The 144,179-nt window shown below is 47.1% G+C and overlaps 1 protein-coding gene across 3 annotated transcripts; it reads left to right on the top strand.

The window, feature by feature from the left end:
• The first annotated feature begins 68,962 nt into the window (after positions 1-68,962).
• On the top strand, positions 68,963-143,157 carry LOC143981560 (cell adhesion molecule CEACAM2-like). Of its 3 annotated transcripts, XM_077479506.1 has the most exons (6): positions 68,963-69,093; positions 123,259-123,594; positions 124,547-124,798; positions 129,775-130,002; positions 139,767-140,030; positions 142,539-143,157. In XM_077479506.1, exons 1-6 carry the CDS (start codon positions 68,994-68,996, stop codon positions 142,730-142,732), a joined length of 1,374 nt encoding a protein of 457 aa, XP_077335632.1. In that variant the 5' UTR covers positions 68,963-68,993; the 3' UTR covers positions 142,733-143,157. The 3 variants fall into 3 exon arrangements, with proteins under 3 accessions (XP_077335632.1, XP_077335633.1, XP_077335634.1); XM_077479507.1 differs by lacking the exon at positions 129,775-130,002; XM_077479508.1 differs by lacking the exon at positions 139,767-140,030.
• The last annotated feature ends 1,022 nt before the right edge of the window (positions 143,158-144,179 follow it).

Below are 144,179 nucleotides of genomic sequence, written 5' to 3'. Positions count from 1 at the left end.
CAGTGAGAAAGATCTTAATTTCCAGAAATCCATAGCAGATAGCAATGTAAAAGTATATACCGTTCAATTCAGTTCAGTGTATGCTATAGACCTTAATATCCTCCGCTTCGAAAAAAAAAAAAATAATGGGTCAAGGAGAAGCTGACCTGTATCCGGCTGCCTTGATCTAACCGTCTCTCATACGCCCACTGTCCGCGTTATTCAGATCCACTCCAGACAGCAGGTAGACGGCTTAATAACTGCGGACCGGGCACCTCAAATACAGCGACCGTCTGCATTTCCCCAGCTTCTCCTCACCTGTGGAGGACTTCTCCCAGCCTATTTTCCCCCACAGGGAGTACTCACGGCTGCCGCTCTTCACGAGTACCGACGTCTCCGCTCCTGCGCTGGCCGGGATAGCCTCGGCTGGCGTCGGTGAGCTTCGGACGCTCCCGGCAATCTTCGGAGCACTCCGGCCCTTCCGCGCCTCCTCAGCACTCTCCCGGGGCGCTCCCGACAGACTCCTCCCCCGGCTGCTCTACGACCATCAGCAGCCTGCAGCTTGCGTATTCGACAGGGGAGAGACAACGTGGTGGCAGCTCACTCACATCGGCCTCACTTCACTCACATACCGCACACCACCCACATCCGGTCACTTCCCTCCCACCAAAAATATACCAGTCCTTAAGGAATAGCAGACTGTACCTCACTCAACCCTATGTACTGTAGTACGCTATACCTTACCAGTCCTTATAAGGACCTTTGTGGAACTAGTAGGTTGTGAATGATTAGCAGACTGTACCTCAGTCCCTATACTGATAAAGGACTACTGCAGCAGAAGGGCAGCAGTCAAGTATAATATTCTTTTAATATTTGGAAGAAAGAATATTATACTTGTACAAGCCTATTACCATACCAGTCCTGAAAAGAACCTTTGTGGATAATAGACTCACTGCCACACACAGCTTCCTGCCTGTCCCTATTTAAACTGACAAAACACAGGCTGCTGGAACAATAACTTGAATAGCACCCGAAACTATATCCTGTACTACTTTACCATACCAGTCCTGAAAAGGACTTTTGTGGACCTAATAGTAACAGCTAATGATTAAACTGACTGTCCCTGCTGCACACAGTGTCCTGTCCCTCTCTCTACACTGACAAAAGACAGGCTGTTGCAGCAATCACTAGCACAGCAGTGCCTCAAACCTATATCCTGAACTACACCTAACACCTATACCATACCAGTCCTGAAAAGAACTTTTGTGGACCTAATAGCTAGCGATTTGGGTCACTGAAGTCTCTCCCTGCTCCACACAGCAACCTCTCCCTATAGTGACATACGAAAGAATGTAAAATGGCTGCCGGATCGGGTCTATTTATAAGTTAGGGGGAATGTCCAAGTGTCCATGTGCTGTAATGTCTCAATTGGCTGTCCTGTACCCCATGATGGATGTGTCATCATAGGTCAAAGTTCTTTTACACAGTAAACGCGGAAGTCCACCGGGCGAACAGTGGCAATAGCCCGACGATCAGGCGGATGGCGAACAGCCGAAATTTGATGCAAAACGACCGCCGGGCGAACCGTTCGGCCATCCCTAGTCAGCATAGCACAGGGATGGTGGGAGCCCCTCATAATAAGCAGCCCCAGGAGGAAGTCAGCATAGCACAGGGATGGTGGAAACCCCTCATAATGAGCACAGCAGAGGTACAGCCCCAGGAGGAAGTAAGCACAGCACAGGGATGGTGGGAGTCCCTCATAATATGCACAGCCCCAGGAGGAAGTCAGCACAGCACAGGGATGGTGGGAGCCCCTGATAATAAGCAGCCCCAGGAGGAAGTCAGCACAGCACAGGGATGGTGGGAGCCCCTCATAATAAGCAGCCCCAGGAGGAAGTCAGCATAGCACAGGGATGGTGGGAGCCCCTCATAATAAGCAGCCCCAGGAGGAGCAGGCATAAACTGGACCAGCGCTGCATGCCAGACAATCCGCTTCTCTCTTTCTCATCTAATGAAAATTCGTATTTTGGATAGTAAATTCTTCAACGGAATTTCGTATTTTGGATAAAAACCAAACTTCCATCAGCATCGACTGTCATATTGAGGTATATTTTTGCCTTTAAATTCATCGTAAAGAACATTCGTACAAGTTAACGGACCTAATGACAATTCATATTTCGGAATTTCGGACACGAAATACGAAGTATGAATTCATTTTAATACAAACCGTAACGGAACAGAATGAAACAAATTTATTGACGGCGCCCATGTCTACCCCCCCCATACGTACAGACACCCAGGACAGCCCACCCACTATATGTACAGACCCTCCCAGTACAACCCACCCCCCTATATGTACAGACCCCCCAGGACAACCCGCCCCCTATATGTACAGATGTCCCCAGGACAACCCACCCCCTGTATGTACAGACCTCCCAGGACAACCAACTCCCCTATATGTACAGACAACCTACCCCCCCATAAGTACAAACCCCCCAGGAAAAAACACTCTCCCAGGACAGCCCACCCCCCTATATGTAAAGACCCTCCCAGGACAACCAACCCCACTATAATGTACAGACCCTCCCAGGACAACCCACCCTCCCATATGTACAGACCCCCACAGGACAACCCACCCCCCCATATGTACAGACCCCCAGGACAACCAACCCCCCTATATATACAGACGCCCCAGGATAACCCACCCTCCCATATGTACAGAACCCCCAGGACAACCCATCCCCCCATATGTACAGACCCTCCCAGGACAACCCACCCCCCATATGTACAGACGCTCCCAGGACAACCCAGCCCCCATACTTACAGACTCCCAGGACAATCCACCCCCCCATGACAACCCACCCCCTATATGTACATACCCCCTCTAGCACAACCCACCCCCCATATGTACAGACCCCTCAGAAAAAAACCACCCCCATCAGTACAGACCCCCTCCAGGACGACCTCATGGAGCTGGTGGATGTTGGAGACCTTGCGCTCCTCCACCTTCGTTTGAGGATGCCCCACAAATGCTCAATAGGTTTTAGGTCTGGAGACATGCTTGGCCAGTCCATCACCTTACCTTTATCCTCAGTTTCTTTAGCAAGGCAGTGGTGGTCTTGGAGGTTCCCTCAATTAACTGTAGCCCCCCAGTGCTGGCAGCACTCATGCTGCAGCCCCAGACCATGACACTCCCACCACCATGCTTGACTGTAGACAAGACAAACTTGTCTTTGTCCTCCTCCCCTGGTTGCCCCCACACACGCTTGTCACCATCTGAACCAAATACGTTTATCTTGGTCTTATCAGACCACAGGGCATGGTTCCAGTAATCCATGTCCTTAGTCTTGTCTTCAGCAAACTGTTTGTGGTCTTTCTTGTGCATCATCTTTACAATAGGCTTCTTTCGGGGATGACAGCCATGCAGACCAATTTGATGCAGTGTGCGGCGTATGATCTGAGCACTGACAGGCTGACCAGTATGGCACCAGGACAGGTTCAGGGGAGCTTGGCTTTTTTTCGCCATGCTGGTAGCTACTGATCAAGGATGCATGCACTGTCCTGTCAGCATTTGAGAAGGCCACGAGGATGGTGAGCAGTGACAGTGCACGCATCAGTGATACTGTCCCTCTTGTCTTCCTGTTGGAGCACATGCTTCATGGAATAATGGACAGGTCACTTGAGGCAGAACAGCGGGAGGAAGAGGAATACTTACCACTCAAGGCCCCTTTTATCCAGATACTAGTATTCCTGCAGGCCCACTGATCACATAGGAAGAAGAAGAACAGGAGGAGGTTTGTGTCAGCATGTAGGTGTAGGGTAACACTCAGCATCAGCAGCAGTCTTCAAGGAATTGTTTGCAGTCCCCAGAAACCCATGGAGTTGTGCATGGCTGGGAGGAGGTGGTTGAAGATCATGTGATCCTTAGTGATCCAGATGACTCAGGATAGAATGCCTCTGCAAACTTATGCTGCATTGTCTCCCTGATCCTGCAAAGCCTGCTAAAGGACCCTAGGATTCATGGTATCAAGGAGAGGGATCATTACTGGCAGGCAACCCTTCTTGATCCATGTTATAAGGGTAAGGTCGCAGAACCTATCCAGCCTTTGCAGAGGGAGCAGAGGATGAAACATCTTCGGTAGGCCTTGCAGAAAGGTTTGTGCAATGTGTTTCCAGAGCCTGGGAGGTTACAATTTCCTGGGGCTGGACAATGTGTTGCTTCGTTCAGTCACAGAAAGAGCGGTGGAGTAGGTGGCCGGCTGACCGATGCCTTCAGGCAATTCTTCAGTCCTCAGTGCCCAGGTCTGATCAGTTCCAGCAACCATCTCCAGTGTCTGTTTACATGGCGCAGGAATATCTAGGAGCAAGATCAGCCCTGGAGACCTTTTCACCAGAACATCCACTGGGTTACTGGGTCTTGAGGATGGACCACTGGCCAGAGCTTGCTCAATATGCAATTGAGCCACTGGCCTGTCCTGCATCCAGCGTTCTTCCTGAATGCATATTCAGTGCAGCTGGAGGCTGTGTAAACGATCACAGAGTGCGCCTGTCCACAGACTCTGTTGATCGGCTCACATTCATAAAAATGAATAAGTCTTGGATCACCAGCTACCAAGCACCTGATGTTGATGTAACCAATTGATTTATCTATGGATATGGGATCCCTTGAAAACTGCATCTTATACATATTATATATATTTCATGATGATAGCTTCTAAGAATATTTTTGGTTCAGGGCACCACCACCACTACCTAAGGCCCAATTTTTCTGCCCCTGTTTAACAGGGGCACATAATTAAAATTTTTGATCAAATATTTAATAGCAGGGCTCATTCCTGCGCTCAACAAGAGTATCTGTGAGGGGTTACAGTGTTGTGACACCACCAACACTGCCTAAGGCCCAATTTTTCTGCCCCTGTTTAACAGGGGCATGTAATTAAAATTCTTGATATAATAGTTCACAGCAAGGCCCATTGCTGCACCCACCAAGAGTAATTGTGGTACCTTAGGTGTCGGTACCACCGACACCTGAGGCCCAATTTTCCACAGAGTGCATAGGGCAGGCTGTATAGTTTATACAGACAGTCCCCTATTTTCAAACATCCGACTTACAAATGATTTCTACTTAGAAACGGACGGAGACAACAGGAAGTGAGAGGAAATCTACCCCTAGGAAGGGAAATTTTCCCCTGTAAGAGTTAATATGGGAAAAAGGTGTCTCCACTGATGCTTTATTACCAATCCTTGTTTCCCTAAGCCCTTGTACACACGGTTGGACATTCCGACGGAAAATGTCCGATCGGACCATGTTGTCGGATAATCCGACTGTGTCTGGGCTCCATCGGACTGTTTCCGTCGGAATATCCGACGGACAAAGTTTTATAGCTGGGCTATAAAACTTTCCGACAACATGGTCCGATCGGACTTTGTCCGATTGTGTGTAGAGAATTCCGATCGGACAAAGTGCCACGCATGCTCAGATCAAATTCCTAGACCAAAGCTATTGGCTACTAGCCTGAACGTAGTCCCATCGCAATGAAATAACGTCATCATGTTCTGAACGTTCGGATTTTCTGACAACTTTGTCCGACCGTGTGTATGCAACAGTTTCGGACAAAATTCAACGAATTTGGTTGTCAGAATGTGCGACCCGTGTGTACAAGGGCTTATAACCCCAAATTTTCAAAATCCAATTGTCATTGGGACAGAAAGTGAGGTGAAATCTTCTGAACAGGGACACAGACAGCAAAACAAATATTACAGGGGTGATAACCCTTCCATATGTTATCAAAAAAGTTTAAAAGTAGATTTTTTGTCAGTAGCTACACTTACAAAATGTACCAGTTCCAAATTACAAACCGATTTAACTTAACAACAAACCTACACAGTTCCAATCTTGTTTGTAACCCGGGGACCGCTTGTATAGTGCTGTGCAGAGTATATAGGGCCCGGGGACGCCCATGCCTTTTTTTTTTATTTGGGTGCGGGGTTCACCTTAATATCCATACTAGACCCAAAGGGCCTGGTAATGAGCTGGGGGGGGCAACATTACATTACAACTGCAAGCAGTTTTAAATACATTTTATTCCTTTAGAAAAGTAATTTTGCTCGGGAAAAATGCACAACTTCACAAGCATACTATAGACACCCCCCAGGCACGATATTTAAAGGAATATTTCACTTTTATTGTTTCACTTTAAGCATTATTAAAATCACTGCTCCCAAAAAAAACGGCCATTTTTAAAACTTTTTTGATACATGTCCCTTGGGGCAAGACCCGGGTCCCCAAACACTTTTTATGACAATAACTTGTATATTAGCCTTTAAAATGAGCACTTTAGATTTTTCACATTCGGGTCCCATAGACTTTAACGGGGTTCACACAAATTTTTTTGCCTGTTGGCATGTTCTGCTGCAAACCCAACTGGGGGGTGTTTGGCTCATCCCTAGTGCTAAGTGCCGAATAACAGCTCCAAAGCGATCTATAAGAGGAATGAATGTAGATGAGTGTGACCAATCAGATGCTGCCACCTCAGAGTGATAGATAGAGCTCATACCCGTCAGGAATGGAGAAAAACCAGAAGATGTGAGTTGGAGAATAGTGATGGCTGAACGGTTCGCCCGGCAGTCGTTTCGCGGCGAATTTCGGCTGTTTGCGGTCCGCCCGTTCGGCAGACTATTGCCGCCGTTCGCCCGGCGGACTTCCGTGTTTTTACTGTGTAAAAGAACTTTGACCTATGATGACACATCCATCATGGGGTACAGGACAGCCAATTGAGACATTATAGCACATGGACACTTGGACATTCCCCCTAACTTATAAATATACCCGATCCGGCGGCCATTTTACATTCTTTCTTCTGTCACTATAGGGAGAGGTTGCTGTGTGGAGCAGGGAGAGATTGCAGTGACCCAAATCGCTAGCTATTTGGTACACAAAAGTTCTTTTCAGGACTGGTATAGGTGTTAGGTGTATATAGGTTTGCTGTGCTACTGATTGTTGCAGCAGCCTGAGTGTCTTTTGTCAGTTTAGAGAAAGGGACAGGACGGAGTCTGCTGTAGGGACAGTCAGTTTAGTCATCATTAGCTGTTACTATCAGGTCCACAAAAATGCTATTCCAGTTATTGTTCCAGCAGCCTCTGTTTTGTCAGTTTATCAATAGCTGTTACTATATTAGGTCCACAAAGGTTCTTTTCAGGACTGGTATCAGTGGTATGGTAATAGGCTTGTACACGTATAATATTCTTTCTTCCAAATATAGAAAGAATATTATACTTGACTGCTGCCCTTGTGCTGCAGTCTGCTAATCATTCACACCTACTTGTTCCACAAAGGTCCTTATAAGGACTGGTAACTTGGTCTGTCTAGGTGCTACAGTACATAGGGTTGAGTGAGGTACAGTTTGCTATTCTATAAGGACTGGTATAGGTCCACAGTACATAGGGTTGAGGTGCTCTACTGCTGACCGCTGCCCGATACTGCAGCAGTCCTTCATCGGTATAGGGACTGACGTACAGTCTGCTAATCACTCACACACAACCTACTTGTTCCACAAAGGTCCTTATAAGGACTGGTAACTTGGTCTAGGGTGCTATAATACATAGGGTTGAGTGAGGTACAGTCTGCTATTCTGTAAGGACTGGTATAGGTCCACAATACATAGGGTTGAGGTGCACTACTGCTGACTGCTGCCCTATACTGCAGCAGTCCTTCATCGGTATAGGGACTGACGTACAGTCTGCTAATCACTCACACACAACCTACTTGGTCCACAAAGGTCCTTATAAGGACTGGTAACTTGGTCTGTCTAGGGTGCTACAGTACATAGGGTTGAGTGAGGTACAGTCTGCCATTCTATAAGGACTGGTATAGGTCCACAGTACATAGGGTTGAGGTGCTCTACTGCTGACCGCTGCCCGATACTGCAGCAGTCCTTCATCGGTATAGGGACTGAGTTTTGTCACAGGGTCATTTAAAAAATGACAGGCAGAGGAAGAGGCAGGCCCTTCCGCAGGGGAGGTAGGGGTAGGGCAGGAGCAACAGGCTTGAGCCAAGTTGCAGAAGGTGCATTCAATTACTTTAAAGGATGCACCAGGCTTGGTTGAGTGGCTCGCTCAGCCTTACTCTTCTGCACCCTCCTCATCCTCTCGATCTACACCCTCTTCTTCACTCTCTGCTATGTGCACCCCCAAAGACACTACCACCAACAACACCACCACCACCACCACCACATACCTTCCGCTTGAGTCACAGGAATTATTTTCTGATCCATATCAAGACATTTCTGATGCGCAGCCACTCTTGGTATTGGATCAGGAAGAGGAGGTAGCAACAACCGCTACTCAGCAGTCTGACGACAGTACCCAGATCATCCCAAGGAGGAGGTTGGTCCCCGGTGTTGCTGCCTACTCCGAGATCTCTACTTATAGCGGTGGGGAAAGTGACGTCGATGATGACGTGTCTAGTGATGTCACGTGGGTGCCCACAAGAGAGGAAGAGGAGGGGAGTTCAGAGGGAGATATGGACCAGCAGATAGGGAGGAGAAGCAGGAATAACTTACATTCCACAGGAGGGACAAAGCAGACTGCAAATGTATCAGGAGCGAGTCATCGACCATGTACGGTCACATCTGGTGCTCCCAGGACACCGGCACATGGCTCCGCAGTGTGGGCTTTTTTTAACATGTCCGCTGCTGACAATAGTGTTGCCATCTGCAATCGCAACGCATTAGTCGCGGTAAGCCCAACACTCACCTAGGGACGACTGCCTTAAGAAGGCACAATGTCAGGTCACCTTGAGGCGAGGTGACAGGTGCACACCGTAGGGATCCGGAGTGCACCGCAAGGTTGTGGACCCTACGGCTGACTGCTGCAGACGGGAGACAGATCCCACTGGGGATAGAGCGTGAGATTCCCTGGGGCGCGGAGTCTAAGAGCCAGCAGGTGTTCACCAGAGCCTCCAGTGGGGAGGATGGACTTGGCTGCAACTGGCTCCAGGTCGCGACCCCCAGGGTCCCCAGCTCACACCCACAGTAGGCAACAGGAGGATAGGGATGGTGAGGGACAAAGCCAAGGTCGGGGCCACAAGCAGACAAGGATAGTCGGGTACACGCCAAACGGTCAGGGTCACAGGCAAGCAGGGATAGTCAAGACACGCCAAAGTCGGTAACGGAAATCAGTAGCAGAGCACACGGCAGGAAACAGGAAGCTGATACACAATGGATACACAATGGTTGATCAGCACTGAGGCCTGCAGTGCACAGGTTAATATAGGGCTCCCTGATAGGGCCTGGGGTGGAGCCATGCTTAGAGAAGAGGTTATAAAAAACCCCAGGTGGAAGTGGCTGGCTTCTTAGTCTGAAGACATGGGGGAAGGTAAGCAAACACAGGAAGATCACTGCATAACCATGACAGTACCCTCCCTCTTACGAGGCCTCCCCCTCCCCCGCCTGGGTCCAGGCTTAAAGGGAAACTCCAGATGGAACCTCCTAAACAGACAGGGAGCAAAGACCTCAGATGCAGTGATCCAAGACCTCTCCTCAGGACCCAACCCTTTCCAAAGTACGAGGTATTGAAGAATGCCTTTACGGAGCCGGGAATCCAAAACTTGACTAACCTCGTATTTTAGGTTATCCTCAGAAACCAAAGCAGAGGTAGGGAGAGGACGAGAGGACTTGAGGACTAAAGGCTTTTTAGGAATGGGTAAGGGCATGAGAAGATCAGGAGTCTGAGCAGGGACCCCCACACCCTTAAAGTTGAGTTGGGCATCCATAACAGGACCACCAGACTGGGCAGAAGTCAGTGGATCCCTGAGGTCAGGTTGGTTAGAGGGTGACATGTCGCAAGAGTCAAGCTGGGTAGCTGAAACACAAACAGAACCCCGAGAAAAAGATCGAAAACCCCTCCTGGCCGAATGAGGTATTCTATCCAAAGAATGGATTGAGCCTCTTAAATGGGTTTGAATGGACATAGTAGTAGTAGGGTGAGGCTGGGTCACAGAAGGTCCTGAACAAGAAGCAGGAAGCTCATTGGGCATGGGCTGGACTGGCATAAGTGGTGTGGAGGCCGACTGAATAGTATTGTCAGATGTAGCGACCATCTCAATCGCATCAAAGGGCATAAGCGACTCTGGAACTTGCAGACAAGTTAGCCTGGCTGTGCGTCCAAGGGAGATTAGGGACAGGCAGAGGTAATTGGTTATGCGAACTGGAGCGAATGATCAACTCAGGTTCATAGGTGGGCTCCTCATCCAGAGTACCACATGACCCAGAGAGTGCACCAGTCCGACTATTGCAGGACGCGTCCCAGAGATCGCCATATACAGCAGGAAAAGCAGAAGATACTGGGATGGTGGTAACGGGAAGTCTCTCCTTTGGGGTACCCTTGAGTAGGCAGGAAGAGGAACAGGAGGAACCCCAAGCCAGGATCTGTCCAGCAGACCAGTCAACGTGTGGAGAATGGAGCCGAAACCAAGGAAGACCTAATATGATAGGAGATGAAGCCTTAGGTAAGACAAGGAAGGATATCCACTCCTGGTGGAGTGTCCCTACTGACATCTTAACAGGAATAGTCTGGAAGCGGATAGGACCCCCTGGGAGAACTGTGCCATCAATCGCCAAGACCACCAATGGTGTTGTAAGGGGCAAAAGGGTAAGTCTCATGGAGGATGCAGTTTCCCAATCCATGAAATTGGCAGCGGCTCCGGAATCCAGGTGTGCTGAGACCGAACGAGAGGAAGCACCGACATGAAACAACACGGAAAGGAGAAGATGAAAAGGTGAAGGTGATATTTCAGGGTCTAATACTCCACCTTCCAGATTTATTAGCCCTGAGCGTTTTTCCGGACGAAGAGAACAAGTATCACGGAAATTACCTTTGGCCCCACAATAGAGGCATAGGCCCAGAGTTCTGCGCCTAGCACGTTCTTCGGGAGATAACTTAGTCCAGCCCAACTGCATAGGTTCCTCGGTAGGCAGGGGGTGCTCCTCAGATCGAGGAGAAGGGACTGGGGACTCAGGCTGCCTAAAGAACGAACGGAGAGTGCTGGCGTCTTTTTTCCAGGGCCCTCTCCTGAAAGCGAATATCGATCTGGTTACACAAGGAGATGACACTGTCCAGATCAGCAGGAAGGGATCTTCCTACTAATTCATCCTTCACTCTATCAGAGAGGCCATGTAAAAAGGTTGCAACTAGGGCCTCATTATTCCAGCTCAATTCAGCTGAGAGGATATGGAACTGAAGAGCATACTGTCCCACAGACGCGGACTCTTGGCGAAGACGTAAAAGAGCGCTAGCCGCTGAGGAGACACGACTCGGTTCCTCGAAGATATTCTGAAAAAGTTTCAAGAAATCAGACAGGCTAGAAACCACTGGATCATTCAGTTCCCACAGAGGGGCGGCCCAAGCTAACGCCTCGCCGGACAGGAGGGATATGATATATGCGACTTTTGCCTGATCGGACAGGAAGTTTTGGGGCTGAAGTTCAAAATGAATTGTGCACTGGCTAAGGAACCCCCTGCAAGCCTTGGAGTCCCCAGAGAAACAGACCGGAGCTGGTAGTTGTAATGAATGTGTGGCTGCGACTGATGTGATAGGTGCAGCGGCAGATAGTGGTTGAGGTTGTTGAACCGGGGGGCCTAATGAGGCCTGAACCTGTTCAAAACGGGACGCCAAATCCTGAAGGAATCGCATCACCTGGGTCTGATGCGATTCTTGGGTCTCAAGTCGCCGAACTAAGCTCTGCAATGGATCATCTGCAGGAAGCGGCACGTCAGCCGGGTCCATGGCTGATCAAACTGTCAGGTCACCTTGAGGTGAGGTGACAGATGCACACCGTAGGGATCCGGAGTGCACCGCAAGGTTGTGGACCCTAAGGCTGACTGCTGCAGACGGGGGACAAATCCCACTGGGGATAGAGCGTGAGATTCCCTGGGGCGCGGAGTCTAAGAGCCAGCAGGTGTTCACCAGAGCCTCCAGTGGTGAGGATGGACTTGGCTGCAACTGGCTCCAGGTCGCGACCCCCAGGGTCCCCCAGCTCACACCCACAGTAGGCAACAGGAGGATAGCTATGGTGAGGGACAAAGCCAAGGTCCGGGCCACAAGCAGACAAGGATAGTCGGGTACACGCCAAAAGGTCAGGGTCACAGGCAAGCAGGGATAGTCAAGACACGCCAAAGTCGGTAACGGAAAATCAGTAGCAGAGCACACGGCAGGAAACAGGAAGCTGATACACAATGGTTGATCAGCACTGAGGCCTGCAGTGCACAGGTTAATATAGGGCTCCCTGATAGGGCTTGGGGTGGAGCCATGCTTAGAGGAGAGGTTATAAAAACCCCCAGGTGGAAGTGGCTGGCTTCTTAGTCTGAAGACATGAGGGAAGGTAAGCAAACACAGGAAGATCACTGCATAACCATGACACACAAGAGCAGCCATCACCGAGCCCAGTGGGAGCAACACAAAGCCACACCCCAGACTCTCACCGTCCAGCCTCGTCTTCTCCTTCTCCTCTCTCCTCACAATTGTCCTACACTCCACCTTCCATCACGCCAAGCTCACGTTTTTCTGCAAAAAGGCAGGCTTCCGTGGGCTTAATGTTCGAGCGTAAAAAAATGATGACGCCGGATAACCTTCTTGCCCAACGGTTGACGGCTGGCTTGTCAGAACTCATAGCCCGCCAACTACTGCCATATAAACTGGTGGACTCGGAGGCCTTTCGCAAATTTGTGGCCATTGGAACACCACAATGGAAGGTCCCAGGAAGGAAGTATTTCTCAGAGAAGGGCAGAGCTATATGGCCATGTTCAGTGGCAAGTGAATGTATCTCTGGCACACAGTGTCGGTGCCAAGTAGTGATGGCCGAATGGTTCGCCCGGCGGTCGTTTCGTGGCGAATTTCGACTGTTCGCGGTCCGCCCGTTCGGCGGACTATTGGCGCCATTCGCCCGGCGGACTTCCACGTTTACTGTGTAAAAGAACTTTGACCTATGATGACACATCCATCATGGGGTACAGGACAGCCAATTGAGACATTATAGCACATGGACACTTGGACATTCCCCCTAACTTATAAATACACCCGATCCGGCGGCCATTTTACATTCTTTCTTCTGTCACTATAGGGAGAGGTTGCTGTGTGGAGCAGGGAGTGATTGCAGTGACCCAAATCGCTAGCTATTTGGTACACAAAAGTTATTTTCAGGACTGGTATAGGTGTTAGGTGTATATAGGTTTGCTGTGCTACTGATTGTTGCAGCAGCCTGAGTGTCTTTTGTCAGTTTAGAGAAAGGGACAGGATGCTGTGTCTGCTGTAGGGACAGTCAGTTTAGTCATCATCATTAGCTGTTACTATCAGTTACTATCTGTTTTCTATCCTATTTTGTTCTGTTTTACTTGAATATATTCTATTATTTTATTTTCTATTCTATTTTTTTATTTTCTTTGGAAATTGGAAAACAATTTAAATTCGAAAACAGTTTGAAATTGAATTGAAAAACATTTTGAATTGATCCGAATTAGAATTAGAAAATTTGAATTGATTTGAATATGAACAAAGCGAATTCTGAAAAATGAATTAAACTCACTAAACTAATTTATGTAAAACAAAAAAAAAACATTCTTGTTCTTCACACGTCTCCCCCCCAGCGTCACGCTGGAATGATAAATAGTGGGAGGAGTCCGCCGCCAAGAAATTGGAGCCAAAAACCGCCCCCCACACATGACTCAGCCAAGATGGCGGAAAGCACGCCAGCACAGTGACACAGAAGAATGACATCACACGTGCGCCTCATGTGCGGACGCCAGCCTGCCCAATCCCCCACGCCCAGAGGATGGACAAGAAAGGATAGGGGGCGGGGCCTGGTGCCCATCGCAGCTCCCGGGTTCTACACAACAAGCCCCTCCCACTGATCCAGATGTTGGATTTTTTAATCATTCGTCTCACGAGATTCCAGATGGTTCTACATCAATGTGTGTTATATGAGGGGGGAGGGGAGTACACTGTGACCTGACTGGGATCTGTATTCTGTCTGTGCAGGAAAAGTCCAGGAGGAAATATTCACCCGGCCGGGATCTGACCTTCTCATCCCCATCAGACGTCATCTCACCCTCAACCATCCAGATACAGGGAGATGTGACCTGATTTATTGGTATTATAAAGACCTAACCGGACATTATTACATCACAATACAGCAACATGAGGGATGTAGACTGATGATATTTGAGCACAAATTCTTCTCCAATACAAGATTATCAGAGAATGGAAGTCTCATCATATCCAATGTGACTCCGGAGAATGACGGGAGATACAGTATGATTATATACAACTCAGCAGGAGACCATATACAGACAAATTACATCGTCCATGTAGAAGGTAAGTCCACCCAACCCCCACCCCCAGTCCTAGCAGTGTCCTCCCCGCTCCGTGTCTTTATATACACCGTCCATGTAGAAGGTAAGTCCATCCAACCCCCACCCCCAGTCCTAGCAGTGTCCTCCCCGCTCCGTGTCTTTATATACACCGTCCATGTAAAAGGTAAGTCCATCCAACCCCCACCCCCAGTCCTAGCAGTGTCCTCCCCGCTCCGTGTCTTTATATACACCATCCATGTAGAAGGTAAGTCCATCCAACCCCACCCCCAGTCCTAGCAGTGTCCTCCCCGCTCTGTGTCTTTATATACACCGTCCATGTAGAAGGTAAGTCCATCCAACCCCCACCCCCAGTCCTAGCAGTGTCCTCCCCGCTCTGTGTCTTTATATACACCATCCATGTAGAAGGTAAGTCCATCCAACCCCCACCCTCAGTCCTAGCAGTGTCCTCCCCGCTCCGTGTCTTTATATACACCATCCATGTAGAAGGTAAGTCCATCCAACCCCCACCTCCAGTCCTAGCAGTGTCCTCCCCGCTCCGTGTCTTTATATACACCGTCCATGTAGAAGGTAAGTCCATCCATCCCCCACCCCCAGTTCTAGCAGTGTCCTCCCCGCTCCGTGTCTTTATATACACCGTCCATGTAGAAGGTAAGTCCATCCAACCCCCACCCCCAGTCCTAGCAGTGTCCTCCCCGCTCCGTGTCTTTATATACACCGTCCATGTAGAAGGTAAGTCCATCCATCCCCCACCCCCAGTTCTAGCAGTGTCCTCCCCGCTCCATGTCTTTATATACACCGTCCATGTAAAAGGCAAGTCCATCCAACCCCCACCCCCAGTCCTAGCAGTGTCCTCCCCACTCCGTGTCTTTATATACACCCTCCATGTAGAAGGTAAGTCCATCCAACCCCCACCCCCAGTCCTAGCAGTGTCCTCCCCGCTCCGTGTCTTTATATACACCGTCCATGTAGAAGGTAAGTCCATCCAACCCCCACCCCCCGTCCTAGCAGTGTCCTCCCCACTCTGTGTCTTTATATACACCGTCCATGTAGAAGGTAAGTCCATCCAACCCCCTCCCCCAGTCCTAGCAGTGTCCTCCCCTCTCCGTGTCTTTATATACACCGTCCATGTAGAAGGTAAGTCCATCCAACACCCACCCCCAGTCCTAGCAGTGTCCTCCCCGCTCCGTGTCTTTATATACACCGTCCATGTAGAAGGTAAGTCCATCCAACCCCCACCCCCAGTCCTAGCAGTGTCCTCCCCGCTCCGTGTCTTTATATACACTGTCCATGTAGAAGGTAAGTCCATCCAACCCCCACCCCCAGTCCTAGCAGTGTCCTCCCCACTCCGTGTCTTTATATACACCGTCCATGTAGAAGGTAAGTCCATCCATCCCCCACCCCCAGTTCTAGCAGTGTCCTCCCCGCTCCGTGTCTTTATATACACCGTCCATGTAGAAGGTAAGTCCATCCATCCCCCACCCCCAGTTCTAGCAGTGTCCTCCCCGCTCCATGTCTTTATATACACCGTCCATGTAAAAGGCAAGTCCATCCAACCCCCACCCCCAGTCCTAGCAGTGTCCTCCCCGCTCCGTGTCTTTATATACACCGTCCATGTAGAAGGTAAGTCCATCCAACCCCCACCCCCAGTCCTAGCAGTGTCCTCCCCGCTCCGTGTCTTTATATACACCGTCCATGTAGAAGGTAAGTCCACCCAACCCCCACCCCCAGTCCTAGCAGTGTCCTCCCCCCTCCGTGTCTTTATATACACCGTCCATGTAGAAGGTAAGTCCATCCAACCCCCACCCCCAGTCCTAGCAGTGTTCTCCCCGCTCCGTGTCTTTATATACACCGTCTATGTAGAAGGTAAGTCCACCCAATCCCCACCCCCAGTCCTAGCAGTGTCCTCCCCACTCCGTGTCTTTATATACACAGTCCATGTAGAAGGTAAGTCCACCCAACCCCCACCCCCAGTCCTAGCAGTGTCCTCCCCGCTCCGTGTCTTTATATACACCGTCCATGTAGAAGGTAAGTCCATCCAACCCTCACCCCCAGTCCTAGCAGTGTCCTCCCGGCTCCGTGTCTTTATATACACCGTCCATGTAGAAGGTAAGTCCATCCAACCCCCACCCCCAGTCCTAGCAGTGTCCTCCCGGCTCCGTGTCTTTATATACACCGTCCATGTAGAAGGTAAGTCCATCAAACCCCCACCCCCAGTCCTAGCAGTGTCCTCCCCGCTCCGTGTCTTTATATACACCCTCCGTGTAGAAGGTAAGTCCACCCAACCCCCACCCCCAGTCCTAGCAGTGTCCTCCCCGCTCCGTGTCTTTATATACACCGTCCATGTAGAAGGTAAGTCCATCCAACCCCCACCCCCAGTCCTAGCAGTGTCCTCCCCGCTCCGTGTCTTTATATACACCGTCCATGTAGAAGGTAAGTCCATCCAACCCCCACCCCCAGTCCTAGCAGTGTCCTCCCCGCTCCGTGTCTTTATCTCCATACATTATATAGTAGAAGATCTGGGAGAGACGTATGTACAATGTCCTCTGATTACTGCCCCATCCTCACCATTCCCTGTGGAGTCACATCTGCAGTGCTCGGCCCTCCTGAAGTTGCTGTGATCTGAACTGTGCTGTGCCTTCTGCTCGGGGTCCCCATGTGGTAGGTGTGGCCATTGATGGGGGGGGTGACAGATCCCCAATGGAGGGCGGAGCTTCTGCCAACAGCAGCCAATCAGCTTTCACCTCTTATAAAAGAGTTGTCTCTAATAGGAGTTTCTGTCATATTTCAGGTTGTCAGTAATATAATGAGCTTCTTCTGTAGATTCTAAATAAGTAAATAAAAGTTGTGGGGGTGACAACCCTGATGGGGGTCACATGACTGAAGAAAATGGGTGTGATGTTATTGGGGGGATTTAGTGTTGGGGGAGGGGTGCACACAGACACAATCTATCTCCTCCAGTCTCCAGGAAGATGTCTGCACACCTGATTATAGGTAAGGGTGGGGGAGGGGCATGCAGTGTATATATTGGACCTGATCAATGGAAATGATTGTCTCTCTCAGTTCCAGTATCGGTTCCGCTCCTCCATGTCTCATGTCTCCGTAATGGCAGCGCTGAGATCTCCTGCAGGGTGGAGGAGGGGACTAAGTCAATTATAGGCCCAGATTTACTCCCCTTGCCGCCCCAAGGCCGGGTCCTCCAATGCCCCCCCCCCCCACACACCACCAGTCTTGACCTTTATGTAATCATAGTACAGGAGATGATCAGAGACTGCAGTTCCTATGCTTGTTAGAAGATAATGGCCGATCGGCCCTCTCACCTGACCCAGCGATACAGTATCGGTTCCTCTGATCCGGAGTCGGCTCACTCTGAATTGCTGGTGATGACTCCACTGAGTTGCGCTCAGATCTGTATTCCTACAATGACTCCATTCCTTTCTCCACCAGGGATGGCGCTAGGCTGTGTGGCTTTCCCTCTGGTGTCAGTGAACAGCGGGGCTCTCTCTCTCCCTCCATTAGTACAGACCCCCCAGGACAGACCCCCCTCCATTAGTATAGACCCCTCTCCATTAGTATAGACCCCCCTCCATTAGTATAGACCCCCCTCCATTAGTATAGACCCCCCTCCATTAGTATAGACCCCCGTCCATTAGTATAGACCCCCGTCCATTAGTATAGACCCCCCTCCATTAGTATAGACCCCCTCCATTAGTATAGACCCCCTCCATTAGTATAGACCCCCTCCATTAGTATAGACCCCCCTCCATTAGTATAGACCCCCCTCCATTAGTACAGACCCCTCTCCATTAGTATAGACCCCCCTCCATTAGTATAGACCCCCCTCCATTAGTATAGACCCCCCTCCATTAGTATAGACTCCTCTCCATTAGTATAGACCCCCCTCCATTAGTATAGACCCCCTCCATTAGTATAGACCCCCTCCATTAGTATAGACCCCTCTCCATTAGTATAGACCCCCCTCCATTAGTATAGACCCCTCTCCATTAGTATAGACTCCTCTCCATTAGTATAGACTCCCCCTCCATTAGTATAGACCCCTCTCCATTAGTATAGACCCCCCTCCATTAGTATAGACCCCCCTCCATTAGTATAGACCCCCCTCCATTAGTATAGACTCCTCTCCATTAGTATAGACCCCCCTCCATTAGTATAGACCCCCTCCATTAGTATAGACCCCTCTCCATTAGTATAGACCCCCCTCCATTAGTATAGACCCCTCTCCATTAGTACAGACCCCCCTCCATTAGTATAGACCCCCCTCCATTAGTATAGACCCCTCTCCATTAGTATAGACCCCCCTCCATTAGTATAGACCCCCCTCCATTAGTATAGACCCCTCTCCATTAGTACAGACCCCTCTCCATTAGTACAGACCCCCCTCCATTAGTATAGACCCCCCCTCCATTAGTATAGACCCCCCTCCATTAGTATAGACCCCCCTCCATTAGTATAGACCCCCCCTCCATTAGTATAGACCCCCCTCCATTAGTAAAGACCCCCCCTCCATTAGTATAGACCCCTCTCCATTAGTATAGACCCCTCTCCATTAGTATAGACCCCCCTCCATTAGTATAGACCCCTCTCCATTAGTACAGACCCCTCTCCATTAGTACAGACCCCCCTCCATTAGTATAGACCCCCCCTCCATTAGTATAGACCCCCCTCCATTAGTATAGACCCCCCTCCATTAGTATAGACCCCCCCTCCATTAGTATAGACCCCCCTCCATTAGTAAAGACCCCCCCTCCATTAGTATAGACCCCTCTCCATTAGTATAGACCCCTCTCCATTAGTATAGACCCCCCTCCATTAGTATAGACCCCTCTCCATTAGTATAGACCCCCCTCCATTAGTATAGACCCCCCTCCATTAGTATAGACCCCCCTCCATTAGTATAGACCCCTCTCCATTAGTATAGACCCCCCTCTATTAGTATAGACCCCCCTCCATTAGTATAGACCCCCCTCCATTAGTATAGACCCCTCTCCATTAGTATAGACCCCCCTCCATTAGTATAGACTCCCCTCCATTAGTATAGACCCCCCTCCATTAGTATAGACTCCCCTCCATTAGTATAGACCCCCCTCCATTAGTATAGACCCCTCTCCATTAGTATAGACCCCCCTCCATTAGTATAGACTCCCCTCCATTAGTATAGACCCCCCTCCATTAGTATAGACCCCCCTCCATTAGTATAGACCCCCCCTCCATTAGTATAGACCCCCCTCCATTAGTATAGACCCCTCTCCATTAGTATAGACCCCTCTCCATTAGTATAGACCCCCCTCCATTAGTATAGACCCCTCTCCATTAGTATAGACCCCCCTCCATTAGTATAGACCCCCCTCCATTAGTATAGACCCCTCTCCATTAGTATAGACCCCCCTCCATTAGTATAGACTCCCCTCCATTAGTATAGACCCCCCTCCATTAGTATAGACCCCCTCCATTAGTATAGACCCCCCTCCATTAGTATAGACCCCCCTCCATTAGTATAGACTCCCCTCCATTAGTATAGACCCCCTGTGTGGCAGCTGGAGAGGAGAGGACAATGTGCACCGCCCGGTGGGAGAGCGGTTATCCACAGCTGTGAGGAGAGAGACACAGAGAGGAGGAGGAGAACGTGTCAGGCACGGATCGCCCCGCCCCCCTGCGACACCACTGCACGGCTGCCGCTGGTGTCGCTCCACACAGAGAATCTCCACCTCCAATCTCATCCCCAGCTGCTCTCCTTCTCTGACAGGAGGAGGGAGTGGGGAGGGACTTGAGCAGGAAACACAGCGGCAGAGAGAGCCGCCTCTGGAAACAAACAAGAGGAGGAGGGAAGGGAGCACTCTGGCGCTTCAGCGCCCCCACCTCTCTGGTGCCCGGGAGCACTGCACCACGAGCAGCCGCCTAGGATGCATGTGGCGCCACCCCTGCACCACTGCCGAATATCCGTTATTGGAGAATTTCATGAGAGATATTCCGCATCCACCAATAACATTACAGCCATTGTGGGGTCACCGGGGCCCTGGAACATCACCTGTACTGTGGAGAATGGGGTCAGCCGGTCGGAGGAGAGCAGAGCCGGGGTCACCTGTCCAGGGGAGGAGACATCAGAAGTGGATGGAGAAATGTCTGTAGATGACAATATTCAGGGTTCCTTTTTCTGAGAGACCAGGTGTAGATACCCCCCTCCTTCCGAATTACCCCTTGTCTCCGCCCCCTACCCACCTCCAGACACCGTCCCTTGGTTCCACCCCCTACCTACCTCTCCGTACTCCCCCTTTTATAGAATACAGATCCATTCATTTTGGTGTGTCATGCAATTTGTATCCCATCAACAATAGATCCCCAAGCAGCAATGTACCCCTCCCAGCAACAGTAGATTTTCCCCCAGCAATAATAGACCCCTCCTCCCAAGAATAGATTTCTCAGCAACAATAGACTCCCCAGTAACAATAGATCCACCCCTGCAACAACAGACCTTCTGCAGCAACAACTGATCTCCCAGCAGCCAGCAACAGTAGACCTCTCCCTCACCAGTAGATCCCTCCCAGTAACAACAGATCCCCCACAACAAAATAGCCCCCAGTAACAATAGATCTCCACCAGCAACAATTGAGCTCCCAGTGGCCAGCAACAATACACCTCTCCCTCCCAGCAACATAAGACCCCACAGCAAGAACAGACCCCCCATTAGCAACAATAAACCTCCCAGCTACAACAGACCCGTCCAAAACAATAGATCCCCCGTGACAATAGATCTCCCAGCAGACAGCAACAATAGACTCTCCAGCACACCCAGGCATGTACTGGCCATTGGGTCTACCGGGAGTTTCCCGGTGGGCCGATGGCTCAGTGGGCCACTCTGATGTAAGGGGGCTGGTGATGGGACACTGATGTAAGGGGGCTGCTGATGGGACACTCTGTTGTAAGGGGGCTGCTGATGGGACACTCTGTTGTAAGGGGGCTGCTGATGGGACACTCTGTTGTAAGGGAGTGCTGATGGGACACTCAAAATGTAAGTGGGCCGGTCTGGATGAAGTTCAGGGCCAAATTTCTGCCCCAGTCCAGCCCTGAGCACACCCCAACCCCCCTTCCATTCCACATATTCAGTGCTGTAGGTGCCGAAACCGCCTTCCCCCTGATAAAATCCCTGACAATATATATTTGTCTGCAATCCAGTAAATGAGATTTATATCAATAAAAAGGTCCTTTGTATCCAACCTGGGAAATACAACCAACCCCTCCCCCGTCTCCACTCTTCATTGGAATGATGTTTTCTTTAAGTTTCAGGTCATCAAGTTATCTGTAGAGAAAGTCAATTTATAAATAATCATCTAATTCACCATCTCCATCCATAAAGGAAATTGTATTTAATTGTCTGAGATAAAGCAGTAGAGATCTATATCGATATATCAATCCTTTGGGTTCATCATATTCAATAAAGTGTCTCATTAGGTGGATTTACTAAAGAAGTTGAACATCTTCACTTTGTACAATGAATTCCACTTCTCTTAGTGATTGGGTGTAAGGAAATATCCGGTCTTTTTATTTTTTCCTTGCACATCTTTACTTCATTCGCTAAGCTCATTTAAAATGTACCTTGTAGAGTGAATATTCTCTACTCCTTTACTAAATCATCTCCTCCATGCCTCCCCCACCATGTCCCTTTTTTCATGTCCCCCCCACCCCCGTTTCCCTCACCACATCTCCTCCACAATGTCCTCTCCACTGTGTTTCCTCCATCAGGTCTCCTCCACCATGTCCCCTCCACATTATCACCTCAACCATGTCCCCTCCACATTATCACCTCAACCATGTCCCCTCCAACATATCTCCTCTACCACATCTTCTCCACTGTGTCTTCTCCTTCATGTCTCCTTCAGGTTGTCTCTTCAACCATGTTCCTCCATCGTGTCTTCTCCATTATGTATCCTCCACCGTGTTTACTCCATCATGTCTTCTCTACAATGTTCCCTCAATCATGTCTCCTCTACAGTGTCTTCTCCACCTTGTCTCCTTCACCGTGCCCCCTACACTGCTTCTCCTCCACCATGTTCCCTCCACTGTGTCTCCCCATCATGCCTCCTGCATCATGTCCTCTCCACTGTGTCGCCTCCACCACATATCCTTTACCACTATGTCTCCTCCAATGAGAAGAATCCTCCATCATGTCTCCTCCATCATGTCCTCTCCATCACATCCTTTCCCGCCATGTCTCCTCCATTGTGTCTCCTCCATCATGTCTCCTTCCACCATGTTCCAGAAATGTGTCTCTCTGCCTTTGTCTCCTCCACCATGCTCCTTTATCAGTTTCATCCACCGTGTCTCCCGCACAGTGTCCTTTTATATCAGGAACAGCTGAGCCAATCACTCCCACTTACCAGACAGGGTTGTCTAAGGTGAGATTTGCTCAGTTTTAAAGGGACAGCCCTGGTACTGACATTACCCCCCTTCTTTGAGGGGGAGCTCCTGCATCCCCAGACTTACCGGGCGTTAAAAATGTAGCTGCCTTTTAAGTTGGTCAGTAGGGATGAGCTTCGTGTTCGAGTCGAACATACATTCGACTCAAACATCGGCTGTTCACCCGTTCGGCAAATACCGAACGTTATGGACCGTTCGCGCCAAATTGGTGTGGCGTTCATGGCCCACAATGCACTGCGCCATCGCAGTGCATTGCTGGCTCATGATTGGCCAAGCATGCACTGTGACCCCGCATGCTTGGCCAATCACAGCGCCAGCAGTGAGGAGAGCCATGATTGGCCACAGGCAGGAAGCTCAGGCTGTGTAGTACACGCCCCACACTATATAAGGCCGCCAGCATGGTGGCCTTGTGTAATGTGTTGGCCTCTGTAGGAGTTAGTGGGTTTTCTCTGTGTACCTTCAACACAGTCTACACTGTTCGTTATCGGCCGATTTTGTGTTCTTGCTCCTCTGTAGTGGGTGTTGTCTGCGTGCCCTGACCGCAGTATACACCGTTATATCCACCTATATAGCTCTTCTCTAATTGAGCCATCTGCCATCTGCAGGAGTTAGTGGGTGTTGTGTGCCTCCAGCACAATATACACTACCCAATTGCTGGTTTTCCCATCTCCCTTCAGGCCATTACCATGTCTGGAAGGCGTACAAAGAGAGCCAGACAGGCGCGAGCCAATAAAAGAGGGCAAGCAGGCTCTGTGTCTAGAGACAACAGTGCTGGCCGTGGTGCATCGTCATCATCAGCACGTGGCCATGGGACACACTTGTCCTTCTTTTCGGCAGCTGGACATTTGAGCCGCAACATGCCGAAGACTTGGTAGAGTGGATGACCAAGCCCTCTTCATCTTCCTCATCCTCTCTCACCCAGGTTCAGGGTACTAGCAAAGCAGCTGCCAACGCATCGTCTTCCCTCCTCTCAATGTCATCATCAGTGACTCCTTCCCTAGACCCACCACGTCCTCCTGAGGAGTCTCCTGAACTCTTTGAGCACAGTGTTGGGTACATGCTCCAGGAGGATGCCCAGTGTTTTGTAGGCTCTGATGATGATACTCAGCTAGAGGAAGGCAGTAGCGTGAATGCAGAGAGAGGGGATGCTCAAGAAGGACAGCAATCTGGCAGTCATGTTCCACAAGCTGCAGCATACTGTCAGGTTTGCTCCAGCGATGAAGAGGGAGGGTTTGCTCCACCGACTGAATCACACCACAGAGCTCCGCCTGTGCAGGGCGCTGCCTCTGCGCGTTATTCTAAAAGTTCTTTGGTGTGGGCCTTTTTTGAGACGAGTGCATCAGATCGCACCGCTGCTATTTGCAACATATGTCTCAAGCGTATCTCGCATGGCCAAAACATGAGCCACTTGGGCACCACATGCTTGACCAGACATATGTTGACCTGCCATGCAGCTCGTTGGCAAGCGTACCTCAAAGACCCACACCAAAGAACAAAGCGGACCTCTCCTTGCTCCTCATCAGCTGGGATCTCCAACCCCACTAGACCTTCAGTCCTCTCTGAAACCTGCTCTGAGAGGAATGAAGTGTAGAATTAGGTGTGTCACAACCAAGTGCTTCCGGCGCTCTGCTAGCTGTACACCCACGTCCGATTATAGCAGGCAAATGTCCCTGCCCCAGCTGCTGGACCGGCGGAAGAAGTTCACTCCCAGCCATCCACATGCCCAGCGGTTGAATGCTAGCTTGGCTAAATTGCTAGCACTTCAACTGCTGCCTTTTCAGTTGGTAGACTCGGCCCCCTTCCGTGAGTTTGTACAATGTGCGGTTCCTCAGTGGTAGGTCCCCAAACGCCACTTTTTCTCACGGAAGGCGATTCCGGCTCTCTACCGGCATGTGGAAGGCAATGTCCTTGCCTCGCTGGACAGGCCGGTCAGCGGTAAGGTGCATATTACCGCTGACTGATGGTCCAGCAGGCATGGACAGGGACGTTACCTGTCTTTCACGGCCCATTGGGTCACTCTTCTGGCAGCTGGGAAGGATGCAGGACAAGGTGCAGTAGTGTTGGAAGTTGTTCCGCCACCACGCCTCCAAAATGCTACTATTGGTTGTGACACACATCTCTCCTCCACCCCCTCCTCTTCTTCTTCCTCCATGGCCTCTTCCAGTGCTCTGTCCTCAGAACCAGCGGTGCTCCATAGGCGTTCCAGGGGCTATGCAAGTACGCAGGCAAAACAATGCCATGCCGTGCTTGCGCTGGTTTGTTTGGGGGACAGGAGCCACACTGGGGCAGATATTTTGTCAGCTCTGCAGGGGCAGGCCGAGAGGTGGTTGATGCCACGCCAGCTTAAGCCAGGAATGGTGGTTTGCGACAATGGCACCAACCTCCTCTCCACCCTCCGACAGGGACAACTGACCTATGTGCCCTGTGTGGCTCACGTCCTTAACCTGGTGGTGCAGTGGTTCTTGGGCAGGTACCCCGGCTTACAGGATGTCCTGAAGCAGGCCAGGAAAGTCTGTGTGCATTTCCGCCAATCATTTAATGCCTGTGCTCGTCTGGCTGAGCTCCAAAAGGGGTTGAACCTGCCCAAGAACCGCCTTATATGTGACATGCCCACGAGGTGGATCTCAACATTGGCCATGCTGCAGCGGCTGCACATGCAGCAGAGGGCCATCAATGAGTAACTGTGCGACTACGGCACCAGGGCAGGGTCAGGGGAGCTCGGTTTTTTCTCACCACGCCAGTGGGGCATGATCAGGGATGCATGCACTGTCCTGTCACCGTTTGAGGAGGCCACAAGGATGGTGAGCAGTGACAGTGCATGCATCAGTGACACTGTCCCTCTTGTCCACCTGTTGGAGCATACACTGTGTGGAATAATGGACAGGGCACTTGAGGCAGAACAGAGGCAGGAAGAGGAGGACTTCCTTGCCTCTCAAGGCCCCCTTTATCCAGACAGTGTTCCTGCTGTGCCACCCATCACACAGGAAGAGGATGAGGAGGAGGAGGATGATTGTGTCAACATGGAGATGGAGGCTGGCACTCAGCAGCAGCAGTCTTGTAGGGATGATTTACAGTCCCAAGAAACCCATGGACTTGTACGTGGCTGGGAGGAGGCAGCTGCGGATCATGTTGTCCTTAGTGACCCAGAGGACTCCGGACCGAATGCCTCAGCTAACCTACGCTGCATGGCCTCCCTGATCCTGCAAAGCCTGCGGAAGGATCCTCGTATTCTTTGGATCAAGGAGAGGGACCATTACTGGCTGGCCACTCTCCTTGATCCACGGTACAAGGGTAAGGTTGCCGACCTTAACTTACCATCACAGAGGGAGCAGAGGATGAGACATCTCCGGGAGGCCTTGCAGAAAGGTCTGTGCAACGCGTTCCCAGAGACTGGGAGGTTACAAACTCCTGGTCCTGGACAACGTGTTGCTAAAGCTTCAGTCAGAAGGATTGGCGGAGAAGGTGGCCATCTGACCGATGCGTTCAGACAATTTTTTTAGTCCGCAGCCCCAAGGTATGATCGGTTCCAGCAACCATCGACAGCGTCTGATTTACATGGTGCAGGAATACCTAGGGGCAAGGTCAGACTTGGAAACCTTTCCCACCGAAAATCCTCTGGCTTACTGGGTCTTGAGGTGGATCACTGGCCAGAGCTTGCACAGTATGCAATTGAGCTACTGGCTTGTCCTGCATCCAGCGTTCTTTCGGAACACACCATCAGTGCTGCTGGTGGCTTTGTAACCGATCACAGGGTGCGCCTGTCCACCGATTTGGTTGATCGACTGACCTTCATAAATATGAATCATTCCCAAATAAGCTGCGCTATACTGATCCGATAAATGCTATGTGAAGCAAATGAGTGAATAAATAAAGCATGAAATCAAAAAATATTAACAAAGTGCAGACAGGGAAATGCATATACTAATGTTCAAATATTAGTCCATCATCCCATCAACAAAAAATGTTTTGCTTGTAATCTCCAACGTGTTTTAAACACACCACACCGATATAGGAAAAGTGTCATCAGAGTTTGCAGGAAAAGAGAGGACTTCCACCACCAACACTACTGCCGCTTACCAGCTACACTGATCCCATCTCAGAGACCAGATATCGCCAAATCAAAAACGCTTCCTCTGAGTCAGGACTGCATGGAGGGTGTATCCTCTTTAAGCGCTTGGTTCAAATGGTTAGAAGAATCCTACGGCCACACCGCTTATTCCAATGGTTAGAAAAATCCTACGGCCACACCGCTCATTGCCCAGCACATATAATAACGAAAGGAATCGCCATAGTGTGATATAGTCACGAAATTTAATATAATAAAAAAGATTGCACTTACATCAAGTAGAAAAAACTTTGCTTTGTAAAACAAAACTTTGTTTGTTTTACAAAGCAAAGTTTTTTCTACTTGATGTAAGTGCAATCTTTTTTATTATATTAAATTTCGTGACTATATCACACTATGGCGATTCCTTTCGTTATTATATGTGCTGGGCAATGAGCGGTGTGGCCGTAGGATTTTTCTAACCATTGGAATAAGCGGTGTGGCCGTAGGATTCTTCTAACCATTTGAACCAAGCGCTTAAAGAGGATACACCCTCCATGCAGTCCTGACTCAGAGGAAGCGTTTTTGATTTGGCGATATCTGGTCTCTGAGATGGGATCAGTGTAGCTGGTAAGCGGCAGTAGTGTTGGTGGTGGAAGTCCTCTCTTTTCCTGCAAACTCTGATGACACTTTTCCTATATCGGTGTGGTGTGTTTAAAACACGTTGGAGATTACAAGCAAAACATTTTTTGTTGATGGGATGATGGACTAATATTTGAACATTAGTATATGCATTTCCCTGTCTGCACTTTGTTAATATTTTTTGATTTCATGCTTTATTTATTCACTCATTTGCTTTACATAGCATTTATCGGATCAGTATAGCGCAGCTTATTTGGGAATAATTATTTGAATTGTGGGTATCTCACGGTTAAAGCTGCTGCTGCGTTTATAATTCACAATTTTTTTTTTTTTTTTGTTTCATTACTTCACATTAAGTTTACATAGGAACAGCGCTGTATTTTTTAGGTTTTTATAAATATGAATCAGTCTTGGATCACCACCAGCTACCAAGCACCTGAAGCTGATGCAACCGAATAATTTTTTTTGAAATATCACATCCCTTGATGCTGAATGACTGTCCTGTTATGTTGATTGTCTATCCTCTTCCTCCTCCGCTGATATGTTGGAAGAACATTTTTGGTTGGGGTGAGGCCATCAGCCCAAATTTTCAGCCCCTGTTTAACAGGGGCGTTTAATTACAATTTTTGATGCAATGCTTTGCAGCAGGGCTCATTCCTTCACCACAACTAGAGTATATGGGAGAGGTTGCAGTGTCGTGGCACCAGCACCAGTGCCTAAGGCCCAATTTTTCAGCTCCTGTTTAACAAGGGCGTGTAATTACAATTCTTGATATAATATTTCATAGGAGGGCCCGTTCCTGTGCCCACCCAGAGTAACGGTGAGGACTTATAGTGTTGTGGCACCAGCACCACAACCACCAAAGGCCCAATTTTTCTACCACTGTTCAACAATGGCATGTAATTACAATTCTTGATATAATCGTTCACAGCAGGGCGCTCCAGCGCCCACCAAGAGTCACTTTGAGGGCTTACAATGTTGTGGCAACACCAACACCTTGTTCCGCCATTTCTGCAGAGCATATAGGGCAGGCCCCTACTTTTAAGCATCCAACTTACAAACGTCTCCTACTTGCAAACGGAAGGAGAAAACAGCAAGTGAGATGAAAAAAGACGGACGGCAAAACAAATTATACAGGGGTGATAACCCTTCCCTATGTTTTCCAAAAAGCTTAAAAATAGATTTTTTGAGCTACACTTTAAAAATGTACCAGTTCAAAATTACAAACAGATTCTACTTAACAAAGTAGACACAACAAATCTACACAAATCTACACAAATCTACACAGTCCCTGTCTTGTTTGAACCGCCTGTATACTACTGTTCTGAGTATATAGGGCCTGGGATCCCCACATCTTTCCTTTTTTTAATATGGGTACGGGGTTTCCCGTTTATATCCGTACAAGACCCAAAGGGGGGTAATGGGCAGGGAGGGCTACCCATGCCATTTTTCTCAATGATTTTCATCCATATTGCCGGAACCAGATATTACATTTAAAAACGCAAGCAGTTTTAAATTACTTTTTTCCGTTAAATGTCATTTTGTGCAGGGACTGTTCTAAGCACGGGAAACACGTGGCACTTCACAGGCATACTACAGACACCCCCCAGGCACGTTATTTAAAGGAACATTTCACTTTTTTTTTTCACTTTAATCGTCATTAAAATCAGTGCTCCCGCCAAAACGGCCATTTTTAAAAACATTTTAGGCATTGACCCATGTCCCCTGGGGCAGGAGCCAGGTCCCCAAACCCTTTTTAGGACAGTATCTTGCATATTAGCCATTAAAATTAGCACTTTTTATTTCGAACGTTCGAGTCCCATAGACTTCAATGGGTTCTAAAGTTTGTACAAATTTTCGGTCCATTCGAAAGTTCTGGTGCGAACCGAACCGGGGGGTGTTCGGCTCATCCCTATTGGTCAGTGTGACAATCCAAATACAAATGGTACGGAATCAGCAGCAAGGAAGATCAGGGTCAGAACAAGCCGGGTCATACATAAGTAGATCAGAGAAGATATCAGCTGGGTCAAACACACAAAGTGGTGTTTTCACACAGGTGTTTTAAAGGTGAACAGTGATTAGCTGGCCAATCACCATCACTTCCCAGGCCAGGGCTGTCTCAGGTGAGATTTGTCTTAAACTGACAGCCCAAATCCCGGTACTGAGACTGACTTGTTCTTGTTCAGTATTGTTACCAACTTCTGCCTCTTCCTGACTCGGATTCTTCTCACATCCTGCTGTCTTTCTACACGGCTATTACCAAACCAGGCTTTTCACCCGGCTCCACCTTCAACTGAACTTGTCATCTCCACAGTGCATTGTCATCTATACATCCGATTCCTCAGATATCAGAGCTCCCAAGTTCCTGCTCAGTGTCTACACCTTGACACTTGTGCCTTTCCTTCACCCCTGTAGACTCTGTCTCACCATCCAGGGCTTCTCAGATGGGAACTGTACAAGAGACCTTCCTCATCATCTCAGGGTCTGCATACAGGTAGGTGGCCGTACCATTCAGCCAAATGGAGCCTGAAAGGAGGACCTTGTCTATGGATGGTCTCTGTCAGAAAATAACAGCAGGTCTTATCCTGATGGCTGGTAACACGTTCCTGACATCTGACATGGAAGGATGTAGTGGAGGAGACACATTTGAGGGACAATGTTGGAGGAGACATGGTGGAGGAGACAAAAACTTTTTAAGATGGGAATGAGGGACACCTATTAGCAAAAGTATGTGACCATAGGACACACCCCCTGCCACACCCCCTTAGAGGAGAATTCTACAAAAAAAAAAATTGTTAAACCCACAAGTGCTTTTTTTAGAACCACTATTCCTTTATATTGGCTTTTTGGCATTTTAAAAAGCAGTAATTTAGAATTTGGATGAAAGGTTTATCTCTGGGAAACACTTTTTTTAAATAATACGTTTTATATATCATTACAGTGGTGTGAAAAAGTGTTTGCCCCCTTCCTCATTTCCTGTTCCTTTGCATGTTTGTCACACTTAAGTGTTTCGGAACATCAAACCAATTTAAACAATAGTCAAGGACAACACAAGTAAACACAAAATGCAATTTGTAAATGAAGGTGTTTATTATTTAAGGTGAAAAAAAATCCAAACCATCATGGCCCTGTGTGAAAAAGTGATTGCCCCCTAAACCTAATAACTGGTTGGGCCACCCTTAGCAGCAACAACTGCAACCAAGCGTTTGCGATAACGTGCAATGAGGCTTTTACAGCGTCCTGGAGGAATTTTGGCCCACTCATCTTTGCAGAATTGTCCTAATTCAGTTACATTAGAGGGTTTTCGAGCATGAACGGCCTTTTTAAGGTCATACCACAACATCTCAATAGGATTCAGGTCAAGACTTTGGCTAGGCCACTCCAAAGTCTTCATTTTGTTTTTCTTCAGCCATTCGGTGGTGGACTTGCTGGTGTGTTTAGGATCATTGTCCTGCTGCAGAACCCAAGTTGGTTTCAGCTTGAGTACACGAACAGATGGTCGGACATTCTCCTTCAGGATCTCTTGGTAGACAGCAGAATTCATAGTTCCTTTTATCACGGCAAGTCTTCCAGGTCCTGAAGCAGCAAAACAGCCCCAGACCATCACACTACCACCACCATATTTTACTGTTGGTATAATGTTCTTTTTATGAAATGCAGTGTTCCTTCTACGCCAGATATACTTGGACACACACCTTCCAAAGAGTTCCACTTTTGTCTCATCGGTCCACAGAATGTTGTCCCAAAAGTCTTGGGGATCATCAAGATGTGTTGTGGAGAAATTGAGACGAGCTTTGATGTTCTTTTTGCTCAGCAGTGGTTTTCTCCTTGGAACTCTGCCATGCAGGCCATTTTTGCCCAGTCTTTTCCTGATGGTGGAGGCATGAACGCTGACCTTAACTGAGGCAAGTGAGGCCTGCAGTTCCTTGGACATTGTTGTGGGGTCTTTTGTGACCTCTTGGATGAGTCGTCGCTGCGCTCTTGGGGTAATTTTGGGTGGCCGGCCACTCCTGGGAAGGTTCACCACTGTTCCATGTCTTCACCATTTGTGGATAATGGCTCTCACTGTGGTTCGCTGGATTCCCAAAGCTTTGGAAATGGCTTTATAACCCTTTCCAGACTGATAGATCTCAATTACTTTCTTTCTCAATTGTTCCTGAATTTCTTTGGGTCTCGGCATGATGTGTAGCTTTTAAGGATCTTCTGGTGGACCTTACTGTGTCAAGCAGCTCCTATTTAAGTGATGCCTTGATTGTGAACAGGTGTGGCAATAATCAGGCCTGGGTGTGGCTAGAGAAATTGAACTCAGGTGTGGACAACCACAGTTATAGTATGTTTTAACAAGGGGGGCAATCACTTTTTCACACAGGGCCATGATGGTTTGGATTTTTTTTCACCTTTAATAATAAACACCTTCATTTACAAATTGCATTTTGTGTTTACTTGTGTTGTCCTTGACTATTGTTTAAATTGGTTTGATGTTCCGAAACACTTAAGTGTGACAAACATGCAAAGGAACAGGAAATGAGGAAGGGGGCAAACACTTTTTCACACCACTGTATATAGAAAATGAGGGACACATGAGAGGGACATTATTCCAAATCAGGGACAGTTGCGATCTATGTATACTTCATTCATTTCTGTTTTTCTTTATTTCTGCTTTTCTAATCTTCCCATAATGTGATTTCTCCTTCCCCAGTCCCCCTCTCTGACATCACTGTGACCTCATCCTGTCTCCCGGATGGCAGCGCAGAGGCTGAATGTTCGGTGAAAGGATCAGATCCGCGTTATTCCTGGAGTTTGGATGGAAGATCCGTCTCCTCACACCGCCGGGTAACTCTTCCTCCTCCGGTCTCCGGAACCCTCCACTGTGATGTCACCAATCACATCAATAATCTAAGTAGATCCATCAACATCTCCTGTGCAGGTGAGTGAGAGAAATGTCTCCAGGCTGAATTTACTACTAAAGTTTTTACTGAGAGATAAAATATTCCAGACATAAAGATTACAATCCAGGAAATACATAACAGAATGATCAGCTTCCATCAGAGCCTTTTACCTTCCCATATAGATCACACCCAGAGGTGTATCATGGATGGGGCCACAGGGTTGGTTTCTCTGAGTGAAAAATTCTTAGAGAGCACAGAGAAGCCGTCCAAGCTGGCAGCCAATAATGGGCAGTGGAGGTATCCCCCACCCGACAGCATGCCCATTGCATACATGCAGTTGCGGGGTGGGCAATGCCTCCAACACCTGTGATTTGTTGTCAGCTTTGATAGCTTTCAGGCAGGATAGCTTGGGTGGTTTTGGACTTGTGTCACCCCTACCTAGGAGGGAACCCTGGACACTGGCAACCAACCCTTCACCACCGACCACACCACAGAACAAGTCCTAATATAAAATACAGTTTTTATGCAGAGGGACAGAGATAAAAAACCTAAACAGAGACCCAACATTCAGTAGAAGAGGTCCTACAAGTACATAATGTGAGGAGGACACCAGAATGAGCTTCTTCATAATCTCACAATTTATAATTGTGAGACCTTCTATTTTTCCCCCAATAAATCTACCAGGACATTTGTAGATGAAGCCCAATTCCAGCTAAGACTTTTTATAAAATATTATAACAGAGATAAGAAGAGTTAGAACTTCTGGCAGTTTTTTTATTGCTGTCTTGCTCCATATTGGGAAGATTTCCTTTCACTTCCTCTGTGGTCACCATGATAGGAAATGAGGGGAAATCTCCCCAATGGGTAATAAGGAGGACAGGAGCAGAGGAGAAGTTTATTATGAAGATATATTTTTGCAGTATTGCCAAAACCAACATTGATCCAGGTAAAGACAAACACACTACAAGTATATTATACTCTCCTAGCAAGTTCCATGGTGGGGACAGGGAGCTGTCATTGGCGGTGAGCAGTTGTCAGAGGGGAGTTGTGTCATCTGTCGGGGGGGTTTCTGCTTTCAGTGGGTCAGCGGGCAACATTCCGGATCTGCATTTCTGGAGGGCATTATTAATGAAGGATTTACATTGTGGGGCTTTTATTTTTTTGAGCTTACTGATTTTTTTAGACAAAGGACATGTCAAAAGTGTCTTTATTTACTATTTTTCATATTTTTTAAAAAAATACCCAGAGGTTCTCATTCATATAGAGGGGGACAGTTTTTGGTACCTTTTTTTAATTAAAGGGGGCTTCCAGATTTAAATGGACCCCCACAACCACTGTGCAAGTGTTGTGAGTAGGAGGTCCTTGTCCTCATCAAGGGGAACCCCATGGCAGGGTGCCCTCCCTATACTGAGGGCATGTCTGGTATGGTTCAAGAGGGAGAATGCACACTCTCTTCTTCTTCCTGTCCTGACCTGGCAGGCTGCCTTCTCTGATAAGGGTCTTGTATGCACTCTGGTAGGACCTCATGCAATTTTTTGTTATTATTTTGTGTAGGCTCCTGCTTAACATCCATACCATGAGATCCATGTATTTTGAGGAGGACCCTCACACTTTTCTTATTTTCCTCCATTAACACCTCTACCAGATTCTCTCCTAGGATAAGGGTCTGGTATAGGTGAAGGGAATCCCCGGTCATCTGTTTACTAACTGAAGTATGCAGCCAGGAGCTGTCATTGGCCAGCATTGTAACCCCTCCCCCCTCACACCCATTCATCTATGGAGCTGAGAAATGTTTACAGTGCTGCTATAAACTTGTTTGTTCTGTAATGCCAAAATTATTGCTGAAGATAACAAGGTCATACATATGTGTTTAAGGACAAGCCAGGCTTTCTTTTGATGATATTGTATTGCAACAATATATATATATTTTTTTTCAATCTTTAGACAATAAGATGTAACAGAACTAAACATAAGACACTTTTTCTTCTTTGAGCAGTGTTAGTATAACCTCCCTGGCGGTATTCCCGGGTGTGGCTCGGGGTGAATTTTCAGTACCAAAAGCGGTAACCCCCGAACCACACTCGGATCGCATCGCAGGATCCAGGCAAAGTTACTTACCTTGTCCCCAGGATCCTGCGATGTCCCCCCACTGTGTGTGTGAGCCGTGTCCTCCGCTCGATTCACCACAGCGCTGGGCTCCGTTCCCTGCGAGCGGTGTGACACACGGGGGCGGCGAACGGCGCCAAATTCAAAAAGGTAAAAAGCACACAATACATACACTACAATATATAATATATAATATATACAATACATACATACACTGTGATCTTACAGATTCCATTACTCTATCACATTACTTCACCTCCCTTCTGTCCCTAGTGGTCTGTCCTGTGCCCTGCATGCAGTTTTATATTATATATATACTGTTCTTTCTACCTGGAAACTGGAGATTGTCCATAGCAACCAAAAAGCTTCTCTTTACAACAAAAGCGGTATTAGACCAGCTAGAAAACAGCGATAATAAATTAGAATCACTTGTAGAATTGATCGATTGTGATTTGTGGGGAAATTGGTCATCAAACACTGAAAATAACGACAGTGACAATTCTGCAACTGAGCAAATTTCAATGTTTTTGATTTGATTACATTATTGAATAATTTTTATTATTATTATTTGTTACAATTATTTATAGTTATTTATTATATTATAATTTATGATTTCATGTTTCAAACTTTATCATACTATGTCTACTAGACTATGGTTTGGACAGATTTAAATTAGTTTATTCATAAGAATTCCAGGCCTACCATATAAAACTCCAAATTTCCATGCAAAACAATTGTACCTCTTTTGCGCATCAAAAATCTGCTTCTCCTGAGTACGAGGATACCACATGTGGGGGACTTTTTGGGAGCCTGTCCGCATACGGGATTTCTAAGGACGTACATTTTTTGATTTCGCTCCTACCTATCACAGTTTTGAAGGCCATAAAATGCTAAGATGGCACAAACCCCCCCAAATGACCCCATTTTGGAAAGTAGACACCCCAAGTTAATTGCTTAGAGTCATGGTGAATATTTTGCAGCTCTCATTTGTTTTTGAAAATGAAGAAAGCAAAGAAAAATGTATTTTTTTTTTTTCAATTTTCAAAACTTTGTGACAAAAAGCAAGATCTGCAAAATACTGACCATACCTCTCAGCAAATAGCTTGGGGTGTCTACTTTCCAGAATGGGGTCATTTGGGGGGGTTTTGTGCCATCTGGGCATTTCATGGCCTCGGAAACGGTGATAGGTAGTGAGGAGTGAAATCAAAATTTTACACCCTTAGAAATCCTGAAGGCGGTGATTGGTTTTCGGGGTCCCTTATGCGGCTAGGCTCCCAAAAAGTCCCACAAATGTGGTATCCCCGTACTCATAAGAAGCAGCAGAATGTATTTTGGAGTGTAATTCCACATATGCCCATGGCATGTGTCAGCAATATATCATTTAGTGACAACTTAAAAAAAAAAAAAAAAATCTTTTTCCCACAACTTGTGTCAAAATATAAAATATTCTATGGGCTCAACATGCCTCTCAGCAAATAGCTTGGGGTGTCTACTTTCCAAAATGGGGTCATTTGGGGGGGTTTTGAACTGTCCTGGCTTTTTATGCACAACATTTAGAAGCTTATGTCACACATCACCCACTCTTCTAACCACTTGAAGACAAAGCCCTCTGTCACTTTTTGTTTACATGAAAAAAAAACAATTTTTTGCAAGAAAATTACTTTGAAGCCACAAACATTATATATATATATATATATATATATATATATATATATATATATATATATATATATATATATATATTATTTTTTTTTTTTATTTATTTTTTTTAAAGCAAAGGCCCTACAGATTAAAATGGTGGGCATTTCATTTTTTTTTCACACATTATTTATGCAGTGATAATTCAAACACTTTTTGGGGGAAAAAACACACTTTTTTATTTTATTTTAATGCACTAAAACACACTATATTGCCCAAATGTTTTATGAAATAAAACTTATTATTATCTTTGGCTGAGTACATGGATAATAAACACGACATGCTTTAAAATTGTGCACAAACGTCCATCGATGATAAACTACATACATTTTTAAAAGCCTTTACAGGTTACCACTTTAGATTTCCAGAGGAGGTCTACTGCTAACATTACTGCCCTTGATCTGACCTTCGCTGTGATACCTCACATGCATGGTGCAATTGCTGTTTACATTTGACGCCAGACCGATGCTTGCGTTTGCCTTTGCGCGAGAGTAGGGGGGGACAGGGGTCCTTTTTTTTCTTTATTTATTTTGCTGTTTTATTTTATTTTTAAACTGTTCCTTTTATTTTTTATTATTGTTATCTCAGGGAATGCAAGTATCCCCTATGATAGCAATAGATAGTGACAGGTACTCTTTTTTTGAAAATATTGGGTTCTATTAGACCCTAGATCTCTCTCCTCTACCATAAAAGCATCTGACCACACCAAGATCGGTGTGATAAAATGCTTTCCCAATTTCCCAATGGTGCTGTTTACATCCGACAAAATCTAAGTCATGAAATGCTCGTAGCTTCCGGTTTCTTAGGCCATAGAGAGGCTTGGAGCCATTCTGGTCTCTAATCATCTCTATGGTCAGCTGGCGGAACCACCGGCTGCATTCTCAGGTTCTCTGTTGGGACAAGAGAGCCAGAGAAAACCATGGAAGACTGTGGGGGGGGGGGGTCATTCCATTCCACCTCTTATAAAAGCCGTCTAGAGGGCAATTAGCCACTAGGATTGCTTTTACATGAAAGCCAACCACTGGCTGAAAAGAATGATACCAAGATGATACCTAAACCCGCCGCCATCATTCTGGTATAACCACTCAAAGTCCAGCAACATACCAGTACATTGCTGGTCCTTGTTGGGCATATATTGTATTTTTTTTTCATGCAGCCTGTGGGCTGAATAAAAAAAAGAGATTGATCTGCGAGTATGCCCACCATTAGAATACTTCCCTTCATCCACCCACTTCTAATGATAGGCATACATGCACCAGTTTGTTTTTAACTGTTGTGGTGAAATCACCTCCTACAGCGCTGGAGTCACGGCTTTATGCATCGTGGGAGTAAACATTGTTGCTGTCAAGATAAATAAATCTGTGCTGCAGCTGAATGACGTACCTGAAAACAAAAGAACAATAAAACACAGTAAATGGTAAAGTATAAAAAAAAAAAATTACATACCTGAAAAGCAAACATGATAAAACATAATAATAAAACATTGTAGAATAGAATGTAGTAAAAAGAACAGAACAGTAGAGAGAGAATAGAGAGAGAGCGAAAGAACAGTAAAACAACAACTATTTTTTTTTTTTACACTTTTTTTGTAACTGTAACTGTTGTAACTGTAACGGTTCCAGGTTTGGGTCTCTCAAAATGCTGTATTCTATGCTAATACTCAACTAGTGTATGGTAGCGTTCAAAACATTCACCAATGCAAAGACCATGATTGACAGGACAGGAGGGACAAAAATAGCGGGTGTCACGCCTATATCCGCGCTTGCTGCAGACACGACATCTACTTTGGGGGCTCGTTGGGTAAGGGTACTCTGGAGGACATACAGAAAATGCCTCTCATGCAGCCGGCTTACTGCATATGGTTGGAGAAGGTGAGGTGGAGCACCGCCTGGATACAGAAGGGCTCTGACGATCTCTTCCTGGAATTTAAGGAAGGATCCAGTCTGTCCTGAAGCTCTGTATAGCACATGAGCGTTCAGCAAAGCCAATTGAAATAAACAGACACTTTTTTATACCAGCATCTGGCCTTATGGGCAACTAGGTATGGCTCCAACAACTGGTCGTTGAGGTCCACCCCTCCCATATTTTGGTTATATTCGTGTACACAGAGGGGTTTCTCCACAACACCAGTCGCCCTTGTAATTTGGACCGTCGTGTCTGCATGAAGGGAGGTAAAAATGAAAACATTCTTATTATGCCTCCACTTCACAGCAAGCAAGTTATTACACTTCAAGCAGGCCCTCTCCCCCAGCCTAAGACGGGAATCTACAAGCCACTGGGGAAAGCCCAGGCAATTAGGTCGCACTGTGCCACATGCACCAATCTGATGATCAAACAAGTGACTAAACAGTGACACGCTCGTATAATAATTGTCAGCGTACAAGTGGTACCGCTTTCCGAATAAGGGTGACACCAAGTCCCACACTATCTTGCCAGCGCTTCCTATGTAATCTGGGCAGTTCTCCGGCTCTACGCGACTATCTCTTCCCTCGTAGAAAGGTCTTAAATTTGGAAATCGTAATTGGTTTGCAATCTCTGGCAAGGGAGGACTGGGGATTAGCGGCAATGTATTGACCAGCATACAAATTGCTTTGGTCCACAATAGATCTATAGAGATCTTCTGTGAAAAACAGCGAATAAAAATCAAGTAAGGTATAATCAACTGTTTCCACTGGAATAGCGGCACTAGTACTTCTCTGCTCCATACGAGGGACCTGCGGTTCTTGCACCTCAAAGACAGCAGAAGATCAGGTCTGGTATGCCTGACCTTGGCAGGGACCACAACTCCATCGTCAGAGCTATCTGTCATGGAGCCGCTATCCTCTACAGGATCGTATTCTGAGCCTGAATCTGACAGATGAGTGACTTCCTCTTCACTATCTGTCATGCTCAGAAATGTGTAGGCCTCTTCGCTACTGTACCTTCGATTTGCCATTTTGGGCTCTAAATTTACTGGTAGTGAGACTCACGGGTAAAAAAGTTCCTAGGCTGTCAGCAACTGTATCAAACACTACCAAAAAAACTGTTAGCCTATGTGTACTAGTGTTAGTGTAGTGTTGGTGCAAACTCACATTGATGTCTTCTATCCTCGGGCGCCGGAAAGAAAAGGCTGCACGAGGCGAGATGACATCACTTCCTCTGCTTCTGTTTACATTTCAGAAGCAGAGGAAGCTTTTAATTTGTCAGGAGCGATCGCAAGGGGGTGACCAAAAATCGGTGGCCTCCCCTTCAGCATGGATCCCTCCTGGAACGATGCCGACTGCCTCGGGCACCGGGGGGTGTGATCGCGCCCCTGCCTGTGGGAGGGGAGTAATGTACCCATACGTTACTCTGCCTGCCCATGCCATTCTATTGCAGTATATCTGCGTGAGGCGGTCGGCAAGTGGTTAATCTAAATGATACTATCTCTCCATACAGAGATAGTGGTATGCCCCTAAATTTTATGTTATTCCTCCTGCAGCGATCCTCTAAATCAGCCACTATCACTTGGAGGAATCATATTTCTTCAGTGTGATGGACATAGGCGTCCACCATTTCGTTATAAACTGAGGTATGTTTTGTCACCACTTTTTCCAGGTCGGTCGTGCGTAGGCTTGTGCAATTCGTTTCGTAACGAATCGAAATTCGGCTGAATTTTGCATCTTTCGGACATTCGGATGCATCCGAATGTCCGAATAAAAAAATAACAAATTACAACGAATACGAAAGAAATATAACGAATGAATTCGAATGAATTCGACATGATTCGAAATTATTTCAACCGCATTCGAAATTATTTCAACATGATTCAACATTATTTCAACCGCATTTGAAAATATTTTGTGACCCGACTTTAGGGCCATGTATCTCGGGGTCACTTGGTGATAGAAACTCCAAATTTGGATATGTTGTAGTGCTAGTACTATTGTGTTTTCATACCAAAATTGGGGTTTCTAGCTATAAGTGACCCCGAGATATGTGGCCCCAAAATCGGGTCGCAAAATGTTATTAGTTAATAGAGCAGAGAATGACATTTTGTGACCCGATTTTGGGGCCACGTATCTCGGGGTCACTTATAGCTAGAAACCCCAAATTTGGTATGCAAACACAATAATACTAGCTCTACAACATATCCTAATTTGAAGTGTCTATCACCAAGTGACCCCGAGATACATGGCCCTAAAGTCGGGTCACAAAAAAATTTCGAATGTGGTTGAAATAATGTCGAATCATGTTGAAATCATTTCGAATCCGGTAGAAATATTTTCGAATTTCGTTGAAATATTTTCGAATGTGGCCGATTTTTCGAATTCGGTAGAAAACTAAACGAAATCCGAAAACGAATTTAAGGAAGTTAACGAATATAACTAAACGAAATTAATGAATTAACGAATTAAAACGAAACAAAACTAAACAAAATTTTTCCTTTTGCACATGTCTAGTCGTGCGTTCCTCTACCCGATCATTTATTTTGTGTAAGGTAGAAATAGAGGAGCGTAATGTGGAAAATCCGCGCTAACCCCAATATGGATTGGTGAAAATAAGTATATATAAAAATACTAAATACTGATAAGTGATATACAGTATAAATGAAGGTGCTGCAATCTAAAAAAAACAGAATATTCAACTTTGAAGGTATGTATAAATAAAAAATAGATGCAATATTCATAAATGTAAACCTGTGCTGAACCAACACCGTACTAAAAGAAAAAAGTCAATAAGGTGTTCACAAATAGTCCAAATGGTAGATATTTATTGAGATCCAAACCTGAAGTTCTTCTCACAATACAGTCCCACCCGGTATCCACAGAATAATAAAATGCCAGATGGCCGCTTACCAGAACCGTAGGATCTCTATTACAGAGACCAGACAGGTACAGACAGGAGGGATCATTCAGGCAAAAGTGGCAATTTCAAACCTCCATCTGTTTGGATCCTCTCCTCCTCTGGTAGGTCCAGACTCTAATCTGTTACATGGATGAGGATGAGGGCTCCCCTCCGGTGTTTCAGGGAGAGGGAGCTGCTGCTGGTAAGTGATGGGAACTGCTGTTTGTCCCGGGACTGAGCAGAGCTGGGTGGTTAAGCAGCCATCTTGCTCCATGGCCGGCCACGCCCTCCAGGAAGGAGTAGATTTTTATTGGCTGGTGGTCCCCTCCTGTAGAGATCAACCAAAGCCTAGGAATCCCAGTCACACAATTGGAAATCTGGAAATAAAAGTTTCTGCAGCAAAGATATTTCAGGAATTCTGTGACTTTGTATGACTGTAATGGATTGGGGTGGACGGGGTATTACAGGGGAAATCATATTTCATTATAGTACAATGTTACAGATCTCCCCATCTCTGTGTCTCTTAGTTCCGGTATCAGATCCAGTCCTGGATGTGAGGTGTCTCCAGAATGGCAGCGCTGAGATCTCCTGCTGGGTGGAGATCGGGACTGACCCCTCCATCTACCTGACTGTGAGTGGAGGATTGGAGGTATATAATGTCACCAGCTCAGAGCGGACAGTCCGTGTCACTGTGCCTCCTGTGTCACCGCCCCATTCCTGGAATATCAGATGTTCAGCAAAGAACATCATAAGTGAGAGATCCACCAATCAGACACAAGACGCTTGTCCAGGTGAGTGACGTGTGTCCTGTCCCTGCTGAGACCCATCTATTAACTCTTATTTAACCCATTATAGATTAGAAATCTGTCAGATCCCAGGAATAGCTGAGATCCCATAATGTCATTGACCAAATATGGTCATATCCATGTATGGTAAATGATATCACCCAGAACACCCGCCCCTTTGTATATATCAGCTGCTATCCACCAGAGCGGTCAGTACACTCTACAATGTGTTTGTTATTGAGTAGGGTATCACCCCTTACTTATTCACAAAGAGGGAGGGTGTTATCTGGGTGCCCCCCAAATTTATTGGGGGCTTCTAAATGTGAATAAGCCTCCTGCCTGCAGACCTCCACAACCACTAAGCCAGGGAAGAGACTGTTGTCCTCATTAACATCTTGACAATGTGCTTTACTAGGGTTGTCCCTGCTGACAAGGCACCCTCCCATGGTGAGAATGTTTTTTTTAACTATCCCCCTCTCCAGTGTTTACATGGTTGGGGATTCTATTCATCTTTAGCTCACATAACTGAAAATAAAGGGGCCACCAATTATGCTTTTCACTCTGGAGTCTCCGGTATCTACAAAATTGTGTAATCCAGTGGCGGCTTGTGAAGGTTTAGGATGGGGGAACGTCAGACCCTTACTTTTTGGCCCCCCCCCCCCCACTTGGTGAAAATGGGTGGGATTTCAGCAAAATAGTGGACGTGGCTCTAGGGTGGTGTGGTTAGCGTCTGAGATGAACGAGGGATGGAGGGAGAGAGGGATGGAGAGGGATGGAGGGAGAGAGGGATGGAGGGACAGCAGGCCCAGATCCTACACAACAATAGAAATGTGTATTCTAGAAAGTTTAACAATCAGCAGATGAAGATACTCCAAACACCTGGTGTTAGCACTTCAATCATCCCGGCACCATGGTTGTTATGGTGTCAGGATGATTGAAGTGCTTTATTTCTATTATTACATTGTAATATAAAAGGAAATCATTCAACTTGTCATAATGCAGAATCAGTGGGAGCCCTGAGCGTGTCGCCAGATGCCATCAGGTGCCTCAAGCAAAGTCCTTCCTTAGATGCAGCCTGTGTCCCGCCAAATGCAGTGTTTGTCCCATTACACGCAGAGTGTGTCCCATTACACGCAGAGTGTGTCCCATTACACGCAGAGCGTGTCCCATTAAACCCCCCTTCCCGTACTTGCCTTGCTGTGTTGTCCTCTTCTGTGGTGTCTCCTTCACATAGGCATGGGCAGTGGTGATGGAGGAGTCCACTCTCATACTTCCGGTTTTCTCTCTCCCGGTCGCAATGGGAGAGAAAAACAGGAAGTCACATCTAACTCAGATGCCAATCAAACCACCCGGACATAGTAATAGATACTACGAGCACCGGGCTGAAGCTACACGGCGCTTCGGAAATCTCCGCAAGGCGGGATAAAAGCCTGCAAATGAAGCGCCACATCTGTAATCTCGAGATTGTATAAACATGGCGCTTCCCATAAGCACACTGTGTCAGGCGTCGCACTGTGTCCGGTGTCTGAACACAGTACACTTAAGGACCTTTTTGGTGTATTTTTTTATAGGGCCAGTTTTAAATAAAATTTGTGACTGCCTGGAGGGGGGGGGGGGTCGACACCCGTGCGCCCCCTATAGACAGGCCACCACTGGTGTAATCCAAAAGAAATATGAAAACACAGCTGGGCAGACTGCCACTGAGAACCTAGAACAAAAACATATCACTTATCTAACAATAATTCTATACAATTAACACACAGCCACCTTACATAGAAAAGTAAAGGAAAGAACACACCATGGTATTAGAAAACCCAATAAAACATAACCCACCATGCCGTATGTGGGACCCTGCTATGGTTTATAAGGTTTAACCCCTTGGTGCTAGCTATAGCTGGGGTTTGCTATTCTGGTAGGGGGGCAGGGCTTTTGGCCATGTAACCACTGTGATTGGCTGTCATGGTGGCCACATGATCAGAAGACTCCCGATTGCAAGGAGCGATTGGGAACTTTGTGTGTCTTCTGGTTACGGTCCCGAGAGCGTACACGACACGCGCTCTCAGCACAGCACTGCTGGTTCTATTGCATGCAAATATGCGGCCGCTTGGAGCCAACTGGTTACACATAGAACAATGGCTGGTGACTCTCTCACATAGTCATGTCCTCACTCGGCCCGCTGTCATTGGGTGATGATAATCTGACCTTCTTCTATCCTCCATGTTTACTGGATGAGTTATTAAATGGCCGACTATATCCTTATCAAGACAACCAGAATCTCTGCCCTGTTACCAGTGTGACTGTCCTGTTATACCAGGGGTTGACAAATTTGCTTGGAATCTAGGAGCCAGCTAAAAAAGTTAGGAGCCAGGTCCGTGACGGCGATCTGGACCTGTCCCTGGCCTGACATGGAGACGAGTGAGGGGAAGATAGCCCCCAGCCCCCCACATATGAGATCACCTCTCATTGGACACACCGCTCGAGTGCTAAATGGCCGCTGTGATTGGTCATTTAGCATGATCTGTGATTGGCTGTATCCAAGGGACACGGCCAACACAGAACTTCCCCGATGCTCGCCCATGGCGGCGTGCAGAGGGGAAGTAAACAGGAGGATGTCTAGGGACGCCCTCCCGGCAATTGGTGTCCGCGCTGTAGACATCTTTCGTCTATAGCGCGGGCACAAAGTGGTTAACAAAAGAATGTGACTATTATTTCCGACATATTCCCGCTCATTTACTGCCATTTCCCTGCTAAGGGTTCGATCATGTCCGCCTGAAAAACTGACAGGTGAACCTGATCAGACAGCCCTTGTGAAAGGGGTCAAGCAGGGAGGATTACAAATGATATTTTTTTTTTCCTTAATTAAAATAATTTTTTTTTTTACTTTTTACAACAAAAATAAATAAATAAATATATAAATATATATATATATATATATATATATATATATATATATATATATGTAATTAAATTAATAAATAAATGAATAAATTTAATAATATATATATATAATATAATGAGAAGCCATTTACCAGCCACCACACTCACCGTTGGGCAAAAAACAGGTAGGGGAGCTTCACTCCATTAGGAATTAGCATTATTGGAATAGGGTGTAATTTCTACATCCACCACAAGATGGCGCCAGACTACCGAAAGATTTTAGAAGGCCGCAAAGCCGCGGCCTCAATTACTGGCCGGCGCGGCCCGATGGAATTGCGCGGCAGAGTTCGGGGTCCAAATGGAGACAGGATACCCCAGCAGCGTTGCCCCAGTCGCCAGGACACGAAATCTAGGCACAAATGCGACCTGGCGACCGGGGTTTGTCGAGCCCTGTGTTATACTAACAGAGATTTGGGGGGCACACCCTAAAAGATGCATTAAAGATGGTGCAGCCCTATAATATTGTGTTCTGTCCTGTTATACTGACACTGCTGTACTGAAGATCTGACTGGATTTCATATCTAATATTTACTATTCTGTACAACTCTCTCATTGTACCCCATTATCTCCATTTAGGAGAAGTTTGGCCTGGGATACGTCACCTCCTGTCCCCCATTGCGGTCTTTGTCCTCTACACTGTTCTCCTCATCTTTATAGTCAATGACCTGAGGAAGATGAAGGATGAGAAGAATCGGAGTGAGAGGAAGACAAGGAGAAGGGATCAGATGGACATGGAAATGGAACCAACTTACTATAATGACAGGAATTGAAACGTCTCCCCAGATTGTCAGCCTGGAAATTGTATGAGAACAAAGCACACCGTATGTAAAGAACTCCAACTGGGGAAACTTACAGGGCCACCAACTTCTCCAATTTCAGCTGATTCAGCAGGTATTGGTAGAAATGGGAGCCATCTAGGGCCAGCTTAAGTCTCCGGCTCAAAGTTGACAAGTGACTTGAAGGATTGGTGACCATTGGTGGCTGTATCTGAATGTTTTCTGATTTTATTTGTGCTTACTCGTATTATTCAACAGCTGCTTTTTTACTTTCTATATACAATATATTATATTTTAAATGCAGATTTTGTTGCTTTTTATCTGACAACCACCTTAGAAGATAAAGTAGATCTTTATTATTGATTAACATACATATTATTTTTTTTTCTTGTGTATTCTCAATAAAATATTCTTATAACAACAATACCGACTTCTGGTTCAGTTCCACCTCCTTTCCATCTCATTTCCTTCCCCTAGGACTCATTGGTATACCACCCTGATAATCCCCCCACCTTCCTGACAATCACTAACAAAGATGAAGAGCTTTGACTGACCTGAGGAGACCACAATCTCTACTAGGAGAAGAGAGATGAGTAAAGTATCCAAATGTTGTCCTGATTGCAACTTACAAAGACTTGTGATAGAGAGTAAAAGAACCACTCTACTCTTCTGCTACTTCAAGCTCCTCCATTTCCACCCCTCCCCCTCCTATACAAGATTAACTATCATCAACCTCAAACAATAGGGATGAAAGTATTTCAAGGAGTGTCAAAGTGTTTTCCTTACAGCACTTCTTGGGGGGGGGGGGGCTCAGTATCAGTACATGAAGGGTGGGGGCAAGTATAGGCTACAGTAGCGGCCCGCCCATAGGGGGTGCCCGGGCGCCGCCCCCTCCCCCTAGGTGTAAAAAATAAAAAAAAAGTAAAAAAAAATAAAAAATAAAAAAACGGGCCCTTTGTGGCGCACTGCAGAACGCCGACTAGCTTCCGCCCGCAAAATCATTGTGATTCTACGGGCGGGAGCATTGTCATTCTTAGACAGGCAGGTCACTTCTGGCTTTCGGCTGCTTCACGAAACCCGGAAGTGACGTCGGCAGCTCCGTTCCTCAGCCCGAGCGGAGCTGCAATACAGTGAGGCAGGAGGTGAGTCACCGCATAAAGGCTTTCTAGTTTCTACTTTGTTGAGAATGTTCATGCATTTAGCTGAATGAGTGGAAAAAAAGCTTTCACAGCCAGAAAGGTTTCCCCAGGCCAGGCGACTTTTGCCTAGCCAATCAGAGAATGAGCTCTGAAGGGGGAACTCCACGCCAAATTTCTGAAAAAAAATTTGATGTGGGTTCCCCATCCGAGAGCATACCAGGCCCTTAGGTCTGGTATGGATTCCAAGGGGAACCCCCTACGCCGAAAAAACGGCGTGGGGGTCCCCCCCAGATCCACACTAGACCCCAAAGCATCTTGTCCCTATGTTGATGAGGACAAGGGCCTCTTCCCGACAACCCTGGCCGTTGGTTGTCGGGGTCTGCGGGCGGGGGGCTTATCGGAATCCGGGAGCCCCCTTTAATAAGGGGGCCCCGGATACCGGCCCCCCACCCTATGTAAATGAGTATGTGGTACAATGTACCCCTACCCATTCACCTGTGAAAAAAAGTACAAAAAAACACAACACAAGGTTAAAATATTTTATTGCACAGCTCCGGGGGTCTTCCGTCTTCGGGGGTCTTCTCGCCGGACTCCTACGCTATCTTCTTGTAGCTCTTTTACTAGCGGAGGAGCCTGGCATTCTTCTTCGTCGCCGCGGCCTCTTCTTCCGACTTCGGGGGTCTTGTCCCCCTCTTCGGTTCTTCAGCCGGGCCACCGCGCCTTCTTATAGCTCTTTTACAGGCGGTGGCCCGGTCTTCTGTCACCGCCTTCTTCTTCTTCGCCAGGGACGCGCTGCCACTTATATAGGGACAATGGGGCGGTGTCACATGGGTTGGTCACATGGGTTGATGTCACATGGTGACCCCGCCCCCTTACGATGTCACAGTCCAGGAGGATGCTGGGACTGTCGCCATGTGACATCAACCCATGTGACCAACCCATATGACATCAACCCATGTGACACCGCCCCATTGTCCTTATATAAGTGGCAGCGCAGTGCGTCCCTGGCATTCCGGCCGGAGAGAGCGTCAAGTCAACATCTCCTGGAGAAGAAGAAGAAGAAGAACGGGCGGCGGCGGCGGCGGTGACAGAAGACCGGGCCACCGCCTGTAAAAGAGCTATAAGAAGGCGCGGTGGCCCGGCAGAAGAACCGAAGAGGGGGACAAGACCCCCGAAGTTGGAAGAAGAGGCCGGCGGCGAGGAAGAAAGCCGGGCTCCTCCGCTAGCAAAAGAGCTACAAGAAGATAGCGGAGGAGTCCGGCGAGAAGACCCCCGAAGACGGAAGACCCCCGGAGCTGTGCAATAAAATATTTTAACCCTGTGTTGTGTTTTTTTTGTACTTTTTTTTCACAGGTGAATGGGTAGGGGTACATTGTACCCCATACTCATTCACATAGGGTGGGGGGCCAGTATCTGGGGCCCCCTTATTAAAGGGGGCTCCTGGATTCCGATAAGCCCCCCGCCCGCAGACCCCGACAACCACCGGCCAGGGTTGTCGGGAAGAGGCCCTTGTCCTCATCAACATGGGGACAAGGTGCTTTGGGGTGTGTGGGCCGCACGCCCCCCCTCCCCCAAGGCACCCCCCCATGTTGAGGGCACGCGGCCTGGTACGGCTCAGGAGGGGGGGCGCCCGCTCGTCCCCACCCCCTTTCCTGGCCGGCCGGGTAGCATGCTCGGATAAGGGTCTGGTGTGGATCTGAGGGGGACCCCCACGCCGTTTTTTCGGCGTAGGGGGTTCCCCTTGGAATCCATACCAGACCTAAGGGCCAGGTAAGCTCTCGGAGGGGGGAACCCACGCCAATTTTTTTTTCAGATTACATAAGGGGCCTGGTTTATGAGAAGTGGGAGGGGCCAAAATGATGGGCGGGGTCATGATGGGCGGGGTCTGGCGCCCCCCCATCCAAAAACTTCACCAGCCGCCACTGATAGGCTACAACCATGCTCAGATTCAGCCATCAATGCCCTGCCATCTCCAGTATTGAGCAGGCAGGTTTCTATGTCCCAACTACTAGAACAAATGGAAAAGTACACCTCTAGCTAACCTCATACCCATCATCTCAATACCAGCTTGGTAAAATTGCTGGCTTTACAACTTCTGCCATTTCAGCTGGTGGATATAGACCTTTTCCATCAATTTGTGGCTTTGTTTTACCACAGGGGCAGTTTTCCAACCCATAAGGCCATCGCTATCCTTCACCATCACATGGAAGATCATTTTTCCATGTTTCTGGATCATGTGGTCATCTGCAGGGGGTCCACATGACCACAGACAAGAACAGTCAGTAGGTAGAACATTCTTTCTCATTAATGGCCCACTGGATCACTTCTTTGAAATGTGCAGTAGGGATGAGCTGAACACCCCCCGCTTTGGTTCGCACCAGAACTTGCAAACAGACAAAAAATTTGTTCGAACACCGTTAAAGTCTATGGGACACGAACATGAAAAATCCAAGTGCTCATTTCAAAGGCTTTTATGCAAGTTATTGCCATAAAAAGTGTTTGAGGACCCGGTACTGCCCCAGGGGACATGAATCAATGCAAAAAAAGTTTTTTAAAACTGCAGTTTTTTCAGGAGCATTGATTTTAAGAATGCTTACAGTGAAACAATAAAAATGAAATATTCCTTTAAATATCTCCCGGGGGGGGGGGGGGGTGCCTTAGTCTGCTTGTAAAGTAGCACATTTTTCCCATGTTTACAAAAGTACTGCAGCAAAATGACATTTCTAAAGTAAAAAATGTCATTTAAAATTGCTCACGTCTGTAATGTATTGCCAGATCCCAGCAATATACATAAAAAATCATTTAAAAAAGCAGCGTGGATCCCCCCAGTCATTACCAGGCCCTTCGAGCCTGGTATGGATATTAAGGGGAACTCCACGCCATTTTTTTTAAAAATGGCGTTGGGATACCCCAAAATCCATACCAGGCCGGTATGGACGGGGGGAATCCATGCTGTTTTTTCCTTAATTCTGTCATAGGGCTCCCCTTAACCACTGCAATACACTATATTATATATTGTACACTGCACTATATACCCTGCATTGTATTATATATACTACACTGAGGGCACTCCAAACACAGCTACAGTCTTTTTGTGGTTTAAGCTCACCCAGCAGGTACACCATCCAGCAATAGACATTTCCACACAGTGTGCTGCTGTGTCTCTTTCTCCTACTCAACAACTCCACACTGACACTTTCAGCACACCTGATAATAAGCTTTCCTGAAGGAGAAGTACCTGCCTTCTTCAATTAACCCCCTCTTAACCCTGCCCCAGGCTGACCCTCTACAATACATACATACACACTCGTAGACTGTGTGTGTGTGTGTACTCTGCATTCATTGTAGCCTATATATACAATGTAAACTTTATATTCAGTCAGTACAGGCAGTATATTTGAGATATACTGTATATATATATATATATATATATATACACACACACACACACACACAATACAGTGCAGCCGTAGTACAGTTGATACTACTGTGACGGATCTCGGATACCCCTGCTGAGCATCTCTGCCAGACCCGTGTCCGTGTGTTGCGGCAGCGGAGAGAGATGGACACAGAGACAGTGTGTGTCATTTGAAGCTGTTGCAATTACAGTCGGTGTGTTGTGCCATCTGCACAGTGTGCACCTAAAACTACCCCAATTGTTGGTCTTCTTCTGATCCTATACCGCAGGCAGCTGTAGCAATTGCAGTCGGTGTACTGTGTACTTTGCACAGTGTGCACATAAAGCTACCCCAATTGCTGGTGTTCTCATACTAATAATACTACAGGCAGGCAGTTGATTCTGCTAGCTGCAGTATATCAGTATATACGTCCCAGCTTTGTGCAGCTACATCTCCCTGCAGGCCATTAGTATGTCTGAAAGGCTAACATGGAGTGGCAGACAGTCACAAGCCAATAAAAGAGGGCAAACAGGCTCTGTGTCTACAGACAACAGCGCTGGTCATGGTGGACACAGTGCATCCTCATCAGCACATGGCCGTGGGAGTTGCTTGTCCTTTTTTTGGCAGCTGACTCCTGAGGAGTCCCCCAAAAAGTTTGAGCACAGTGTTGGGTACATGCTCCATGAGGATGCCCAGCGTTTTAAAGGCTCTGATGATGATACCCAGCTGAAGGAAGGCAGTAACATGAGCCCAGAGAGAGGGGATGCCCAAGAAGGACAGCAATCTGGCAGTCATGTTCCCCCAGCTGCAGCATACTGCCAGGTTTGCTCCAGTGATGAGGAGGGAGGGGATGATGAGGCCACTGACTCCATGTGGGTGCCTGATAGGAGAGAGGAGGAGGAGGAGGCACATCTCCAATGAGGCAGGGGCCAACTTAAGGGCAGCACACCGACTGCATCACACCGCAGAGCTCCGCATGTGCAGGGCACTGCCTCTGCACGTTGTTCCAAAAGTTCTTTGGTGTGGGCCTTTTTTGAGATGAGTGCATCAGATCGCACCGCTGCTATTTGCAAGATATGTCTCAAGCGTATCCCGCATGGCCAAAACATCAGCCGCTTGGGCACCACATGCTTGAACAGCTATATGTCAATCTGCCATGCAGTTCGAAGGCTATTCCGGATCTCTACCGGCATGTGGAAGGCAATGTCCATGCCTCGCTGGACAGGGCGGTCAGCGGTAAGGTGCATATTACCACTGACTCATGCTCCAGCTGGCATGGACAGGGACGTTGCCTATCTTTCACGGAGCATTGGGTGACTCTTCTGGCAGCTGGGAAGGATGCAGGACAAGGTGCAGTAGTGTTGGAGGTTGTTCCGCCACCACGCCTCCAAAATGATACTACTGGTGATTCTGATGCCGCGTACACACGATCAAACAATCGGGTGGAAAAGTCCAGCAAACTCAAGTCCGCCGGACAATCCCACCGTGTGTAGCCTTCGGCATACTTTTTTGACCCGAAAGTACGGCGGACTTAGAAAGTAGTTTTGCACTCCAATCTTCCCGCCGGACTCACATTTCGGCGGACAATCCGGCCGTGTGTATGCCAGTCCGCCGTACTTTTGAAATTAACTGACTTTTCCCGCCCAGAGAAAAGTCCGCACATTCGAGCGGGTCTCCAGGTAGGCGGGGCCCGCAAAGGAGATGTCGCTGGCCCTGCCACCTGGTATGGACTTAAAGGGGAACCCCCAACGCCGAGAAAAATTGGCGTGGGGGTCCCCCAGGTCCACATCAGACCCTTGTCCGAGCATGCTACCCGGCCGGCCAGGAAAGGGGGAGCGAGCGAGCGCCCCCCCTCCTGAGCCATACCAGGCTGCATGCCCTCAACATGGGGGGTGCCTTGGGCGGCCCCCCACCCCAAAACACCTTGTCCCCATGTTGATGAGGACAAGGGCCTCTTCCGGACAACCCTGGCCGTTGGTTGTCGGGGTCTGCGGGCGGGGGGCTTATCGGAATCCGGGAGCCCCCTTTAATAAGGGGGCCCCGGATACCGGCCCCCCACCCTATGTGAATGAGTATGGGGTACAATGTACCCCTACCCATTCACCTGTAAAATAAAGTACAAAAAAAAACATAACACACAAGATAAAATAGTTTATTGCACAGCTCCGGGGGTCTTCCGTCTTCGGGGTTCTTCTCGCCCGACTCCTCCGCTATCTTCTGCTAGCTCTTTTGCTAGAGGAGGAGCCCGGCTTTCTTCCTCGTCGCCCCCTCTACTTCTGACTTCGGGGGTCTTGTCCCCCCTCTTCGGTTCTTCTGCCGGGCCACCGCGCCTTTTTCTAGCTCTTTTACAGGCGGTGGCCCGGTCTTCTGTCGCCGCCGCCGCCGCCTTCCATTCTTCTTCTTCTCCTGGAGATGTTGACTCAACGCTCTCTCCGGCCGCAATGCCAGGGGCGCGCTGCGCGGCGACTTATATAGGGACAAGGGGCGGGGTCATCGGGTTGATGTCACATGGGTTGATGTCACATGGCGACAGTCCCAGCATCCTCCGGGACTGTGACATTGTAAGGGGGCGGGGTCACCATGTGACATCAACCCATGTGACATCAACCGATGACCCCGCCCCTTGTCCCTATATAAGTCACAGCGCGTCCCTGGCATTGCGGCCGGAGAGAGCGTCGTCAACATCTCCAGGAGAAGAAGAACGGAAGGCGGCGGCAGCGACAGAAGACCGGGCCACCGCCTGTAAAAGAGCTAGAAGAAGACGCGGTGGCCCGGCAGAAGAACCGAAGAGGGGGACAAGACCCCTGAAGTCGGAAGAAGAGGGGGCGGCGAGGAAGAAAGCTGGGCTCCTCCGCTAGCAAGAGAGCTAGAAGAAGATAGCGGAGGAATCCGGCGAGAAGACCACCGAAGACGGAAGACCCCCGGAGCTGTGCAATAAACTATTTTATCTTGTGTGTTGTGGTTTTTTTAGACTTTATTTTACAGGTGGATGGGTAGGGGTACATTGTACCCCATACTCATTCACATAGGGTGGGGGGCCGGTATCCGGGGGCCCCCTTATTAAAGGGGGCTCCTGGATTCCGATAAGCCCCCCGCCCGCAGACCCTGACAACCAACGGCCAGGGTTGTCGGGAAGAGGCCCTTGTCCTCATCAACATGGGGACAAGGTGCTTTGGGGTGGGGGGGCCGCATTGGCCCCCCTTCCCCAAGGCACCCCCCATGTTGAGGGCACGCGGCCTGGTACGGCTCAGGGGGGGGGCGCTCGCTCGCCCCCCCTTTCCTGGCCGGCTGGGTAGCGTGCTCGGACAAGGGTCTGATGTGGACCTGGGGGCACCCCCCACGCCAATTTTTTTTGGCGTTGGGGGTTCCCCTTTAAGTCCATACCAGGTGGCGGGGCCAGCAACATCTCCTTCGCGGGCCCCGCCTACCTGGAGATGCGCTCAAAATGAGTGGACTTTCCTCCGCGTGTGTGGGCGAGTCCGTTCATTTCAAAAGTACGGCGGACTTAGTACGCCATATTAGTCAGCTGAAAAAGTGCCGTGTGTGGGCAAGTAGCTCGTTCGGAAAGTCAGACGGACAGTCTGGCGGGAAGTCTGCCAGACTAAGTCCGTCGGTTAGTCGGCTACGTGTGTACGTGGCATGACACATCTCTCTCCTCCACCCCCTCCTCTTCTTCTTCCTCCATGGCCTCATTCTGTGCTTTGTCCTCGGAACCAGCGGTGCTCCGTAGGCATTCAAGGAGCTACGCAAGTGCACAGGCAAAAAGATGCCATGTGGTACTTGCACTGGTGTGCTTGGGGGACAGGAGCCACACTGGGTCATAGATTGTCAGCTCTCCAGGGGCAGGCTGAGAGGTGGTTGATGCCATGCCAGCTTAAGCCAGGAATGGTGGTTTGTGTCAATGGCACCAACCTCCTCTCCGCACTCGGACAGGGACAACTGACCCATGTGCCCTGTTTGGCTCACGTCCTTGTCAATACTAGAATCCTTTTAGGACCCAGCACAACTCACCTGACACAGCCTTTGTCTGGGAAACAGTGATTGGCCAGCTCACCTTTAAATCACTTTATCAGCATTCAGTCAGTTCATGTTAGAGTTTACGTTTGTGTTTGATCCAGCTTATAACTGCTCTGTGTCTTTCATGTATGACCCGGCTTGTTTGACCCTCCTTGCTCGCTTCTTAATCGGTACCATTTGGACTCTGATCTACCTGTGTATGATCCAGCTTGCCTAGACTATGCTTTGCCTGATTCTACTGTAGTACCTTCATCTGCAGCAGTGAACTACAAAGTTCCAGCAAACATCTACCTTCATCTGCAGCGGTGAACTAAAAGTCCCAGCTGACCTGTTCTGCTTAGTCCTGCTCATGGTATGTGCTCTTGTTCTTTGAACTCTTTGTATAATCAGCACACCTGAACTGTTACCTGTTATCTGATCCTAGCCTGACAGTCCTTAACTTGGTGGTGCAGTGGTTCTTGTGCAGGTACCCGGGCTTACAGGATGTCCTGAGGCAGGCCAGGAAAGTCTGTGTGCATTTCCGCTGGTCATATAACGCCAGTGCTCGGCTGGCTGACCTCCAAAAGGAGGATTGTTTCAGCATGGAGGTGGAGCCTGGCACTCAGCATCAACAGCAGCTGCAGCAGTCTTTTAGGGATCATTTACTGTCCCAAGAAGCCCATGGACTTGTATGTGGCTGGGAGGAGGTGGCTGCGGATCATGTCTTCCTTAGTGACCCAGAGGACTCCGGACCAAATGCCTCAGCTAACCTACACTGCATGGCCTCCCTGATCCTGCAAAGCCTGCGGAATGATCCTCGGATCAAGGAGAGGGATCATTACTGGCTGGCAACCCTCCTTGATCCACGTTACAAGAGTAAAGGTTGCGGACCTTATCTTGCCATCGCAGAGGGAGCAGAGGATGAGACCTCTCCAGGAGGCCTTGCAGAAAGGTCTGTGCAACTCATTCACAGAGACTGGGAAGTTAGAAAATCCTGGTCCTGGACAATGTTTTGCTGAGGCTTTGGTCAGTCACAGAAGGAGCGGTGGAGAAGGTGGCCGTCTGACCAATGCGTTCAGACATTTTTTTTAGTCTGCAACCCCAAGATATGATCGGTTCCAGCAACCATCGCCAGCATCTGACTTACATGGTGCAGGAATACCTAGGGACAAGATCATACTTGGACACCTTTCCCACCGAAAATCCTCTGGGTTACTGGGTCTTGAGGATGGATCACTGGCCAGAGCTTGTCCAGTATGCAACTGAGCTACTGGCCTGTCCGGCATCCAGCGTTCCTTCAGAACGCACATTCAGTGCTGCTGGAGGCTTTGTAACCGATCACAGAGTGCGCCTGTCCACCGACTCGGTTGATCATCTGACCTTCATAAAGATTAATCAGTCTTGGATCACCAAGCTACCAAGCACCTGATGCTGATGTAACCGAATAATTTTTTTAAAAATGTCAGATCCCTTCAAGACTGCCTATGCTGATGCTGAGTGACTATCCTGTAATGCTGAGTGACTATCCTCTTCCTCCTCAATGATCATGCTGACAGCTTGGAAGAACATTTTTGGTTCTGGGCGCTGCCACCAGTGGCTTAGGCCCAATTTTTCAGCCCCTGTTTAACAGGAACGTGCAATTACATTTTTTATGCAATACTTTGCAGCAGGGCTCATTCCTGCACTCAAACTAGAGTATTTGTGAGGGGTTGCAGTGTTGTGGCACCAGTGCCTATGCCCCAATGTTTCTGCCCCTTGTTTAACAGGGACATGTAATTGCTCAGCAAGGCCCATTCCTGCGCCCACCAAGAGTAGCTATGAGGGAGGGCTTATAGTGTTGTGGCAAAACCACCACCACCAAAGGCCCAATTTTTCTGCCCCTGTTCAACAGGTGCATGTAATTACAAATCTTGATATAATATTTCACAGCAGGGCCCGTTCCTGCGCCAACCAAGAGTAACTGTGAGGGCTTACATGGTTAGGGCAACACCACCACCACCAAAGGCCCAATTTTTGTATCAATGCATAAAAAAGCTTTAAAAACAAACGTTTTTTCGGGAGCACTGATTAATGATGCTTAAAGTGAAAAGAAAATGAAATATTCCTTAAATATGGTGCCTGGGGGATGTCTATAGTATGCCTGTTAAGTGGCACATGTTTCCCGTGTTTAGAACAGTCTTTGCACAAAATGACATTTCTAACGGAAAAAAAGTCATTTAAAACTGCTTGCGGTTTTAATGTAATGTCTAGTCCTGGCAATATGGATGAAAATCATTGAGAAAAATGGCATGGGTACCCCCCTGCCCATTACCAGCCCCTTTGGGTCTTGTACGGATATTAAGGGGAACCCCGTACCCAAATAAAAAAAAGGAAAGGCGTGGGGCCCCCAGGCCCTATATTTAGAACAGCAGTATACAGGCAGTGCAAACAAGACAGGACTGTTTAGGTTTTTTGTGTTAAGTAGGATCTGTTTGTAATTTTGAACTGGTACATTTTTAAAGTGTAGTTCCAGTCAAAAAATCTATTTTTAAGCTTTTTGGAAAACATATGGAAGGGTTATCATCCCTGTAACATTTTTTTTGCTATCTGGGCACCTCTTTAGAAGATTTCACCTCACTTTCTGTCCCAATGACAAATGTTTTTTAAAAATTTGGGGTTTTTAGTAAAACAAGGATTGGGATAAAGCATCAGTGGAAAGGAGACACATTTTTCCCATATCAACTCTTAGCCGTTGTACACACAGTCGGAGAATCCATCGGAATGTGTCCTATCGGACCGTGTTGTCGGATAATCCGACTGTGTGTGGTATGCATCGGACTGATTCCGTCGGAATATCCGTCGGACCCAATTTTCCAACTTGTTGGAAATATTTTCCGATCAACTGGTTCGATCGGACATACTCCGATCATGTGTAGAGAATTTTGATCGGACCAAGTGCCACGCATGCTCAGATCAAATTCCTACATCAAAGCTATTGGCTACTAGCCTGAAAGTAGTCCCATCATAACAAAATTACGTCATCACATTCTAAATGATCAGATTTTTCGACAACTTAGTCCGACCGTGTGTATGCAACAGACGGGCAAAATCCAACAGACAAAATCCAACGGATTTGGTTGTCGAAATCTCCGACCGTGTGTACAGGGGCTGACAGGAGAGATTTTCCCTTCCTAGGTGTAGATTTCATCTCACTTCCTGCTATCTCCTTCTGTTTGCAAGTAGGAGACGTTTGTAAGTTGGATATTTGAAAGTAGGGGCCTGCCCTATGCCTCTGCAGAAATTTGAACCTAAGGTGTTGGTGTTGCAATCTTACCCTTGTAACCTGGATCAAGGAGAGTTGCCAGCCAGTAATGATCCCTCTCCTTGATCCAATGAATATGAGGATCCTTCCTCAGGCTTTGCAGGATCAGGGAGGCCATGCAGCATAGGTTAGCTGAGGCATTTGGTCTGGCGTCCTCTGGGTCACTAAGGACGACATGATCTGCAGCCACCTCCTCCCAGCCACGTACAAGTCCATGGGTTTCTTGAGACTGTAAATGATCCCTGTAAATGAGTGTCAGAAACCATGAATCAGAGTGAGACAGGAGTACAATTAAATCACACTTGTTTATTAATAAAAATAAAAAGATAAATAGAAAAAGAGTAGTCAAGCATAGCCAGAGTCCAGTAACCAGATCGGTTAGTCAGCCAGTCCAAAGTTCAATAACCAGATCGGGTAATCAGCCAGGTCTGAAGTCAGGGATCCAAGTAGAGCAACTGCAAGCAGGATAAGAATCCAGGAGGGATATCAGCAAGCCAGTGTTGAAACAAACTGCAGGAGATGGTTCCTTGTGATGTGACCAATGCGAAGACAAAGGTGAAGTGAGCAGGAAGGCTTTTAATAGGCAGGTCAGATGAGCATCATCGGGAAGAACCGCCACACCACCAAGTTAAGGACGTGAGCCACACAGGGCACATGGGTCAGTTGTCCCTGATGGAGGGCGGAGAGGAGGTTGATGCCATTGTCGCAAACCACCATTCATGGCTTAAGCTGGCATGGCATCAACCACCTCTTAGCCTGCCCCTGCAGAGCTGACAGAATCTCTGACCCAGTGTGGCTCCTGTCCCCCAAGCACACCAGCGCAAGCACAGCATGGCATCTTTTTGCCTGCATACTTGCGTAGCCCCTTGAACACCTACGGAGCACCGCTGGTTCCAAGGACAATGCACAGGAAGAGGCTATGGAGGAAGAAGAAGAGGAGGGGGTGGAGGAGAGAGGTATGTCACAATCACCAGTAGTAACATTTTGGAGGCGTGGTGGTGGAACAACCTCCAACACTACTGCCCCTTGTCCTGCATCCATCCCAGCTGCCAGAAGAGTCACCCAAAGCGACATGAAAGATAGGTAACATCCCAGTCCATGCCTGCTGGACCATGAGTCAGCGGTAATATACACTTTATCACTGACCGCCCTGTCCAGCGAGGCAAGGACATTGCCTTCCACATGGCAGTAGAGAGCCAGAATCGCCTTCCATGAGAAAAAGGCATTTGGGGACCTGCCAGTGAGGAACCGCACATTGCACAAACTCACGGAAGGGGGCCGAGTCTACCAACTGAAAAGGGAACAGTTGAAGTGCTAGCAATTTAGCCAAGCTAGCATTCAACCGCTGGGCATGTGGATGGCTGGGAGTGAACTTCTTTTGACGGTACAGCAGCTGGGGCAGGGAAATTTGCCTGGTACAGTTGGATGTCGGTGTACCAATAGAAGATTGACTGCAAGTACTTGGCTATGACACACCTGATGTGGGTCTTTTAGGTACGCTTGCCAACGAACTACATGCCAGGTCGACATATGTCTGGTCAAGCATGCGGTGCCCAAGCGGCTGATGTTTTGGCCACGTGAGATACAATTGAGCCATATGTTGTAAATAGCAGCAGTGCGATCTGATGCACTCATCTCAAAAAAGGCCCACACCAAAGAACTTTTGGAATAACGTGCAGAGGCAGCGCCCTGCACATGTGTTGTATGTCGCCCCAAGTCGCGCTGTGATTCATACTCAAGTCATGTCCAAGTTGCCTCCCAAAGTCGCGCTGGAAGTCGTGCTGCCCCCGTGTGAATGGACTGTTAATGATAATGTGTGCGCTATTATCAATGGCATATATTTATCGCGTGCACTTGCAAATTATCTGTTGCGCTTATGCATGCGCCGGTTCACACACTCAATTAATAGTTTATCTGATGCGCAAATTAATGTATGAACCGGCGCAGCGCATTCATCTTAGTAAATTACCCCCACTGTGTCTCCGTCTATCTCTCTCCACCGAGAGGCGGGCCTTATATAGTGTGGTGCGTGTACTAAACCTCCTGAGCCATAATTGGCCAAAGAAACCCTGGCCAATTACAGCTCACTGAACAGACGGCGCTGTGATTGACCAAGCATGTGGGTCATAGTTCATGCTTAGCCAATCATCAGCCAGCAATGCATTGCGATGCCACAGTGAATTATGGGCCATGATGCCCCACTCTAATTTGGCGCGAACAGCCCATAATGTTCGGAATTCGCCGAACGGTCCAACAGCCGATGTTCGAGTCGAACACAAAGCTCATCCCTAATCCTTATAGAGAACTGGTAACACGAACTGGAAGGAATTCTCCAGATGCGGCCAAACCAGAGTCTTGTAAAGTTTTAAAATCCCCTTTTTTATATTCTGCTGGCTTTGCTTGCTGCAGCTATGCATTGCATGTTATTGCTGAGCCTGTCATCCTGAGGTCTGTTAATATGAGCAGATTCTGAATGGTCTTCAGCTTGTTCCTGTTTTCCTGAGACCTGATCAGCTGTATCTGCTTACCTGTGTATGTCCTGGCTTGCCTTTGGACTTCACTTCTGCTCCTGCCTCAACTCTGTTTCCCTGACTATCCTGACCCCGGCCTGTTTACTGGACTTGTGTTTGCCTGCTCATTCTGTACTGCTTTTACCAGCTGTAACTGACCTTAGCCTGACTCCTGAACTTGCTCTGCCTGCTGATTTGGTTCCTTTGCTGCCCAGTTGTTGCTGACTTCTGCCTGTCTCCTGGTCCTGCTTCTGTCTCCTGCTCTGGTGCCAAGCTGCTTCTGCATCTATTCTGATGGCTGCGACTAGCAGATCTACCTACTTGGAGAGTGGACTTCATCAGCCAGCTAGTCCAGCACTCATGCTACTCTTTGTCTTCACACTCTTTGTCTTCCAGTAGTGTTGGGCATGAGGTGGAGGGGAGGCTGCCACAACATTTCAGTCTTCACCAGGTACATGATAGAACCAGTGATGTCACCTGGCCACATCCATTTAATGGCTGAGAATAACCCATCATTTAAACAAAGGCATGGTTAGTGTGACATCACTGACCGATTATGGCCCACATTTAGGCAATGACATCACCCAGGAGACCCCATCCCTTTGGTTGCTCTTAGTGGTGGGAACAAGAGATGCAATTCAGTGCCAGTAAACAATGAGATTGTATGTGTCTGCCAGTTGGCAGGTTTTTGTTTTTCAGTGGCTGTCATCATTCTGCATCGCTGGATGATGTGATTGTTGATGAAGGTCCTGGTATGAATATTGGGGAGACTTCACCTTTTTTGCACTTTTTTGTCAGCTGACTGCTGAATAGGCCGGGTGCGGATACATTGCGGGTTGTAAGGACACTGGCAGCCACCAGCTCCCAAACAACCAGAAGCCCTGAGCAAGAAGCTGTCACATTTAGTGGCGGTAGTAATACTGCTGATAAATCTTTCAATTCCCATTGCAGCTGGAGGATAGGTTCAGGCAAACACCCATTTAGTTGGGCCATTTGCCATTTCTTCAGGGGATTCTCCTGAGTGACCCGAGAGGATGTTGTGGCCATTTGTCTCCTTTCTGCCATCATGGGACAAACTAGTGACCATGGTGGATTTTTGGATTGGATACGGCATTTATTGTGGCGGAAAAACGGAATAACCAGCAGAGATACAGTCTATAGTTATCCTGCCAGTAGACGTTCTGAGGCCACTATATAAGGAATTCTCATAACCTCATATATCTCAAATTATCTACATGGGATTATTTGCTGATTCTATGGACATCCTTGTTGTTCCTTCACTGACCGCCTCCTGTCCTGAGGAAGTGGGAAATATAGTCCATGAAACTGTGTACATTGAGGATTCTTAGAAATCCAAGTATAAATCTGAGATATGTGATACCATTCAGGAGGGACAAAGAGAGAGAAGGGATGGAATATTTTTGGTTTCCTGTTTAAAAAGTCTGTACAGCCTCAATATTCTAATCAAAACTTCTATGGAGAACAAATAAACTTACAACATTTTTTGTGTATTATTACCTAAAAAGTCCCACGTTGGTATATTGATATAACTCCTGATAGGGATGTTGGTACCTCTTATATAAGACAGTCAGATACCCTCCTGAGGTCATAATCGCCTACAATAGAAAAAAAGAGGAGATTTGAGATGTTCAGAGCCATGAGAAGCCGAGAACTCATCTCTTCAGCATCTACCAGACAGAGAAGTATTGGTTGTGGGTGTATTAACACATCAGGTTTACAGTGCCTTGCGAAAGTATTCGGCCCCCTTGAACTTTTCAACCTTTTGCCACATTTCAGGTTTCAAACATAAAGATATAAAATTTAAATTTTTTGTGAAGAATCACCAACAAGTAGGACACAATTGTGAAGTGGAACGAAATCTATTGGATATTTTAAACTTTTTTAACAAATAAAAAACTGAAAAGTGGTGCGTGCAAAATGATTCGGCCCCTTTACTTTCAGTGCAGCAAACTCACTCCAGAAGTTCAGCGAGGATCTCTGAATGATCCAATGTTGTCCTAAATGACTGATGGTGATAAATAGAATCCACCTGTGTGTAATCAAGTCTCTGTATAAATGCACCTGCTCTGTGATAGTCTCAGGGTTCTGTTGAAAGCGCAGAGAGCATCATGAAGACCAAGGAACACACCAGGCAGGTCCGTAATACTGTTGTGGAGAAGTTTAAAGCCGGATTTGGATACAAAAAGATTTCCCAAGCTTTAAACATCCCAAGGATCACTGTGCAAGCGATCATTTTGAAATGGAAGGAGTATCAGACCACTGCAAATCTACCAAAACCTGGCCGCCCCTCTAAACTTTCAGCTCAGACAAGGAGAAGACTGATCAGAGATGCAGCCAAGAGGCCCATGATCACTCTGGATGAACTGCAGAGGACTACAGCTGAGGTGGGAGCGTCTGTCCATAGGACAACAATCAGTCGTACACTGCACAAATCTGGCCTTTATGGAAGAGTGGCAAGAAGAAAGCCATTTCTCAAAGATATCCATAAAAAGTCTCGTCTAAAGTTTGCCACAAGCCACCTGGGAGACACACCAAACATGTGGAAGAAGGTGCTCTGGTCAGATGAAACCAAAATCCAACTTTTTGCCCACAATGCAAAACGATATGTTTGGTGTAAAAGCAACACAGCTCATCACCCTCAACACACCATCCCCACTGTCAAGCATGGTGGTGGCAGCATCATGGTTTGGGCCTGCTTTTCTTCAGCAGGGACAGGGAAGATGCTTAAAATTGAGGGGAAAGAGAGTCCCGGAGCAGAAGGAGAGAAAAGAATTAGTGCAGGGATGGCATGACAGGTGTGGACAGCACAGTCATGCTATTGGGAAAGAAAAATGTGTCCCCTTTAAGAAAAGGGGAGTGGCCGGAGCAGGGGAGGCACTTGGGTTAGGAAGCTAGGAGGAAGGAGGGGGAGTGACATCAGCAGTGAGCGGCGGTGGAGAAGATTACACACACTCTCATTGCACGTTCTCCCCATCCTATAAGCTACAGTAATGGCGGTGGAGGAGGCCTTCCACAGCGACTAAGAGTAGCGGCAGCGGCAGAGTGGGATGGACTGTGGCTGGCACGGGTAAGGGGCCAGTTTTATGGAGAGAGAGCAGCGCCAAATGGAGTAGGGGGGGACCAGTGACTCCACGTGCTCAGCGGTCATTACCGCTGGAGCACTTTAGCCCGATACCTCGCCAGGGGAGCGGTGGCTGGCAATCACAGCCAAGGAGAGGGAGAGAACATCCACCCATCCCCCCTCCAGCGAACAGCAGCCCCAGGGATCCAGGAAAGGTGATTGAGACATACACATCGCAGGGACAGGAGCACAAGGGTGGGGGAGCACAGCTCAACACATGGCTCGGCTCCACCCCCCCAAGAACGGGAGGCCAGGGTTGCAGGAGAAGGTCAGAGCAGCCAGCTGGCCCAGCATGGGAGAGCCGTGATGCGGGTCAGGTGGCAGGGTAGGCCCGCTGTCCCATGTGACCAATGGGAGGACATAAGAAGCGCTGTGAAGGTGGGAGCGAGGTCAGAGGTCGAGCAACAAATGCCTAGACCGGGAGCCCCGATAGGAGGGCATGAGCTAGTCTGGTGCATCAGGACAGAGAGAAGCACAGAAACAGCAACGCAGACCCCCGGGAACCAGCGCAGGACCCTCTGGGGTGTAGCCAGGGGTCGTTCATCCAGAGGATAACAACGACGGATCGGAGGGAGAACTGTCCGGGTCAGAGAGGGGCGATGACCAGGGACATCCGGGAGCGGCAGATTACAGAGTGCCGGCTGGTGGGCCTTGTCCTGGGCAGCCCGGCGAGTGCAATTCTTCCTTACCTGTTTCTTCTTTATATAAAAAAAAAGGGGGGTAGATCAGGGTGGACAGCAGGGTCCCCAATTGAGGGTAGTTCATCAGGGGCAGGAAGTCAAAAGGGGGAATAGGTGGAGGGCTTGACATTAGTGCTGATAGAGCAGTTCGATCTGGTGAGTGGAAACGCAGTGATCTGCTATTCCTCATACCTTATTTCAACTTGGTTACAGGTGTTCACCTTCTTGGGGTTGTTAGTATACCTGGAGACCATTAGCGAGACACGTCTGACGAATGGTGTTAGGGCATGGCTGTGGTGCAGCAAACAATTTTGACAACGATGGGGCCGTTCTACAGCTACGCCGATGGAGATTACGTGGATATTCGCCTGTGTATGAAGCTTAGGACAGCGGAGCGGGCTCCTGATCAATTTCAGGAGGGGTCGGAGGTACCGCAGCCTCTGGACAACCGACTGAAAAAGGTAAGTTTGGGGCTAGCTGTCACTCCAATCGCACGCGTTCTGGCCGCGGGGTTCCCATGCACTGGTAGGTGGTTCAGATGAGGAGGGTCAATGCCAGTGGAGGGATCGGACACTTCCTTTTCTCAGCAAGTGCCTTGACAAGAAAGCGGCTCAGGTGTTGGAATCGGGTTTCTCGAGCGGTTTCAAAATAAAATGCTCATTAGCGTAGATTTTAAGTTTGGCCCAACTACATCCGACCAAGGTCAAACAAGCTCTGATTGATTCACCACCTTTCCTTCCTTAGGGGGGGGGGTTGGTTAATGATTTGATTGCTCCGGAGGGGTGGGCGGTATCATAGACTTGTTTGGTGGAGCAATATCTTGGGTTCGTCGTTATGGGTAGGGGTCACGGTTCGAAAGCGGATATTGACTCAGCTTTATGGTCTTTGCCAGTTCGTCCAGACAATTGCCATCTGCCAGGCTGTACTTGGAAGGTGGCTTACAACGTGGATCATTGTCTCCCAAGGAGAGGCTCCACATCAGGTGCTTTCTTCATAAATTGGGTAGTACGGGACGTCCCCGGGATCAACTCAGTTATTCACTATATGGGTGACTTCATATGCGTTTCTCAACCAGGTTACAACATTGGCATCGTTGGGGGGACATTGCAACATATAGTGGAAAATTTGGGGTCCCGCTAGCAAATAAAAAAAAATAGAAATAAATAAATAAATGAAAATAAAAAACAATAAAAATTTAAGTCCCCACGTCTACCATTGTTTTCCTAGGAATTGCAGTGGATTAGTGGAATGGAATGCCGATTGTCGACGGACAAGCAGAAAATCTCAAGGCAGGAGTCGTGGGACCTTTACTAGGCGCGAATACAGCAGCATCAGTTACAATTGCTGTGGGGAAGCAAAATTTTGCTTGCCATATAATTCCCATAGGTAGGGTTTGGCCGCCAACTGTTGGCAGCATCTGCTGTAGTAAATGCCCCCAAAGAACTTTGTGAGCTCAACTGTGAGCACAGAGGGCACTTGCGGGGGTGCAGGGGGTGCGGGAATTCCTGGAGTTGTTAATGGGCACGCTTTATGGAGGCATGGTCCCATCAGCGATGGCGAGTTAGATTGTTCACTTACGCTTCAGGCTCCACGAGCTATCGGGCCTTCTGTCAGGAAGACCGTAGCGCTACCGTTTGCCCCCCAGCGTGCGGGGGTAGGCCTTGTTCTTGAGGAACTTTGTTCTCCTGGAACTGTTTCCAATTGTGATAGTGATGGAAACGTGGGGGGAATCCTTCTGGAACTTAAAGGTGCATCTCATTTGTGGCAACCTGGGGGGGGCGGTTCGTAAAGGCTGGTCGGCAGCGTCCAGGTCGGTGGTTGGGACATTGGGCATTGTGCTGCTTGCAAATGGAATGCTTTCGATTACGCTGTATACCTGCCAGGTATTGATAACAACTTGGCGGCAGCTTTAAACAAAGTAAAAAGTCCTGCGCAAATGGTGCCACTAAAAAATAAATGTATAAAGAAATATAAATGTATAAAAAAATATAATATATAAAGTCAATAAATCAAGGTAAACACACCGATGTGTGAAAACAGTGAAAAATAGGAGAAAAGGCGGGACCAGCTGTTCAAAAATAGATAAATCCAGGCTCTCAGAACTCTCACCTCAAAGATGGAATAATCAGGCAAAGTAAAATAACCCCAGAAGATTCTCCTTAATATTTCTCTATGTAATAACCAAGGAATAATAGATGAAGCCTGTAGTATATCCTTCTGCCACTAGAGGGCCATTTCCAATACTTGAATACAACACTGCAGCTTGTAATTCCGTGGTATAGAGCTTGAAAAAAACACAGAGGAGAGGGGGAGAGGGAGAAAGAGAGGGGGACTCCAATAGTGTAGTAGTTGAATGAATGGACAAATTTATTAAAGCATAAAAAATGGACTCTCACATAAGCAAAAAAAAGGGTAACACAGAGCAGATAAAAATGAAGACCTGGCGTTTTCAGCCAGTCTTACGCTGTTTCCGGTTGTCCTACGGCCACTCCCTACACGTTACGTCACGTCATGTGACTTCTTCAATGGGGATTGTTTATTCTTATGTGATAGTTGGTGTTAACTATTTTGTCCCGCTGCATTTTTTAGCAACACATGCACTTTTGTATCACTTTCACTGTGGATTTTGTATTGCTATAATTTTTACTTTTCCATTTTTTGACACGTATTTAGTCATTTTTGCACGTTTGAGCACTTAATAGCACGAGGGTCCATTTTTCACATTGGCGGCAGCTTTGTTTTGTTTTCAGCAGGTTGGGTGCTGGGAGTTGGTACCAGACGTGGAACAACACGGGTCAGCTGTTCTGACTTAGGTGGAGCATTGCCTTGGGGATCGCAGCACAGGGGATTATAATCTCTGTGATTGCGACAACTTGGGGGGGGGGGGCTATTCCACGGCAGGGCAGGAATGTGGAGTAGGCTGGTACAAGCGCGGCACCGCCTCCGAGGGTCGATAGGCAGGCCACGCAGGTCTCTAATTTTTCTTCACATAGGATTTGAGAGAGGTATAGCGGCAGCCGCCTTTGATCGGAAATTGGCAGAATTGGCCTTTCTTTTCAAAGTATGAGGCAACCAGTTCCATTGCCATGCTACGTGGCCTAATTTCGGGGCTGAGCAACATTTTTAGCTCAGAGTATAAATGTGCCGTATTCCACTCGGCCTTCACACTGATTTCCTTTGGGATGTTGCGGATAAGCGAGTTAGTCAGTCCCCTTTAAAACGGTCTCCAGGGGGACAGCTGATGGAGGGCTGTGGGTATTTGCAAGATTCGGTCAGTAGGTGGGTAAGGCGGTCAAAGAACAGAAAACCGGTCGGACCGGTAAGTACATGCGACTGGAAGGTTCCGGACTACGGAGTCACACATTTGTCAGGTAAGAGGAGCATGATCTTTAGGGACAGCGGCATGGGTTCACAGGCTCTGTGCGGATATATAGCGATGGGTCGTCCTTGCCAAGGCTACAGTTCATAGCCAGGTTTTTAAAAAAAGGTTGACAACGGCGGCTATGATCCAAAAAATGTATGCCTCCCAGTCTTTCTGGACTGGGGCGGTCATGGAGGCTTCCTGGGCCGGACTCCGTCATGAAACACATAAGCGCCTTGGTAGGTGGGACTCGGACAGATTTGAGTTGTATAGTCTCCCACATTCGTGGCAGAATTGGTCTAAAGATGGGTTTTTCAGGCTTTATTTTGGTGTTCAGTATGGGGGAAATTGCTGGTTGGTCTGTCATTTTATTGTTTACAGGTGCAGAAGTTGGCCAAGTAGATCCTGGGTCACTCATATGTTTCCTGGGGTGGGCCAGAAGAGCTTATGTTCAGCCGAACAGTAGGCAGTGGGGCATCCCCAGTCAGGAAGCTCAGCAGGGATGGTTATTGGTTGGTCAGATATGGCGGGCAGTACGTCTTGTCCAGCTAAAAAGGTTGATGGGACCCGAGTAGAAGAAAACACAGAAGTGAGTAAGTTTGTGATTAGGAACAGGGGTGGGATTATACATCATAGAGTGCTATAGGTGGTTAGAGGGAGGTATCTTGGGAGCGATGGGGTGCAGTTTAATGAAGTGGGAAACGATCTTTGGACTCTAGGTTTGCTGGAAAGCATACAGCGAGCAAGGAGGGTGTGGAGGCGCCCGCAAGGGTAAGGTTTTACCCCTTTCATGCTGTGGCAGTGGTTGGGTCTTTGGAGGAGGAAAATATGGATGTTATATGCCTCTATACCATGGTTGGTACCCATCTGTGGTATGGGGTTAACATGGTTGGTACCCATTTGTGGTATGGAATTAACATGGTGGTACCCATCTGTGGATGGGGTTATCAGGTACCTTCCGGTTAATGAGGGGTTAACCTGGAAGGGGTAAAAGGTAGGTCACTGCGAAAGTTGAGTACCGTCTCCGGGTCCGGGGGCTTGTGACTGGAGGCCTAAAGTTAAAAGAAGTTTTTCGCAGTGACCAGTGATGTGTGTTACCCTCGAATACCCCAAGAGGACATAAGTTGGGTTAAGATTTATTTAAAATGTTATTTGTTTAATTTTAAAGTAATTGTTAATAAAAGGCCGTCAAGGCCATTTACTCCAAAAATCTTGTTATGTCATTTGTGAGGGGGTTTGGAGGGTTTGGATATTATGTTTAACGGGTGGCTTAACCAACTGTGGGTTAGGTCCTTCACATGTCAGATGGATGCAGCCAAATACAGGACCATTCTGGATGAAAACCTGTTGGAGTCTGCAAAAGACCTGAAACTGGTACGGAGATTTATCTTCCAACAAGACAATCATCCCAAACATACAGCAAAATCTACAAAGGAATGGTTCACAAATAAACGTATCCAGGTGTTAGAATGGCCAAGTCAAAGTCCAGACCTGAATCCAATCGAGAATCTGTGGAAAGAGCTGAAAACTGCTGTTCACAAACGCTCTCCATCCAACCTCACTGAGCTCCAGCTGTTTTGCAAGGAAGAATGGGCAAGAATTTCAGTCTCTCGATGTGCAAAACTGATAGAGACACCCCAAGAGACTTGCAGCTGTAATCGCAGCAAAAGGTGGCTCTACAAAGTAATAACGCAAGGGGGCCGAAAAATTTTGCACACCCCACTTTTGATTTTTTTATTAGTTAAAAAAGTTTCAAAAATCCAAAAGATTTCGTTCCACTTCACAATTGTGTCCCACTTGTTGGTGATTCTTCACAATCTTTATGTTTGAAGCCTGAAATGTGGCAAAAGGTTGAAAAGTTCAAGGGGAACGAATACTTTCGCAAGGCACTGTATAGATAAAGAAAAGGAAATGCAAGTCACACAATGCAGAATCTTCTTCCTCTTTTATTATTTTCTACAAATTCTCATTCATCATCCACACAGACCAGAGACCCCGACTGCAGCGATGTGTCCCCTCCGTGTCCTCCTCCTGTGTCCCCTCCGTGTCCTCCTCCTGTGTCCCCTCCGTGTCCTCCTCCTGTGGACTCTTCTCTGTCCAGGCACAGGTATGTAAGAACATTATAAAGAGGTGATGATAGAGTATTCTTTTCTTTATTCTTTTATTTCACTATTAACACTTGACCTTTTCCATTATTTGCACAGTATTCTATAACAGTGGAAGCTGGTGCTCAAAATTTTTTAGAAAAATGCAGCCACTGTGCCCATAAAATGCAGCCACTGTGCCCATAAAATGCAGCCACCTGTGCCATCATATGCAGCCACTGTGCCCACCGACCCCCCCACTCGCATCTCTGACATCACCCAACCCCCACACGTCTCTGGAAGCAACCCCTGTGTGCAGCTCTGGCAGTACCATTTCCCCCTCGCATGGCTCTGGCAGCACTGAACCCCCCCGCGTGCGGCTCTGACAGAGGGGACTTATCGCAGCAGCTCCTCCAGCGTGTCTCCTCCGCTCCTCTTCCTTAGTGCCAGGCACGACCACGCAATTGTCAGTTAAAGCGATGTAGTGCCGTATTGCAAAAAATGGCCTGGTCATTAAGGGGGAAAATCGTTCCAGGGCTGAAGTGGTTAATAAAGGACTTGTCAAAAAACGTCTAAGGCCGCGTACACACGGGCGGACTGTCTGTCCAACTTAGTCCGCTGAAACGTGTTTCAGCGGACAGTCCGCTTGTGTGTGGGCTTCAGCTGACTTTTTCAGCGGACAGTCTGGCGGACTAAGTCTTTCGGAATTTCCGTAATATTGTCCGTCCAACTTTGGTTTCAGCGGACAGTCCGCTCGTGAGTAGGCAAGTTGGACGGACTAAGTATGGCGCATGCTCAGAAAGGATTTACACGGCCGAAGGTTGCATTGCAGTGTATTGGATGTCGTATTTCTAGTCCCGTCATACGTGCTGTACACGTCATCGCGCAAGCTTTCAACGGACTGTCTGCTCATCGTGTGTGGTCAAGTCCGTTCATTCAAAAGTAGGACAGACTGTCTGTCGGATTGTCTGACGGACTTAGTTGGACAGACAGTCCGCCCGTGTGTACGCGGCTTAACTTTAATTGATTGTAAGAACCCGCAGTACAAGGATTATTCTACCTGTGCTCAAAAAAAAACAATAAATAGTCCCATTTCTGCCCCCCGGCCCCTCGCTGAACAAATGGGGCTCAGGAAATTTTTATTTTATTGCTGCAAAGTTGGAGATTACTCTGTGGTGCCCTGATGCAAAAAGCCTCGCTCTGCCCTTCGGGTTCCCTGATGAATTGCAGGGTCCCAGACCCTGTACAGGAAAGCTGACTCCACCCCCTTATTGGCAGCCATAATTATATAGGAAAAGTAATAAATAGAAAAAAACATCAATTTACTTTTTCCTACAAGTTTTTTTTTGTACAAAAAATGCAACGAGCCCCCAAAATGTGTATACCAGACCCTCATTGTCCTTGTCCCCCCTGGATGAGGGTCTGCTATATATATTTTGGGGGTTCCTGTTGAATTTTATGCGAATAAAGAAAACTTACAGAGAAATGGGAATTATCAGCATTTTAAACAGGTTTTTTACCTTTTTAAATGTACTTTTGCTGTACTGCCTGTTTAGATGGTGGAGATGGGCCACTTCATAAGAAAGTTTATGGGACTTCTTTTTAGCATTCAGCTAACTTCTCCTTGCCAAACAATCATTAAAATGAAAAAGTTTTGTGTTGGTACATGTGCCCAGAGGCAGTGCCCAACCCCCATGCATTTTTTTTTTGCCAATCCATTAGCTATTAGCCTTACAAATGGAGAACATTTATTTTGCCATCCACAACATCACCCCCAACTACATCTCCAACCTCCTCTGCAGATATCGCCCAAATTGTCCCCTCCGCTCCTCCCGGGACCTCCTGCTCTCTAGCTCCCTTCTTACCTCCTCTCATGCTTGCCTTCAGGGCTTCTCCAGAGCCTCTTCCTTCCTCTGGAACTTCCTGCCCCAGTATATCCGATAAGCCCTAATCTGTCCACCTTTAGGAGATCCCTGAAAACTCACTTATTCTGGGAAGCCTATCCCACACCCACCTAACAACCCCATCAAATCATTTCCCGCATCTATTACATTTCGTACCACCACCCCCTCCCTTTAGAATGTAAGCTCTATGAGCCGGGACCTCTGGTCCCTTCTGTATTGTACTGTAATTGTGCTGTCCCCCACATACATTGTAAAGTGCTGCATAAACTGTTGGCGTTATATAAATCATGTATAATAATAATATTATAATAATAATAACTTTAATAATTTGACAGATTCAGCTCCCAATGACTCAGGGCTGGCAATAGGGGGATACAGGCAGTCCTCTGCCCCTATAACTTCAGCATGGGTGCGTTACCCTTTAGGTCAGCGGGGGAGGGGTGGGTTCAAGTCCTGCAGGGGCTGCCTGTGGCTGTCTCCCCAAGGTGCGTTGTGTCCCCCAGTCTGCAGTATATTTGCTCCAGAGCCCCCTGGTGGTGGAAGCCGGCAGACAGGATTACAGAGCACAGAATCTTCTCCCTAAATGGTTGGAGATGGTGGGCGGGACTGGGGTGTGGCCACATTCTACCTGTCCTCACACAGGTGACTAGTGATGGACGAACTTCCAATGGGACGTTTCACGAACGCGGACCGCGAACGCGGCCGATAGTTCGCGAACCGTAACGTTCACGGCGGGCCCCATTGACTTCAATGGCAGGCGAACTTTACAAACCTACAGGTCATATTTGTAGCCACAAAATAATTACTAGCTGTGCACACATAGTCCCACCACATGGCCAATGACATAACACATGTATGAGGTGAATCTGGGATCAACAACTACAAGCATTCTTTTTTTATATGTGAAATTCTGACAATTCAGGACTGTGGAGCGCATGAAGGCAATGGAGGAGAGGAAAGGTCAGGGTAGGCAAAGAAGAGGGTGCAGGAGATGATCACCAGCAGCGTGACATACAGCAATGACACCTGCACCGTGATAGAGTGATCTGACACCAGCACCGTGATGGAGAGCACTGACATCAGCAGCGTAACATACAGCAATGACACCTGCACCGTGATAGAGTGATCTGACACCAGCACCGTGATAGAGAGCACTGACACCTGCACCGTAAGCAGCCCCAGGAGTAAGTCAGCATAGCACAGGGATGGTGGGAGCCCCTCATAATGAGCATAGCACAGGGATGGTGGGAGCCCCTCATAATATGCACAGCAGAGGTACAGCCCCAGGAGTAAGTAAGCATAGCACAGGGATGGTGGGAGCCCCTCATAATTAGCATAGCACAGGGATGGTGGGAGCCCCTCATAATATGCACAGCAGAGGTACAGCCTCAGGAGGAAGTCAGCATAGCACAGGGACGGTGGGAGCCCCTCATAATGAGCATAGCACAGGGATGGTGGGAGCCCCCCATAATATGCACAGCAGAGGTACAGCCCCAGGAGGAAGTCAGCACAGCACAGGGATGGTGGGAGCCCCTCATAATGAGCACAGCACAGGGATGGTGGGAGCCCCTCGTAATAAGCAGCTCCAGGAGGAAGTCAGCACAGCACAGGGATGGTGGGAGCCCCTCATAATGAGCATAGCACAGGGATGGTGGGAGCCCCTCATAATATGCACAGCAGAGGTACAGCCCCAGGAGGAAGTCAGCACAGCACAGGGATGGTGGGAGCCCCTCATAATAAGCAGCCCAAGGAGGAAATCAGGACAGCACAGGGATGGTGGGAGCCCCTCATAATGAGCATAGCACAGGGATGGTGGGAGCCCCTCATAATAAGCAGCCCCAGGAGGAAGTCAGCACAGCACAGGGATGGTGGGAGCCCCTCATAATGAGCACAGCACAGGGATGGTGGGAGCCCCTCGTAATAAGCAGCCCCAGGAGGAAGTCAGCACAGCACAGGGATGGTGGGAGCCCCTCATAATGAGCATAGCACAGGGATGGTGGGAGCCCCTCATAATATGCACAGCAGAGGTACAGCCCCAGGAGGAAGTCAGCACAGCACAGGGATGGTGGGAGCCCCTCATAATAAGCAGCCCCAGGAGGAAATCAGGACAGCACAGGGATGGTGGGAGCCCCTCATAATGAGCATAGCACAGGGATGGTGGGAGCCCCTCATAATAAGCAGCCCCAGGAGGAAGTCATCACAGCACAGGGATGGTGAACTTTACAAACCTACAGGTCATATTTGCAGCCACAAAATAATTACTAGCTGTGCACACATAGTCCCACCACATGGCCAATGACATAACACATGTATGAGGTGAATCTGGGATCGACAACTACAAGCATTCTTTTTTTATATGTGAAATTCTGACAATTCAGGACTCTTGAGACAATGGAGGCGAGGGAAGGTCAGGGTAGGCAAAGAAGAGGGTGCAAGAGATGATCACCAGCACCAGCACCGTGATATACAGCACTGACACCTGCACCGTAAGCAGCCCCAGGAGGAAGTCAGCATAGCACAGGGATGGTGGGAGCCCCTCATAATATGCACAGCAGAGGGTGCAGCAGAGTAAGGCTGAGTGAGCCACTCAACCAATTCTGGTGCTTCCTTTGACGTAATCGCACGCACCTTCTGCAATTTCCCACTTTGGCTCAAGCCTGTTGCTCCTGCCCTACCCCTACCACCCCTGCGGAAGGGCCTGCCTCTTCCTCTGCCTGTCATTTTTTAAATGACCCTGTGACAAAACTCTCTACAGAAGTTCAGTATGTATGTGGAAAAAGGTATATAACACCCCGCTTCAATCTATTGTTTTTGGGGGCCACTGGTCTATCACACCAGTTACAATACTTTTTTTTTTGGATTGCGTTTGTCACTCTTTGTAGTATCGCTGCAGAACCGCTCAGCAGTCACAATGCTGGACAGTGGAAAAGCACTATACTATGCTTTCTATATGTGCAAGTATTTTATACGTGTATTACACAACTATATACTGCACACCAAATAGTACACCTATACCAGTCCTTAAGGACCTTTGTGGAACTAGTAGGTTGTGATTAGCAGACTGTACCTCACTCAACCCTATATACTGTAGTACGCTATACCTTACCAGTCCTTAGAAGGACCTTTGTGGAACTAGTAGGTTGTGATTAGCAGACTGTACCTCAGTCCCTATACTGATAAAGGACTACTGCAGCAGAAGGGCAGCAGTCAGCAGTAGTGCACCTCAACCCTATATATTGTGGACCTATACCAGTCCTTAAGGATTAGCAGACTGTACCTCACTCAACCTTATATACTCTTGTATGCTATACCTTACCAGTCCTTAGAAGAACCTTTGTGGAACTAGTAGGTTGTGATTAGCAGACTGTACCTCTCGCAACCCCATATACTGTAGTACACTATACCTTACCAGTGCTTAGAAGGACCTTTGTGGAACTAGTAGGTTGTGATTAGCAGACTGTACCTCAGTCCCTATACTGATAAAGGACTGCTGCAGAATAGGGCAGCAGTCAGCAGTAGTGCACCTCAACCCTATATATTGTGGACCTATACCAGTCCTTAAGGATTAGCAGACTGTACCTCACTCAACCCTATATATTCTAGTACACTATACCTTACCAGTCCTTAGAAGGACCTTTGTGGAACTAGTAGGTTGTGATTAGCAGACTGTACCTCAGTCCCTATACTCATAAAGGACTACTGCAGCAGAAAGCAGTCAAGTATAATATTCTTTCTATATTTGGAAGAAAGAATATTATACGTGTACAAGCCTATTACCATACCAGTCCTGAAAAGGACCTTTGTGGACTTAATAGTAACAGCTACTGATTAAACTGACTGTCCCTCACTGCCACACACAGCTTCCTGCCTGTCCCTATTTAAACTGACAAAACACAGGCTGCTGGAACAATAACTTGAATAGCACTCAAAACTATATCCTGTACTACTACACCATACCAGTCCTGAAAAGGACTTTTGTGGACCTAATTGTAACAGCTAATGATTAAACTGACTGTCCCTCTCTGCAACACACAGCATCCTATCTGTCCCTCTCTCAGCCCTGACAAAAGACAATCTGCAGCAACAATGACTTGAATAGCAGTGCCTCAAACCTATATCCTGAACTACACCTATACCATAGCAGTCCTTAAAAGAACTTTTGTGGACCTAATAGCTAGCGATTTGGTTCACTGCAGTCTCTCCCTGCTCCACACAGCAACCTCTCCCTATAGTTACAGTAAAAAGAATGTAAAATGGCCGCCGGATCGGGTCTATTTATAAGTTAGGGGGAATGTCCAAGTGTCCATGTGCTGTAATGTCTCAATTGGCTGTCCTGTACCCCATGATGGATGTGTCATCAGGTCAAAGTTCTTTTTCAAAGTAAACACGTAAGTCCGCCGGGCGAACAGCAGCAATAGTCCGCCGAACGGGCGGACCGCGAACAGCCGTAATTCGCAGCAAACCGACCGCCGGGCGAACAGTTTGGCCATCCCTACAGGTGACCACTGCACTCTGGCTGAAGCTTCTGAAGATGGGGTGACACCGAGGAGGAGAAATGAGGGCAGCCGGCCTTCATCCTCCAGTCATGTGATAAGAGGCCGTCTGCTTTCTCCTGACCTGCCGGCGGTTTCCAGTGTCCCAGGTCAAAATAAGCATCAGTCCACAGAGTTCCGGGTCACGGTCAGATGATGCTAGTGGCGTGCACGTGTTCGGAATATGCGTGTTCCTTCGTCACGCTTGTTCCAAACGCGGCGCCGGTGAAATCAACCGGTGCCGCCAAACAAAGTGTACACAGCCTGAGAGGATGGTCTCCTCTGAAGCCCCGCTGTCCATCCTGTTGTCCATTTGGATTTCTCTTATGATGTGCCTGCTTACATCTTACACAGTGAGTGCATTTTCTACTACAATTAAAAGCTTGTGTTATACGACTGCACTCAGGGTGGCGCTGCTTGTTCTCTGTTTTTATATTTCTCCTAAAGGTGTTTCTACCCTTCAGCGTGCCGCCTCCTGTCTGAGCCACTTCCATTTCCCTGTGGTTATACACCCAGGCTACAGATTCCATTTTTTCCCATCAATTGAACTCACATCAGGAGTCATTCATTTATTGAAGAACTTTTTACTGACTTACTGCTGCCATATTGTCTTAATTGTGTCCCACTCCTTGACAATTTTAACCCCTCCCCCCTCGTCCCACATATAATACAGACTTGCTCATATTTGATATCTCTAGTGCAACAAAACACGGCATATTCCAGATGAGGTCTTACTAATGATTTGTACAGATGATGTCTCTCTCTCTGGAGTCCATACCTCTCTAATACAAGAACTGCAGCTTGGCATTGCATGTTATTATTGAGCTTATGATCTACCAGAACCCCCAGATCCTTCTCCACTATGGATCCCCCCAGATCCTTCTCCACTTTGGATCCCCCAGATCCTTCTCTACTATGGATCCCGCAGATCCTTCTCCACTATGGATCCCCCAGATCCTTCTCCACTATGGATCCCCCCAGATCCTTATCCACTATGGATCCCCAGATCCTTCTCCACTATGGATCCCCCCAGATCCTTCTCCACTATGGATCCCCCCAGATCCTTCGCCACTATGGATCCCCCCAGATCCTTCTCCACTATGGATCACCCCAGATCCTTCTCCACTATGGATCACCCCAGATCCTTCTCCACTATGGATCCCCCCAGATCCTTCTCCACTATGGATCCCCCAGATCCTTCTCCACTATGGCTCCCCCAGATCCTTCTCCACTATGGATCCCCCAGATCCTTCTCCACTATGGATCCCCCCAGATCCTTCTCCACTATGGATCCCCCCATATCCTTCTCCTCTATGGATCCCCCCAGATCCTTCTCCACTATGGATCCCCCCAGATCCTTCTCCACTATGGATCCCCCCAGATCCTTCTCCACTATGGATCCCCCAGATCCTTCTCCACTATGGCTCCCCCAGATCCTTCTCCACTATGGATCCCCCAGATCCTTCTCCTCTATGGATCCCCCCAGATCCTTCTCCACTATGGATCCCCCCAGATCCTTCTCCACTATGGATCCCCCAGATCCTTCTCCACTATGGCTCCCCCAGATCCTTCTCCACTATGGATCCCCCAGATCCTTCTCCACTATGGATCCCCCCAGATCCTTCTCCACTATGGATCCCCCCATATCCTTCTCCACTATGGGTCCCCCAGATCCTTCTCCGCTATGGATCCCCCCAGATCCTTCTCCGCTATGGATCCCCCCAGATCCTTCTCCATTATGGATCCCCCAGTTGTACTCCCCCTAGTATGTATCATGCATATTCGTAGCCCCCAAGTGCAGAACTTTACATTATTCAACATTAAACCTCATCTGCCACATAGTCCCCCAATTAGACAGAGCATTGAGCTCGGCTTGTAAACTGGAGACATCCTGTATAGAGATGGCCTTGCGGTTCGCCCGGCGGTTGGTTTACGGTGAACTTTGCTCGTTCGCGATTCGCCAAACCGGCGGATTTCTGGCGCTGTTCGCGGCGGCCATATTTGTTTACATTGTGAAGAACTTTGACCCATGACACATCCATCATGGGGTACAGGACAGCCAATTGAGATATTTTAGCACATGGACAATTGGACATTCCCCCTACCTTATTAATAGACCTGATCTGGCGGCCATTTTACATTCTGTCTTTTGTCAGTGTAGGGAGAGGTTGCTGTGTGGAGCAGGGAGAGACTGTAGTGACACAAATCACTAGCTATTAGGTCCACAAAAGTCCTTTTAAGGACTGGTATAGGTGTACAGTATATAGGGTTCTGGTGCACTGCTACTGACTGCTGTGCTGGTGATTGCTGAGTGCACTGCTGACCGATTCTGTAGCTGTCTTTTGTCAGTGTAGGGACAGGACGCTGTGTGGAGCAGGCACAGTCAGTTTAATCACTAGCTATTACTATTAGGTCCACAAAGGTCCTTTTAAAGACTGGTATAGGTGTACAGTATATAGGGTTGTACACGTATAATATACTTTCTTTCAAATATACAAAGTATATTATGGTGCACTGCTGACTGCTGTGCTGCCGATGCTGCCCGATTCTGCAGCTGTCTGTTATCAGTGTAGGGACTGAGGGACAGTTTGGTGTTCTGAGCAGGGACAGTCTGCAAATCACTAGCTACTAGGTTCCCAAAACGGTCCTTTTATAGGTGTACAGTATATAGGTTTGTACACGTATAATATACTTTCTTTCAAATATAGAAAGCATATTATAGTACACTGCATGCAGTGCTGCTGACTAATTCTGCAGCTGTCGTTTCTCAGTGTAGGGAGGGACAGTTTGGTTTTTGGAGCCGGGACAGTGTGCAAATCACTAGCTACTATTAGGTCCACAAAGGTCCTTTTAAGGACTGGTATAGGTGTACTATTTGGTGTGCAGTATATAGTGGTGTAATACACGTATAAAATACTTGCACATATAGAAAGCATAGTATAGTGAATTTCCACTGTGCAGCATTGTGACTGCTGAGCGGTTCTGCAGCAATACTACAAAGAGTGACAAACGCAATTAGAAAAAAGTATTATAACTGGTGTGATAGACCAGTGGCCCCCACAAACCACAGATTGAAGCGGGGTGTTATATACCTTCTTCCACATACATACTGCACTTCGAGAGACATTTGTCACAGGGTTATTTAAAAAATGACAGGCAGAGGAAGAGGCAGGCCCTACCGCAGGGGTGGTAGGGGTAGGGCAGGAGCAACAGACTTGAGCCAAAGTGGCAAATTGCAGAAGGTGCATGCGATTACGTCAAAGGACGCACCAGACTTGGTTGAGTGGCTCACTCAGCCTTACTCTTCTGCACCCTCCTCATCCTCTCGATTTGCACCCTCTTCACTCTCTGCTGTGTACACCCCCAAAGACACTACCACCAACACCACCACCACCATATACCTTCCGCTTGAGTCACAGGAATTATTTTCCAATCCATCACACGACATTGCGATGCGCAGTCAGTCTTGGCATTGGATCAGGAAGTGGAGGTAGCAACAACCGCCACTCAGCAGTCTGATGACAGTACCTAGATCAGCCCAAGGAGGAGGTTGGTCCCCGGTGTTGCTGCCTACTCCGAGATCTCTACTTATAGCGGTGGGGAAGGTGACGTTGATGATGACGTCTCTAGTGATGTCACGTGGGGATAGAGGAAGAGGAGGGGAGTTCAGAGGGAGATATGGACCAGCAGATAGGGAGGAGAAGCAGGAATAACTTATATTGCACAGGAGGGACAAAGCAGACTGCTAATGTTTCAGGAGCGAGTCATCGACCATGTACGGTCACATCTGGTGCTCCCAGGATGTCGGCACATGGCTCCGCAGTGTGGGCTTTTTTTGACGTGTCCGCTGCTGACAATAGTGTTGCCATCTGCAGCATTTGCAGTCAACGCATAAGTCGCAGTAAGCCCAACACTCACCTGCCTACACCGAGCCCAGTGGGAGCAACGGAACCCACAAAGCCACACTCCAGGCTCTCACCGTCCAGCCTCATCTTCTACTTCTCCTTCTCCTCTCTCCTCACAATTGTCCTCCACTCCACCTTCCATCATGCCATCCTCACGTTTTTCTGGAAAAAGGCAGGCTTCCGTGGGCCAAATGTTCGAGCGTAAAAAAATTATGACGCCAGATAACCCTCTTGCCCAATGGTTGACGGCTGGCTTGTCAGAACTGATAGCCCACCAACTACTGCCATATAAACTGGTGGACTCGGAAGCCTTTCGAAAATTTGTGGCCATTGGAACACCACAATGGAAGGTCCCAGGAAGGAGGTATTTCTCATAGAAGGGCATCCCAGAGCTATATGGCCATGTTCAGTGGCAAGTGAATGTATCTCTGGCACACAGTGTCAGTGCCAAGTAGGGATGAGCCGAACACCCCCCCGGTTCGGTTCGCACCAGAACTTTCAAACGGACCCCAAATTCGTACAAACGTTAGAACCCTATTGAAGTCTATGGGACTCGAACGTTCGAAATGAAAAGTGCTAATTTTAACTGCTAATATGCAAGATACTGTCCTAAAAAGGGTTTGGGGACCTGGCTCCTGCCCCAGGGGACATGGGTCAATGCCTAAAATGTTTTTAAAAATGGCCGTTTTGGCGGGAGCACTGATTTTAATGACGATTAAAGTGAAAAAAAAAGTGAAATATTCCTTTAAATATTGTGCCTGGGGGGGTGTCTATAGTATGCCTGTGAAGTGCCACGTGTTTCCCGTGTTTAGAACAGTCCCTGCACAAAATGACATTTAACGGAAATAACGTCATTTAAAACTGCTTGCGGTTTTAATGTTATATCTGGTTCCTGCAATATAGTTGAAAATCATTGAGAAAAATGGCATGGGTAGCCCTCCCTGCCCATTACCAGCCCCTTTGTGTCTTGTACGGATATTAAGGGGAACCCCATATCCATATTAAAAAAAGGAAATACGTGTGGTCCCCAGGCCTTATATACTCAGAACAGCAGTATACAGGCGGTGCAAACAAGACAGGGACTGTGTAGGTTTGTTGTGTTAAGTAGAATCTGTTTGTAATTTTCAACTGGTACATTTTTAAAGTGTAGCTCTAGTCAAAAAATCAATTTTTAAGCTTTTTGGAAAACATAGGGAAGGGTTATCACCCCTGTATAATTAGTTTTGCCGTCCGTCTTTTTTCATCTCACTTGCTGTTGTCTCCTTCGGTTTGCAAGTAGGAGATGTTTGTAAGTTGGATGTTTGAAAGTAGAGGCCTGCCCTATATGCTCTGCAGAAATGTCAGAACAAGGTGTTGGTTTTGCCACAACATTGTAAGCCCTCAAAGTGACTCTTGGTGGGTGCTGGAGCGCCCTGCTGTGAACGATTATATCAAGAATTTTAATTACATGCCATTGTTGAACAGTGGTAGAAAAATTGACCTTTGGTGGTTGTGGTGCTGGTGCCACAACACTATAAGTCCTCACAGTTACTCTGGGTGGGCACAGGAACCTATGACATATTATATCAAGAATTGTAATTGCATGCCCCTGTTAAACAGGGGCTGAAAAATTGGGCCTTAGGCACTGGTTCTGGTGCCACGACACTGCAACCTCTCCCATATACTCTAGTTGTAGTGCAGGAATGAGCCCTGCTGCAAAGCATTGCATCAAAAATTGTAATTAAACGCCCCTGTTAAACAGGGGCAGAAAAATTGGGCCTTAGGCACTGGTGCTGGTGCCACGACACTGCAACCTCTCCCATATACTCTAGTTGTAGTGCAGGCATGAGCCCTGCTGCAAAGCATTGCATCAAAAATTGTAATTAAACGCCCCTGTTAAACGGGCAGAAAAATTGGGCTGGTGACAACACCCCGAACCAAAAATGTTCTTCCAACATATCAGCGGAGGAGGAAGAGGATAGACAATCAACATAACAGGACAGTCACTCAGCATCAGCATAGGCAGTCTTGAAGGGATGTGATATTTCTGAAAAAATTATTCGGTTACATCAGCTTCAGGTGCTTGGTAGCTGTGGGTGATCCAAGACTGATTCATCTTGATGAATGTCAGTCGATCAACTGAGTCGGTGGACAGGCGCAACCTGTGATCGGTAACAAAGCCAACAGCAGCACTGAAGGTGCATTCCGAAAGAACGCTGGATGCAGGACAGGCCAGTAGCTCAATTGCATACTGTGCAAGCTCTGGCCAGTGATCCATCCTCAAGACCCAGTAAGCCAGAGGATTTTCAGTGGGAAAGGTGTCCAAGTCTGACCTTGCCCCTAGGTATTCCTGCACCATGTAAATCAGACATTGGCGATGGTTGCTGGAACCGATCATACCTTGGGGCTGCGGACTAAAAAATTGTCTGAAAGCATCGGTCAGACGACCACCTTCTCCACCGCTCCTTCGGACCGATGCCTCAGCAACACGTTGTCCAGGACCAGGAGTTTGTAACCTCCCAGTCTCTGGGAACGCGTTGCACAGACCTTTCTGCAAGGCCTCCCGGAGATGTCTCATCCTCTGCTCCCTCTGCGACGGCAAGATAAGGTTGGCAACCTTACCCTTGTACCGTGGATCAAGGAGAGTGGCCAGCCAGTTATGGTCCCTCTCCTTGATCCGAAGAATATGAGGATCCTTCCGCAGGCTTTGCAGGATCAGGGAGGCCATGCAGCGTAGGTTAGCTGAGGCATTCGGTCCGGAGTCCTCTGGGTCACTAAGGACAACATGATCCGCAGCTACCTCCTCCCAGCCACGTACAAGTCCACGGGTTTCTTGGGACTGTAAATCATCCCTACAAGATTGCTGATGCTGCTGATGCTGAGTGCCAGCCTCCACCTCCATTCTGACTCAATCATCCTCCTCCTCCTCCTCTTCCTGTGTGATGGGTGGCACAGCAGGAACACTGTCTGGATAAAGGGGGCCTTGAGAGGCAAGGAAGTCCTCCTCTTCCTGCCTCTGTTCTGCCTCAAGTGCCCTGTCCATTATTCCACGAACCGTATGCTCCAAGAGGTGGACAAGAGGTACAGTGTCACTGATGCATGCACTGTCACTGCTCACCATCCTTGTGGCCTCCTCAAATGGTGACAGGACAGTGCATGCATCCCTGATCATGCCCCACTGGCGTGGTGAGAAAAAACCAAGCTCCCCTGACCCTGTCCTGGTGCCGTAGTCGCACAGGTACTCATTGATGGCCCTCTGCTGCGTGTGCAGCCGATGCAGCATGGCCAATGTTGAGATCCACCTGGTGGGCATGTCACATATAAGGTGGTTCTTGGGAAGGTTCAACTCCTTTTGGAGCTCAGCCAGCCAAGCACAGGCTCGGCGAAAATGCACACTTTCCTGGCCTACTTCAGGACATCCTGTAAGCCGGGGTACCTGCCCAAGAACCGCTGCACCACCAGGTTAAGGACGTGAGCCACACAGGGCACATGGGTCAATTGTCCCTGTCGGAGGGCGGAGAGGAGGTTGGTGCCATTGTCGCAAACCACCATTCCTGGCTTAAGCTGGCGTGGCGTCAACCACCTCTCGGCCTGCCCCTGCAGAACTGACAAAACATCCGCCCCAGTGTGGCTCCTGTCCCCCAAACAAACCAGCGCAAGCCCGGCATGGCATCGTTTTGCCTGCTTACTTGCGTAGCCCCTGGAACGCCTACGGAGCACCGCTGGTTCTGAGGACAGAGCACTAGAAGAGGCCATGGAGGAAGAAGAAGAGGAGGGGGTGGAGGAGAGAGGTGTGTCACAACCAATAGTAGCATTTTGGAGGCGTGGTGGCGGAACTACCTCCAACACTACTGCACCTTGTCCTGCATCCTTCCCAGGTGCCAGAAGAGTGACCCAATGGGTCGTGAAAGACAGGTAACGTCCCTGTCCATGCCTGCTGGACCATGAGTCAGCAGTAATATGTACCTTACCGCCGACCACCCTGTTCAGCGAGGCAATTACTTTGCCTTCCACATGCCGGTAGAGAGCCGGAATCGCCTTCCGTGAAAAAAAGTGGCATTTTGGGACCTGCCACTAAGGAACCGCACATTGTACAAACTCACGGAAGGGGGCCGAGTCTACCAACTGAAAAGGCAGCAGTTGAAGTGCTAGCAATTTAGCCAAGTTAGCATTCAACCACTGGGCATGTGGATGGCTGGGAGTGAACTTCTTTCGCCGGTCCAGCAGCTGGGGCAGGGACATTTGCCTCCTATAATCGGACGTGGGTGTACTGCTAGCAGAGTGCCCGGAAGCACTTGGCTGTAACATACCTAATTCTACACCTTCATTCCTCTCAGAGCAGGTTTCAGAGAGGACTGAAGGTCTAGTGGGGTTGGAGATCCCAGCTGATGAGGAGCAAGAAGAGGTCCGCTTTATTCTTTAGTGTGGGTCTTTGAGGTACGCTTGCCAATGAGCTGCATGGCAGGTCAACATATGTCTGGTCAAGCATGTGGTGCCCAAGCGGCTGATATTTTGGCCACGCGAGATACGCTTGAGACATATGTTGCAAATAGCAGCGGTGTGATCTGATGCACTCCTCTCAAAAAAGGCCCACACCAAAGAACTTTTAGAATAACACACAGAGGCAGCGCCCTGCACAGGCAGAGCTCTGCGGTGTGATTCAGTCGGTGTGCTGCCCTTAAGCTGGCCCCCGGAGGGCATCCTGCCTCGTTGGACATGTGCCTCCTCCTCCTCCTCTCTCCTACCAGGCACCTGCGTGGAGTCAGTGCCCTCATCATCCCCTCCCTCTTCATCGCTGGAGCAAACCTGGCAGTATGCTGCAGCTTGTGGAACATGACTGCCAGATTGCTGTCCTTCTTGAGCATCCCCTCTCTCTGCATTCATGCTACTGCCTTCCTCTAGCTGAGTGTCATCATCAGAGGCTACAAAACACTGGGCATCCTCCTGGAGCATGTACCCAACACTGTGCTCAAAGAGTTCAGGAGACTCCTCAGGAGGACGTGGTGGGTCTAGGGAAGGAGTCACTGATGATGACATTGAGAGGAGGGAAGACGATGCGTTGGCAGCTGCTTTGCTAGTACCCTGAGCCTGGGTGAGAGAGGATGAGGAGGATGAAGAGGGCTTGGTCATCCACTCTACCAAGTCATTGGCATGTTGCGGCTCAACATGTCCAGCTGCCGAAAAGGACAAGCATGTCCCATGGCCACGTGCTGATGATGACGATGCACCCCGTCCACGACCAGCACTGTTGTCTCTAGACACAGAGCCTGCTTGCCCTCTTTTATCGGCTCACGCCTGTCTGCCTCTCCTTGCTGGCATTCCAAACATGGTAATGGCCAAAAGGGAGATGGGAAAACCAGCAATTGGGTAGTGTATATTGTGCTGGAGGCACACACAACATCCACTAACTCCCGTAGATGGCAGGTGGCTCAATTAGAGAAGAGCTATGTAGGTGGATATAACGGTGTATATTGGGTTCAGGGCACGCAGACAGCACGCACAATCTCCTACAACTGACTGCAAGCTCTATTTAAAAAGAGCAAGATAGTTAGCTATATAGGTGGAGGTTTTTATTTTAAAAAAAAACTGCTGCCAGTTGTATTTACAAAACAAAGACATAAATACTCATTCTTGAAAAGAAGAAAGGAAAACCAACTTAAACAGACTTAATAAAATAGAAAAAAAAACATGCTTTCTTCACCAGCCTAAAAGAAAAGTCACTCGGATTAGAACAGTTTATCTACAATAAAAAAAAACTATCTATATACACTACACACCCTTTATAGACAGGAACGTAACAAAACCATCAGTGCCTACCATGCTTTTAAAATTAGATTGCCCAAAAAAATAAACGTGAGGGACAGAACAGACAGACCCACCACCTAGGGAAAAAGAAGGGGGAGGATCATCAAGGTGGCCGGAAAGAAAAGCCTCTCCACAATCTGGCACACCTTTGCCTGCCCGTTCTTTCTCCCTCAAGATACCTCACCTTCACCAATTCCCGAAAAATATCACCCGCCACCTCATGCACGGGCAGGAACTTGCCCCTAGTGGACAATAAGCACCGCGCGTGCCAGGTGTAATAAAGGCAAACTGTACTAACTAAAAACAGTGACGATAACTCATGACCCCTCCGGACCCTTAAGTCGCCGTACACCCTCTCAGATAAGGTAAGGGCCCGGAGACGGGGATAGCCAATGGCATCCCCAACCTCCCCCAGAACCTACAAGTTGAAAGGTCACTCAACCAAAAAGTGGTCAATGGTCTCCAGTGCCCCTCCACACTCGGGACGAGGATAGCCCCTGTCCTCAAGACTCCGGTACTTTAAGTTCGACCTCACATAGAGCCGTCCATGGAACGCCCTCCATGCAAGATCCCAGAACTTGGCCGGAATTCTCTTAGAATTCAGAAGGGCTAATCCCTCCCTGAGAACCCTGTCCGGACAATCCCTTAAGGCTAGTGGTCTCAAAAAGTCAGAGGTCATGACCCGCTGGTATAGCTCGCTCCGACCCAACGAGCCCACCTCCAGGGCCGTTATTCTCCACCGCCTCGGTACCCTTATGGCAGTTGGAACATAGGTGGGGAGGTACCCATGGGATCTCCGTAGATCACCGGGGCGACCACCCCCCTCCCACCCAATCAGGAAAACCAGAAACCAGTTCTTACATGAGCGTTCCCACAGGGAGGGTTCGCCCTGAAAAATGGATTGTAGGTTGAACTTAAGAAACACCACGGTAAAGAAAACCATGGGATTAATCATGTCCAACCCACCCTGCCTCCTCTGTCGGTACGTGACCTCCCTCTTTATCAGATTCAGCCTGTTTCCCACAAAAACAGAAAGAACACACCGCAGATCCGCGCATAGAGCGATCTTGGCAGAAGACAAACGTAGCTGACAAAGAGGAATTCGGGAAGCAAATAGGTTTTGACCAGACTCACCCTTTCCCTCAGTGACAGCTTCCAGCCTTTCCAGGCATTAACCTTTTGGATGGCACTCACCAGCCTGCGCTCCCAATTTAGTTTGGGATAGTCAACCTGGCCAAAAAGAATGCCCAGAATTCTAATTTCTGGCCGGGGCGTGGGGAACACGTCCGGGAGGGCAAACTGCTCACCCTCCCTCCCCAACCAGAGAACTTCACTCTTAGTCCAGTTGACCAGCGAACCGGACGCCTCGGAGTAATCTCCAATCTGTGTTTCCACAAACTGGGCCTCCTTTCGGCTAGCCACTACTACCGAGACGTCGTCCGCACAGGCCACCACCCTTACCGCCTTATCCGGGTCACTGCAGGGCTCTGCCTGGACCCCCCTCAGGTGTCTGCAGTCTAGCCTCCTTACGAAGGGGTCAACCGCAAAGACGTAGAGCAGGGGACTCAGCGGGAAGCCCTGCCTAACACCAGAGTCCACCGGAAAGGCAGGACCCACCCAACCATTGACAAGAGGGAAGCTTTCAGCCCCCCTGTACAAAACTCTGAGCCAATCGATGAATTGATCAGGCAGACCGTATATCTAGAAGAGAAGCCAGGGATACTCATGGTTCACCCGGTCAAAAGCTTTCGCCTGGACTAATGCCAACAGATACCGCCCGTCACCCGTTGCCCTGCACCTTTCCACAGTCTCCCCGGACGTTGAGGACAGCACTAAAGGTGCTGTGGCCAGGAACCGTGCAGTGCTGGGAAACAGACAGTAGCTTGCCCGCGACTGCAGACATACGCACAAACAGTATCTTCGCCAGGATCTTTCTATCTGTGGAGAGAAGGGCGATAGGGCACCAATTCTCCACCAGGGACGGATCTTTCCCCTTTGACAGAAGGATCAAGGCTGACCTTCTCGAGGGAGGAAGCAGGCCACACGCCAAACACTCACTGAACACCTCCCTCAGACAAGGAGCCAAGAGGACCTTAAAGGTCCTGTAGAACTCCGCCGTGAACCCATCGGGTCCCGGCGACTTCTTTAGAGACAAAGAGTCTATGGCCTGTTCAACTTTGGCCACAGAGATCTCCTCTGTCAAAGAGCCAAGGGGGTCAGACCCCACCTCAAGTGGAGTCTCATCAAGAAATTTCTTGGCTTTTCCCAGGTCCAAAGGCTTCTTCTTCAGGAGGTCCGAAAAATGGGCTCTGACGATCCCCAGGATTCCCCAGGATTCCCGGCCTGGACCTCGCCAAAGAACCAGAGGGATCCCTCAGTCCGTGTATGACCTTCCCACTCACCGCGTCATCACAGCTCTTGAAGGGGTCCGGGTTGGTGAACTTCCCGTAATCCCTCTCAAGAACCAGGGAGGCGAGACGGTAATACTGACACTCCATCTGAAGCTTCAGACCTGAAATCTGGTCCTGAGGGCCACCATCAGAAACCAAGCGGTCAAGCCGCCTGCGCAACTTCTGGTAGGCCTGGTACCGGGAAGCTGCCCGACGACCAGAGACTTCGCGGAAGAAGCCTTCCGACCTCTTCTTCACTACTACTACTACCCACCATTCCCGGCGAGAGCAGCCGCTCTCAAGGAGCAAAGCTTGTTCCATAAAGAAGTCTTCATAGGCCGACCTGACTTCAGGGTCCTCAAGTAGCGACCCATTTAGTCGCCACAGGCCCCTACCCTTCTGAGGGGTGTCTGCCACATTCAGAGTGACCGACACCATACAGTGATCGGAAAACTCGACCCCATGCAGCACAGGAGCCGCAAAGGACGAGTCCCCCTTCAAAAAAAACCTATCTAGTCTACTCTTACTACTACCTCTGGAGTATGTGAAACCAGTGAGGTTGGGGAAGTGGTGAACGTGCACATCCACCAACCCGGCCTCCCTCACTATGCGATTCAAAAAGATACTATCATATCCCAGAGGGCCTGAGGTGCCTGCCCGGTCCTTTGACCTGGTGACTAGGTTAAAGTCACCACCAAAGACCACCTGCTGGGATGTAAACCGATATGGTTTCAACAGCGCAAGAAGGTCCTTCCTCCCTCTCCTTGACTGGGAACCATAGAAATTTATGAGACGGAGAAATTCCCCTCTCACGACTGCATCCACAATCAAACACCTACCGATTTCTAATTCAATCACTCGTCGACAAGCCGCCGAACCGGTCTTAAAAAGGACCGCAACACCACTGCAGGGCTCAGCCGCAAGAGACCAGAGGGAGGGCCCATGTCTCCACTCCCTTTTTGCTAGGTGCATCTCTGCCACAGATCCCAGCCAGGTCTCTTGCAAAAACAAAATGTCGGCTTCAACGCGGCCGAGAAAATCAAAGGCTGAAAACCTAGCCGCCACAGAACGCATACTTGCAACATTAATCGTTGCAAGGCCTATTGGAGCGGGTACCGTCATCCTTAGTGATTAAAGTTTACATTCCTCTCTATATTACAAACCCAAGTTAATCCTCCTTGGAATCGGAGGATAGGACCCCAAACGGTTCCAGAGGGCGAGTGAGGATCCCCCACCCGCCCCTAGACTGGTGCTGGGTTGAGGCTCCTCGCCACCCTCCTTCCCCAGGCCCTTCCTCTTCCATTTTTTTGTCTTTTTCTTAACCCAGCCCGACTTGGGGGGCTCTCTCCCACTCTCACCGTCCGACCTCCCACTAGACACCTCCTTGGGGTGCTTATTCACCCCCTTACCCACCTCAGAGGTGTCCATTGGGATACCACCCTCCAGGCCAACCCGCTGACCACCCACCACCTCCGTGGAGGCGGGAGGAGGCATAAGAAGGGCCGCCGGATCCGGAAGCAGACATGGTACATCTGGGGGGGAGAGGCGGACAGGGAAGGAGATGAAGGGGGGGAAAGGGAAAGTGGTGGGGGACGGGAAGGGGAGGCAGGGAGAGGGGAAACAAGGGGGGGAAGGGGGGGCTGGGGAACTGGTGGAGGGAGGGGGGGATGCTTCTTGATAGAGGGTTTTTTTTGGTTTAGCCTGAACCTCTGCTGGATTCCCTACCGTCGCCCCATTGGGCACAGAACCGGATGGGGCCGGGGAACCTGCTGACATACCCACCCCTGCAGTACCCGCCCCCTGCTCACGCTTGGGGGGTCTGACCCTTTGAGGGAGGGGGGCGCCCTCATTCTGTGACCCAGAAGGATTGGGGCCCCCACTTTGTCTAGGGACCCACCCACCCTCCGGGTCTCTAGCACTCTCCTCAGTCTGGCACCCCCTAAAAGCTTTGGGGCAACGGCTAAAGGGGTGCCCCATTTCCCCACAGAGGTTGCAGACTATACGTCTGCAACCCTCAGGTGAGTGGCCAAAACCATTACACCTCACGCAGCGAGGCATAGTGCAGTCCGCGCTAAGGTGCGTGGGACTGCCACATTTGAAACAGCGACGGGGCTGGCCAGGGTAGAAGACCAGGATCCGGTCTCTCCCTATAAACGCACTCCCGGGTACATGCGCCATGGTGTTGTTGTGGCGCTTGAGCCAGATCCTGACCAACCAAGCACCTGTCCAGACCCCACGCTCGTCCAAATTCTTCCTCAACCCTGTCTGGAGCTGCCCATACCGCGCCAGCCAGGTTGCGATGTCCTCAGGAGGAAGGGACTTGTTTCTAACCAAGACGGTCACGTTCTTTATCTCCTCCTGCCTCGAGAGAGGTACTACACGGAAACCCTTCCACGGATCTGACTTCCTGACAATCTCATACAGGGTCCGGAAAAGTTCCATAGAGACGAAGCTCACATCGAACTCCTTGCTGTTCGCAGGATGTATGACCGCGAACAAGTCAGAAACCTTGAAGCGTAATCCCAGCAGGTAGTCAATTACTTGACCCCTACTGGGACACGCAGCCGTCCCCTCCCACCCGAGCTGCACCACATTCCGCATGCGCCTCTCTGGACCCCCCGTACCCCTTGACCACGCCTGTGCCCCCTGGAGCTGTTCCTCAGGGGGGGCCCTGAAGTTCTGGGCACCGAACTGGCCATACAGGGGGCCCAGAGGAACAGAGGAACCTGCCACCTGGGCAAATGAGCGCCCAGCTTTCAGGGCACCTAAGAGGTTTGCCTCTTCCTGCGTGCCCAAGATGGGATTCGGGACTGTGAGGGAAGGGCCAGACCCCCGCTGAGACGAGCCCATGGGCTCTGACGGAGCAGCACACACCCCCCCCACTCCCACCCTCTACCCCCCAACAGGTGACTTGTTCTCAACCACCAACGTAGATGGGGACGTAGCCACACCCCCCACAGCAGCGGGGGCTTGAGAGGAACCCACTTCCATCCCCTGTGCCATATCCTGCTCCTGCTGTTGGGACCCCTCCAGCTCCCTGATGAAATCCAGGGCTGGGCACTCCCCCCTTAGTTCCCATAGGGGACTCCCCCCAACTTGTCTGTCCACCGGGTAAAGCTCCACTGGAGGATTCCAGGGTACCCATGGCAGTGGCCACCATAGGAGCCCCCGAGACCCCCAAAGCCCCTACCTGACCCAGAGGAGCAGGAGACTTGGTCACCGAGGCCCAGGGTGTCCCCACCTCCTCAGTACATTTTTTCACAACCCCCGGGGTCACCGCAAGTGGTACTTCCAGTTCACGGAGGTCACTTCCGGCCACACCCCCGGAAACAGGAAGTGACACATCCATCTCCCCGCCCCCACCCTCCCTGGTGTCTGCAGAGGATGTTTGTCCAAGATGTTTTTCCCGAACATGGTCCGTGCTTGCTGGCACCTCCCCCACACCACATGTGGCCACGGCGGGGGCCGCCATTACAGCCGGCACCCCTCGCACTGTCCCGGATGCTGCGGGCCACTGGGGGGGCCCGCACAGCATCACCGTCCACCAACCTCCGGTCTTCACAGGTCCCTCTGGGTGGCCTCTAGCAAGGACCACCACCAGCTTCCTTCCATGCTGTTCCATCCGACTTGCCTCTCCCCCGGAGCTTCCCTGTGCATCATGGGGTACCCTGACCGGATCTATCTGCTCCACAGCCCCTGGCTGAGAAGGTGAGACAACAGGGATCCGGGGACCCTCCGCACTTACGGCTCCGGGGGCCACGCTCACCCGGCTGGTTTCCACCTCGGGGCCCTGGTCTTCCTCACCCATTGAGGTTACTTCCTCCATTGGGGTACGTAGCTTCTCCTCTGATTCTAGCAACACTCTCTGGGAAGAGCCTTTCCTCCTGGCTGCCTGAGATCCTTCCTGGCTCGCCCTCAGGAGTTCTTTCTTTACTTCAGAGAGGAAGCCCCTCTCACCAACACCGCGTTCGCAGAGACCACCCAGCAACCGCCACAGGTCCCTGCATTCATGTTTCAGGCCCTCAATGGCCTCCCAGTATTCCCCTCTTCTGCTACTGGCTGAGCGGTCTTTGCGATTCCGCAGGTCCGCAAGTCTCTCAGGCCGCGTACACACGGGCGGACTGTTCGCCCAACTTTGTCCGCCGAACAGTGTTTGTGCGGACAGTCCGCTCGTGTGTGGGGCTTCAGCGGACAGTTTCAGCGGACAGTTGGACGAACAAGGTTTTTCGGAAATTCCGAAAAACTGTCCGCTGAAGCCTTGTTTGAGCGAACAGTCCGCCCGTGTGTAGGCTTGTTCGACAAACTAAGTTCCGCGCATGCTCAGAAAGGATTTACACGTCGGAAAGTTGCATTGAAGTGTATTGGACGTCGAAATTTTCGTTCCGTCGTACGTGTCGAAACGTCATCGCGCACGGTTTCAGCAAACTGTTCGTTCGTCGTGTGTGGGCATGTCCGCCCATGCTAAGCTTGAGCGGACTGTCCGCCGAAACTGTTGGACAGACAAAGTTGGGCGAACAGTCCGCCCGTGTGTACGCGGCCTCAGACTTTAGCACGTATGCCAATGTGGCCTTCTGTATAAGGACTTTAATCCTAGTCCGGCGTTTCTGCATCCTCCCCGGGTCCTCTCCCGGCTGGGCCCGGGTCCAATCCAGTAGTTCAAACTGTGTCTGCAGGAACAATCTCTCCTCCCTGGAGAGGTTTTTCACTCCAGGGGGATGAACCGTGGACCCAGGCTGGGAAGAGGGCCCGGACCTGGGCTAGCTGACGCCATCAGCTCCCCTTCCTCCTCCACCACACTGGAAGCTCTCACAGTCACAGGACAGGTCAGAGCATGCAGCCAGCACGCACAAGCTCCTACAAATGACTGCAAGCTCTATTTAAAACGAGCAAGATAGCTAGCTATATAGGTGGATATAGCGGTGTATACTGGGTTCAGGGCACGCAGACAGCACGCACAATCTCCTAGAACTGACTGCAAGCTCTATTTAAAACGAGCAAGATAGCTAGTTATATAGGTGGATATAGCGGTGTATACTGGGTTCAGAGCACGCACAATCTCCTACAACTGACTGCAAGCTCTATTTAAAAAGAGCAAGATAGTTAGCTATATAGGTGGATATAGCAGTGTATACTGGGTTCAGGGCATGCAGACTGCAAGCTCTATTTAAAACGAGCAAGATAGCTAGCTACATAGGTGGATATAGCGGTGTATACTGGGTTCAGAGCATGCAGAATCTCCTACAACTGACTGCAAGCTCTATTAAAAAAGAGAAATATAGCTAGCTATATAGGTGGCTATAGCGGTGTATACTGTGGTCAGGGCATGCAGACAACAACCACTACAGAAGAGCAAGAACGCAAAATCGTCTGATAACGATTGGTGTATACTGTGTTGAAGGTACACAGAACACCCACTAACTCCTACAGACGCCAACACACTACACAAGGCTGCCGCGCTGGCAGCCTTATATAGTGTGGGGCAGGTACTACACAGCCTGAGCTATGATTGGCCAAGCATGCGGGGTCACAGTCCATGCTTGGCCAATCATGAGCCAGCAATGCACTGCGATGGCGCAGTGCATTGTGGGGCGCGAGCGCTACACAAATTTGGCGCGAATAGCCATAACGTTCGGAATTCGCCGAACGGGCGAACAGCCAATGTTCGAGTCGAACATATGTTCGTCTCGAACACGAAGCTCATCCCTAGTGCCAAGATACATCTGACCACAGACACGTGGTCTAGCAAACATGGACAGGGAAGGTATATAACTTTTACTACCCGCTGGGTGAACCTTCTGACGGCCGTCAAGCATGTAACCCATGGCACCCGTGTAGATTTGGTTTTACCCCCACGGATTGCATGCAGGCCTGCCTCTTCTTCTCCTCCTCCTACTCCATCCTCCTCCCTTTCCTCCTCGGATGACTCCTCATTTTCCGCTGCTAGTGTCTCTTCCGCTGCGCCGCCCAAGCTCCCCAGAATTCGACATGCCAGGTGAAACGTTGCCATGCTGTGCTGCGTCTGTTGTGCCTGGAAGCCAAGAGCCACACTGGCCCTGCACTCCTTTCAACTTTGCGTTCACATGCAGATCAGTGGCTAACACCGCTCAATTTGACAGTTGGTAAAGTGGTGTGTGACAATGGTGCCAATCTGCTTAGCGCATTGAAACAGGGCAAAATCACGCACATGCCATGCATGGCACATGTCTTAAACTTGGTCGTGCAGCGGTTCGTTGTCAAATACCCTGGGGTCCAGGACATCTTGCGGCAGGCAAGGAAAATCTCGACCCATTTCAGAAGATCTTACACGGCCATGACTCGCCTTGCTGACATTCAGCGGCGACACAATCTGCCGGTCAAACATCTTATTTGCGATTGCCCGACGCAATGGAACTCAACCTTCTATATGCTTGATAGGCTGCTCCAGCAGAAACGTGCAGTTAATGTCTACCTGTACGAACTCTGCAGCAGAACAGGTTCTGGGGAGCTTGGTTTTTTTCACTGCGTCAGTGGCTACTCATGCGCGATGCATGCAGACTTCTGCGGCCATTTGATGAGATCACCAAACTGGTCAGTCGCAGCCATGGCACCATCATTGACATCGTACCTTATGCCTTCTTTATGGAGCGTGCATTGCATCATGTCATTGATCAAGCCGTGGAGCAGCAGGAGCAGGAAGATGAGGAAGTCGCAATGCTGGATGAATTCCTGGGGGGCTACTCTATATGAGGCAAGTGAACAACAGGAGTCTGAAGAGGAGTCAGAGGAGGATGGTGCCGGGGCGGATGAGGAGGAGCAAGAAGAGCATGCTTTAAACCTTTCTGGGATCCCTGTTGTTGTGCGTGGATGGGGAGAGGAGAACGAGGAGGACGACATTATCCTGGATGATAAGCAGGAGTCAGGCCACCACACCGCTTCCAGTTTAGTGCAAATGAGGGCCTTCATGCTCCAGTGTTTTAACAGGGACCCGCGTAGGGATGAGCTTCGTGTTCGAGTCGAACGTACGTTCGACTCGAACATTGGCTGTTCGGCCGTTCGGCGAATTCCGAACATTTGGGCCGTTCGCGTCAAAATTCGAGTGGGCGCGCGCGGACCACAATGCACTGCGGTGGCGCAGTGCATTGCTGTCTCATGATTGGCCAAGCATGCACTGTGACCCCGCATGCTTGGCCAATCGTAGCGCCAGCAGTGAGGAGAGCCATGATTGGCCAAAATAAAAAAAAATAAAAAAAAATAAAAAAAAATTTGGATGTTTTAAAAAAAAAAAAAAAAACACAGCACACAGTAACAGTGGGGGGAAGTCGTTACTTATGTAGGCAAATTCCCTTTTTTCCGTGAATCAGCGCGCGACCGGTTGACGCTTTTTCCTCTGACTCTTTCCTAGCCGTTACCTCTGCTTAGCCGCCTAACATGAGCCTTTCGCCGCCCGCTCAAGATCCTACTCTACTCCCAAGGTAAGGACCTACGCCCAGGTAAGTTTAAAAAAAAAAAAAAAAAAAGAGTGCACTAAGGACGATACTTTTTGTATTTCAGTCCTGTACGCCAGAAGACGTCTAAGAAGACCTCAAGGCGATATGAAGATGACGATGATGATTCCTGTCACAGCAGGGACAGGTCGCCCAGACATGGGCATTACAGAAGTGGCAGGAAAGCTTCAGCCAAGAGGCGCCGTCATTCGCGCTCCCCGAGACCTAGACCTAATAAATGTCAGGCCTGCGGAGCAACTAATTTGTCGAGATTGCCTTAGAGACTATGCAGCAGACAGAGAGTCTGAGGGCCTACAGGTGGCAGATCTCCTTAAAAAGGCAGTAAAAGACTCCCTTGTGGAATTGGTCGCTACAAGGCCAACGCAACAACCGGCATCCCCTCCTCAGGAACAGATGGCCGAGGCCTCCATTCCCGTTCCATCCACGAGTGGAAGTGGTCGTCCGTTCCCTCCCTCCTCCTCTAAGCATCAGGACGAAATGGCCATTTCAGAGGATTCTTCAGATGACACAGATGCCTCTGGCTTTGCCTTCGCCATGGTCCAGCCCTATGTGCAGGCTGTTAAACAAGCAATCGGTTGGGAGGATTCCAACACGGAGGTCAGGAAGTCCAAATCATACTTCCCCTTCCTTAAGCGCCAGATCTCCTTCTTCCCTCTTATGGAGGAAATCAGGGAAGTGATCGAGGAAGAATGGGGGAGGACAGACAAAAGACTTTCCATCAATCGATTGGGAAAATTATACCCTTTCTCCGAGGCAGATTCCAAAATGCTGGACGGCCCTCCGGTGGTAGATGCCGCAGTGGTAAGGCTGGCCAAGAATGTCACTTTGCCCCTAGATGATTCAACCTCCTTCAAGGACCCTCTGGACAGGAGGATGGACCTCGACCTTAAGAAGGCCTATCAGATGGCAGGATATGCCTGTAAGCCTGCAATAGCTCTGACATCAGTGTCCAACGCATTACGCGTCTGGACAGATAATATAGAGTCGGCAATCCAACAAGATGTCCCTAAAGAAGATATAATCAGGGCATTGGATGAGCTGAAGCTCTCAGCCGACTTCATTGGGGAGGCCGCGATCGATTCGATTCGTTGCTCCGCAAGGGCAATGCTTCACACAGTAATGGCCAAAAGGGCACTGTGGCTAAAACCATGGGCAGCGGACGTTGCCTCGAAGCAAAATTGGTGCAAGATACCTTTTGACGGTAAAGCCTTGTTCGGGGAAAAACTTGACAAAGCCATCTCTCGGGTCACTGGCGGAAAGTCAGGCCTACCTCCTCAAGACAGGCGCTCCAGACGTTTCAGATCATCTGCACCAAGGTTCCAATTTTCCAAAAATAGGGACTACCGACAATCCAGACAAGGGAAAGGCTTCAGGCAAAACTGGAAAAGCACACAGTCTACATTTCTCAAGTCCAGGAGGCAGAGGCCAGTACCTACCCCACAGGATCCATCGAAATCCTTTTGACGCCAGGCCAGCCCAAGTGATCCCTGTGGGGGCCAGGTTGAAACCGTTCTCAAAGATTTGGGAACAAAAATGCAGGGATCCTTGGGTTGTTGCAACAGTCAAACACGGTCATTTCTGGTCCTTCCTAAACAAACCCCCCAAAGACTTTTTTTCTCCGACAAGGGTATCAAGATCTCCTCAAAAAGCGGAAGCTCTGAAGCAATTTCTTCTTTCCCTACAGGAACAACGAGCAGTAGTTCCAGTGCCTCCATCCGAGAGATTTTTAGGTTTCTATTCCACCCTGTTTCTAGTCCCCAAAAGAAACGGAGGGTGGAGACCCGTGATAGACCTAAAGAGGCTAAATCGCTATATCTTTCTGGAAAAGTTCAAGATGGAGTCTCTTCAGACGATTATTCGCATAGTCCAACCAGGGGATTGGATGTTGTCAATAGACCTGCAAGACGCTTACTTACACATACCCATACTCCCTACATTCCAGAAATACCTGAGATTTGCGGTGGGGCAAGTACATCTCCAATTTCGGAGCCTTCCATTTGGCCTCTGCACGTCACCCAGAGTCTTTACAAAAACCCTGATCGCCATCATAGCCCCTCTGAGAGAATTGGGGCTCCGGGTGTATCACTATCTGGACGACCTTCTACTCCTGGCGAAGGACCCAACCCAGTTATTAGAACACAGGAATATCCTGTTAACAACACTAGTGGATTTTGGATGGAAGATAAACTACGAGAAAAGTCTTCTCTCTCCGACTCAAGAGATGGTCTATCTGGGAGCCCTGTTCAATACAATGAACGGATCGGTGTCTCTCCCACCTCAGAAGGTATCTTCCATTGTCCAACAGATAAAGATGGTGAGCTCGAGATCCTACCTGACAGCCTCAAATTGTTTGAGCCTGATAGGTCGGATGTCATCATGCATCCCTATGGTCCCCTGGGCCCACTGGCATTTGAGACATTTTCAGCTGGAGTTCTTAAGAATGTGGAACAAACGATATCTATCCCAACCCATACACCTGACGACCCGGATGCTCAGGAGTCTACATTGGTGGATGAAGAGACAGTCACTTCTGAAGTCTCGCCCGCTAGGGCATGTCAACTGGATCATAATTACTACCGATGCCAGCGCAGCTGGTTGGGGAGCACATTCCAACAAGACCTCCGTACAAGGAAGATGGTCCTTCAATGCAGCCGGCATGGTGTCCAATGTCCTGGAGCTCAGAGCGGCCTATCTTACACTGCTAGCCCTGGAGTTCGAGATTTCGGGCAAACCAGTTCTCCTCAGGATGGACAACAGGGCCGCGGTATCTTATGTGCACCATCAAGGGGGAACGCGCAGCAGATCTCTCCTGAACGAGGTGGAGCCCATATTCCTCTGGGCCGAAAGGAATCTGAAGGACCTGAGGGCAGTCTATCTGCCCGGCCATCTCAACTCAAGGGCAGACGGCCTTTCCCGCAGGTTCGCAGACACCAACGAGTGGTCCTTACACCCGGAAATCTTCAACTGGATAATGATCCAGTGGGGGCCCCTCGAGCTAGACCTCTTTGCGACAGCATCCAACACCAAACTTCCAAGGTTTATCTCGAGATTTCCACACCCCCAGGCGGAGGCAACAGATGCCCTATCAGCCCCTTGGGCATGCGATCGGGCCTACGCTTTTCCTCCACGGCCCCTCATACCGAGGTTCCTGTCAAGACTCGTGAGGGAGACATCGACGGTGATAGCCGTTCTACCATACTGGCCAAGAAGGCCTTGGTTCCCTACGGCAATGGATCTGAGCACCAGTCCTCCAGTCAAGGTTCCAATAGTACCCCTCCTCCTGTCGCAAGGATGTCACACCCACCCAGATCCCCGCAGGCTGGACCTTCACATCTGGCAACTGAAAGGAAAAGGTTCCAATCCCTGGGGTGCTCCGACAAAGTGATCGCAACCCTGCTCAAAGCGAGAAAACCATCCACGAACAACATATATGATAAAGTATGGAACAAGTTCAGGACCTTCATGCTTCATAGAAACTGTGATCCAGGTTCCCCTTCGTCATCTCAAATTCTTGAGTTCTTGCAGGCAGGCCTGGACCTAGGGCTTGCATTAGGTACATTGAAGGTACAGGTGTCAGCGATCTCGGCAGCAACCAGTAGAAGATGGGCGGAGGATCCATTGTTAATCCAATTCTTTAAGGCCGTCAGGAAGATCAGACCTCCAACCAAACAATCTTTTCCCACTTGGGACCTTACGGTCATCCTGGAGTCCTTAGCCAATCCACCCTTTGCCCCTTCGAACTCAATATCACTCTGGAATCTAACTTTAAAATTAGCCTTTCTGATAGCCATAACCTCCGGCAGACGGGTGTCAGAGCTCCAAGCTTTGGGAGCAGATCATGATCACATTATATTTTACCCAGATAGAGTGGAACTCAGAACAGTACGAGGGTTCATTCCCAAGGTCGCTTCATCCTTGAGCATGTCAGAACCCTGGGCACTCCCAACATTTTCTGAACAGGACTCTGTTGCTCTTCATGAATTAGACATCGCCTCCACTCTGAAATGCTATCTGCAAGCCACAGCTTCATTCCGGGCTTCCATCAGACTGTTCATAATTCCCTGGGGAAAATACAAAGGAAAGGAGGCATCAGCTAGAACGATCGCCTCATGGATCGTCAAACTCATCCACAAGGTGTACAGGACAAAGGGACTAGAGACCCCTTCGGCGGTCAGGGCGCACTCCACAAGAGCGGTTTCTGCCTCTTGGGCGGCAAGAGCGAATGTGTTGATCGAAACTATTTGTCGGGCAGCGACCTGGTCGTCCCAACACACATTCCTGAAACATTACAGGGTGGACCCAGGAGCTCTCTCCTCAGTGGAATTTGGCAGACAGGCAGTCACTTCGGCCTTCGCCTCTTCTAAATAATAAATTCTTTAAATAAAACTCTAAGCATTATCCCACCCGTCTCAGCTAGTTATTTGTCACAGGTATGCTGCCATGGAGGCACCAGGAAAACAGAAAATTGTACCATACTTACCGTAATTTTCTTTTCCTGGTGCCTATCCATGGCAGCATACATTCCCACCCTCGGTATTCTATATTAACGAGAATGCGGGGGCGGTACTAACCTTTTCTTTTATAATATTCACTAGTCCTGAGGGAGGAGCCAAGGCGGAGCTTGTCACAGGTATGCTGCCATGGATAGGCACCAGGAAAAGAAAATTACGGTAAGTATGGTACAATTTTCTGTTTTTTGGGGAAAAAAATGTCAAACTAAAATAAATAAAGTAAAATGAATAATAAAAAAAAAAAAAATTTTTTTAAAGCGCCCATGTCCCCATGTGCTCGCATGCAGAAGCGAACACATGCGTAAGCCCCGCCCACATATGAAAACGGTGTTCAAACCACACATGTGAGGTATCGCCGAGAACGTTAGAGCGAGAACAATAATTCTAGTCCTAGACCTCCTCTGCAACTCAAAACATGTAACCAGTAAAAAAAAATTTAAGCGTCGCCTATGGGGATTTTTTAAGTAGCGACGTTTGGCGCCATTCCACGGGCATGTGCAATTTTGAAGAGTGACATGTTTGATATCTATTTACTCAGCATAACTTCATCTTTCACTTTATGCAAACATTGGGCTAACTTTACTGTTTTTTTTGTTTGTTTTTTAAGCACAAAACTGTTTTTTCCCCCCAAAAAACGCGTTTGAAAAATTGCTGTGCAAATACCGTGTGAGATAAAAATTTGCAACGACCACCATTGTATTCTCCAGGGTCTTTTGGTATGCATATGCTGTGTGTGTGAAATAACCTGATAATATGACAATTTTGTGGAAAAAAAAAAAAAAGGAAATAGGCCGTCAGTACTTCAGGTGTGATCAATTTTCAGATATTGGCACCATAGCTTGTGGACTCTATAACTTTCACAAAGACCAAATAATATCCACCAATTTGTACTTATTTTTACCAAAGATATGTAGTAGTATGAATTTTGGCCAAAATTTATGAAGAAAAAATTACTAATCTGCTAAATTTTATAACAGAAACGAAGAAAAATTCATTTTTTCGCAGAATTTTCTGTCTTTTTTCTTTTATAGCACAAAAAATAAAAAACTGAGAGGTGATTAAATACCACCAAAAGAAAGCTCTATTTGTGTGAAAAAAAGGACAAACATTTCCTATAGGTCCAGTGTTGCATGACTGAGTAATTGTCATTCAAAATGTGAGGGCACCGAAAGCTGAAAATTGGTCTGGTTATTAAGGGTGTTTAAGTGCCCAGTGGTCAAGTGGTTAATAATAGAGCTTGCAGTCAGTAGTGTTAGGAGATAGTGCGTGCTGTCTGCGTGCTCTGTACCCAGTACATACCGCTATAATATAGGGCAGGCCCCTACTTTCAAACATCCAACTTACAAACATCTCCTACTTGCAAACGCAAGGAGACAGCAGCAAGTGAGATGAAAAAAGATGGACGACAAACCAAATTATACAGGGGTGATAACCCTTCCCTATGTTTTCCAAAAAGCTTAAAAATAGTTTGTTTGACTGGAGCTACACTTTAAAAATGTACCGGTTGAAAATTACAAACAGATACTACTTAACACAACAAACCTACACAGTCCCTGTCTTGTTTGCACCGCCTGTATACTGCTGTTCTGAGTATATAGGGCCTGGGGGCCACACGCATTTCCTTTTTTTTAATATGGGTACGGGGTTCCCCTTAATATGCGTACAAGACCCAAATGGGCTGGTAATGGGCAGGGAGGGCTACCCATGCCATTTTTCTCAATGATTTTCAACCATATTGCAGGAACCAGATATAACATTAAAACCGCAAGCAGTTTTAAATGGTGTTATTTCCGTTTAATGTCATTTTGTGCAGGGACTGTTCCAAACACGGGAAACACGTGGCACTTCACAGGCATACTATAGACACCCCCCAGGCACCATATTTAAAGGAATATTTCACCTTTTTTTCACTTTAATCGTCATTAAAATCAGTGCTCCCGCCAAAACGGCAGTTTTTAAAACTTTTTTTTGCAGTGACCCATGTCCCCTGAGGCAGGAGGCAGGTCCCCAAACCCTTTTTAGGACAGTATCTTGCATATTAGCCATTAAAATTAGCACTTTCCATTTCGAACGTTCGAGTCCCATAGACTTCAATGGGGTTCTAACGTTCGTTTCGAACGCGGGGGTCGTTCGCAAGTTCTGGTGCGAACCGAACCGGGGGTGTTCGGCTCATCCCTAGACCCGCGTATAAAAAGCATAAAGGTCAAGGACCAGTACTGGGTGGCAACGAACTTAGACATGAAATGGTGGAAATGTTACCACCATCACAGAGGGCTGTCAGAATGGAGCACTTACAGACCTTGCTTCGACAACTGCTGCATTCTGCTTTTGCGTGCCCTGGCAGAGGAGGAATTCCCACTCCCAGAGAAAGAGTTGCGGGTACCAATCCAACAAGAGGGCGGTTTGAAGATGTGTTGGTGACTTCTGATATGAGGTCATTCTTTCAGCCTACCCATCGACAGGTCTCATCCGGATCAAGCATCAGGGAAAGCCTAGACTGACAGGTGTCCGACTACATCGGGTTAATGGCCGATGTGGACGCTCTGAGGAGTGATGAACCCCTGGACTACTGGGTGGGCAGGCTTGACCTCCGGCCAGAGCTTGCCCAATTTGCAATGGAACTGTTGGCTTGCCCCTTGTCCAGTGTCCTGTCCGAAAGGACGTTCAGCGCAGCAGGGGGGATCGTGACCGATAAGCGCACTTGCCTATCTCACAACAGTGTTGACTACCTCACATTTATAAAAATGAATGAGGCATGGATCTTGGAGGAATTCAACACATGTGACCAGTAGACCATGTATATGCATAACTCTATAAACTATTTATTTAAACGAGCACATGGACCTTTTTTTTTACCTTTGGCTCACTTCCTTGTACAAAAAAATCACACCGTACTATATGGCCATACCCTCCTGTTTGAAGAGGTTGAGCGGTGTCATATTTTTGGGTCCCGCAGCGAGTTGCTGGTATCAGTGCTGCGGTCAGTGCTCTCTATCTCGGTGCTGGTGTCAGTGCTCTCTCTCTCTATCTCGGTGCTGGTGTGGTCTCAGTGCTCTCTATCACGGTGCTGGTGTCAGTGCTCTCTATCTCGGTGCTGGTGTGGTCTCAGTGCCCTCTATCTCTGTGCTGGTGTGGTGTCAGTGCTCACTATCATGGTGCTGGTGTCAGTGCTCTCTATCACGGTGCTGGTGTGGTCTCAGTGCTCTCTATCATGGTGCTGGTGTCAGTGCTCTCTATCACGGTGGTGGTGTCAGTGCTCTCTCTCGGTGCTGGTGTCAGTGCTCTCTCTCGGTGCTGGTGTCAGTGCTCTCTATCACGGTGGTGGTGTCAGTGCTCTCTATCTCGGTGCTGGTGTCAGTGCTCTCTATCTCGGTGCTGGTGTCAGTGCTCTCTATCTCGGTGCTGGTGTCAGTGCTCTCTATTTTGGTGCTGGTGTCAGTGCTCAGTCTCTATCGCGGTGCTGGTGTCAGTGTTCTATCTCAGTGCTGGTGTCAGTGAGGGAGATAGCAGTGGAGAAGTCAATCAGCAGGCAGTGCCAGCACCATGGCTGAGGATCAGCACTGGACTGGCACCTCCAGACCACCGCAGTGGAGCCCTGCATAGGTGTGGGTAAGGGCCAGGCAGAGGGAGGGGCTCAAGCACAGGTTGGCACACTGGGACACTGGCACAGGACTGGGCTGCCCTGACTGTGGCACTGATCATCTCCTGCCCCCTTCATAGCCTGGCCTGACCTTGCCTCTCCTCCATGGCCTTCATGCGCTCTGAATTGTCAAAATTTCACAGATGATAAAAGAATGCTTGTCGTTGTCGATCCCAGATTCACTTCATACTTTTGTTATGTCAGTGGCCATGTTGTGGGACTATGTGTGCACAGCTAGTAAGTATTTTGTGGCTGAAAATATGACCTGGAGGTTTCTAAGGTTCGCCTGCAATTAAAGTCAATGGGGTCTGCCGCGAACTTTGCGGTTCGCAAAGTTTTGGCCGCGTTCGCGGTTCACGTTCGTGAAACGTCCTGTCGGAAGTTCGTCCATCACTAATCCTGTAAGGAACGTTATTCCACTGCATAGCTCGGTGTCATCTGCAAAGACGGAAATGTTACTTTTGATCCCAGACCCAATATCATTTATAAAGATATTAAAAAGTAAGGGTCCCATCACTGAACATTGGGGTACACCACTGATAACCTCAGACCATTCAGAGTAAGAATCATTAACCACGACTCTCTGAGTTCTGTCTTTTAGCAAGTTTTCTATCCATTTACAAACTGATATTTCTAACTCTGTAGACTTTATCTTACACATGAGCCGTGTGTGCGGAACTGTATCCCACGCTTTTGCAAAATCCAAGTATACCACATCCACTGCCACCAATCTGTCCAAGTATACCATGTCCACTGCCACCCCTCTGCCCAAGTATACCACGTCTACAGCCACTCCTCTGTCCAAGTATACCACGTCCACCGCCACCCCTCTGTCCAAGTATACCACGTCCACCGCCACCCCTCTGTCCAAGTATACCAGATCCACTGCCACCCCTCTGTCCAAGTATACCACGTCCACAGCCACCCTTCTGTCCAAGTATACCACGTCCACAGCCACCCCTCTGTCCAAGTATACCACGTCCACAGCTACCCCTCTGTCCAAGTATACCACGTCCACAGCTACCCCTCTGTCCAAGTATACAACATCCACCGCCACCCCTCTGTCCAAGTATACCACATCCACAGCCACCCCTCTGTCCAAGTATACCACATCCACAGCCACCCCTCTGTCCAAGTATACCACATCCACAGCCACCCCTCTGTCCAAGTATACAACATCCACAGGCCACCCCTCTGTCCAAGTATACCACGTCCACAGCCACCCCTCTGTCCAAGTATACCACATCCACAGCCACCCCTCTGTCCAAGTATACCACATCTAAAGACACCGCTCTGTCCAAGTAAACCACATCCACATCCACCCCTCTGTCCAAGTATACCACGTCCACCGCCACCCCTCTGTCCAAGTATACCACGTCCACCGCCCCCCCTCTTTTCAAGTATACCACGTCCACAGCCACCCCTCTGTCCAAGTATACCACGTCCACAGCCACCCCTCTGTCCAAGTATACCACGTCCACAGCCACCCCTCTGTCCAAGTATACCACGTCCACAGCCACCCCTCTGTCCAAGTATACCACGTCCACAGCCACCCCTCTGTCCAAGTATACCACGTCCACAGCCACCCCTCTGTCCAAGTATACCACGTCCACAGCCACCCCTCTGTCCATGTATACCACGTCTATAGCCACCTCTCTATTCAAGGTTTTACTTATCTCCTCATGAAAAGAAATCATGTTTGTCTGACAACTTCTGTCTTTCATGAATCCATGCTGTCTGTTGCTTCAAATACTTTTTCCCTGGAAGAATTCATCTATGTGGTCTTTTATTAATTGCTCCAGTATCTTCCCAACTATAGAAGTCAAACTAACAGGTCTATAGTTACTTGGTAAAGACTTTGTTCCCTTTTTAAATATAGGCACCATGTTTGCCCTGTGCCAATCCAGTGGTACTATTCCTGTCATTGAGTCCCTAAAAATTATATACAATGGCTTTGAAATTACAGAGCTCAATTCTTTTAGAATCCGTGGGTGAATGCCATCAGGTCCAGGTGCTTTATCCACCTTCATTCTGTCCAAATATTTCTGGACCATATCACTTTTGAGCCATTGTGGATTTGGGGCTGCGTCACTACCACCCCCATTATAGAAAGAGCTCCCCCATGCTCCTTTGTATACACAGAGCTGAAGAAAGTATTTAATAAATTAGCCTTCTCTTTGTCCCCAGTCACCCACTCCAGATTATTGTGTAAAGGCCCTACATGCTCAGACTTGACCTTTTTACTATTAATATATTTGAAGAATTGTTTTGGGGTTTGTCCTATTATCTTTTGCAATCTGTCGTACAATTAGAATTTTTGCATCCTTGATTTCCTTTTTACATATTCTGTTTGTTAGAATATTATTCCAAATTCATAATTCGGCACATATAGGTGTTATAATATATTTATGGCAAGCTTGCAAAACATATTTGGTTTTATGATTAATCATAATAAATAGTATGTGTGAACGACCTTGATCAAGTGTTCAGTGAAACATATTCTCATCGGAAGCTGAGTTAGTAATAAGTTTCTGATGTAATCAATTTGAGCATAACATATATGGTATTTTGGTACAGAATGTCATGAGAAGACAAAAATAGACATGTGTCTACGTAGCCAAAGAAATGATACATTGTGGATTATATCTTGTAAAAATTACTTTAGAGTAGTCTCAGTCATGTTAATACATATTAGTATATAGTTACTTAATGTAAAGTTGCTAATATGTGTTCATATTATGTAAATGTATGGTTATGACATTATATGAACAGCACATTATGTCACGTATGGAGTGTTACATGTGAGCTTGTCAATCAAGCTCCATATGATTCTCTGAGTATCTACTTACATTGCAGAAGTTAGCAGATATGAATGTGTGCCATACAAGGTACTAAATTTGTGAGGTTATGACGTTCACATGTAGCATAAAAGCTGAGATGTTTCGAGATTGAAGGAGGGCACTCATTGACAGACACTCACACGGGCACTCACACTCAGACACCCACACATGATACTGACATATTCACACAGAGACTGATGACTTGGGACAGCTGAATTCTGCCAGAAGTCTAAGAACGTCATTTCCTGCTTCTTCTTGAAGGACACTCAAGACAGCAAGACAGCAGCCATTAAAGCACAAATGCTTCCATAAGCTGATTACAGCTTTGACAACTATTCAATTTCATATATTTTACCTACACTGAACTGAACTATTATACTTTTTACATTGTATTTATGATGCCAACTGTGTGACAAATAAACTCACACTTACTTTTAAGTCAGTTTGACTATCAATGCTATTGATTCGGAAACGCCTCTGAGATATAGAATATTAGACAATATTATTATTCTTCAATTTGGCGAGCCAGACAGTGCCGTCATTTCTCAATTTTTACGGAAATCTCGATCCTTGCTGAGGGGGGAGAGATATAATCACAGTCTTGCGGAGATTCAAGGCTCGAGAATAAAGACGGTTCAGAACCTATCAACCAAGAGGCGTTTGTGTTGCATCAGATGTGGTCAACAGTCCAGTATCAGACGGTTGAAGACGAGAAATTCTTCTAAATACGGTGAGTAAAAGTTATGGAATTTATTGATGATATAGCGAGAGAAAGCAAACTAGAGTTTAAAGATGTGTCTTTTTATCCAAATGACAGTGACTTATGGGCATATATGTACAATGAATGTTTACAAGCCAATTTGCAGATAGAGAAAAATAAATTTACTGTTATGAAAGAGCGTAAAAAGATATCGAACATTTTGAACCTAGTGAGAATATTTAATAAGATGATTATTAATATTTTACCTGCCAAAAATGTGTGTACACTAAAGCAGACAGAAACTAACAATGTACAGAACACAGGAATACATGAAAATGTGTCCCAAGAGTCTCTTAGTTGTCCAAACTGTGAGATTTTTTGTAATTACATAGAGAATCTTGAGGAACAATTAGAATCTAAAAAAATGAATTTGCTAGAGTTACAAAATGACAGTAGACAGGTTGCTGTAATAACTACAGATGACAAAAAGACTGTATCCAAGTCTAAGCTACCTTCTTATATTCCGGAAAATTCGGATATGGAGAATGTTGATGCTACTAATGAAGTAGAAATGAAACATAAAAACTTATTATGTAGAACTGCAAAACTAAAGTTGCAAATACATGACCAACTTATGAAAGTTTTAAAAGATTTTCCTATTTATGACATTGAGGCAACTGTATTTTCCAATTGGGATTTATTTGAAATGTTTGCGGATCGTTTTAATCTGTCAAATGATCAGCACAATTACATATTTCAGTTGTGGGTTCCTGTTAATTTTGCTAAACGAATTAATTCAATTGTTATTGATGACGAAGGTCAGGAAAAACAAAATGACGCCACAGATAGACTACGACAATTATTGCTATGTGCAACTGGTGAGCAAATACCGACTATAGAAATGTTAGATCTATTACAGACTACTGTAGAAGAAGATACATTTGGGTTTAAAATAAAGTTTTGCAAGGTTTATGAAATGATTTTTGGAGTAGATAATGACAATGACCCAGGTTTAAAAATAGCTTTCATAAAAAAATTTAAATACCTTGACCCAACTTCAGTAGCCATAGCACAGGAACGTCAAAATTTAAATGATGTAGTAAGTTTCATTGATAAAATTAGGAGGCAATTGAATCAAAGCAATCTCACACACGAGGTAGCTATAATTCAATGTGACAAAAATAGTCAGGCTGTGGACTTGTCAGAAACGACAGGTCATAGCAGGAATGACAAGAACAGGTGCAGACAAATGAGGCAAGGAGAGCCTATCACGTGTCTTTACTGTCATAGATCTGACCATATGAGAAAACATTGCTGTAAATTTAAGAGAGATTCACAAATAAAAACTAAAGATATGGAGAATGAAAAATCAGCTTTTGTACAACCTGTTTTTTCATGTCAAGATGAAATTTTGACTGAATTGCCTTATGCCACAGAAGTCAAACAGATCAGTACTTTGACTGTTAACAGCAGTTCAGACAATTCTGTCACTGAACGAAAGGGTTTATTGCCATTGCCAAAAATAGAATCACATCGGCATTCAATTTCTTTGCCATTACAATATGTGGCACCAATTATATTGGATGAGAATGGTAGACCATATATACAATGTTTGCTGAATGGTAAAAATATAAATTGTCTCATTGATAGTGGATCTGAGATTAGCCTTACCAGAGAAAACATACCTGTGAAACCTAGTTCTCCTATGTGCAATATAGTAGGGTTTAATAATGCAGGTAATTCCACTGCTAGACAGGTATCTAATGTAACATTTGAGGTACCTGGATTAGTGAAAACTAAAATTAACATTTGGGTTTGTCACAAAGCAGAGAATATACTCGGCATTGATATAATCAATGAACAAAAGTGGGTGATTGATTTGACAAATAAAAGTATTTGGAAAGATCCATCTAGGCCCAAATCAGTGCTTATTGATCCCTCTGTATACAGTAATGTTGGTTCCATTACCAATATGTCTACAGAACAAAAGTGGCCTGATGTTGATGGTAATTGTGCTTTAAAGGAAATGGTACAAAGTTTTCCAAGTTTGTGGTCAAAGTTTAAAAATGATATTGGAACTTTGAAAAATACAGAATTGAATATTGAGGGAAAAGATCCAGAACCTCTTAGTCAGTATGAGTTACCACTAGAATCGGTTCACTTTCTGCCATTATTCAAGAGTTTGTACAACTTGGAATTGTAAAGAAAGCTAAATGAGTGGTAAATAACTGTATTTGGCCTATCAAAAATACTGATAATTCATATTCTTTATCAGTTGACTTGCGGACATTGAATAAACACATCACAAATAACCCAGTTCTTCCTGATAAATCTAACATAAAGTTAAATTTGAATGCTGAGGACAAAGTGTTCTCTGTACTAGAAATCGCTAATAGCCATTTTTCCATTCCTTTAACGAATAGTTGTCAGTACAAGCTAGCATTCACATTCAGAAAAGAGACTTATACGTTCACTCAATTACTACCTGGTCTAGGTATTGGTGATGGTATAGTTCATGAAACTATAGCAAAAATACTTTCAAAATTTTCTAGGCCAGACTGCATTTGTCAGCATGTGGATACGATTTTGCTGAGTACTCAGAATATCGATGAACATATCGCTCTTTTGTCTGAGTTGTTTATGATGTTATAAGCTGAAGGTTTAAAATTAAACACAACGAAAGTTCAGCTGATTAAAAGTCAAGTGAAATTCCTTCACATGCAAATTAGTCAAGGAAAGAGACAATTGTTGCAAGAAACAGTTAGAGATATCACTGCAATTCCAACTCCAACAACTCATAAGGCATTACATCAATTTTTGCATAAAATGAATCTTTGCAAAGAGTTTGTACACTGTTTCGCAGAAAAAGTTAATCCGCTCTATATTCTTTTGAGAAATAAAGGTAATATAGTTGACCAATGGGGTCCAAAGGAGAAAAATGCCTTTGAAATGTTGAAAAAAGATTTGCAGAATGCTTCAGCATTGAATACAGTAGAGGTTTGTGCTGAAATATCTTTTGTTTTGAAAACTCATGTATCTGAGAATGCCATCTCAGTAACATTGTCTCGATTACTAAAAGGTAAGGAGAAAATAATTGCCTATTTCTCCAGAGTTTTATCATTTTTGGAAAAGACTTTTGAGCCAGGTGTAAAGCAACTGTTAAGTGTTTATTATGCAATTAAAGCTACAGAGAGCATAGTAAAATCAAACAAAATCATTGTACAGACACCTGACTGCTCACTAAAAGATATTTTTGAGGAAGATAGTTTTAAAGAATGTCGTAAAAGATATCCTCTATGGTTCAGAGCTTTATCAGGCAAACACATTCATATAGATGTAGAAGGAAGACATCTTGTACACCAGCACATGTTTATACAGCTGTATCTGAGAAGTCTTCATCTCAGGTTTCCAGCATAAGAACAGAGAAGGACATAAAATCAGTACTTGTTACTGAAGAACATTCTAACACTAGAATAAAAGCTTCAACACAGAATACAGTTACACATATTTTTAATCTTTTCGAAATGAGAACAAAGGCATAGTCCTTTGTTGTCTCTGGGTGATATACAATCTTTGTTTGTGAAAATATGGATTTGTATCATGATTAAAAAGAAATGTTGCATCCTGTCATACCCAAACTTCACAGTCTTATGTTTTATAGTTGAGGTCATTTTAGACAGAATAAGGACAGTATATTGCTATACAGAAGTTCTCTTTTGAACGAAATACAAGATAGTATTATTTTACATATAGTTTAAGGAATTCACAAAGTTATTTCCTATAATGTTTTAACATTTGTTGAAAAAATAAAGAATAAGTTACAAGAATTTAATGTAAATATTTTATGCCTAATTAATGATACTGCATCTCTTTTACAGATATGGCATCTAAAATCAAATAAATATGGAGGATAACAAGCTCCTATTAAGAGCAAAGAGAATATCAGGAAATTCAAAGTTAAAGAAGAGATCCTCTCGGAAAGAATATTGGATAAAAGATTTATATTTCATATTTATGACTGATTTATCTTATTCAACAAGGTTTTTCTAACCTAACAGAACTTGAAGAAGAAATTTTAAAGAGATTTCATGAAGAAAAAAATTAATCAGAAGAAACTTTATCTATCTACTATAGATAAACAATTTAGGACTGAAACATTTATCCACATATATATATTTTTTGATAATCCAATTCTGATAGTAATGTTCATATTAAGTTAGGATTATCATTATTATTTTTATTTATTTTTCCTTATTCATATATTGAATATTTTAGGTTACAACTGCACAATCATTCTAGTTAGTAGAACATCTTTTGTTCATAATTTAGGAAGCATATCACTATTAATAGAACTATGGAAAGTTATGACAAGTTTTAGAGTGTAAAGTATATTTCCAAAGAGCTAAAATATTATTTGAGCACAAATATGGAAATATATTATTGCATAATTTATTAATTTAAATAATAATAATTATTATTAATAATAATAATAATAATAATAATAATAATAATAATTATTGATATGAGTCATGATTATGATATACTTAAAAAAAAAAAGAAACTATATAACTATTTTAAGATTTTGAATAGATACATCTTAGAGGAGTTAAAAGCAAAGAGAATAGCATTTAGAATGAGAGTTATTTCTAGCTGCTTCAGTTCTGAGGAATATTGTGTCCGATCATTTGATACAAGGATGAGTGAATGTGACATAAATGATGTTGTTATGAATGTATTAGATAAATTTGGTATGATTAATTATAATTCAGGGGGGATTGTTAGAATATTATTCCAAATTCATAATTCGGCACTTATAGGTGTTATAATATATTTATGGCAAGCTTGCAAAACATATTTGGTTTTATGATTAATCATAATAAATAGTATGTGTGAATGACTTTGATCAAGTGTTCAGTGAAACATATTCTCATCGGAAGCTGAGTTAGTAATAAGTTTCTGATGTAATCAATTTGAGCATAACATATATGGTATTTTGGTACAGAATGTCATGAGAAGACAAAAATAGACATGTGTCTACGTAGCCAAAGAAATGATACATTGTGGATTATATCTTGTAAAAATTACTTTAGAGTAGTCTCAGTCATGTTAATACATATTAGTATATAGTTACTTAATGTAAAGTTGCTAATATGTGTTCATATTATGTAAATGTATGGTTATGACATTATATGAACAGCACATTATGTCACGTATGGAGTGTTACATGTGAGCTTGTCAATCAAGCTCCATATGATTCTCTGAGTATCTACTTACATTGCTGAAGTTAGCAGATATGAATGTGTGCCATACAAGGTACTAAATTTGTGAGGTTATGACGTTCACATGTAGCATAAAAGCTGAGATGTTTCGAGATTGAAGGAGGGCACTCATTGACAGACACTCACACGGGCACTCACACTCAGACACCCACACATGATACTGACATATTCACACAGAGACTGATGACTTGGGACAGCTGAATTCTGCCAGAAGTCTAAGAACGTCATTTCCTGCTTCTTCTTGAAGGACACTCAAGACAGCAAGACAGCAGCCATTAAAGCACACATGCTTCCATAAGCTGATTACAGCTTTGACAACTATTCAATTTCATATATTTTACCTACACTGAACTGAACTATTATACTTTTTACATTGTATTTATGATGCCAACTGTGTGACAAATAAACTCACACTTACTTTTAAGTCAGTTTGACTATCAATGCTCTTTTCTTATAGTTTATAGCTTTTTTTAACTTTGGCCGTGAGTCACATAGGTTTTATTTTTAGCCTTTTAAACGTACTGCCCATGGGAATATACTTTGCAGTGAGATCGCAAACAGTCTTTTTGAAGAATTCCCATTTCTGTTCTGTGCCCATTAATGCCAATATTCTCTGCCAGTCTAGGTCCTGGAGAGCAGCCCTCATCTTTGGAAAATTTGCTCTCTTGAAATTAAGTGTTTTTATCTTTCCCGTATGTATTTCTTGCTTACAGCTAACATCAAATGAAATCATGTTATGGTCACTGCTACCCAGGTGTTCCTTTATCTGAACATTAGTAATACGCTCTGCATGGTTTAAGATTACCAGGTCCAACAGAGCTTCATTCCTAGTTGGGGCCTCAATAAACTGGACCACAAAATTGTCCTGTAATAGGTTTATACATTTTTGCCCTTTAACTGTCCCAGCAGTGCCGTTACTCCAGTCAATTTCTGGGTAGTTAAAATCCCCCATTATTATCACTATCCCAGCCCTTGAAGCCCTTTCCATCTGTGCAAGGAGCTGAGTCTCCACCTCCTCATTAACATTGGGTGGTCTATAACAAATTCCAATGATTAACTTTGAACTACGCACATCTGTATGCAGTTCCACCCATAATGCTTCAGACTCATCACACTCTCTGTCCACCAGGTCCTCTTTCTCACTCACTTTGAGATCCCTTCTCACATAGAGACAGACCCCTCCACCTTTCCTTTTTACTCTGTGTGACCTAGCTGGGACCGAGGCTTTTTGAGAGGACTGAATGCAAGCCTCTTGCCGACAGCTTATGGGCCCTGGATTTTAAGGGGCACAGGGTGAATGAGAACCCCACTATAATCTGTGCTAGTCAGATTCAATGCTGTATATATGTATATATAATGTGTGTTGCCTCATGCTGTTGGGACACAAACTGTTAGATGCTAATGTCATGAACTCCAGCCACCTGTCTGTTTGCTTGTATAATGTAAATTAGTCTAGTCTGGCTTGTAATTGTATTCCACACATTGTTGTTTGGGCTAATTAACCCTGTGTTTATGTTTATGGTAATGTTTATTGAATTGTTAGTGAGCTAGGAGCCGAAAAGTCTTATCCCTCAGTCAACTAGTCTGAGTGTTGATTTAGATAATTAGCTCATGCTAATTAGTTTAGGTTTTAGTCATCCCGCTGTATATATTTTGTGTGAGATCTCAAATAAAAGTCATTCCTGATGTCCTCCAAGACTGGTGTCGTCTAGTTCTTGGGGGTTCCTATAGCCAGATCCATTGGACTTGTGTTCCAGGACTTAGGAAGTGGTATATAGACAGAAGCACTCAAGCGGAGTGTGGGATTGGTTCCGTCACACTCTGTCTTTGCGAAAGAGTGCATAGCCAGGAATATTTATAGCCCAGACATGTGAGGAATGAAACCAAGTTTCAGCAATACCAATTACATCATAGCTCTCCTGATGCACCAGAGCATCCAACTCACCTATTTTGCTTGGCAGACTTCTGACATTGGTGAACAAACACTTTAATGCATTAATATATTTTGATCTGGTGTTTTTCATATCATTTTTAGTAGTACAAATGGCACTATAATTTCCAATGGCTGTTTGCAACATGGGAACTTTCTTGTTACTTGCCATAATCCTCCCCCCTTCTATCCCCATTCCACCCTCCATTAATGTCTGACCCCTAACTGACCTGTCTGCTCGATGTAATTCTAGTTCACCCTCCCCCCTCAATTCTAGTTTAAATACTCCTCCAGCCTTCCCATAAACCTCTCCCCCAGCACAGCAGACCCCCTTCCATTCAAGTGCAAACTGTCTTTAGCATATAGGTTGCACCCCAACGAAAAGTCAGCCCAGTGCTCTAGAAACCCAAATCCCTCCTCCCTACACCAGGTCTTTAGCCATGCATTCAGCTCTCTAATCACCCCCCGCCTTTCCTGTGATGTGCATGGCACAGGCAATATTTCAGAGAATATCACCTTGGAGGTCCTTCCCTTCAACTTGCAGCCTAGTTCTTTAAATTTATTCTTAAGGAGCCTGCACCTTCCATGTATACGGTCATTGGTTCCAACGTGGACCAAGACAGCTGGGTCATGCCCAGACCCTCCCAGTAATTTATCCACCCGGTCCACCACATGCCGAACCCTATCAGTCCTTCTGATTATAGAATCCCCTATTACCACCAACTGTCTAGGCCTACCTGCACTCCCCTCACCACCTCTACTAGATGCATCTAGGGCTGCCACCTCTGTGTTTGCCACCTCCACATCTTCACCCAACTTGGCAAATTTGTTTTGATGCACAAATACAGGACCGGCCTTCCTTTTCTGCAAGCTCCTTCCACTCCCTCTGATGACATTAACCCGTCTTCCTATCTGATAATCCTGACTTGTCCCTCCACCCTCCACATCAACCCTACTGACCACCTGATCAGCGAGCAGAGGACCCCTTTCAAGGTTTTCCTTTCTGCCCAGTGTTGCAGCTTGCTCCTCCAGATCTCTAATGCCTAGACATGTGCATTTCGTTTCATTCCGAATCGAAATTTGGACGAATTTTCATTATTCGGACATTCGGATGCATCCGAATTACCAAATTACAATGTTAACGAATTCAAACGAAATTCGAATCAAATTCGAAAAATGACATTTTGCAACCCGAATTTGGGGCCACCTATCTCGGGGGCCACTTATAGCTAAAAACCCCAAATTTGGTATGCAAACACAGTAGAACTAGCACTACAACATATCCACATTTGAGTTACGGGGCCCTGAAGTTGGGTCGCAAAATGTAATTCTCTTCTGCAGAAAAGTGCTTGACATTTTGCGACCTGAATTTGGGGTCACGTAACTCAGGGTCACTTGGAGATAGAAAACCCAAATGTGGATATGTTGTAGTGCTAGTTCTACTGTGTTTGCATACCAAATTTGGGGTTTTTAGCTAGATGTTGTAGTTGTAGATGTAGTTGTAGATGTTGTAGTGCCAGTTCTACTGTGTTTGCATACCAAATTTGGGGTTCCTAGCTATAAGTGGCCCCGAAATACGTGGCCCCAAAGTCGGGGTCACAAAATGTCATTCTCTTCTGCAGAAAAGTACTTGACATATTGTCCATATCTCAGGGTCACTTGGTGCTAGGAACCCCACAACTTGTGGCAGGTGACGTGGCAAGTGGAGAAACTTGGTCATGTGGCACTCGTAGCAGGTCACATGGCACTTGTGGCTGGTCACGTGGCACTCATGGCAGGTGTCATGGCAAGTGGACAATACACAACTTGTGGCAGGTGACGTGGCAAGTGGACAATACACAACTTGGTCATGTGGCACTCGTGGCAGGTGTCATGGCAAGTGGACAATACACAACTTGTGGCAGGTGACGTGGCAAGTGGACAATGACATACAGCATATGTACTTGCCTTGCGATCGGCATCCATGACTTCTTCAATCAGGCATGCTGACAACTTCATTGATGTGATAAATATAAATGATATAAGATGTGTGTGTTGTTTTGCACTGTACACTGCAAGTATGAGAAGTTGATGTGACAGATGTATATAAGTAACTAACCATCTTCCAAAATGTCTAATTCAAATAGAAAAAATATATAATTTAATAGAATCAAATAGAAAGAATATACAACCATCTTCTGAAATTCAAATTTCAAATAGAATAAATTTGAATTCCGAATAGTATGAATTCAATTTTTTTAATTAATTAATTTTAAATTTGGATAGAAAAGATTATAATAAAATAGAAAATAGACTAGAAAACGATAGAACAGAACAGAATATATTATATTTTATTCTGTTCTGTTCTATTGTTTTTCTAGGCTATTCTTTTATATTCTATTAAAATCAAAATCATTATATACTAAATTCGAATTTTGGAAGATGGTGGTTTTATAATATATTATATATATCTCTTTCCAACATTCAAATTTCGTATAGAATGAATTAGAATTTGAATAGAAAAGATTAGAATAGAAATAACAATAGAACAGAATAGAATATATTATATTTTATTCTAGTTTTTCTAGTCTATTCTTTAATAGAAAAGATTTTAATAGAATATAAAAGTCGAAATCATTATATACTAAATGTGAATTTCGGAAGATGGTTTTAGAGGGTTTGCAGACTATTAGCATCTATATCTAAAGGAAATAACTGTTCTAATGGAAAAAAAAAAAAATGAAATAGATGCTAATAGTCTGCAGGAGATCTGCAAAAAAATGAAATAGATGTTAATATACTGCAAGAGATCTGATAGAAATAAATAGTAATCTGCAAAAAAAGAAAAATGAAATTGATTCTCACAGTCTGCAGGAGATCTGCAAAAAAAAGAAGTGAATTGGCTGTTAATAGTCTACAGGAGATCTGCTAAAAAAGAAATAGATGCTAATAGTCTGCAGGGGATCTGGTGAGAAAACAAAATAAATACTAATAGTCTGCAGGAGATCTGCAAAAAAATTTAATAGATGCTAATAGTCTGCAGGAGATCTTTTTAAAACAAATGGTAATCTGCAAAAAAATTGAAAAATGAAATAGATAGTATCTATATTCTATTCTGTTCTATTGTTCTAGTATATTCTCTATTTCTATTCTAATCTTTTCTATTCAAATTCATTCTATACTAAATTCAAATGTCGGAAATATTTACATATACATATATATATATAACCATCTTCCGAAATTTAGTATATAATGATTTTGATTTTAATAGATTTAAATAGAAAAGATTTTAATATAATATAAAAGAATAGACTAGAAAAACAATAGAACAGAACCGAATAAAATATAATATATTCTATTTTGTTCTGTTCTAAGTTTTTCTAGTCTATTTTCTATTTTATTATAATCTTTTCTATCCAAATTTAAAATTAATTAATTAAAAAATTTGAATTCATACTATTCGAAATTCAAATTTATTCTATTCAAACTTGAATTTCAGAAGATGGTTGTACAGTGCCTTGCGAAAGTATTCGGCCCCCTTGAACTTTTCAACCTTTTGCCACATTTCAGGCTTCAAACATAAAGATATAACATTTTATTTTTTGTGAAGAATCACCAACAAGTGGGACACAATTGTGAAGTGGAACGAAATCTATTGGATTTTTGAAACTTTTTTAACTAATAAAAAAATGAAAAGTGGGGCGTGCAAAATGATTCGGCCCCCTTGTGTTAATACTTTGTAGAGCCCCTTTTGCTGCGATTACAGCTGCAAGTCGCTTGGGGTGTCTCTATCAGTTTTGCACATCGAGAGACTGAAATTCTTGCCCATTCTTCCTTGCAAAACAGCTGGAGCTCAGTGAGGTTGGATGGAGAGCGTTTGTGAACAGCAGTTTTCAGCTCTTTCCACAGATTCTCGATTGGATTCAGGTCTGGACTTTGACTTGGCCATTCTAACACCTGGATACGTTTATTTGTGAACCATTCCTTTGTAGATTTTGCTGTATGTTTGGGATCATTGTCTTGTTGGAAGATAAATCTCCGTCCCAGTTTCAGGTCTTTTGCAGACTCCAACAGGTTTTCATCCAGAATGGTCCTGTATTTGGCTGCATCCATCTTCCCCTCAATTTTAACCATCTTCCCTGTCCCTGCTGAAGAAAAGCAGGCCCAAACCATGATGTTGCCACCACTATGTGTGACAGTGGGGATGGTGTGTTGAGGGTGATGAGCTGTGTTGCTTACATATCGTTTTGCATTGTGGGCAAAAAGTTGGATTTTGGTTTCATGTGACCAGAGCACCTTCTTCCACATGTTTGGTGTGTCTCCCAGGTGGCTTGTGGCAAACTTTAGACGAGACTTTTTATGGATATCTTTGAGAAATGGCTTTCTTCTTGCCACTCTTCCATAAAGGGCAGATTTGTGCCGTGTACGACTGATTGTTGTCCTATGGACAGACTCTCCCACCTCAGCTGTAGTTCTCTGCAGTTCATCCAGAGTGATCATGGGCCTCTTGGCTGCATCTCTGATCAGTCTTCTCCTTGTCTGAGCTGAAAGTTTAGAGGGACGGCCAGGTCTTGGTAGATTTGCAGTGGTCCGATACTCCTTCCATTTCAAAATGATCGCTTGCACAGTGCTCCTTGGGATGTTTAAAGCTTGGGAAATCTTTTTGTATCCAAATCCGGCTTTATAGAAATAAAAGAATAGAATAGAAACAATGAATAGGATAGACTATAATAGAATAAAAAATAAATAAAAAAAACAATAGAATTGAATAGAAAGAATATAACCATTTCCCAAAATTCAAATAGCATCAATTTTGAATTGTAATAGAAAAGAATAGATTAGAATATAATAGAAAATAACAGAATAGTATAGAAAAAAAACAGACTAGAAAGTATATAACCACCTTCCAAAATTTGAATTTCAAATAGAATTTGAATAGAAAAGAATATAATAGAATAGAAAATTATAGAATAAACAAATATAAAAAAATAATACAATTAAAAAAAATTAGAATTTAAAGAATATAACCATTTCAAAAAATTTAAATAGAATCAATTCAGATTTGAACAGAATAGAAAATAATAGATTAGAATAGGTTATATTCAAGCTTGGATATTCACAAGGCTTTTGATAGCGTTACCTGGCCATACCTAGAATCCGTCCTGTCCAGATTTGGGTTTGGGGGGGCTTTTGTGCACGGCTTTAGGGCTCTGTACCATCGCCCCCGCACCCGAATTAAACTCCCTGGGTGCTCCTCGGAATATTTTCCGCTTGGTAGGGGGACAGGCAGGGATGCCCTCTTTCTCCCCTACTCTTCGCCCTGGCGGTGGGGCCGCTTGCCAGGGCGATATGTCTGCACCCGGACATTAAGGGATATACTAGGGGTGAACAGGTTTTTACTTTGAGTATGTACGCTGACGATGTACTTTTATTTTTATCTGACCCTGTAGTCTCACTGCCAAACCTAATCCCACTGTTGAACTCCTTCCATGGCTTGTCTGGCCTAGGGGTCAACCTTGCTAAATGTGCGGCCCTTCCAATCAATATCCCCGATGATACTCTTGCAGGCATACAGGCGAGCTTTGGTTTCACATTATGCAGCGACTCTTTACCATACTTGGGTATTAAGTTGGCCACCTCCCTCCCAAAACTATATTATGCAAATTATCCCAAAGCCTTTACATACATTAAACAGTTATTGCGGTCGTGGGACAGGTATCAGATTTCTTTTTTGGGCAGGATTCAAGCTATCAAAATGTCTATCCTTCCGAAACTTTTTTTTTTTTTTTTAGAGCACTTCCCTTATATGTCTCCCGCAATACGATCGATGGTATCCAGAAGGAGATCAATCGGTTCGTTTGGCGGAACAAGAAACCTAGATTGCACAAGACGCTTCTTTTCAGGCCAGCGGACCGTCGGGGTCTGGGGCTCCCCCATCTGTGGTTATACTACCTTGCGGCTAGGCTGGTGCAGTTGGCACAGTGGCATTATCCCCCTGGTTACGGTTCCATGGATCCAATTTGAGAGATCCTCAGTGAGTCCATTTTACCTCCCGGGCCTCTTGTGGATTGATGGGGTTCGCCCCAAACAATTAGCCACATTGAATGGAGTAGTGGCACAATCCCTCCAACTTTGGTCTCTATACCAAAAACGATATGCCCTGTGTCCATCTTGCCCCGGCCTGGCCTCATTTATGGGTGACCCCAGATTCCCACCGGCATTTTCATCACCTGAGAGCTTTGAAGGCTGGTCTCAGAGGGACCATGTTACCCTTGAGGCATTATCCCAGGAGCCCCCCTTTAGCACTTTTGCTTATCTACAGGAACAGTTCGGGTTGCCCAGAGGGGATTTTTATAAATATTTACAGGTTCGGCACTTCTACACCTCTCATTACCAGACGAAGAGACTTCCCCCACCTAATGCCTTTGAAAGGGTCTGCAGGTCCTCGTCCAGGGATCGGGGGCACCATTTCTTGGTTGTACCGGTCTCTTGGCGAGGTGCAGCTACTGGCTAAATCTCATGCCATGCTGGGTTGGGAGAAGGAGGTTGGATTTGAAATAACCCCAGAGGAGTGGGTGGATATGATTACAAATATGCGAAAATGCACGAAATCTCTGGCAGTCAGGGAAACTGCTTTAAAACTACACACGAGATGGTATTACACCCCCTCTAGATTACACAAATTTAGCCCGCTGGTCCCGGGGAGTTGCTTTCGTGGATGTCCGGAGGCTGGTACTTTCATCCATATCTTTTGGAGTTGTGGAGTACTCCAGCCCATTTGGCAGCGGGCAGTGGCGTAACTAGAACCTTCAGGGCCCCAATGCAAGAAACCATGCAGGGCCCCCCTGAACCCCAGCTAGGGCCCTTCCCTTCCGAGTCCAGCGGTGGAACTGCAGGGCGTGGTCACGGGTATGACCTTTGTGAGCCCTGTAGTTCCACCACTGGCATCAGTAGTTTTGGGGGACTGTCCCTAGGCAGGATGGGGTCCCCGTCCCCAGAAGAGATGAGGTCCTTTTCTCCAGGGCAGATGAAGTTACTGCCCCCAGGTGAGAAGGGGTCCCTGTCGCCAAGGGGAGATGGAGGGGGTATGTAATGGTGTGTGGGGGATGGGGTCCTCTCACTCACCATGACCAAGCTGCAGGCCGCACACTCATCCATTTTGGCCTGGGCTCCATCCAGTGTGCTGGACGGGTGATCAGCATATCTCCCAGAAAGACCTTTCATCATCTGTGTATGACGGGGGAGGAGAGGGGCTGGCAGACAAGCCTGCAGTGTCCTCCGGGGGGCTCTCAAAGGGCTGCACTGCATCTGTGTGCTTAAAGTTTGTTTTCCCGAGAGAAGTATGCAGTGCAGTGTGGGTCGGACTTGGGGGGGGGGCGGGACTCTGGCTGGGGAGAACAGACATCAGACTGAGCGGCAATGCATGGAGCAGGAGAGGGGTACTCTGAGGAGCTGGCAGAGGACACAGGTCATGCTGGGAATACACAACTAAAGAGCAGCCAGTGCGATAGTCGAGCATGGAGCTCTGCTAGTCACCCTCCACCTCCAGCCACCCATGTGCATGGTGCACTGGTACCCCTAGCTGCCTATGCTGCTGCCGGCCATATGTAGAGGGGGCTGCATGGGCCCCCTGCATCACAGGGCCCAGTTGCGGTCGTGACTGCTGCACCCCCTATAGTTACGCCCCTGGCAGCGGGAGGCTGAGAAATTGCTCCAGGTTACGGGAACTAATATTGATATCACATGCCGGATGGGCCTCTTATTCGCCGACATCCCGGGACTAGCTCCCCCGGCCCAGAAATTAGCTCATACACTTGTCAGTGCTGTTCATTGGACAGTAGCATTACACTGGCGATCCCCAGTAATCCCCTGGGAAAAAGTTCTGCAACGCATGGAGTCGATCAAACTCATGGAGCGTTTACACCACACTTTGCTGGATTGCATGCATATTTTTGATAGCAAATGGGCCGCTTGGTCGTCTCTTCAATGGACGGCCCCCAGACCTGACAGTATGGTTGGGCACACTGCCTAATGGCAGGGTCTGTGAACATGACTGGTAGCACTCACTTGTGGTAGAGTTTTGGTTATCTTTTTTTTTTTGTTTTTCTCTCTTCCTACTTTTCTCTCTCTTTTGTTTTTTTTCTCAATGATGTACTTCTGCCCACTAGGCTTTTTTTATATCACCAGGATGAGTTTAGCATTTCAACTTTCTTGTGCGTTCATAGCTTTACTGAAGTGTCTTTGTATGCTATTCTCTATGTAAACATTTGTACTCATTGGCCCTTTTCTTGTACATGTCTTTATCTCCTTTAATAAAAACGTTTGTAAACAAAAAGAATAGGTTATATTCATTCTATTCTATTCTATTTGACTATGTTTTATTTTTCTATACTATTGTGTTATTTTCTATTCTATTCTTTTATATTCTATTCAAATTCATATTGATTCTATTTGAATTTTGGAAAATGGTTATATTATTTCTATTCTATTTTAATTTAGTCTATAGTTTTATTAATCTCTCTATTCTATTCAAATTTCAGAAGATGGGTATAATCTTTCAATTTATTTCTATTCTTTATTCTATTCCATTCTGTTCTTTTATTCTCTATCCTATTTTGTTCTGTTTTACTCTATTATATTTTATTATTTTATTTTCTATTCTATTTTTTTCTTTGAAAATTGGAAAACAATTCAAATTCGAAAACTTTTCAAATTTGAAAACTTTTTGAATCGATCCGAATTTGAATTAGAAAATTTGAATCGATTTGAATATGAACAAAGCGAATTCTGAAAATGAATTAAACAAATTAAACAAATCTAATTAAATGAATTCATGTAAAGAACAAATCAAAATACGACAAATTTTTCCGTTCTTCACACGTCTCCCCCCCGGGCCTCTCCCGGCGTCACGCTGACATGATAAATAGTGGGAGGAGTCCGCCGCCAAGGAATTGGAGCCAAAAACCGCCCCCCACACATGGATCAGCCAAGATGGCGGAAAGCACGCCAGCACAGTGACGCAGAAGAATGACATCACACGTGTGTCTCATGTGCGGCACTGATGTGTATGAGGATGACAGCCCGCCCATCCCCCACCCCCAGAGGACGGACAAGGAGGGATAGGGGGCGGGGCCTGGTGCCCATCGCAGCTCCCGGGTTCTAGACAACAAGCCCCTCCCACTGATCCAGATGTCAGATTTTTTATTCATTAGTCTCACGAGATTCCAGATGGTTCTACATCAATGTGTGTTATATGAGGGGGAGGGGAGTACACTGTGACCTGACTGGGATCTGTATTCTGTCTGTGCAGGAAATGACCAGGAAATATTCACCCGGACGGGATCTGACCTTCTCATCCCCATCAGACATCATCTCACCCTCAACCATACAGATAGAAGGAGATGTGACCGGATTGATTGGCAATATCAAGACCCAACGAGACATTATTACATCAAAATACAGGAACATGAGGGATGTAGACTGACAAAATCTGACAACATCCCCTCCCCCAATACAAGATTATCAGAGAATGGAAGTCTCATCATATCCAATGTGACTCCGAGGAATGACGGGAAATACCGTGTGGATATATACAACTCTGCAGTAGACTATATACTGACAGATGATTACACCATCCATGTAGAAGGTAAGTCCACCCAACCCCCACCCCCAGTCCTAGCAGTGTCCTCCCCGCTCCGTGTCTTTATATACACCGTCCATGTAGAAGGTAAGTCCACCCAACCCCCACCCCCAGTCCTAGCAGTGTCCTCCCCGCTCCGTGTCTTTATATACACCGTCCATGTAGAAGGTAAGTCCATCCAACCCCCACCCCCAGTCCTAGCAGTGTCCTCCCCGCTCCGTGTCTTTATATACACCGTCCATGTAGAAGGTAAGTCCATCCAACCCCCACCCCCAGTCCTAGCAGTGTCCTCCCCGCTCCGTGTCTTTATATACACCGTCCATGCAGAAGGTAAGTCCATCCAACCCCCACCCCTAGTCCTAGCAGTGTCCTCCCCGCTCCGTGTCTTTATATCCATACATTATATAGTAGAAGATCTGGGAGAGACGTATGTACAATGTCCTCTGATTACTGCCCCATCCTCACCATTCCCTGTGGAGTCACATCTGCAGTGCTCAGCCCTCCTGAAGTTGCTGTGATCTGAACTGTGCTGTGCCTTCTGCTCGGGGTCCCCATGTGGTAGATGTGACCATTGATGGGGGGTGACAGATCCCCAATGGAGGGCGGAGCTTCTGCCAACACCAACCAATCAGCTTTCACCTCTTAGGAAAAAGTCGTCTCTAATAGGAGTTTCTGTCATATTTCAGGTTGTCAGTAATATAATGAGCTTCTTCTGTAGATTCTAAATAAGTAAATAAAAGTTGTGGGGGTGACAACCCTGATGGGGGTCACATGACTGAAGAAAATGGGTGTCATATTAGTGGGGGGATTTAGTGTTGGGGGAGGGGTGCACACAGACACAATCTATCTCCTCCAGTTTCCAGGAAGATGTCTGCACACCTGATTATAGGTAGGGATGGGGGAGGGGCATGCTGTGTATATATTGGATCTGATCAATGGAAATGATTGTCTCTCTCAGTTCCAGTATCGGTTCCGCTCCTCCATGTCACATGTCCCCGGAATGGCACCGCTGAGATCTCCTGCAGGGTGGAGGAGGGGACTAAGCCGAATATCCGTCTATCTGTGATTGGAGGATCCCAGGAGAGATATTCCACATCCCCCAATCACATTACAGCCATTGTGAGGTCACCGGGGCCCTGGAACATCACCTGTACTGTGGAGAATGAGGTCAGCCGGTCGGAGGAGAGCAGAGCCGGGGTCACCTGTCCAGGTGAGGAGACATCAGAAGTGGATGGAGAAATGTCTGTAGATGACAATATAAAGGGATTATTTTCTGAGAGACCAGGTGTAGATACCCCCCTCCTTCCGAGTCACCCCTTGTCTCCGCCCCCTACCCACCTCCAGACACCGTCCCTTGGCTCCACCCCCTACCTACCTCCCGGTACTCCCCCTTTTATAGAATACAGAACCATTCATTTCGGGGTGTCATGTAATTTGTATGAATTATAATTTGTATCCCATCAACAATAGATCCCCAGGTAGCAATGTACCCCTCCCAGCAACAGTAGATTTCCCCCCAGCAATAATAGACCCCTCCTCCCAACAATAGATTTCTCAGCAACAATAGATCCACCCCTGCAACAACACACCTTCTGCAGCAACAACTGATCTCCCAGCAGCCAGCACCAGTAGATCCTCCCAGCAACAACAGATCCCCCACAACAATAGGTCTCCACCAGCAACAATTGAGCTCCCAGTGGCCAGCAACATAAGACCGCACAGCAACAACAGACCCCCCCCCCCCCCCATTAGCAACAATAAACCTCCCAGCGACAAAAGACCCGCCCGAAAAACAATAGATCCCCCGTGACAATAGACCCCCCAGCAGACAGCAACAATAGACCCTCCAGCACACCCCAACCCCCCTTCCATTACACACATTCAGTGCTGGAGGTTCCCAGAACTGCGCTCCCCCTGAATAAAATCCCTGACAATATATATTTGTCTGCAATCCAGTAAATTAGATTTATATCAATAAAATTGTCTCCAATCTGGGAAATACAACCAACCCCTCCCCCGTCTCCACTCTTCATTGGAATGATGATTTCTTTAAAGGGGTTGTAAAGGTAAATGTTTTTTCACCTTAATGAATTCTATGCATTAAGGTGAAAAAACATCTGACAGTCCCGGCGCCCTCCAGCCCCCCGTTTTACTTACCTCACCCCTCAAATGTCCCGCGCTCGTCCCCCCGACATCCTTTCCACAGTTCAGCCTGGCCGCTGATTGGCTGGAGTGGATGGATGGAAAGCAGCGCAGCCATTGGCTCGCGCTGCTGTCAATCACATCCACTGACGCGGAGCACCGGGGGGGGCGGGGCCGTGTGATAAGCTATAGCCGCCGGCTGTATCACGGGAGCGTGCCCGCAGGTGCTTCTCACCATGGGAGGGAGCTCACATGAATGTGAGAGGCATCTGAGGGAGGAAGCAGAGACAGCCGCCGAGGGACCCCAGAAGAGCAGGTTCGGGGCCACTCTGTGCAAAATGAGCTGCACAGTGGAGGTAAGTGTAACATGTTTGTTGTTTTTATTTTATTTTTTAATTCTCTTTACAATCCCTTTAAGTTTCAGGTCATCAAGTTATCTGTAGAGAAAGTCAATTTATAAATAATCATCTAATTCACCATCTCCATCCATAAAGGAAATTGTATTTAATTGTCTGAGATAAAGCAGTAGAGATCTATATCGATATATCAATCCTTTGGCTTCATCATATTCAATAAAGTGTCTCATTAGGTGGATTTACTAAAGAAGTTGAACATCTTCACTTTGTACAATGAATTCCACTTCTCTTAGTGATTGGGTGTAAGGAAATATCCTGTCTTTTTATTTTTTCCTTGCACATCTTTACTTCATTCGCTAAGCTCATTTAAAATGTACCTTGTAGAGTGAATATTCTCTACTCCCTTACTAAATCATCTCCGCCATGTCCCCCCACCATGTCCCTTTTATCTTGTCCCCCCACCCCGTTTCCCTCACCATATCTCCTCCACAATGTCCTCTCCACTGTGTTTCCTCCATCAGGTCTCCTCCACCATGTCCCCTCCACATTATCACCTCAACCATGTCCCCTCCAACATATCTCCTCTACAATGTCCTCTCCACTGTGTCTCCTCCACCACATATCCTTTACCGCTATGTCTCCTCCAATGTGAATCCTCCATCATGTCTCCTCCATCACATCCTTTCCCGCCATGTCTCCTTCCACCATGTTCCAGGAATGTGTCTCTCTGCCTTTGTCTCCTCCACCATGTTCCTTTATCAGTTCTCCATCACCATGTCCCCTCCACTTTGTTTCCTCCACCGTGTCTCCCCCACAGTGTTCTTTTATACCAGGAACAGCTGAGCCAATCACTATCACTTACCAGACAGGGTTGTCTTAGGTGAGATTTGCTCAGTCTTAAAGGGACAGCCCTGGTACTGACATTACCCCCTTTCATTGAGGGGGAGCTCCTGCAACCCCAGACTTACCGGGCGTTAAAAATGTAACTGCCTTTTAAGTCGGTCAGTGTGACAATCCAAATTCCAATGGTACGGAATCAGCAGCAAGGAAGATCAGGGTCAGAACAAGCCGGGTCATACACAAGTAGATCAGATCAGCTGGGTCAAGCACAAACACACAAAGGTAGGAATGCTGCCACAAGCACTGGTGGTGTTTTCACAGAGGTGTTTTAACCCCTCCTGGCGGTATTCCCGAGTCTGGCTCGGGGTGTAATTATTATACCAAAAGCGGTAACCCCGAGCCAGACTCGGGACCGCATCGCTGGATCCAGGAGGACACTTACTTACCTTCTCCCTCGGATCCAGCAATGTCCCCGCGCTGTACGAGCGGCTCGTCCTCCGCTTGATTCATCACAGACCCGATCTCCGTTCCCTGCCAGCGTTGCGACGCACGGTGACGGAGATCGGCGCCAAATTCAAAAAGTGAAACACACACTATACATAGAGTATAATGTAATCTTACAGATTACATTGCTGTATGTAATTATTTCACCTCCCCTTTGTCCCTAGTGGTCTGCCCAGTGTCCTGCATGCAGTTTTATAATATGAAAACTGTTCTTTATGCCTGGAAACTGGAGATTGTCCATAGCAACCAACACTGTCCCTTTACATCAAAAATGATTTTAGACCAGCTAGAAAACAGCAATAATAAATTGGAATCACTCGCAGAATTGAGGGATAGCGATTTGTGGGGAGATCCATCATCAAATACTGAAAAGTAACGACAGCGACAATTCTGCAACTCAGCAAATTTCAGTGTTTTTGATTTGATTACATTATTGAATAATTTGTATTATTGTTATATTATTATTTGGTATAATTATTTATAGTTATTTATTATATTAGAATTTATGATTTCATTTTTCAAACTTTATCATACCCGGGATGTCTGCTAGACTCTGGTTTGGACAGATTTAAGTGAGGTATTCCTAATGCCGCGTACACACGATCAAACAATCGGGTGGAAAAGTCCGGTAAACTCAAGTTTACTTTTTTTTACCCGAAAGTACGGTAGACTTAGAAAGTATTTTTGCACTCCAATCTTCCCGCCAGACTTGCATTTCGGCGGACAATCCGGCCGTTGGTATGCCAGTCCGCTGTACTTTGAAATGAGCGTACTTTTCCCTCGCGGAGAAAAGTCTGCTCATTTTGAGCGCGTCTCCAGGTAGACGGGGCCAGCGAAGGAGGCGTCGCTGGCCCCGCCACCTGGTATGGACTTAAAGGGTAACCCCAACACCGCACGGCCCCCCTTCCCCAAGGCACCCCCCCATGTTGAGGGCACGCGGCCTGGTATGGCTCGGAGGGGGGGCGCTCGCTCGTCCCCCCCCCTTTCCTGGCCGGCCGGGTAGCGTGCTCGGACAAGGGTCTGATGTGGACCTGGGGGGGACCCCCACGCCGATTTTTTTTTTATTTTTTTTTTTTTTCCAGCGTTGGGGTTCCCCTTTAAGTCCATACCAGGTGGCGGGGCCAGCGACATCTCCTTCGCGGGCCCCGCCTGCCTGGAGACGTGCTCAAAATGAGCGGACTTTCCTCCGCATGTGTGGGCGAGTCCGTTCATTTCAAAAGTACGGCGGACTTAGTACGCCGTATTAGTCCACTGAAAAAGTGCCATGTGTGGGCAAGTAGCCCGTTCAGAAAGTCCGGCGGACAGTCCGGCTGGAAGTCCGCCGGACTAAGTCCACTGGATAGTCAGCTACGTGTGTACATGGCATAAGAATTACAGGACTACAATATAAAACACCAAATTTTCATGCAAAATAATTGTACCGCTTTTAGCACCTAAAATCCGAAATAGTCATACCGCCAGGGAGGTTAAAAGTGAACAGTGATTAGCCGGCCAATCACCATCACTTCCCAGGCCAGGGCTGTCTCAGGTGAGATTTGCCTAGTCTTATACTGACAGCCCAAATCCCGGTACTGAGACTGACTTGTTTTTGTTCAGTATTGTTACCAACTTCTGACTCTTCCTGACTCGGATTCTTCTCACATCCTGCTGTCTTTCTACACGGCTATTACCAAACCAGGCTTTTCACCCGGCTCCACCTTCAACTGAACTTGTCATCTCCACAGTGCATTGTCATCTATACATCCGATTCCTCAGATATCAGAGCTCCCAAGTTCCTGCTCAGTGTCTACACCTTGACACTTGTGCCTTTCCTTCACCCCTGTAGACTCTGTCTCACCATCCAGGGCTTCTCAGATGGGAACTGTACAAGAGACCTTCCTCATCACCTCAGGGTCTGCATACAGGTAGGTGGCCGTACCATTCAGCCAAATGGAGCCTGAAAGGAGGACCTTGTCTATGGATGGTCTCTGTCAGAAAATAACAGCAGGTCTTATCCTGATGGCTGGTAACACGTTCCTGACATCTGACATGGAAGGACGTAGTGGAGGAGACACAGTTGAGGAGCAATGTTGGAGGAGACATGGTGGAGGAGACATCAACTTTTTTAAGATGGGAATGAGGGACACCTATTAGCAAAAGTATGTGGCCATAGGACACACCCCCTGCCACACCCCCTTAAAGGAGAATTCTACAAAAGATCAGACCAAAATTAGGGACAAATGAGGGACAGAGGGACATTCCTCCAAATCAGGGACAGTTGGGATCTAAGTATACTTCATTCATTTCTGTTTTTCTTTTTTTCTGCTTTTCTAATCCTCCCATAATGTGATTTCTCCTCCCCCAGTCCCCCTCTCTGACATCACTGTGACCTCCTCCTGTCTCCCGGATGGCAGCGCAGAGGCTGAATGTTCGGTGAAAGGATCAGATCCGCGTTATTCCTGGAGTTTGGATGGAAGATCCGTCTCCTCACACCGCCGGGTAACTCTTCCTCCTCTGGTCTCCGGAACCCTCCACTGTGATGTCACCAATCAGATCAATAATCTAAGTAGATCCATCAACATCTCCTGTGCAGGTGAGTGAGAGAAATGTCTCCAGGCTGAATTTACTACTAAAGATTTTACTGAGAGATAAAATATTCCAGACATAAAGATTACAATCCAGGAAATACATAACATGACAGAATGATCAGCTTCCATCAGAGCCTTTTACCTTCCCATATAGAAAAATTCTTAGAGGGCACAGAGAAGCTGTCCAAGCTGACAGCCAATAATGGGCAGTGGAGGTATTCCTCGCCCCACAGCATGCCCATTGCATACATGCAGTTGCGGGGTGGGCAATGCCTCCAACACATATGATTTGTTGTCAGCTTTGATAGCTTTCAGGCAGGATAGCTTGGGTGGTTTTGGACTTGCGTCACCCCTACCTAGGAGGGAACCCTGGACACTGGCAACCAGGAATGAGCTTTATGTTCGAGTCGAACTCATGCTCCACTTGAACATTGGCTGTTCGCCAGTTCGCCGAACAGTGAGCAATTTTGGGTGTTCACGGCAAATTCGAAAGCCGCGGAACACCCTTTAAAAGTCTATGGGAGAAGTCAAAAGTGTTAATTTTAAAGGCTTATATGCATTGTATTGTCATAAAAAGTGTTTGGGGACCCGGGCAGGGCCATCTTTAGCGCAGGGCAAACGGGGGGAACTGGCCTGGGCCCAATGTTTGTAGGGGGGCCCGCACTGCTACCTGCGAATCTGGGCCCCAATGAAGGTTTTGCAGAGTGCGCAGAGGACACAGGACCAGAGGTTGTATTCCCGTGCTAGCCAGCTGAGAGGGGGCAGGGCCGGGAGCTCCACTGATGCACTGACCCCGCCTCCGTTCAGCCTGTATGCTCAGAACAGAGCGGCTGTAGTGAGAGCCAGTGATCGTCAGTGGAGCTCCCGGCCCCGCCCCCGGACCTCTGTATTCCCCAGCCAGTATAGAGGGGGCGGGGCCGGGAGCTCCACTGACGCTCCCACTCCGATCACTGGCTCTCACTACAGCTGCTCTGTTCCGAGCATACATGCTGCACGGGGCGGGGTCAGAGCGTCAGTGGAGCTCCCGGCCCCACCCCCTCTCAGCTGGCTAGCGTGGGAATACAGCCTCCCGTGTCCTCTGTGCACTCTGCAAAACCTTCATCGGGGGCCCCAATTCACTGGTAACGGGGCCCCCCTACAAAGCATCAATGTAGCTCCTGGCTGTTGTAGTGAGATCAGAGAATGGAAGCCCCGCCCACATACCTCTAAATGTATGTAGTGTGTTTGGCTGCTCAGGTATGTCCTTGCACCCATAAAATGCCTGACCGCTTAAACCCTGAGCTGTGTTTTTCAACTGTCAAGCTGTGCGTTGCTGAAAGTTCTCTGACCATCACCTGTAGCATGTCCGCAGTCTCTGTCTCCTGCGGTATGTCCGCAGTCTCTGTCTCCTGCGGTATGTCCGCAGCCTCTGTCTCCTGCGGTATGTCCGCAGTCTCTGTCTCCTGCGGTATGTCCGCAGTCTCTGTCTCCTGCGGTATGTCCGCAGTCTCTGATTGTCTCCTGCGGTATGTCCGCAGTCTCTGATTGTCTCTTATTGTCCGCAGTCTCTGTCTCCTGTAGTATGTCTGCACTCTCTGACACTCTCCTGTAGTATGTGTATTTATGTGCCCCTTTACTTGCTCAATTATTTAGGATTGCCCCACTGCTCAGTGAGAGGTAATGATGTGTATTAGCCTGTAGCAACCAATCAGCAAACAGTAGTGATCTGCTTTAATCTCTAGCAGCCAATCAATAAGTGGTAATGATGTGCATTAACCTTTAGCAACCAATCAGCAAGCAGAAATTATGTGTTGTAACCTCTAGCAACCAGCCAGTGAGCAGTAAGGATATCCGATAGGCTGTAACCTCTGGCAAACAATTGCAATTACTGCGTGATCTGCTGCAGTAAACTGATTTTGAGTCTACCTGCTATTTTTTGTATGTCTCAGAATGGAGGGGGGGGGCCCCAAGAAAATGTTTGCCCAGGGCCCAATCAAAATTAAAGACGGCCCTGGACCCGGGTCCTGCCCCAGGGGACATGTAACAAAGCAAAAAAGTCATTTAAAACTACTCGCAGCTGCAATGAATTGTCGGTCCGGCAATACACATAAAAGTTCATTGATAAAAACAGCATGGGGATTTCCCCACAGGGGAACCCCAAACCAAAATTTAAAAGTGTGGGGGTCCCCCTAAATTCCATACCAGGCCCTTCAGGTCTGATATGGATATTAAGGTGAACCCTGAGCCAAAATGTAAAAAAAAAAAATGGCGCGGGGTCCCCCTCAAAATCCATCCATCCATCTCATCTTTTTGCCGAGCACAAGAGTGTGAGGAATATCTAGTTGGTGAGTGTTTTATCTGACGGGAGAGGAATCGCTGACACTCGGGGGTGGTGGATAATTACAGAATTTCTACACATAATCAACAATTGCATCAAGTTTTTGGACTTTTATCATTTGCACATTTATATTATTATTTTTTTACTACTGGCACAGGGTGATTATTGTGATATCATTTTAGTTTGTTTATGTTGTAGTTCTGTCTAAACAGACATTCACCGTATCACTTTTGAAGTGTTATTTAAGTGCAGCTTATATTCATTTTTTTGCACTATTGTAATAGAGTTTAAATGAATATACTATTTCACATTTCATTTATTTAAAGTGGAAGCTTCACTGAAATAATTTTTGTATTTTTAAGCGCAGTGGTGAGAACTCACCCCAAGATATTTGCTGAGAGGCATGTCGAGTCCATGGAAGATTTTATATTTTGCCACAAGTTGCAGGAAAATGACAAACATTTTTTTTTTTTTTTTTTGCATAAAGTTGTCACTAAATGATATATTGCTGACACATGTCATGTGCATATGTGAAATCACACCCCAAAATACATTCTGCTGCTTCTCCTGAGTACGGGGATACCACATGTGTGGGACTTTTTGGAGCCTAGCCACATACGAGACCCCGAAAACCAATCACCGCCTTCAGGATTTCTAAGGGCGTACATTTTTTATTTCACTCCTCACTACCTATCAGTTTTGAAGGCCATAAAATGCTAAGATGGCACAAAACCCCCCAAATTACCCCATTTTGGAAAGTAGACACCCCAAGCTATTTGCTGAGAGTCATGGAGAGTATTTTACAGCTCTCATTTGTTTTTGAAAATGAAGAAAGCAAAGACATTTTTTTTTTTCTTTTTTCAAATCTTTGTGACAAAAAGTGAGATCTGCAAAATACTCACCATACCTCTCAGCAAATAGCTTGGGGTGTCTACTTTCCAGAATGGGGTCATTTGGGGGGGGGGGTTTGTGCAATCAGGGCATTCCATGGTCTCCAAAACTGTGATAGGCAGTGAGGAGTGAAATCAAAAATTTACACCCTTAGAAAGCCTGAAGGCGGTGATTGGATTTTGGGGTCCCATATAGTGATGGACGAACCTCCGACGGGACGTAACGCGAACGTGACCAAAAGTTTGCGAACCGCAAGGTCCGCAGCGGGCCCCATTGACTTTAATGGCAGGCGAACCTTAAAAATCTCCAGGTCATATTTTTAGCCACAAAATACTTACTAGCTGTGCACACATAGTCCCACCACATGGACACTGACATAACACATGTATGAAGTGAATCTGGGATCGACAACGACAAGCATTCTTTTTTTATCTGTGAAATTTTGACAATGCAGGAGCGTATGAGGGCCATGGAGGAGAGGGAAGGTCAGGGCAGGCTATGAAGGGGGTGCAGGAGATGATCAGTGCCACAGTCAGGGCAGAGCAGTCCTATGCCAGTGTGCCAACCTCTGCTTGAGCCCCTCCCTCTGCCCGGCCCTTACCCCCACCTATGCAGGGCTCCACTGCGGTGGTCCGGGGGTGCCAGTCCAGTGCTGATCCTCAGCCATGGTGCTGGCACTGCCTGCTGATTGGCTTCTCCGCTTTCTCACTCCTCATCTCCCTCACTGTCTGAAACCAGCACCGTGATAGAGAGCACTGATGCCACACCAGCACCGTGATAGAGAGCACTGATGCCACACCAGCACCGTGATAGAGAGCACTGACGCCACACCAGCACCGTGATAGAGAGCACTGACACCACACCAGCACCGAGATAGAGAGCACTGACACCACACCAGCACCGAGATAGAGAGCACTGACACCACACCAGCACCGAGATAGAGAGCACTGACACCACACCAGCACCATGATAGAGAGCACTGACACCACACCAGCACCGAGATAGAGAGCACTGACACCACACCAGCACCATGATAGAGAGCACTGACACCACACCAGCACCGAGATAGAGAGCACTGACACCACACCAGCACCATGATAGAGAGCACTGACACCAGCACCGTGATAGAGAGCACTGACACCAGCACCGTGATAGAGAGCACTGACACCAGCACCGAGATAGAGAGCACTGACACCACCAGCACCGTGAGAGAGAGCACTGACACCACCAGCAGCATGATAGAGAGTAGACATGTGCAAAAGGAAAAAATTTGTTTAGTTTAGTTTCGTGTTAATTCATTAATTTTGTTTAGTTATATTCGTTAACTTCCTTAAATTCATTTTCGGATTTTGTTTAGTTTTCTACCGAATTCGAAAAATCGGCTACATTCGAAAATATTTCTACCGGATTCGAAATGATTTCAACATGATTCGACATTATTTCAACCGCATTCGTTACTGATGGAGGCAGCAACATGGTCAAGGCTGTAAGGGATGGCAGCTTTGTGGGTGTGCGCTGCTCAGCCCACTTTCTCCACCAGGTGGTAACTAACAGTTTTCGGTTGGTGGAGACCATTTCTAGCAGTGATGGAAGGCTGTCCAAAATGGTGGACTCTTGTCGAAAGATGGCTGGCCACTTCCATCGGAGTGTGAGGGACAGCCACCTCCTCAAGGTGGAACAGAGGAAGGCAGACCTTCCAGAACATTGCCTAAAACAGGATGTGGGGACTAGGTGGAATTCAACCCTAGCAATGCTGGAACGCATCCTTGAGCAGCAGAAGGCTCTCCATGCCATGGCCTGTGATCATAACATTGGCATAGAGAGACCTTTAGGCAGGGAGGACTGGGCCATAATTGGGCAGATTGTGGCAGTCCTCAAACCTTTCCTCTCTGCCATAGAACACCTAAGCCGCGAGGATGCCAGCATTGGTCATGTGCTCCCACTCTTCAACCACCTTCAGAGCAAATTGGAGCGGTTCAAGTTGGCTGAGGAACCTTTGCCTGGTGGTGGCCCTCAACCTGATGTGTTGGCTCTGCTAAACACATTTCTGATGGAGTTGGGCAGGCACACGCAAGAGTTGACCGTCTCTTGCCCAGAACTGATGCTGGCTGCCATGTGTGACCCTTGCATCAAGGGAAAAATGGCTGTGCAGTGTAATGCTCTGACAACATGGTGGGACAGACTAATCGACAGGGTGCATCAGAGGGAAAGGCAGATGGTAAGGCTGGGAGAAGAGGAAGAGGAGGAAGAAGATATTGAAGACCCCCTCTCCCATGCATCATCTAGTGAAGTGAGCAGAGCTCCTGCCAGCGGAGCATCTTCTGTCTTTGCTGAGGCACTTGACACCCTAATGCGAACCTCCAGCATAGTGAGCTCCAAGAAACCCATATCAGTCCTATTTGTCAGCCCCACCAGTGCACCCCACCACAGATCCATTTTTTTTTGGCAGGAGAAGAGCGAGGAGTGGCCTGCCCTCAGAGATATTGCCAAGGAGCTACTGTCCTGCCCTCCGACAAGTGTCCAGAGTGAGCGGGTGTTTTCTGTGACAGGAAACATCCTGTCACCCCAAAGATCCCAGTTGTCCCCCCAGCTAATGGAGCAGTTAGCATTTTTGAAAATCTATTTGCCAAAGCTGGGGTACCCCTCCCTCACTCTGAACATTCCTTGAACTGACTGTCTGCAGCAGAGATGGCCATTTGGTCTTAGTAGTTGGTCCCTGTCCTCCCACACAATCCCTCCCCTCGCTTCTCATCTACCCCTATTTGCTTGTGACATCATCTGGGATGGACGAGAAGTTCTTGTGCTACTCTGCATGCTGGCTGGTAAACACTGTGCCCCGATGTGCCCCAATGTGCCCTGATTTGCCCCCACCATTCTTCTAATTTACACATATGACTGCTAGAACAGATAAAAAGACATTTAGGGAACTTGATCAAAATTGGAGCGAACAGAATCTGGAGCAGTTTCCCATGGCAACCAATCAGCTTCTTTTCAGTTCGTTACGTTAAGATTTGAAAATGAAAGAGAGAAGCGGATTGTCTGCCATGCACCGCTGGTCCAGTTTTTGCCTGTTCCAGTTTCGATAGATCCCCCACACTGTTTGGGGTAACCAGGGATGTGCAGAGAGTACATGCGTGGTAACGCCAAACAATTTCCAGTGACCCCACACACCCCGGTAACCCCGTACAGTGCGGGGGATCAAAACTGGAGCAGCTGTGCATGGCAGCCATGTGCTCATTATAAGGGGCTCCCACCATCCCTGTGCTGCGCTGACTTCCTCCTGGGGCTGTACCCCTTCTGTGCTCAATATGTCACCACGAGGATGACAGAGTTCAATTTTGTTGAAGTGTATGAACCGCAAGATCTGCTCGTATCGTGCCATGGTCATGGAGGCAGAAAACACAAGCATATGGTGAATTGGATCAATGGACCAATATGACCGCAACATACTCATTTTAACTATGCCCATGTCGAGGGATATGCCCAGAAAGGTCTTAAATTTGGAAACCGTAATTGGTTTGCAATCTCTGGCAAGGGAGGACTGGGGATTAGCGGTGATGTATTGATCAGCATACAAATTGCTTTGGTCCACAAGAGATCTATAGAGCTCTTCGGTGAAAAACAGCGAATACAAATCAAGTAATGTATAATCAACTGTTTCCACTGGAATAGCGGCACTAGTAATTCTCTGCTCCATACGAGAGACCTGCAGTTCTTGTACCTCAATGACAGCAGAAGAAGATCGGGGTCTGGTACGCCTGACCTTGGCAGGGACCACAACTCCGTCGTCAGAGCTATCTGTCATGGAGCCGCTTTCCTCTACAGGATCGTATTCTGAGCCTGAATCTGACAGATGAGTGACTTCCTCTTCACTATCTGTCATGCTCAGAAATGTGTAGGTCTCTTCACTACTGTACCTTCGATTTGCCATTTTGGGCTCAAAATTTACTGGTAGTGAGACTCACAGGTAAAAAAGATCCTAGGCTGTTAGCAACTGTATCAAACGCTACCAAAAAAACTGTTAGCGATCGCAGGGATCAGGCCTGACTCTGCGAATGCTGCAGTTATGTGTTTAGTGTTTTGTAAGTGACAGTGATCGATCCATCAATCGGCTGGGCGGAGGGGCAAAATGCAGGTGCCAGCAGGTATCTGGGCTGATCAGATCAGATATCGATCCGTTCAGACACTATACTACTGACAGGGGATGCAGGGGGGTGATCGGGGGGTTATCTGCCTATGTGTACTAGTTTTAGCGTAGTGTTGGTGCAAACTCACATTGATGTCTTCTCTCCTCGGACACTGGAATGAAGAGGCTGCACGAGGAGAGATGAACACTTCCTCTGCTTCTGTTTACATTTCAGAATCAGAGGAAGCTTCTCATTTGTCAAGAGCGATCACAAGGGGGTGACCATGAATCGGTGGCATCCCCCTCAGCACGGATCGCCTCAGGCAGGGGGGGGTGTGATTGTGCCCCTGCCCGTGGGAGGGGAGTAACGTACCCATACGTTACTCTGCCTGCCCATGCCATTCTGCTGCAGTATATCTGCGTGAGGTGGTCGGCAAGTGGTTAATATAAATTACACTATCTCTCTGTACAGAAATAGTGGTATGCCCCTAAATTTGATATTATTCCTCCTGGAGCGATCCTCTAAATCAACCACTATAACTTGGAGGAATCATATTTCTTCAGTGTGATGGTCATAGGCGTCCGCCATTTCGTTATAAACTGAGGTATGTTTTGTCACCACTTTTTCCAGGTCGGTCGTGCGTTCCTCTACCCGATCATTTCTTTTGTGTAAGGTAGAAATAGAGGAGCGTAATGTGGAAAATCCGCACTAACCCCAATATGGATTGGTGAAAATAAGTATATATAAAAATACTAAATACTGATAAGTGATATATAAATGAAGATGCTGCAATCTAAAAAAATTGAATATTCAACTTTGAAGGTATGTATAAATAAAAAATAGATGCAATATTCATAAATTTAAACCCGTGCTGAACCAACACCGTACTAAAAGAAAAAAGTCAATAAGGTGTTCACAAATAGTCCAAATGGTAGATATTTAGCCGTGAGATCCAAACCTGAAGTTCTTCTCACAATACAGTCCCACCCGGTATCCACGAAATAATAAAATGCCAGATGGCCGCTTACCAGAACCGTAGGATCTCTATTACAGAGACCAGACAGGTACAGACAGGAGGGATCATTCAGGCAAAAGCGGCAAATTCAAACCTCCATCTGTTTGGATCCTCTCCTCCTCTGGTAGGTCCAGACTCTAATCTGTTCCGTGGAACCCGCATTTAAGGGTAAGGACTTCCAGAAGGGCGAGTCATAAAATATAAATAGAGGCTTTCATAGTGCAGTAAAAAATCTAAGTTTCTTTATTTTTCAAAAAGATACAAACTCTGCACCACCAAGTAAAAACAACGAACAGATACTTTCAAGCGAAAGACACAGCCGCGGCTCACGCCATCTGACTGGTGGGTGGTGCAATGTGACGTTCTGTCTACTAGCTCCGCCTGACGCTGCGTTTCTCCGTAATAGGCATCCACAGGGAAAGGAGGCTAGGGCGGAATTGGTTCAGCATGGGTTTAAATGTATGAATATTTACCTTGGTGCTTTTTCCTTGTTTTGTTTGAACAAAACTGTTTGTATAGGAGTTGTACATTTATTTGTTTGGGTTTGCACATATTGGTATCATTTTTGGACGCGCATCTATGTTTTATTTATACAGAAATAGAGGAGCGCAGTTCATTATGAAAGACTCTTTGCAGAGAAAGCAGAATGAGCTTTAGTGTGTGCTCAGATGCTGGCTGGTCACTGGCAGGGAGGGCTGCTAGGGAGTCAGTGATTTCCTCAGGGTTTGTGCGTGTCTGGACATCCCAGTGATGCTTCTTAATCAGAGGTTCCTTAGCAGGGGAAAGTGCAGGGGACAGTGCAGTCCGCTTACCTCTATCTGAAGGTGATTGCTGGGGAGAGGTAGGCTCTGATGTGAGACTTTCCATGGGCTCCGAATTGTCTGCAGGTCCCTGCATGACGCCTGTGTCCTGTGAGGAATCATGAAGCGCCGCGCCATCTTTGGATGATTGCATGGCCGGCTGTGGGAAATAATTGGTGAGGCGGTGCGGCTTGTGGAGGCTGAGGTATTTCTTCTTGGAGATATTGTCTAGTCGCTGAGGATGAGGGCTCCCCTCCGGTGTTTCAGGGAGAGGGAGCTGCTGCTGGCAAGTCCTGGGCGCAGCTGTTTGTCCCGGGGCTGAGCAGAGCTGGGTGGTTAAGCAGCCATCTTGCTCCATGGCTGGCCACGCCCCCCAGGAAGGAGTACATTTTTACTGGCTGCTGGTCCCCTCCTGTAGAGATCAACCAAAGCCTAGGATTCCCAATCACACAATTGTCCCCTTTAGGATCTGGAAATAAAAGTTTCTGCAGCAAAGATATTTCAGGAGTTCTGTGACTTTTTATGACTGTAATGGATTGGGGTGGACGGGGTATTACAGGGGAAATCATATTTCATTATAGTACAATGTTACAGATCTCCCCATCTCTGTGTCTCTCAGTTCCGGTATCAGATCCAGTCCTGGATGTGAGGTGTCTCCACAATGACAGCGCTGAGATCTCCTGCTGGGTGGAGAACGGGACTGACCCCTCCATCTACCTGACTGTGAGTGGAGGATTGGAGGTATATAATGTCACCAGCTCAGAGCGGACAGTCCGTGTCACTGTGCCTCCTGTGTCACCGCCCCATTCCTGGAATATCAGATGTTCAGCAAAGAACATCATAAGAGAGAGATCCACCAATCAGACACAAGACGCTTGTCCAGGTGAGTGACGTGTGTCCTGTCCCTGCTGAGACCCACCTATTAACTCTTATTTAACCCATTATAGATTAGAAATCTGTCAGATCCCAGGAATAGCTGAGATACCATGATGTCATTGACCAAATATGGTCATATCCATATATGGTAAATTATATCACCCAGAACACCCGCCCCTTTGTATATATCAGCTGCTATCCACCAGAGGTGTCAGTACACTCTACAATGTGTTTGTTATTGAGTAGGGTATCACCCCTTACTTATTCACAAAGAGGGAGGGTGTTATCTGGGTGCCCCCCAAATTTATTGGGAACTTCTAAATGTGAATAAGCCTCCTGCCTGCAGACCTCCACAACCACTAAGCCAGGGAAGAGACTGTTGTCCTCATTAACATCTTGACAAGGTGCTTTGCTAGGGTTGTCCCTGCTGACAAGGCACCCTCCCATGGTGAGAATGTTTTTTTAACTATCCCCCCTCCAGTGTTTACATGGCTGGGGATTCTATTCATCTTTAGCTCACATAACTGAAAATAAAGGGGCCACCAATTATGCTTTTCACTCTGGAGTCTCCGGTATCTACAAAATTGTGTAATCCAGTGGCGGCTGGTGAAGTTTTAGGATGGGGATGCCAGACCCCGCCCTTCCTTTTTGACCCCTCCCACTTGGTGAAATGGGTGTGGTTTCAGCAAAATAGTGGGTGTGACTCTAAGGTGGTATGGTTAGCGTCTGAGATGAATGAGGGATGGAGGGAGAGAGGGATGGAGGGACAGCAGGCCCAGATCCTACACAACAATAGAAATGTGTATTCTAGAACGTTTAACAATCATCAGATAAAGATACTCCAAACACCTGGTGTTAGCACTTCAATCATCCCGGCACCATGGTTGTTATGGTGTCAGGATGAATGAAGCACATTATTTCTATTATTACATTGTAATATAAAAGGAAATCATTCAACTCACCATACTGCAGAATCAGTGGGATCCCTGTGCGTGTCACTAGCCACGTTGCCTCCCACCAGATGCCATCAGGTGTCCCCAGCGGAGTCCATCTGTACATCAGGTGCCCCCAGAAGAGTCTCTCCTTAGATGCAGACTGTGTCCCATCAAATGCAGCCTGTGTCCAAATGAATCCTGTGTCCCATTAAATGCATTGTGTGTCCAAAGCTGTGTCCTCTTTAAACCCCCCTTCTCATACTTACCTTGCTGTGTTGTCCTCTCTTGTGGGGTCTCCTTCACACTGGCAGTGGTGATGGAGGAGTCTGCTCTCATACTTCCGGTTTTCTCTCTCTCTCTCCCGGGCCAAATGGAAGAGAGAAAACAGGAAGTGACATCTAACTCAGATGTCAATCAAACCACCCGGCCATAGTAATAGATACTACGAGCGCTGGGCGGAAGCTACTGGGTGCGTCGGAAAGCTCCGCAAGGTGAGATAAAAACCCACAAATGAAACACCGCGTCAGCAATCTCGTAATTGCATTAACATGGTGCTTCCCATAAGCGCACTGTGTCCGGCGTCTGAACACAGTGCATTTAAGGACATTTTTGTTGTATTTTTTTTAAAGGGCCAGTTTTAAATAAAAACTTTTTTTGTGACTGCCTGCGAGGCGGGGGGGGGGGGCGGGGGGAGTCGATGCCCGCGTGCCCCCTATAGACAGGCTAGCAGTGGTGTAATCCAAAAGAAATATGAAAACACAGCTGGAGAGACTGCCACTGAGAACCTAGAATAGAAACATATCACTTATCTAACAATAATTATATACAATTAACACACAGCCATATAGTCAAAAAACACCTTACATAGAAAACTAAAGGAAAGAATATACCATGGCATCAGAAAACCCAATAAAAACATAACCCATCATGCCGTATGTGGGACCCTGCTATGGTTTATAAGGTTTAACCCCTTGGTGCTAGCTATCACTGGGGTTTGCTATTCTGGGAGGCGGGGCAGGGCTTTTGGCCATGAGGCCACTGTGATTGACTTTCATGGTGCCCACATGATCGGAAGTCTCCCGATTGCAAGGAGCGATTGGGAACTTTCCGTGGCCGCCAGTTACCGTACCAGGAGTATACACGGCACGCGCTCTCAGCACAGCACTGCTGGTTCTATTGCATGCAAATATGCGGCCGCTCGGAGCCAACTGGGTAAATATAGAACAATGGCTGGTGACTCTCTCACATAGTCATGTCCTCACTCGGCCCGCTGTCATTGTGTGATGATAATCTGACCTTCTTCTATCCTCTATGTTTACTGGATGAGTTATTAAATGGCCGGCTATGTCCTTATCAAGACAACCAGAATCTCTGCCCTGTTACCAGTGTGACTGTCCTGTTATACTAACAGAGATTTGGGGGGCGCACCCTAAAAGATGCATTAAAGATGGTGCAGCCCTATAATATTGTGTTCTGTCCTGTTATACTGACACTGCTGTACTGAAGATCTGACTGGATTTCATATATAATATTTACTATTCTGTACAGCTCTCTCATTGTACCCCATTATCTCCATTTAGGAGAAGTTTGGCCTGGGATACGTCACCTCCTGTCCCCCATTGCGGTCTTTGTCCTCTACACTGTTCTCCTCATCTTTATAGTCAATGACCTGAGGAAGATGAAGGATGAGAAGAATCGGAGTGAGAGGAAGACAAGGAGAAGGGATCAGATGGAGATGGAAATGGAACCAACTTACTATAATGACAGGAATTGAAACGTCTCCCCAGATTGTCAGCCTGGAAATTGTATGAGAACAAAGCACACCGTATGTAAAGAACTCCAACTGGGGAAACTTACAGGGCCACCAACTTCTCCAATTTCATCTGATTCAGCAGGTATTGGTAAAAATGGGAGCCATCTAGGGCCAGCTTAAGTCTCCGGCTCAAAGTTGACAAGTGACTTGAAGGATTGGTGACCATTGGTGGCTGTATCTGAATGTTTTCTGATTTTATTTGTGCTTAGTCGTATTATTCAACAGCTGCTTTTTTACTTTCTATATACAATATATTATTTTTTAAATGCAGCTTTTGTTCCTTTTTATTTGACAACCACCTTAGAAGATAAAGTAGATCTTTATTGATTAACATACATATTATTTTTTTCTTGTGTATTCTCAATAAAATATTCTTATACCAATAATACCGACTTCTGGTTCAGTTCCACCTCCTTTCCATCTCATTTCCTTCCCCTAGGACTCATTGGTATACCACCCTGATAATCCCCCCACCTTCCTGACAATCACTAACAAAAATGAAGAGCTTTGACTGACCTGAGGAGACCACAATCTCTACTAGGAGAAGAGAGATGAGTAAAGTATCCAAATGTTGTCCTGATTGCAACTTACAAAGACTTGTGATAGAGAGTAAAAGAACCACTCTACTCTTCTGCTACTTCAAGCTCCTCCATTTCCACTCCTCCTCCTATACAAGATTAACCATCATCAACCTCAAACAATAGGGATGAAAGTATTTCAAGGAGTGTCAGAGGTTTTCCTTACAGCCCTTCTGGGGGGGGGGGGGGGTCAGTATCAGTACATGAAGGGTGGGGGCAAGTATAGGCTACAACCATGCTCAGATTCAGCCATCAATGCCCTGCCATCTCCAGTATTGAGCAGGCAGGTTTCTATGTCCCAGCTACTAGAACAAATGGAAAAGTACACCTCTAGCTAACCTCATACCCATCATCTCAATACCAGCTTGGTAAAATTGCTGGCTTTACAGCTTCTGCCATTTCATCTGGTGGATATAGACCTTTTCCATCAATTTGTGGCTTTTGTTTTACCACAGGGGCAGTTTTCCAACCCATAAGGCCATCGCTATCCTTCACCATCACATGGAAGATCATTTTTCCATGTTTCTGGATCATGTGGTCATCTGCAGGGGGTCCACATGACCACAAAGAAGAACAGTCAGTAGGTAGAACTTTCTTTCTCATTAATGGCCCACTGGATCACTTCTTTGAAATGTGTAGTAGGGATGAGCTGAACACATCCCCCACTTTGGTTCGCACCAAAACTTGCAAACAGACAAACAATTTGTTTGAACACCGTTAAAGTCTATGGGACACGAACATGAAAAATCCAAGTGCTCATTTCAAAGGCTTTTATGCAAGTTATTGCCATAAAAAGTGTTGGGGACCTGGTACTGCCCCAGGGGACATGT

Source organism: Lithobates pipiens, unplaced genomic scaffold (genome assembly GCF_037356315.1).
Source record: "Lithobates pipiens isolate NorthernLeopardFrog02 unplaced genomic scaffold, aLitPip1_a1.2 Scaffold_16, whole genome shotgun sequence".
Taxonomy (NCBI): Eukaryota; Metazoa; Chordata; class Amphibia; order Anura; family Ranidae; genus Lithobates; species Lithobates pipiens.
Note: the sequence above shows the minus strand (reverse complement) of the source record. Positions and strands in the feature narration are given on the sequence as shown.

Excerpts from the sequence above, each read along its gene's own strand:
- LOC143981560 (XM_077479506.1), top strand. The coding sequence starts at position 68,994 with ATGTGTCCCCTCCGTGTCCTCCTCCTGTGTCCCCTCCGTGTCCTCCTC. Across the intron at positions 123,595-124,546 it reads TTACACCATCCATGTAGAAG|TTCCAGTATCGGTTCCGCTC; the intron begins GTAAGTCCACCC and ends TGTCTCTCTCAG. Across the intron at positions 124,799-129,774 it reads AGCCGGGGTCACCTGTCCAG|TCCCCCTCTCTGACATCACT; the intron begins GTGAGGAGACAT and ends CTCCTCCCCCAG.